This window comes from Doryrhamphus excisus, chromosome 7, assembly GCF_030265055.1.
Source record: "Doryrhamphus excisus isolate RoL2022-K1 chromosome 7, RoL_Dexc_1.0, whole genome shotgun sequence".
Taxonomy (NCBI): Eukaryota; Metazoa; Chordata; class Actinopteri; order Syngnathiformes; family Syngnathidae; genus Doryrhamphus; species Doryrhamphus excisus.
In genome coordinates, this window is record NC_080472.1 from 950558 (window position 1) to 1094736 (window position 144179).

Below are 144179 nucleotides of genomic sequence, written 5' to 3' on the forward strand. Positions count from 1 at the left end.
GTGATTAATCGAAACAAAAAGATACAGATTAATGGCAAATAATCGTTAGTTTCATTCATTTTTCTACCGCTTTCCCTCACTAGGGTCACAGGGGTGCTGGAGCCTATCCCAGCTGTCTGTCTTCGGGCGAGAGGCGGGGTACACCCTGGACTGGTGGCCAGCCAATCACAGGGCACATATAGACAAACAACCATTCACACTCACATTCATACCTATGGACAATTTGGAGTCGCTAATTAACCTAGCATGTTTTTTTTGGAATGTGGGAGGAAACCGGAGTACCTGTGAGGCCGGAGTGCGAACCACTCCACCACCGCGCAGCCATATTTTCATCATTATAGTATAAATACTTGTTTACAACCTTGTATCAGAGCCCTCTACCCATGAAATAACACCCCTATAGTCATTGTTACTCTACCAATAGACAATTTGGAGTCGCTAATTAACCTAGCATGTTTTTGGAATGTGGGAGGCCCGCGCAAGTTTGGAATGTGGGAGGAAACCCACACAAAACAGGGTGGGATCGAACTTGGGTCTCCTAACCACTCGGCCGCCGTACATCCCATAAAACACCAACAATGCAAAATTAACTGTTTCATCCATATGGATATTTGGATCCATCCCCCCCCCCATGGCAGCACCCCCCTGAGGAGGTCAGGTCCTTCAGGTCTACGTCATTGTCAGTCCTCCTTGCAGCCAGTCTGCTCTAATGTCTTTTGGCAGGACTCGGGTTTCAGACGGTCGGACTTCATTAAGATGACTCGTCAATAATTCACAAGCGGTATTACCAAATTCCGTCTGCTTTCCGCAGCCCTGGTTTCTCACCCCCGACCAGTTGACTCTGTGAGTTAATTACACAGCTCTTGGAGCAGGGTGTGGAGTTACCAGCTCGGGCCACAGATCAGCGGGGGAAGAGGCCACAAGTCATGGAAGACCTCAGATGAACATCTCGTCATCTACAGGACTCAGCAACGTGGACACTTTTGGAAGAATGCGGGCTATCTACACATTGTACATGCTGCTAGGTAAGTACTAGCACGTATATAGGACTATATGCTCTACTACAATGGTCTCAAACACGCGGCCCGTGTGTCAAATGTGGCCCGCAGGACACTAGTTTGAGGCCCCCGCCTTGATATGAACGTTTAATGTTAGTTTGATATGAATGCTGTATGGTATCATGTACCCAGAAAAAATTATTACGTTTGATTAATGTTCATGTTAAAGGTTAAATAACTGTTAATAGTTCCCTATACGTGTGGAAGTGGTAAGTTTTTTTGGCTATTTAAGTTTAAAGGAAATAACTTCAAAGGCTACCGTTTAGGTCGCTAGCTCTCCAGTTTGCGAGTTAGCATGTGTCTCAAGACCCTGCAGTTGCGCAATATGTTGTAAATAAAGTATAAATGTGACTATAGTCGTGTTTTGTCAGTGTTAATGTAATGTAAGCTAATGTTTTTTTTTTTCGACTGAAATACTACATATGCCTTGTATTTTAATACGTTTTGACTAATACTAGACCATAGTCAAAAAAATTTAGGACAAAAAAAAAACCTTAAACTATATTAGGATAGCAGGAAGTGAACAAATGTAACAGTTACTGATTGTAAAAGTACCAGATGGAGGGGTAGGATTTAATTAGGATTTAATAAGCTTTGCTTTTAGTGAGCTAACCCGAAGCCAAAAGATTACCACTTCCACACGCGATGGGTTTTTTTTTCTCACTCTATTACGTCTTCATGCAGTGTTAATGTAATGTAAGCTAATGTTTTTTGTTTTTTTGGCTGAAATACTACATATGCCTTGTATTTTAATATGTTTTGACTAATACTAGACCATAGTCAAAAAAATTTTGGAACATTTTTTTTAAAACCTTAAATTATATTAGGAAAGCAGGAAGTGAACAAATGTAACAGTTACTGATTGTAAAAGCACCAGATGGAGGGGTAGGAAAAAAAATTTAAATAAAAATAATTACAAAAAACAAACTAATAAAAAATAACTAAATCAATCAAAGTAAAATAAAACTAAAATTAAACTAAAATTAAAAAATAAAATAAAATTTAATGAATAAATCACTTCAATTATATTAGGAAAGCAGGAAGTGAACAAATGTAACAGTTACTGATTGTAAAAGTACCAGATGAAGGGGTAGGATTTAATAAGGATTTAATTAGGATTTAATAAGCTTTGCTTCTAGTGAGCTAACCTGAAGCCAAAGATTACCACTTCCACACGCGATGGGTTTTTTTTTCTACTCTATTACGTCTTCATGCAGTGTTAATGTAATGTAAGCTAATGTTTTTTGTTTTTTTTTTTTTACTGAAATACTACATATGCCTTGTATTTTAATACGTTTTGACTAATACTAGACCATAGTCAAAAAAATTTAGGACAAAAAAAAAACCTTAAACTATATTAGGAAAGCAGGAAGTGAACAAATGTAACAGTTACTGATTGTAAAAGTACCAGATGGAGGGGTAGGATTTAATAAGGATTTAATAAGCTTTGCTTCTAGTGAGCTAACCCGAAGCCAAAAGATTACCACTTCCACACGCCATGGGTTTTTTTTTCACTCTATTACGTCTTCATGCAGTGTTAATGTAATGTAAGCTAATGTTTTTTTGTTTTTGTTTTTCTGAAATACTACATATGCCTTGTATTTTAATACGTTTTGACTAATACTAGACCGTAGTAAAAAAAAATTACCGTTTTTTTCCATATTTGGCTCATAATTTTTTTTTTTCTTTCCACAGGTATTATTAGCGATACCAAGCTAGTAAGCTCACAACCGAAGCTAATCCAAAGAAAGACCATCAGGACTACCAGTTTAGAAGCAGACGTCCAGACGGCTATAAATCACGACTCGGGTTCGAACGCGTATTACGACGCTTTGACCGACTTCTTCTCTGTCTTCAAACCATTACTGAGCGAAAACTTCATCCAAGAACTTCCCAAAACTTTAATCTGCATTTTATCAGAGAGACACGATTGCGGAGCGGAAGCGGACCTCACAAGGACGGTAACTCAGGAATTGGGTAAACCCCTGCTGCTGTTCTTGTCATCTACGAGATCCCAGACCTGCACTCACTCGAACGATGGCGGCGATACGGAGTACAGTAGTTTAGTCAACGCTTACCTCAGGGTGGGGGAACCTGAGACCGCAACGCAGGGTGGAATCAAACACACGTTTTTAACCATCATGGCCAGGTTGCCTCTTTTTGGGACTTTGGTGACGACTGTGAGCGGCGTGGTGGATGCAGCCGCCAAACACGTGTTCGACATGGTAGCGACGTTGATTCGAGTACCGATGGAGTACATTAAAATAGTACTACAGTTTGGAATAAGAATCCCAACACTTGACCAAAGAGAAAGCTGCGAGCAAGGTAACGTTATGTTCTATGTGATATAATATTTTTTATATGATATCAAATATTTTTCATCACATGTGTTTGTTTTTTTTCTATTTCAGGAGATCTCAAGCAACTTATAATGTGGTAAGAATCTCTGAATCTCCTAGCTTAATTACAAATTCTGTGTGGGTGGGTTGTGGATGGTGCCCCGAGTGGTTAGCATGTCGTTTTTTTTCGCCGGGTACTCATGTACCCACATTCCAAAAACATGCTAGGTTAATTAGCGACTCCAAATTGTCCATCGGTAGAGTAACAATGACTATAGGGGTGTTATTTCATGGCTAGAGGGCTCTGATACCAGGTTTGTAAACAGGTATTTATACTATAATGATGAAAATATGGCTGCACGGTGGACGAGTGGTTCACACTCCGGCCCCACTCCGGCCCCCGTCCATATTTTCATCATTATTATACTAAAATGATGAAAATATGGCTGCACGGTGGATGAGTGGTTCACACGCAGGCCTCACTTCGGCCTCACTCCGGCCCCCCTCCAGCCCCCCTCCATATTTTCATCATTATTATACTATAATGATGAAAATATGGCTGCACGGTGGACGAGTGGTTCACACACAGGCCTCACTCGGGCCTCACAGGTACTCCAGTTTTCCTCCCACATTCCAAAAACATGCTAGGTTAATTAGCGACTCCAAATTGTCCATAGGTAGAGTAACAATGACTATAGGGGTGCTATTTCATGGCTAGAGGGCTCTGATACAAGGTTGTAAACAGGTATTTTTACAATAATGATGAAAATATGGCTGCGTGGTGGACGAGTGGTTCGCACTTTGGACGTGTGGTTCGCACTTTGGACGTGTGGTTCGCACTTTGGACGAGTGGTTCGCACTCCGGCCTCACTCCGGTTTCCTCCCACATTCCAAAAACATGCTAGGTTAATTAGCGGCTCCAAATTGTCCATAGGTAGAGTAACAACGACTATAGGGGTGCTATTTCATGGCTAGAGGGCTCTGATGCAAGGTTGTAAACAGGTACTTATACTATAATGATGAAAATATGGCTGCACGGTGGACGAGTGGTTCGCACTGTGGACAAGTGGTTCGCACTGTGGACGAGTGGTTCGCACTCCGGACGAGTGGTTCGCACTCTGGCCTCACTCCGGTTTCCTCCCACATTCCAAAAACATGCTAGGTTAATTAGCGACTCCAAATTGTCCATAGGTAGAGTAACAATGACTATAGGGGTGTTATTTCATGGCTAGAGGGCTCTGATACAAGGTTGTAAACAGGTATTTATACTATAAGGATGAAAATATGGCTGCACGGTGGACGAGTGGTTTGACACACAGGCCTCACTCCGGCCTCACTCCGATTCTTCGGAAAACACTATCCCTAATGATCTGGCACAGCGGTTGTTCACTTAGTTCAGGGGCCTCAAACACGCGGCCCGCGGGCCAATTGTGGCCCGCAGGACACTAGTTTGAGGCCCCCGCCTTGATATATGAAAGTTTAATGTTAGTGCGGCCCACGTTCATGTTCATGTTAAAGGTTAAATAACTGTTAATAGTTATCCTCCCTATCCGTGTGGAAGTGGTAAGTTTTTGGCTATTTAAGTTTAAAGGAAATAACTTGAAGGCTACCGTTTAGGTCGCTAGCTCTCTAGTTTGCGAGTTAGCATGTGTCTCAAGACCCTGCAGTTGCGCAATATGTTGTAAATAAAAAGAGTATAAATGTGACTATAGTCGTGTTTTGTCATGTCTACAGGGCTCTAATAATGCTTTGTTCATTTTAATATGAAAAAAATAATTTGTCTATTTTGTCTAAGTTTATTATTATTATTATTATAATTAATTATTTATTACTGATTGATTTTCTTTATTCTTGATTTGTTTATTTATTAAATTAGGGCTATTAAATGATTTTTTAAAAATATTTTTAATCAGATTAATCAGTTAATTACAGTTTTGAAATTAATTAACCGTGATTAATCACCATGTCTAAGTCTGAAATATGCCATTTTTACTGTATTTTATTGAAAGATTAAAGACAGAACTGTAGTTCTATCAACTACTAGGGCTATTAAATGATTTTAAAAAAATATTAAAAAAAAAAATCAGATTAATCACAGTTTTGAAATTAATTAACCGTGATTTATCACCATGTCTAAGTCTGAAATATATATAATATATATTTTGTGTAGAAAAATAAAAATTAAGATATTTGAGAACAGTGGAATGTTTTATCAGAGCTTTTATTGTAGAAAATTGGAACCAAATTTTTTTTAATTTTTTTTTTTTTTATTAAATGCGTTTTTAGCGAGATCGCTATAAAACGGGTAATACGCTACGTCGTGAAGCATATCCAGTTTTATCTTTGCCAAAGATTTCTTTCAATAAAATTATGCATTTTTTTCTTTAGATATCCTTTTTTATTCAATGTGTCCTTTTTTTAGGGGAATGACCCACAATGTGAGCTGGTCCTTCACCAACTCAATCACTGCCATTCTTCTGGACACCTTCCTGAAACCAGAACAGCCCGGTTGCACATACCCAGAGTGCCAGAATCCCCCTTCGTTCCAACGCCGTACCCCAGACACCCACCACAACACGCCCCTGCGATGCGACCACCCAAATCTGTCACAGCTCAACGATACACTCTGCGCCGAAGTCCTCTACGGTTCCAGAACAGGAACATCCGCATCAGTGATCACCTTGTGTCAAGCACTCGGATCCCTCAGTTCCGGACATTTGGAAGCTGTTTGGAGAAACATGTGCTATGTCATAAAAGCGCTAACGGTCCCAATTCTCGGAAAGTCGTCGGAATGCAGTATTGGAGATACGCATCTATTTCCTGTCAGTCCTCGCCGTAAAGCCAGAGAAGCCCCAAACCTTCAAAGACTTGCTTGCGACTACAATAGCTGGCTAGAAAACCGAACAGTGGACACGGTTCTAGTCTCGTTGTGCGGCGACAACGAACGGGAAGAGTTTGTCCGGCACGTTTGCGCGAATGCTTCGCTGATCAGGAAGTTGCTATCCGACCCGATGAACGGTTGGTTGTACGGATTCTGTGGGAATTCTTCAGAAAACTCCAGCTACCTAGTGAATCAGTTCTGCAGTTACGGACTTTGGTTGGATCGACCAACAGTCCCGATAGACTCGGACTTATTGGAGTTCTGCATTACCCGAGACGGTCCCAGACTTACAAAACTCATCTGCGAACACATCGGTTTCTTCATGTTATTGTTCTCCAACCCTGAGAACGCGAGGTTGATGCCGAACTGTACAAATGCACCGCAACCGCTACCGTTCCCTGGTCCGGATCCGCTAGAGTCTCGATCTTGTGTCTACTCAGAGTGGCGAGATGTGGTTCAGATTCCGAGTCATATTTTGACAAAGTGCATTCGTAACAATCCGAGAGGTTTCGCCGAGAACGTATGCGCTAACAGAACCTTTCTCGAAAAACTGCTACTGAATCAAAACAACGCCTGGGTCGAGGATCATTGTAGTACCGTTTTGGCGTTCCCCCCTACTGTGACTCCAAAACCTTTCGGTATTTCAGACTGGTGCGACTACCATTCGTGGGAGAATCGGCAAGTGGACGATTCGGTGGTGGGACTTTGTTGGCAACATGATCAGCTGGCTTTTCAGAAGAACGTCTGCTGCAAGGCGGCTTTGTTTTCTAAGCTCTTACAGAATCCACAGAACCAATGGCTGAAATCCGTATGCGCCGACAAGGAAATCCAGGTTCCAACACAGGTGGGCATTTCATTTGGATCACATCAACTACATCATTATTATAAATGATTATAAGGGGTGTGTGATTATTATATTATCTATTATAGGTAATATCAATAATATCTATAATTATTTATTATATATCCATAATATTAATAATTAATTCATAATTAAAATTAAAATAATAAAGAATATTTATAAAAGTACATTTATATATATATTTAATATTTTTAATGTATTTTTAATTTACTAATTAATATATTATAATATAATGATATACAATTATTATTTATTCTATATCTATTCATAATATTAATTAATTCCCAATTAAAATAAAAAATAACAAATATTTATAATATATAATATATATTATAATATATATAATGCATTATATATATAATATATACATTTTTTCAATATTTTTATAATTAATTCCCAGTTAAAATAACAAATATTTATAAAACTATATATATATATATATATATATATATATATATATATATATATATATATATATATATATATATATAATTTTTTCCCCAATATCTTTAATTTACTTATGTACTTATGTATATGTCTTTAATCTTTCAATAAAATACAGTAAAAATGGCATATTTCAGACATGGTGATTAATCACAGTTAATTAATTTCAAAACTGTGATTAATCTGATTTTTTAAAAAATATTTTTAAAAAATCATTTAATAGCCCTAGTAGTTGATAGAACTACAGTTCTGTCTTTAATCTTTCAATAAAATACAGTAAAAATGGCATATTTCAGACTTAGACATGGTGATTAAACACGGTTAATTAATTTCAAAACTGTCATTAACTGTGATTAATCTGAGTTTTTTAAAAATCATTTAATAGCCCTAGTAGTTGATAGAACTATGTGGTGATTAATCACAGTTAATTTAAAAACTGTTAACTGTGATTAATCAGATTAATTTTTTTTTAAATCATTTAATAGCCCTAGTAGTTGATAGAACTACAGTTTTTCATTTTAGCATAATGCATTCATGACATGTCAATTTAATCTTAGCTAATATGATAATAACATTGAAAATTTCAACCAAAAATGTAATATTCATAAATTTTTTCCAATTATTGTAATGAATGCCCCTTTCCGTATTATACTATACTGTAATGTAAACAATGAACTACATTTTCGATGTTTTTTTAATTTTATTTTATTTTTTTACCTCAGGTGTGCAAGTATTCCGAGTGGACACGTCCCATCATTGTCGATATGACCGACTTGGCTCTCTGTGCCGAGAAGGACCCAATAAACTTCACCGCCAAAGTCTGTTCCAACACGACAGTCCTTCAGAACCTGATGACTAACCCGGACAACACTTGGTTAATAAACTACTGTGCAAACCATTCCAAACTGGGAGTGACTCCCGATGGGAATGATGGCGGAGGAGAGGGGACGGGATTCGACCCCGCGGAACAGTGCCGGTATTCCACCTGGAGTATCGTCCTTCCGGATGTAGCGCTCTTGACTCTCTGCTGGGAGAATGATCAGTCCAACTTTGTCTCGTCGATCTGCTCGAACCCTGGCCTTCTCTTCCTGTTGGCACTTGAACCCTGGGGCACGTGGGTGGGCACCATGTGTGCCACCTATGCCAACTACACCGCCGCTAAGAACCAAACCACCGAGGAGAACTTTTGCTTAGCCAAACACTTGATGAGCCAATTCAACTGGACCTGTTCTGTGGACTTCGCCCCCGCCTGCCAACCCGGTGCCAGCCAGGACTTGGTCATGCACGTGATGATGCGCTGCTGGGCGGACGGCCTGAGGTCCAGGGTCGGGAATCTGGTGACTTCGTCCGTAGCTACGGTGTTGGAACAAGCAGTCAGCACAACTGTTGTAGTATTGCTCGCAATTGAGGAGATCCAGAATACGTCACTGCATGTCGCCAGGAACGTACGGACTACTGTGCTGGACTCTGTAGTTCGGTATCTCAAGAGGGAGACCAACTTTAACAAAAAGAGGATTTTGCTGCAATGTTTTGGGGTAAGGCTGCTATTGTTTACTAATGTACTGTAGATTCAGTGGAACCCGCTGCCATTTGAAGAGGAAAATGTTGATCCTCTCTCTAAAATTTCATGGCGCAGCGCAAGGAGGCGCAGCACGAGGAGGCGCAGCACGAGGAGGCGCAGCGCATAAAGGCAAGGTGCACCACCTCAAGGTGGCGCACCTCAAGGTGGCGCACCGCAAGGTGGCGCACCGCAAGGTGGCGCACCTCAAGGTGGCGCACCTCAAGGCGGCGCACCTCAAGGCGGCGCACCTCAAGGCGGCGCACCGCAAGGCGGCGCACCGCAAGGCGGCGCACCGCAAGGCGGCGCACCGCAAGGCGGCGCACCGCAAGGCGGCCTCTAATTTCGTGGCGCAGCGCAAGGTGGCGCAGCGTGGCTTATTCCACACAGTGATAATTTTGTCCAGCGCACCTCCGTTCGTAGCCAGTTTGGTAGACAAGATTGCGCTGACATAGGTGAAGCGCATCTGATGCGCAGTCCAGTCCTGCGCATTTAAAGGCAATGAGAGGCGTCCATTGGATTGGTTAAGATTACACTCAGCTGTGTTAAAACCTCTCACGCCTTCTCTCCTCCCTCTTTGCCACTTGCGCCAGTGGGAGGGACAGAGGCGTGGGTGCGCGGAAGTGCGCTGGCCACACTCTGTGCGTAACTTTAAATATTAGTTTATATAAAACTATAAAAATCTGTTTTGTGTTTTTGAAAAGGAAAGTATTGATCCTCTCGGCCACAGTGGGCTCTAATTTCATGGCGCTGCGCAAGTTGGCGCAGCGTGGCGTAGTAATTTGGTCCGGCGCACCTTTGTGAGCAGCCAATTTGGTAGACCGGAGATTAAGATTACACTCGGCTGTGTTAAACCCTCTCACGCCTTCTCTCCTCCCTCTTTGCCACTTGCGCCAGTGGGAGGGACGGAGGTGTGGGTGCGCAGACTGCGCCGTTAAAAAAAATTGCTAAATGCGCTAATTTATGTAAAACTATAAAAAATTGTTTTGTGTTAACATTTTTGTCTTTCTGGAACAGATTAATTTAGATTTCCATGATTTCTCAAGGAAAATTTGATTTTGTTAGCATTCATTTTGAACATTTTAATAATTAATTTTAATAATAATGTCATTTACCTTTTACAGACCGTACTAACCAGCTTGATGCCAACAGCACAGGACGCAAGCGGTGACCAATTCCTCATCATTAAAGTACATAATACGTCATAACCACAGTTTACATAATGCATGCGTTCCAGAGATTATGACACGTTTTTATTCGCAGGAGTACTTCCACATACCATCAAACAACCTGAAGTCGGTACTGAGTGCGCTCCACATCACCACCGTGCGCATGATCCTTCAATACTATACAAGACACAAGGATACACTGCAGGTGAAAAAAGGTTGCTATCGAACACGGGGGTTTGTCACTGTCGTTCGCATTTCTCACCGCCCGCTCTTGCTTGTTTTGCCAGTTGGCGGATAAATACCTGGCAACCTTAACGTCCGTGCTGTTCCAGAACCACCTGGCCAAGGATGGAGGTCTTTTTTCCGAGATGGCCCCCCTTTTGGAGGCGGCCAGTCCAGCTGACATTCAGAGTTTGCCTTCCCTGCAAAGCAACCTTGATGTGTATGAAGTTGTATAAGTAACGCTACTAACGTGCTAATAACAACAATAATAACATTCATATGGCACATATTCATTTACGCTATATTAAATATGTGCATGCACATTGTATTATTCCTCACACTTACGTATTATTTATTATTATTATATCTTTATTCTGTCGAAACTAATACAGGAAAGACCATGTGTCTTTATTCGTAGTTCATTTATTAAAGTTATTATATTATATTTATTTAATTAATTCAATAAATTCATGTATTATTGAAAATAATTTAATTAAAATTTTATAATAATTATTATTAATGATTATAGGGGTGTGTGATTATTATATTATCTATTATAGGTAATATCAATATCTTAAATTATTATTTATTGTATATCTATTCATAATATTAATAATTAATTCCTAATTAAAATAAAAAATAATAACAAATATTTATAAAATTACATATATATATATATATATATATTTTTTTTTTTAAATATTTTTAATTTACTTATATATTCAGGAAACGTGTAGAAGTTACTATCCGATTACGATAAATTCATTTGGAGTCGCTAATTAACCTAGCATGTTTTTGGAATGTGGGAGGAAACCGGAGTACCCGGAGAAATCCCACGCATGCACGGGGAGAACATGCAAACTCCACACAGAAATGGCCAAGGGTGGAATTGAACTGTGGTCTCCTAGCTCTGAGTCCTGCGTGCTAACCACTTAATCGGCATGAAGCCGTCCTGTCTTTAATAATTCAATAAAATACAGTAAAAATGGCATATTTCAGACTTAGACATGGTGATTAATCACGGTTAATTAATTCCAAAACTGTGATTAACTGTGATTAATCTGATTTTAAATATATATATATATTTAAAAAATCATTTAATAGCCCTAGTAGTTGATAGAACTACAGTTCTGTCTTTAATCTTTCAATAAAATACAGTAAAAACGGCATATTTCAGACTTAGACATGGTGATTAATTACAGTTAATTAATTTCAAAACTGTGATTAACTGTGCTTAATCTGATTAAAAAATATTTTTAAAAAAATCATTTAATAGCCCTAGTAGTTGATAGAACTACAGTTCTGTTTTTAATCTTTCAATAAAATACAGTAAAAATGGCATATTTCAGACTTAGACATGGTGATTAATCACGGTTAATTAATTTCAAAACGGTGATGAATCAGATTTTTAAAAAAATTATTTTTTTTAAATCATGTAATAGCCCTAGTAGTTGATAGAACTACAGTTCTGTATTTAATCTTTCAATAAAATACAGTAAAAATGGCATATTTCAGACTGACATGATGATTAATCATGGTTAATTAATTTCAAAACTGTGATTAACTGTGATTAATCTGATTTTTTTTTTTTAAATATTTTTTAAAAATCATTTAGTAGCCCTAGTAGTTGATAGAACTACAGTGGTCTTTCATTTTAGCATAATGCATTCATGACATATCAATTTAATCTAAGCTAATATGATAATAACATTGAAAATTTCAACCAAAAATGTAATAATCATAAATCGTTTCCAATTATTTTAATGAATGCTCCTCTCCGTACTATACTATACTGTACTGTAATGTAAACAATGATGTATTTGGATCTGCTTCCAAGGATGGAAACCATCAACCGAAACCTGGACCGCCTGTCTCCGGATCAGCGGCGTGCCTTCGGATCGTGGTACAGCAAAGCTCTGCCCGCCTCCGACATCACCGGAGGTCCCGACTCGCTCATCGGGGACATTGGAAACGTGATCACGTACCTGCCCTTCCACAGCTTCCAACACCTCTCACCTGCTCAGGTAACAATCCTCTTGATCTGTGACACCGGGGGTGGGAGGGTGGGGGGGGCGGAATGGGACACTGTCACTTCGATTTGTCTCAGGACACAGAAGACCTGTCACAGACTGGACCACCTTTTGTTTGCGCCAGCGGCTTATGATGAATAAATAAAGATAAGGACGGGTGCTGGTTCCAAAATGAGTCACATCTCCATCGTCTTTATAGACTGGAAGCCGACTTACCAGGAAATAAATCACATTTATGCAAAAAGTCATTAGAGTAACCCCGGTTAGCAAAACACGGTTAGCAAAAGGCGTCTCGGTTCCGTGTTTGGTTCCGAGTGGGAGGCCGGACAGGAAGTGATGTTTACAGATTATTGTGCATGTTAAGCGATCATTCGTACCTGCAATGAAAGCCTGTTGTTTTGGCGAGCAGGTCTGGTGCTTGTGCGTCTCACCCAATATTACCGGTGTAGAATACTACATATCATCACGACGACTTCTGAAACCCTCGTATTTGTATTTTTGTTCAATTAGTTCAATTTATTATAAGTATATTAATAAAAATTATAATTTGAAATATTATTATAAAATTATATTAATAAAATATTGGTCCTTTTATGTTACTATTGTATTATTATTCCTTTTATATTCCTGTTCTAATTTTATAATATAATTTTAAATTATTCTTATGTAATATTTTATCATTATACAGTTATTTTAATAACATATTATTAAAAAATATTAATTCATTCATGTTCTACTATTTATTTTAATTAGATTTTATTATTATAAAATGCAATTTTATATTAAAAGAATTATATTAAATATTTAATAACATATTATTTAAAAATATTAATTCATTCATTTTCTATCGTTTATTTTATTTATATTTTATTATTATAAAATGCTATTTTGTATTACAATAATTATATTAAATATCGCATTAATATTTTTATGTAATTGTATATTGTTCTTTTGTACTATAATTATAAATTATTATTTTACTATAATTATAGTAATAAAATTAATAATTTGAAATAATATTATAAAATTATATTAATAAAATATTGGTCATTTGATGTTACTATTGTGTTATTATTCCTTTTATATTGTATTCTAATTTGATAATATAATTTTGAATTATTCTTAATTAATAATCATATTTTATCATGATAGTTATTTTAATTAACAATAATATCCAAGAGTAGTTAGTAAAATAAATTACCCTTATGTATGTTTTTTCTTCCTAATTATGCATTTTTGGCATAATATAATATTCTGTTTTTTTCTTTTTCTTGTTATATTTTTGACTTTTTTCTCGTAAAGTAATTGCAGATTTTTCCATTTTTTCCCTCCCTTTAGCTTTTAGCCGGACTGGATGTACTCCGTCGAAACAGTTTGAGTTCCTTGAAGCAGGAATTTGTGGCCCGGAGCATCACGGTCACCTTCAGGAACTTGACTGCTCAGGACTTCATCAGGTCAGACTCCACTTGCATATTGTATACAAGTTTGACACAATTTAGCTGCTATTAATCATCGATTAATTAATTAGTAGATAATTTTGACATTTTAAAAAATGTATATCATTATGATTATCATTCAAGGATCACGTGTCGTACCACATATTGCGCAACTGCAGGGTCTCGAGACACATGCTAACTCGCAAACTAGAGAGCTAGCGACCTAAACGGTAGCCTTCAAGTTTATTTCCTTTAAACTTAAATCGCCAAAAACTTACCACTTCCACACTTATAGGGAGGATAACTATTAACAGTTATTTAACCTTTAACATGAACATTAATCAAACGTAATAATTTTATGTTTGGCCACATTTGGCCCGCGGGCCGCGTGTTTGGGACCCCTGGTATACAAGTTCGACACAATTTAGCTGCTATTAATCATCGATTAATTAATGAGTAGATAATTTTGACATTTAAAAAAAAAGTATATCATTATGATTATCATTCAAGGATCACGTGTCGTACCACATATTGCGCAACTGCAGGGTCTCGAGACACATGCTAACTCGCAAACTGGAGAGCTAGCGACCTAAACGGTAGCCTTCAAGTTTATTTCCTTTAAACTTAAATAGCCAAAAACTTACCACTTCCACACTTATAGGGAGGATAACTATTAACAGTTATTTAACCTTTAATGTGAACAATCAAATTAATTAATCAAACTTAATAATTTTACGTTTGGCCACATTTGGCCCGCGGGCCGCGTGTTTGAGACCCCTGATATACAAGTTTGACACAATTTAGCTGCTGTTAATCATTGATTAATTAATTAGTAGATAATTTTGACATTATAAAAAAGTATATCATTATGATTATTATTCAAGGATCATGTGTAATACCACATTTGAGCCACTAGATGGTACTAAAGTGAGGCATACAACTACTATAGGTGGATAAAACAGACATACACTACCAACGTATAATGCAGAATATTAATAAACTAACATGTATGGGAGGTTTAAGCATGCTTTTCCAGCTATTTACAAAAACAGCAAAGCATGCTGGGAAACTTGCTGTTTTTGTTCCCTTAGGTTGGGCAACCTCTCATGCCTGGCAGAGCCAAGCGACCTCCTGGCGTACAAAGGCAGCGACGCCTTCGCCGTCATCTGGGACGTCATCATGAACTGCACCCGCGACGGACTAAGCCTGCCCAGTCACCTGGTAGGAACCTGCACGGTGTCCATGTGGGTTTTTGATATAAACAGGGGTTCCAACATCAAGTTGACTCCGGCGTTCCACTTCCCCAGACTTCCGGTCTTTTACTGAACAGCACCGAGTTGACCGTCCCGTCCTCGCTGGGTCCAGACAAACTGGCGGCAGTCGCCCATCTCCTGCCCTCCCTGGGGGCCACGTTCCTGCTGGGACTCACCCCGTCGCAGCTTCTGGGAGCCCTCCCCGCCCTCAGCGCGGTGTCCTTCAGTCCCGTACAGGTAGTACACGCCACCTGCGTTGGTGAGGAACAGCTGACAGGCAGGGAGGGGTCACCGCTCCTGACCTCTGAGGAGGGGGGGGGGGGGGGGGGCTTTTGGGTTTACGACCCAGTCTCACAGCTGCCGTCGTGGCCGTATACTCGGACAATAATACTACCTTGAGTAGTAGTAGTACTCATATCTTCTGCAAATGTGAACAACATTACTACATGTGAATACAACATTAGAACTATAAAACAATCATCAATTAAATTCATAATAATTAATGCATAACTATTTTATGAACCATATATTATTAACAATATACATATTTATTATACATATTTGATTATTAATAAATATGTATAAAATGACTCTGTTTTATTAATATAATTCAAAAATTATTATTTTAATTATATTTTATTATTCTATAATACTATTTTATATTACAATAAATTATATAAAATAATGCATTAATCTTTTTTATATAATTGTATATTATTGTATTGTAATATAATTATAAATTAGTATTTTATTATAAATATATTAATAAAAAAGAATTTATTATAGAATAATATTATGATAAAATTATATTCATAAAATATTGGGATTTTTATGTTACTATTCTAATTTTATAATATAATTTTTTATTATTCTTATTTAATAATAATTTATCATTGTACAGTTATTTTAATAACATAATATTAATTGATTCATTTTCTACCGCGTATTTTAATTATATTTTATTATTATAAAATACTATTTTATACTATAATAAATATTGCATTGATTTTTTTATAATTGTATGTTATTGTTTTGTAATATAATTATAAATTAGTATTTCATTATATTTTATTAGAATTATATTAATAAAAAATAATAATTTATTATAGAATATTATTATGATAAAATTATATTCATAAAATATTGGTCCTTTTATGTTACTATTCTATTTTTATAATATATTCTTTTATTATTCTTATGTATTAATATTTTTTTATTATACAGTTATTTTAATAACATATTTCAAAATAATATTAATTGATTCATTTTGTACCGCGTATTTTAATTATATTTTATTATTATAAAATACTTTTTTGTATTATAATAAATTATAATAAATATAGCATTTTTTAAATAATTGTATATTATTGTTTTGTAATATTAGTATTTCATTATATTTTATTATAATTATATTAATAATACAATAATTTGAAACAATATTATTATCGAATGGTATTAATGAAATATCGGTCCTTTTTATGTAACTATTGTTATTATTCCTTTTATATTCCTATTGTAATTTCATGATATAATTTTGAATTATTCTTATTTAATAATCATATCTTATCACGATGCAGTTATTTTAATTAATAATAATATTTATTAATTCAATATTCATTCATATATTGACTACCCTTGTGTTCTTCTCAGGCTTCCATCATTGTTGACAAGTTGTCATCCATCAACATCGTAAGTTGTTTTTTTTTTGCCACATGAAAATTGCGGCGCAGAGCTGACCTCTGACCTCTGTGACCTCCCCCAGCTGAGCCCCTTAGGCCGCCTGCAGGAGCTCGGCTCGCTCACCGTGGGAGTGAAGACGGAGACGTTGCTGATGCTGACGTCTGACAGGCTGCTGGCATCCCTCCCCGACATGGCCCAGCACGCCGCCGGCCTCCGGCCACCGCAAGCTAACGCCATCGCCACCAAACTTTGGGTATTCGCCATTAGAGCGGATGTTTTTTTTTTATGTAAATTCATACTTTACCTTATCTTCTCACCAGGGTTTTCCAGAGGTCGTCTACTGGTTGGATGACGTGGAACCTCTGCTTTGTTGCACGCCTCTGCTCAGCATCCTGCCCAGGATTCAGACGCTGGCGGATCGCGTCTCCGATGCATCCACTAAACCTTGGAACACGCAGCAGGTATCACAGACGCTATGCTATGCTATGCTATGCTATGCTATGCTATGCTATGCTATGCTATGCTATGCTATGCTATGCTACAGGGGTCTCAAACTCAATTTACCTGGGGGCCACCGGACCTAGGTTCTGGGTGAAGCCGGGCCGCATCGGGTTTAAAAAAAAAACAAAAAAAAAACGCATTTATTAAAAAAAATTATTAAAATCTGATAAAACATTCCACTATTCTCAAATATCTTAATTTTTATTTTTCTATACACAAAATAAGATAAAAAAAACAAAAAAATAAGAATAAAGACAATAAATCAATCAATCAGTAATAAATAAGTCATAATATTACAAGAATAAAGTCAAAATATTATGGGAATTAAGTCATAATTATGAGAAGAAAATTTACAAGAAACATTCCACTGTTCTCAAATATCTTATTTTTTTTCTATACACAAAATAAGATTAAAAAAAATAAACAAATTAAGAATAAAAACAATAAATCAATCAATCAGTAATAAGTCATAATATTACAAGAATAAAGTCAAAATATTATGGGAATTAAGTCATAATTATGAGAAGAAAATTTACAAGAAACATTCCACTGTTCTCAAATATCTTATTTTTTTTCTATACACAAAATAAGATTAAAAAAAATAAACAAATTAAGAATAAAAACAATAAATCAATCAATCAGTAATAAGTCATAATATTACAAGAATAAAGTCAAAATATTATGGGAATTAAGTCATAATTATGAGAAGAAAATTTACAAGAAACATTCCACTGTTTTCAAATATCTTATTTTTTTTTCTATACACAAAATAAGATTAACAAAAAAAATGAACAAATTAAGAATAAAGACAATAACTCAATCAATCAGTAATAAATAAGTAAAATAATAATAAAACAGCAAATAAGAAAAACCTAAGAAACCACATACACTTGGTAGAGAAATTATTTTTTTTTCAGATTCAAATGTACAATATTAATACATATAAGAATCATAACAAGAGTTTCAATATAATTTTGTCACATTATGTGGGAAAAATAAGGCTATTTTAGTAGCATAAAAAAATCAAAATATTAAGTTTTTTTTGTATTTTTACAAATTTGTACAATATTCTCGTAAATGTACAAAAAATAACAATTAAAAAATTTTTACATTTACAAATTTGTACAATATTCTTGTAAATGTACAAAAAATAATTTGTCTTCGTAAATTTATGACATTATTAAATTAACTACGACTTTATTTTTTTGTATATTTACAAATTTGTACAATATTCTCCTAAACGTACAAAAAATAATAATAAATATTTTTACATTTACAAATTTTTACAATATTCTCGTAAATGTACAAAAAATAAAGTCATAATTTATGAAAATAAAATTTTAAACTTCCAATAAAAATGTCCTAATTTTCTTATTACAACAATGAAGTTGTACATTCACCAGAAAACGTCCTAAATTTCAAAAACAAAAAGTGGTACAATTACGAGAATAAAGTTGCAAATTCATGAAAAAAAAGGCGTAAATTTGTTATTTTTTTCAAGTCAGAAATGTACAAGCATACAGTCATAATATTATGAGAATGAAGTTTTAACTTTATGAGAAAAAAAAGTCTCAAATTTACGATACACAAAGTTGTAATTTTGGGTGAATAAGTATATTAATATAAATTTATAAGACAAAAGAGTCATAATATTATGACAATAAAGTTGTGAATTTTGGAGAAAAAAAAGTCCTAAATACATGAGACACAAAGTTGTAATATTACGAGAATAAAGTCATAAATTTACAAGACAAAAAGTCGTAATATTATGAGAATAAAGTTGGAACTTTATTAGAAAAAGAAGTCCTAAATTTATGCTATGTATACTGGATTATATTTAGCAAATATTTATTTTCTGGTCTTATTGGACATTTTTGGAAACTGATATGATTTTTGATATTTCTGCAGGCCAAAGCCATATTCAAAGTGGTTCTGGATCTTAACCCTTACCTGGTACAGGAGGATTTCCTGTAAGTACAACTTTTCATCAGATACAATCGAGAGAAACACAACACAGGACACACAGGGGTGTCCAAAGCGGGGCCAGGGGGCCTGCGTCAATTTTTTTTCACTGAGCCAAAATATAATTTTATATAATTTCTGGAAAAATAATTTTACAGATGATTTAAGAACAAATGCATGACGAGCTTGTCATTTGAAAATCATCTTACAAAGAACCCTAAATTCATCACACTGCAACTTAACACTGAAAATGGAGCAAATAAATAAATAACAAAACAAGCACCAATATGAGGTTAAAATAAAAAAAAAAATATATATATATATAACATTTTTCCCATAATGTGTTTTGACCCTGCAAAGCATGTCATTGGGGCGCTGCAATGATGTCAGTCTCCCTCTGTTTTTTTTAATTATTTTTTAATGATAATAATATTTTTTACATTATTATTTAATTATCTATCTAATTTCCAATTTTTACTTTTTTTTTTACATTTTTTTAAATTTTTACAGTTTTACATTTTTCGTAAAATCGCTGCTGATTTCTATATTTTTGTTTTTTTTTATTTCCCAAATATTTCAACTTTCCCTTTAAGTAATCTTTGTTACAACTATTTTAAGTTTTATGTTTTGTCCCAGCAAAGCATGTCATTGGGGCGCTGCAATGATGTCAGTCTCCCTCTGTTTTTCTAAAAATTATTATTTAATTATCTATTTCCACATTCTTCTTGTCAATTTACAATTTTTACTTTGTTTTACAATTTTTTTAATTTTTACAGTTTTCGTAAAATCGCTGCTGATTTCTATATATATATATTTTAATTTCCCAAATATTTCAACTTTCCTTTTAAGTAATCTTTATTACAACTATTTTAAGTTTTATGTTTTGTCCCAGCAAAGCATTTCATTGTTTATTCCTGCCGGGGCGCTGCATTGACGTCAGCCTCTTTCTGTGCTCTGGGTTCCACGTGGTGGACAGAGGCAGCCATCTATCAATTTTCTATTTCTATACAAAATGCATTATGGGAAAAATATTCATATTTATAATTGCATTGTATATTTCTTACCTAACTTTTGAGTGTTAAGTTGCTGTGTGATGATTTTAGCGTTCTTTATAAGATGATACCGTGAGTCGGACAGTTAATTTCAGTCATGACTTCTTCTCTGGGTCAGAAAAAATATGTTTTATGTATTTTTATATTTTGTTTATGATCAGGAGTCTTGGGATGCTGGGACTGGGAGTGAGCTGCCAGGTATTACAGCAGCATCTCAGGGCCTACACGTCGCCCGATTCGGTGAGGAGAATCCTGGCTCTCCTCAGACAGCAACCCAGCCCTCTGCACACCTCGCTGGTAAAAAAAACGGAGCCTATCACGCTAATGATATAATGATAATGATTTAATATTTACTTTTTTGCGTCCTGATGCAGAAAAGGTGTGTGATCGAGGAACTGTATCAGTTTGAGTTCTTCTCCGAACTCTTTGAAGACCTCGGAGTCGAGATTGCGTTGTCCATGCCGTAAGTGCGACGCTTTCGTTTTAAATTTGATTGCGTGCGACTGCTAAATAACACCCCATGTTGACAATTCCGTGGTACAGGAAGTCGACATCAACAATAAGTTCCAGCCATTCATCATTTCTAAGACTTTAGCAGCAATTTTACAATTTTAGCAATAGTCGGAATATTATTATACAAATAAAGTCAAAATTACAAGAAGGAAATTGATTTAAAAAAAAAATACGAGGGAGACTGATATCATCGCAGCGCCCCAATGACATGCTCTGCAGGGTCAAAACGCAATTAAGTATTTTTTTGGGGAACATTAGGTTGTGGAAGAAGTTATAATGTTATTAAGTTATAATATTTCGAGAAGAAATTTAACAAAGATTACTTAAAAGAAAAGTTGAAATATTTGGGAAATTAAAAAAAAAAGTAGAAATCAGCAGCAATTTTACAAAAATAGTCAGAATATTATACAAATAAAGTCAAAATTACAAGAAGGAAATTGACAAGAATGTGGTAATAGTTATAAATAGAAGTTATAGAAATAGTAATAAAAAAAACAAAAAAACTGAGGGAGACTGATATTGCAGCTCCCCAATTTTTTTTTTAATTTTAAATTTTCATTAAAATGTTATTTGTGGGTGTCAGGAACAGATTAATTGGATTGGAAACTGCTTCCGTTTTTTTTAATGAAAATAATTGTAAATGTTGTAATATAATGTTGAAATATTTGGGAAATTAAACAAAAAGTAGAAATCAGCAGCAATTTTACAAAAATAGTCAGAATATTATACAAATAAAGTCAGAATTACAAGAAGGAAATTGACAAGAATATGGAAATAGTTATAAATAGAAGTTATAGAAATCGTAATAAAAAAACAAAAAAAATTGAGGGAGACTGATATCATCGCAGCGCCCCAATTACATGCTTTGCAGGGTCAAAACCCTTTTTTGGAATTTTTTATGAAGACGTAACATGAAGAAAAATAATTGTAAATGTTGTAATATTATGAAAAACAACAAAACTAAATGAAGTATTTTTGGGGAACATTAGGTTGTGGTAGAAATTATAATGTTATAAAGTTATAATATTCCGAGAAGAAATTTAACAAAGATTACTTAAAAGTAAAGTTGAAATATTTGGGAAAATTAAAAAAAAAAAAGTAGAAATCAGCAGCAATTTTACAAGAATGTGGAAATAGTTATAAATAGTAGTTATAGAAATAGTAATAAAAAAAACTGAGGGAGACTGATATCATCGCAGCGCCCCAATGACATGCTTTTCAAGGAATTTTTTTTTATTTTAAATTTTCATAAAAATATTATTATTTGTGGGTGTCAGGAACAGATTAATTGAATAAAAATTTTTTATGAACCTTTATAGAAAATTAACGAGAAAAACATTGCATTACAAATAAGCATTACATTGAAATACCAGATGATGATGTTTTCAGGGTGAGCACCATTAAAAAGTTCCCTTCCGACATGATGGACACTTTGCGGCGAATGATTGTCCAGGACTCCGCCCCCTTTTTCATCATGTCCAGAACCGAACAGGAGCTCCTTGTGGACAAGATGGTGCAAAGAATGGTATATACGACTACGTCCATGAAGTCCATGAAGTCCATGAAGACGTCCTTTCCATCCTGATTCATGAGGAATCGACTCTTTTCCGATATCTGCAGGGCATGTACACCGGCGTGTACACGGAGGAGGAGTTTCGTTCGTTGGGAGTCATGGCTACTTTTGTGTCGGATGAGATTCTGATCCAGCTGGATCGCACGTTCTTCAGAGACAATCTGGATTTCCTCCAGACTCTCTGCTACAGCAACAGCAAGATGGACATGGTGGCTCGGATGCTGCTAGAACTTGCAGTCTTCGGGTAATACAAGTAGATTTTACTACAATTACAGAACATTTACTACATTTTTGAGGGGGGTGGGGGTGAAATTTTTTGTTTATATTCAGCCCAGCGGTGCAAAACTGGAACCAGACCACACTCAGTCAGGTGGACCGGTTTCTCTTCTTCCTTCCTCAGGACCGATTGCAGGAGATTTCTTTGGTGAGTTCACTGTTGTATTTTTTTTTTTGTTTGACATACAGTGGGGGGGGGGGGGGGGGGGGGGGGGGGTCGCTCTTTTATTTTGCTGCAGTCAATCATGAGCTATGAAAAAAAAACAAACTCATGACGAGCTTGTCAACCCCATTGGAAATTGTCATTTTACAAAAAACACTGAAATCATCACACAGCAACTTAACACCCAAAAAGGTAGCTAAGAAATATACAATACAGGTACTAATTCGAGTTTAAAATAAATTTAAAAAAAATTCCCATAATGCGTTTTGGCCCTGCAAAGCATTTCATTACATTTGTTTTTTTTTTAATTTCCCAACTTTTTCAACTTTCTTTTTAAGTAATCTTTGTTTAATTTCTTCACTGAATATTATAACTTATGTAGTTTTTCATAATATTATTTTTTATTTATAATAATTTTCATAATATTATTATATTGTGACTAAAATGGCTCTCTTTCTCATTAGAATATGATCTTTTTTATCTTAATATTTTTACTTTATTCTTATAGAATTACTGTTGATTTTTCAATTTGTAGTGTTTTTATTTATTTATTCATTATTTTATTTATTTATTTGTTTAATATTTTTGGGGAACATTAGGTTGTGGTAGAAATTATAATGTTATAAAGTTATAATATTCCGAGAAGAAATTTAACAAAGATTACTTAATAGGAAATTCGAAATATTTGGGAAATAAAAAAAAATGTAGAAATCAATAGAAATAAATAGAAGTTATAGAAATACTAATAAAAAAACAAAAAAACTGAGGGAGACTGATATCATCGCAGCGCCCCAATGACATGCTTTTCAAGGAATTTTTTTTTAATTTTCATAAATTTCATAAAATTAATTTTCATAAATTTTCATAAATAAATAATATTTTATTTATTTATTTGTTTAATATTTTTGGGGAACATTAGGTTGTGGTAGAAATTATAATGTTATAAAGTTATAATATTCTGAGAAGAAATAACTTTATAACATTATAATTTCTACCACAACCTAATGTTCCCCAAAAATATTAAACAAATAAATAAATAAAATAATGAATAAATAAATAAAAACACTACAAATTGAAAAATCAACAATAATTCTATAAGAATAAAGTAAAAATATTAAGATAAAAAAGATCATATTCTAATGAGAAAGATTTTATATTTTATATTTTATATTTTATATTTTATATTTATTTTACCATAATACATACACACACACACACACACACACACACACACACACACACACACATATATATATATATATATATATATATATATATATATATATATATATATATATATATATATATATATATATATATATATATATATATATATATATATATATATATATATATACATGATAATAATAATAATACAATGTGCCGCACTTTGGACACCCTGCCGTGACCTAATACCCTAATGGCTAAAGACTAGCTCGTATTATTTATTAAAAGTAGCGAGTACCTACGGTATACAATTAATACTTATATATATATATATATATGCATGTAATACGTGTGTGAGGAACATACAGTATATAGTATATCTGGTTTCAACCTGGATTGTGCTTGGGTGCATCCACTTTATTCCACTTTTCTAGTCTCGCATGAAGAATTGATGCCAAGTATCAATAAAGCCGTGCTAGGTTATGTCATGCGTGGTCTATTAAAAGGCCGTTTGTCACGTCCACAAACGGGGCAGTGAGGCGTTTGGATTGTTATGCGATATCCGCCATTAGGTAAACAGAACCTGGAAATGATATCCTGCTGGTCCAGGAGGTGTCAGGAATCGGGTGGTGTCCTGTAAACCATCAAGTGTGTCACCGCATGTGTGTGTGTGTGTGTGTGTGTGTGTGTGTAACGACAGGAATTGATGACGGTGGGACGAATAGAGAAGCTGTTCATGACGCAGCGTCGGTGGGAACGAGGGCCCGTGGGGCGCCGCTGTTTGGATGAAAGCCAGAAGAGGCGCTTTGCCGAAAAGCAGCAGTTTGTTCTTCAGTTCTTCCTGGGATTCCTCAAGATAAATCCTCTGTCACGTAAGCATCAACGGAGACCGGTGGTTTTCAACCGCTGTGCCACGCGCGGCACCTTAGTGTACCTTGAGAAACCGTCGGGTGTGCCGTGAGGAATTATCCAATATCACTTTTTATAATTAACATTTATTAATTATCATTTGGGGCGGCACGGCGGTCGAGTGGTTAGCGCGCAGACCTCACAGCTAGGAGACCAGGGTTCAATTCCACCCTCGGCCAATAATAACAATATTAAAATACTTTAATAATTTAATATTTTTATATATTAATACAATATTTTAATATTTTAATATTTTAATATTTTAATATTTTAATATTTTAATATTTTAATATTTTAATGTTTTAATGTTTTAATGTTTTAATATTTTAATATTTTCATATTTTCATATTTTCATATTTTCATATTTTCATATTAATATTATTTAGTATTAAAATAACAATAACACATTGCATGACACTTTTACAGATACAATAATTCCACCTCAATAATTCCTCCTCACAGTTAATATAATATTTTAATATTTTAATATTTTAATATTTTAATATTTTAATATTTTAATATTTTAATATTTTAATATTTTAATATTTTAATATTTTAATATTTTAATATTTTAATATTTTAATATTTTAATATTTTAATTACAGATACAATAATTCCACCTCAATAATTCCTCCTCACGGCTAATATAGTATTTTAATATTTTAATATTTAAATTATTTTATATTTTGATATTTTGATATTTTGATATTTAGTATTAAAATATTAATATTAAATTAATACTAATATTATTTAGTATTAAAATAACAATAACAAATTGCATGACACTTTTACAGATACAATAATTCCACCTCAATAATTCCTCCTCACAGCTAGGAGACCAGGGTTCAATTCCACCCTCGGCCAATAAAAACAATATTAAAATACTAAAATAGTTTAATAATTTAATATTTTTATATATTAATATAGTATTAAAATATATTTATATATATATACTTATATATATTAATATATTTAAATATATTTAATATTTTAATATTTAGCAACTGCAGGGTCTTGAGACACATGCCAACTCGCAAACTAGAGAGCTAGCGACCTAAACGGCAGCCTTCAAGTTATTTCCTTTCAACTTAAATAGCCAAAAACTTACCACTTCCACACGGATAGGGAGGATAACTATTAACAGTTATTTAACCTTTAACATGAACATTAATCAAACGTAATAATTTTTTCTGGGTACATGATACCATACAGCATCCATATCAAACTTGCGCGGGCCGCGCTAACATTAAAGTTTCATATCAAGGCGGGGGGCCTCAAACTAGTGTCCTGCGGGCCACATTTGAGCCACATTTACTGTAACCCATTGGTCTCCACCCAGCGGCTCCTATGGTTCCTAACTGTGAGATCCTGCATACCACGGCCCCATCTGCATGGACCTCCAACAGCCTGACGAGCATGTCGTCATCGGCCTTCACCAACTGTCTGGAGCTGATAGGACTGGACCCGTTCCTGGCGTCGTACCAACGAAGCCAAGTCTTCAACAAAGTCAAACAAGTGAGACTCTCGTCGGATTCCGTATCCGTGTCTCTGTCTGCGTTCCTGATCCGTGTTCCCCCCCCCTCCCCCAGCTGTACGGGCCAGTGTCGTCCTTCTCCCAGTCCCTCATCAGTCAGCTGGGCCGACTGGCGCTGGAGATGCCCCCGGAGGAACTGAGCAGGTTGAGGCTGACTGAAAGGAGGAGCATCGCCTCCATGGGCGCCGTCGGAGAATGGAACACCAGACAGGTAAACAAAATTCCCATGATATCTTGACTTTATTCCCATATTGTGACCTTATTCCTGTAATATCGTGTCTGTATTCCCGTAATATCGTGTCTTTCTTCCCATAATATCATGTCTTTATTTCCATAATATTCCAAATTTTTTCCCATATCATGCCTTTATTCCCATAAGATTATGTCTTTATTCCCATAATATTATGACTTTATTCCAATACTATTTTGACTTTATTATCGTAAAATTTAGACTTTATTCCCAAAATAGTTTGACTTTATTCCCATATTGTGACCGGATTCCCGTAATATTGTGTCTTTATTCCCGTAATATTGTGTCTTTCTTGCCATAATATCATGTCTTTATTCCATAATATTCCGAATTTTTTCCCATATCATGCCTTTATTCCAATAAGATTGTCTTTATTCCCATAATATTATGACTTTATTCCAATACTACTTTGACTTTATTGTCATAAAATTTAGACTTTATTCCCAAAATAGTTTGACTTTATTTCCATGATATCTTGACTTTATTCCCATGATATCTTGACTTTATTCCCATATTGTGTCCTGATTCCCGTAATATTGTGTCTTTCTTCCCGTAATATCATGTCTTTATTTGCATAATATTCCGAATTTTTTCCCATATCATGCCTTTATTCCAATAAGATTGTCTTTATTCCCATAATATTATGACTTTATTCCCATAATATGACTTTATTCCAATACTATTTTGTCTTTATTATCATAAAATTTTGACTTTATTCCCAAAATAGTTTGACTTTATTCCCATGATATCTTGACTTTATTCCCATATTGTGACCGGATTCCCGTAATATCGTGTCTTTATTCCCGTAATGTGTCTTTCTTCCCATAATATCATGTCTTTATTTCCATAATATTCCAAATTTCGTTCCCCTTTATTCCCATAATATTATGACTTTATTCCAATACTGTTTTGACTTTATTATCATAAAATGTAGACTTTATTCCCAAAATAGTTTGACTTTATTCCCATAAGATTATGTCTTTATTCCCATAATATTATGACTTTATTCCAATACTATTTTGACTTTATTATCATAAAATTTAGACTTTATTCCCAAAATAGTTTGACTTTATTCCCATGATATCTTGACTTTATTCCCATATTGTGACTTGATTCCCGTAATATTGTGTATTTCTTCCCATAATATCATGTTTTTTCCATACTATTTTCCCATATTTTTCCCATATCAAGCCATTATTCCCACAAGATTATCTTTATTCCCATAATATTATGTCTTTATTCCCATAAGATTTTGACTTTATTCCCATAATATATTATGACTTTATTCCCACAATATTATGTCTTTATTCCCATAATATTATGACTTTATTTCCATAATATGACTTTATTCCCATAATATTTTGACTTTATTTCCATAATATTTTGACTTTATTTCCATAATATTATGACTTTATTCCCATAATATTTTGACTTTATTCCCATAATATATTATGACTTTATTTCCATAATATTATGTCTTTAGTCCAATAATTAATAATTCTGATTATATTCCCATGATATTATGACTTATCCCCAACCTAATTTTCCCAAAAATGACAACTTTATTTAGTTTGCTTATAATAATAAAAATGTAAAAAAAATTATTTAATATCTCAGCTCTATGTGATTTAATTATGATACTTCCGGTACTCATAATGTTATGACTTTATTCTCATAAAATCATTTTTTTCCCTTTATATTAGAACCTTTTATTCTTAAAATTGCACTTTCTTCTTGTCAAATTGCTGCCACGAACCACGGGCCGCAAATGGCCCACAGTTTGCACACCCCTCTATTAATGGCGCCACTGTCTGTACAAAGTCTTCAAAGTCCCAATGGGGTTCAGGTCTGGACTCTGTGGTCACCATTCCGGCTTTCCTCCTAGCTGTCTGCGCTGTTTGCGACCATGTTGAATTCCACCAAGCTGAATCCCAGCCAGCTTGACTCCAGCACGCTCGTTGCCGTCGGATACGCGGTGTGTGGCGCCCGAGCCACAGACATGAGCTCGTTTAACGCCGTGGAGTTCAGGTGAGCACGTGAACACGTTTACATTTTACACGTCTGTTTGGTTTTGACTGTTTTTCCCGTGTTTTTTCCCGTGGATGATTTCCCAGTAAGGCGGTGCTGTGGCTGGGTCAGCTCAGGTTGGCCTGCTCCGAAGAACAACTGGGGGCCCTGGTGGGTCTGCTGACCCACAGTCTTGCGTTTGGACCCATTAGTTCCTGGGGAATGGATGTCTTCATTGAGATTGGAGTTCTGGCAGGTAAATGTCTTTTTAACGCTATTTATTCCTAAACCAAGGTTTTTTTTTTGTTCCTAAACCAAGATGCCTTGCTCCCTCCACCTCCCTGTGAACGAATGTTTGGTGGTGGCTGGAGAGGCCGTAGGAGCCAACTGGCAGCCATGTTTCTGTCACAATACCCCGGGGCAGCTGTAGCTACAGATGTAGATTACCACCACCAGTGTGTGTGTGTGTGTGGCAGAATAATGGATTCATGTCATTGTGAAATGCTTTGGGTGCCCTGAAAAAAAACATTATTATTAATAATAATAATATAGTTATTAATATTATTGTTATATGATAACACTAATAATATTAATCATAATATTGTTATATAATAATAAATAAATAATAATGTTATTAATATTATTGCCATATGATAGTAATAAATAATAATAATAATAATATTGTTATATTATTTTTTATATAGGAAAATATTATTGTTATTAATATTATTGTTATATAATAATAATCATCATCATCATAATATTTTTATTTGTATTTGTATTTGTATTTGTATTTTTATTTTATGTTATTTTTTTATTTTTGTATTTTATTTGTGTATTTTTATTTTTGTATTTTTATTTTTTTATTATTTTTTTATTGTTTTATTATTATTATTATTATTATTATTATTATTATTATTATTATTATTATTATTATTATTATTATTATTATTATTATTATTATTATTATTATTATTATTATTATTATTATTATTATTATTATTATTATTATTATTATTATTATTATTATTATTATTATTATTATTATTAGTGTATCAGAGTGTGGCCAAAGTGTGGACCGCAGCATTTTTTTTACTGACCTGTGGAACATTCTAGAAAATATAATTTAACTCAAAAACTAAAAAAAAAAAAAAAGAAATTTTTTTAAAAAAAACAAGATATTAAAACAAAAACAAAATATTAACAAAATAATTGAAATATTAAAGAAAACATTTGTTATCTTTTTTATAGTTGTAACTTTATGAGATACAAGCAAAAAACCGAATGAATGTATAATTTTTTTACTAAATTAGGTTGCAGAAAAAACAATAAAGTCGAACTATTACGGGAATAAAATCAGAATTACGAGGAAAAAAATTGGAAAAAAACAAAGTTGAAATAGTCGAAAAATTAAAAAAAATAGCTGTCTATTTACAACAATAAAGTCAAAATATTAAGATGATAAAGTCATATTCTAATAAGAAAAGTAAGTAATATGATGTTATTTGTAGTTTGTAGGTCGTTTTTTTTCTATTTTAGATAGTTTAAATGTTAATTTAATTCAATATGCAATCAGATTAATGTGCTGGACACTTAATTAGAAAAAAATATATGTTATAATTCATTTTATTCAATTATTAATTCTATTTCCTGTGGATGCCGATGGAGTGGAATGACCCTTAAAGTGTGATCCTCTCACATGAATTTTATGAACTTTTTACAGCTGGTCTCCCAGATATGGCCATGTCAGCCTTGGTGAAAGAGCAAATAGAAGGAATCTCCCCATTGGCTATCTCGCTGATAACACCTGAGAAGTTTGCTGTAAGTGTTCCACTAAAGTGCTTTTAACGTGTGCTGGGATTTGGCATTCAGACGTTAATTTATGGCTCTTCTTTGTCATCATCGTCATGTCTCACCACGTGAAGGTGGTGTTCCACCAGAGGCAGATAAGCATGTTCTCCTACGAGCAGGCGGCTGCGGTGACAGACGCGCAGCTCTCAGCGCTATCGGACGTTCAGAGGACGGCGCTGGCTATGGTGCTGATGCCCTGGGAAGACAGACATGTGGACTTTCGAGGTGAGGAACGCTCACACAGATGCGTGATACCGCGTTTCATGTATATCATTTTCATTTTCTAAAAGGGGGGTTCCCACAATTTCCAAACAATTTCCATTTCCATGAGTAATTTTCATATCTAATTATTTGTATTATCTTTGAATTATTTTGAAATATTTATATATTTTTTACTTTTTTTTAAAGTCATTTTTTGTCATTTATTTTTTTTTTTTAGATGTTTGTGTTTTTCAGGAATATTTATTATTTTTACACTATTTCTAATTTGTAACTTTTTATTTTGTACACTTTTATTCAAGTCTGTACGTTTTTTGTATTTGTCGTTAAGTATTTAAGTAAGAAGCATTTATTTTTTTTGTATTTTAAATGTTTTCTTATAATTCTTTGTTTTTATGTAAGTCAATTAATTTTTTACATTTTTAAAGTAACTTTCATTTTTTTTACATTTTTATTTAAGTTGTTATGAATTTGTAATTATTTGTTTAGATATTTGTACTTTTATTTAAGTCATTTTATTTTTGTTTTTGTGTGTTTTTATTTATTTTTTATTGTTTTTTTAAAATAATTTTCAATTCATTTTTTTTTACTTATTTTTTTACACTTTCTTTCATGTCAATGTATTGTTTTTATTTTTACGTTTTTGGATTGTTGGGCTTATTTTGAAGTAATTTTTTATTTATATAACTTTTTACATTTTTATTTAAGTCTTTTTTATTTTTATTTATTTCTCATATTTATTTAGGCCTCCATTTTGTTTGTTTTTTACATTTTTATTTAAGTTGGTATGAATTTGTAATTATTTGTTTAGATACTTGTACTCTTTGATTTAAGTCATTTTATTAGTTTTTTGTGTGTTTTTATTTATTTTTTATTTTTGTTTTTTTTGAATAATTTTCACTTCATTTTTTTACTTATTTTCTTACACTTTCACATCAATTTATTGTTTTTATTTTTACATTTTTGGATTGTTGGGCACATTTAAGTATTTATATATTTTTATAGTAAGTATATATATATTTATATTATTTATATAATTTTTTACATTTTTATTTAAGACTTTTTATTTTAATTTATTTTAAATATTTTTTAGGCCTCCCTTTTGTTTTTTTTTGTGTATTTTGTTTACTTTTATTGAAGTCAAACCAAGTAAATGTATTCACCTTTTGATTACATATCCAAAGTGAATTTTAGAGGAATCTATTAAGGGATTTTGTGAGATAAATGCATACAAATAATGCACAAAATACAATAAACTTATCAAAAAACTGATAATTCATTCATAACTGTACAATGTATGTATTTCCATAAGTCTAATATGAGTTGTATTTTCCATATTTGATTTTCCTTTTTGATTTGTTGTCTCATAACGTAGTACTATATACAGTATGTACCGTATTTCCAATGATTTGTCTTTAATCCTCCAGGGAGGTCACAGGGCCAGGTGGCGTGCTCCAGTTCTTTGTGCCTGATCCTGGCCTTGCTGATGGTCCTTGTCCATCCCGGGTCATCACCCCGCTAACCCCTGCTGGATCAGGACGGGCCTCCTCACCCCCTCTATAAGCAACAATATATCATATATCATATCTCCATTTAACAAGCACTTCTGAGAGGATAGTTAGTCATTATTTATGTTATAATGTACTTTTATGATGTTTATATTTATTGTATGTATGTATTGATTTGGGAGTTGTTCATACTTGTGCTCACTTCATGATTAAAGAGGTATTCATATTTTTTTTTGTCTGAGATACACTGCTTCACATTATTAAAAAAATACATAATGCATAATTTTAAATATTTATCATATGAAAGGCATTACCTGAAGAACAAAATCAAAGATGTGACGTCACAGTGACGTCACCATTTGTTAGCAAACTGCCCAACTGTTTCCAAGCAGTCGTTAATGAAGAATATAAGAAAGAAAACAAGTTGCGGTCGTATATTATTATTATTATTGTCTTATTATTATATTCATATTTGTATCCTATCGCTAAAAGAGGAGACAATTAGGTCACTCCCAGCGGTGACGTCGTGAAAGTCGGATAGGAGTGAGCATTCGACGTCGCCTGTCAAACATTAGCATCACAGCCAACATGGCGGACTGGGGTAAGACACCAACTTGGAGCTGATAGCAAGGAGTGAATTATTCACTCGTCACCGTCTTTGATACACGAATCATACGTTCCTTTGTTACAATAAACGGGTTGTAATTCTTAAACATTTAAAGTAGTATTTTTTTTTTGTATTTTATTTTACAGACGCTGACAACTTCGAACCGGAGGAGCCGACTCAAAAGGCGGCACAGCAGGACAAGTGGGAAGGCGAAGACGAAGACGACGAGGTTAAAGTAAGCGAATGTGGGACTTTTAATAATTTTAATAATTTGTTTTTAATCGAATGGAGTTAAATATGACAGTCAAACCCAAGCGCCACCTTCTGAGCTAGCCCAACTAGCTAACGTTAGCTAGCGGCTAACTCGTGTGTAACATGAGTGTAACCAGCGCGTGACTTGCCGTATTGTCGATATAATGTCGTAATATCCAATTTTCCCGGCGCTTTTGATATTAAACATGGCGACGTTTTTTTTTTAGATATTAGTTAGTTAGTGAGTTATCTACCCACAAGTCTCAGGGCTAAATTCACGTAACTCCCAAGCTAATCTCGTTTGACTAAGCAGCCTTGCTAACATGCTGGCTAGCTAACAGCGCTTCACCTTGCATCTGGAAACTACACCAAGTCACCCACGCTAGCTTCGTCTCCCGATCGCGACTTGAAACACGAACGATACTAATCGATACGATACGATGCCTCCGAATCGGTTGTCATAAACGATTTGCCGATTTTGCCTTCTGTGTAACGACTGAGACGCTCCGGATTCACACGCTTACAACATGAGGTGCAAGCTAGCTCACCCCGCTAACTGCTATGACACAAACACCATCTTGGATTATTATTATTTTTTTTTATTATTTTTAATAATATTGGCAAATATGGGAACGGTGAAAGTGACTTTTTTTATCGGCACGTTGTATCGGTTTCTGCACTGACATTGATGGCTCGGGGAAAGTGCTAGTTTGGAGGCCCCTTCAATTGTTCATCTCTGGAAAAAGAAAACTGATGACTGGCCACTGTATTAGGTACACCTGTGGTGCCTTTACAAATATTTTCATACTCATTTCTGATTGACACACTTGCAGAGGTAGTATTTAACTATATTTCCATGTATTTGTATTACTAAATAACTACTAAGTGCATTATTTAACTGCAGTTTGAATACTGGAAATCCTCAATTACATTTTACAAGTACTGTAAAATCATGTGTAAACTGTAACGCTCATATTTGTGATTAACACATTCAATCCCAGATATTTTTCAAATTTTAACCATGTGACCGGCTATTTTAGATGATTATGAAGAATATGATGTTTCTAGATAAATAGACTTCCTTTATTGTCATTGCACAATATCACAGCAGTGAAATTGCCAACGAAATGTCGTTGCCTGGCTCCCGTATAATAATAAATAATAATAATAACAACAATGTGGAGAAGAGATTACATCAAATGTGAACAACAATGTACAGCGTAAACCAGGGGTCTCAAACTCAATTTACCTGGGGGCCACTGGAGCTAGGGTCTGGGCGAGGCTGGGCTGCATCAGGTTTTCCAAGAAAACCAACAAAAACCGCATTTATTAAAAACAGAAAAATGAATAAACTTTGCTTTGGTTCAGATTTTCTACAAGAAAAGCTCTGATAAAACATTCCACTGTTCTCAAATATCTTACTTTTTATTTTTCTACACAAAATAAGATGAAAAATAAATAAACAAATCAAGAATAAAGAAAATCAACCAGTAATAAATAAATAAATATAATAATAATAAAACGGCAAATAATAAAAACTTAAGAAACCACATATAGTTGGTTGGTAGACAAATTATCTTTTTCAGATTAAAATGAACAAAGCATTATTAGAGCCCTGTAGACATGACAAAACACGACTATAGTCACATTTATACTCTTTTTATTTACAACATATTGCGCAACTGCAGGGTCTTGAGACACATGCTAACTCGCAAACTAGAGAGCTAGCGACCTAAACGGTAGCCTTCAAGTTATTTCCTTTAAACTTAAATAGCCAAAAACTTACCACTTCCACACGGATAGGGAGGATAACTATTAACAGTTATTTAACCTTTAACATGAACATTAATGAAACGTAATAATTTTTTCTGGGTACATGATACCATACAGCATCCATATCAAACTTGCGCGGGCTGCACTAACATTAAACTTTCACATCAAGGCGGTGGCCTCAAACTAGTGTCCTGCGGGCCACGTGTTTGAGACCCCTGAACTAAGTGTAAAGTTTCTGGTGTTTATGGTACGTTTTCTGTTCTTTAGTAATCAGCAATAGAACATAATTAGGTTTCAGGAAAATATAAGTTCCCAACAAAAAATGGGCGGAACAACAGATTTTTGTGAAATTATAAAATTTCAAGCTGAACTTTTTTTTTTTTTTTTAATTAGAAAGTTGACCCACTTTTTCTTCACAGGACAACTGGGACGATGAGGAAGAGGAGGACAAAAAAGGCGAAGCTGACCAATCTGGTATTTTATTAAATGCTCGCACCTCGACTCTTCTCCTGGCCCGGTGCCGCTTAAACATCTTTTTATTCGTTTACAGACGTTCCAAAGGTGTCTGAAAAGAAAAAGTTGAGTGAGAAGATTAAAGAGAAAGAAAACCGTTTCAGGAAAAGACAACAGGAACTAAAAGAAAAAGAATCGGAAGTTCAGGTGAGGTTTTTTTTGTCTCGCCCTTCAACTCGCCTGTGTTGTCTTTTTTTATAACGTGTTTTTATTTTTATCTAGCAAGATAATCTTAGCCCGGAAGACCAACTTGCAGAAAAGTTAAGGGTGCAGAAGCTGCAGCAAGATGCCGACTTGGAGTTGGCAAAAGATGCCTTCGGTAAGACTGGAGATGCCCACTGAAGTATCTTAGTGGGTTCTTTACATCTTTTCTCATTATGTACTGTGCATGTTATTGTAATGGTAATGGTTTTATTTCATTTGAACATGCATCAGATTACAATTGAATGCATCCCATAATTAGTTCACAGTTCCACATGTCCAAAAGGAGTAGGAAGAAGCAAAGCTTATTAAATCCTACCCCTCCATCTGGTACTTTTACAATCAGTTACAATTGTTCACTTCCTGCTTTCCTAATATAATTTAAGTGATTTATTTTTTTATTTTATTTTTTATTTTTACTTTTTATTTTTTTATCACATACTGAAGTGCGAGGTGATATGACCATACATTGACATAATGGGTAAAAAAATGTATCAGTATAATTCAGTAAAAAAAATATATTTATCAAATGTATTTATATTTTATATTATATTTATATTTTGTGTATATATATATATATATATATATACACATATATAATATATATATATATTTTGAGAACTCTATATATTAAATATATATATATATTTTTTTATTTTTACATTCAGTGCATTTTTTTACATTTGTTCACTTCCTGCTTTCCTAATATAATTTAAGTGATTTATTGTATATTCATTATTTATTTTTGTTTTATTTTATTTTATAATTTTATTTTATTTTTTAAAATTAAGAGATTTATATTTTATTTTAATTATTTATTCTTGTTTTATTTTAGTTTTATTTTTTAAATTTTAATTTTTTGTCACATACAAGGTGATATGATCTGTTTGAAGATGAACTATATCAGCAAGTTTATTTGTGATTTTTTTGAAATAAGGAGTTGGCGGCATTATGAATTATCCTTACTGACCTTTTTTTTGCAGTACATTTAGCGAGTGAAGATTGCTTTTATAGTTATTAGCCCATATTTCCACACAATAAGTAAGATATGGTAGAACCAGAGAGCAATAAAGAGTGTGGAGTGATTTTTCTGATTGAGAACAAATTTTGCTTTGTTCAATATTGAAATATTTCTGTCCACCTTATGTTGTGTATTTGTAATATGAGGTTTCCAGCTCATATTTTCATCTAGAAATGTATTTTCCTTCACCTTTTCAATGTCTACACCGTCTATTTGTATTTGCTGGTGCGTGTCCTTTCTGCTGTTAGCAAACCGTTTGATTTTTGTTTTATTTAGGTTCAAGGACAATCTAGTATTATCATCAAATTATCTTTTTAGTGTGACCATTTCTTCTGTGACCTTTCTAATGATTTCGTCTGTACTCCCTATAGAACAAAAAGCAGTGGTATTAAGTTCATCTCTCAACATAAATTGTCGGTTTCAGGAGTCGGAAGCTCTTCAGTAGCTGGAATCGATGCAATGTGTCCATCTTCCAAAGAGGACTTCACAGAGTTTGAGAAACTGCTGAAAGAAAAGCTATCCCAGTTTGAAAAATCAGTGCATTATTCCAGCTTCTTGGATTCCTTGTTTCGGGAGCTCTGTATCGCACGTAAGCGCGTCTATTCCCCAAATGCCTGTTTACAAATCCTGACTTCTAATGCTTTCATTGTTTGCACTTTCTCAGTGGAAGTGGACGACTTGAAGAAAATCAGTAATTCCCTTTCGGTTCTACTTAGTGAAAAACAGAAACAAGAAAAGGTAAGAGAATTGAGTGTTTTTTATTACAGTTTGTTACTATGGCAGCCAGGGGGCACTGTTGGCACGTTAGGAATAACTATAAAACCATGCCTATAAATTTGCTAACATTAAAAAAAAAAAAAAAGCTACGATGGGAGTGAGCAAATCAAGCGCTCCTTTTCTCCTACTTGTGCCATGTTGTGTGCCACATTATTATTATTATTTATTATTACTTATCTTCTTTTGTGTCTGTTATTATACTGGAGCCAGGCAACGACATTTCATTGGCAATTTCACTACTGTGTTTTTGTGCAATGACAATAAAGGGAGTCTATCTATCTATCTTTCTTGTAAACGAAAGCTTTGCAGCGAGAGGTGGAAGAAAAAAAATCGATTAACACACCAACAAACTCTCAAATACCTGCATCGCCCAACATGCCCACCCGTGAACTTTTCCATAAACAGTTTGGTTCCAGACTTGATCACTATTTCTTATTCATAAATCCAATATTTTCATATTTGGAGCACAGAAAACCTGTTTACAACCTTCTAAATATGTATTTTTTTTTTTTTTACTTAAGAGCCCCCTAGACATGAAATAACACCCCTATAGTCACATATACACTCTTATTCCCTAATTTGGGGAATTTTTAATTTTGAGTTTAGGCTGCAGTATGGCCAAAAGATGTTTATCATTGTTGTTGTTGTGAGGTAATTCAATCATTTGTGGTGACCGGCAATTAAGTCTTGTATGTGTGTTAGTAGTGACACCTAGTGGCCAGTGTAGACTACAGCTCATCTCGTCTTTTAATCCCTTTAAACTGTAAAGTAATCAATCCCTCGCTATGTCACTGTTCAAATAATTAATAAATGGTTGATTATGTTCTATTAGTCAAAAAAATTGTATTGCGGTCCCTCTGCATTAGTCATGTTATGAGATTTGACTTGAGAGTACGTTACCTTCCACACTGCTACTGAGCTAGCACAGCACGGCACAGCCGAGTGGGGGGTAAAAAAAAGGCTCTCTTCTCTTCCAGTGTGGAAGTGGTAAGTTTTGGCTTGTCCTCCTTTTCAAATTATTTTGAAACACTTAAGTTTAGAATAGGGCGGCACAGCGGTCGAGTGGTTAGAGTGCGCAGACCTCACAGCGAGGAGACCAGGGTTCAATTCCACCCTCGGCCATCTCTGTGTGGAGTTTGCATGTTCTCACTGTGGGTTTTCTCCGGGTACTCCGGTTTCCTCCCACATTCCAAAAACATGCTAGGTTAATTAGCGACTCCAAATTGTCCATAGATATGAATGTGAGTGTGAATGGTTGTTTGTCTATATGTGCCCTGTGATTGGCTGGCCACCAGTCCACGGTGTACCCCGCCTCTCGCCCGAAGACAGCTGGGATAGGCTCCAGGGTCGTGAGGGAAAAAGCAGTAGAAAATGAATGAATGAAGTTTACAATAAGTAAATTGAAGAGGCTAACTAGTTAGCTCGGTACCTTGCTACGCTAGAGGCCTGCCGTGATACTTAACACCGAATCATGTGACGTGAAGAAAAGATGATAGAAGTGGAAAAATGGCTATTGGGGTGTTATTTCAAGTCTACACGCCTCTAAAAAATGTTAAAACTCATATTTAGAAAGTTAAAAAATATTAAAAAAAATTAACGTTTAATTCTATATCATGAATTTAACTATCATGAAATTAACCACTATAAATGGGCGAGTACTGTATTTGTTTTACTTAATTTTACCTTAATTTTGTTTTTCTAAAGCTCGAAAAGGCTTAATTTAGACCAAGAATGTGTAGAAAAAGGCTCTCTTCTCTTCCCGTGTGGAAGTGGTAACATTTTTGGCTTCTCCTTTTCAAATTAAAAATGAAAAATGACTATTGCGGTGTTATTTCACGCCTCTAAAATATGTTAAAACTCATATTTAGAAAGTAAAAAAATATTTTAAAAAATTTACATTTAATTTTACCTTCATTTAGTTTTTCTAAAGCTCGAAAAGGCTTAATTTAGACCAAGAATGTGTAGAAAAAGGCGCTCTTCTCTTCCCGTGTGGAAGTGGTACATTTTTGGCTTCTCCTTTTCAAATAAAAAATGAAAAATGACTATTGCGGTGTTATTTCACGCCTCTAAAATATGTTAAAACTCATATTTAGAAAGTTAAAAAATATTTTAAAAAAATTTACATTTAATTTTACCTTCATTTAGTTTTTCTAAAACTCAAAAAGGCTTAATTTAGACCAAGAATGTGTAGAAAAAGGCTCTCTTCTCTTCCCGTGTGGAAGTGGTACATTTTTGACTTCTCCTTTTCAAATAAAAAATGAAAAATGACTATTGCGGTGTTATTTCACACCTCTAAAATATGTTAAAACTCATATTTAGAAAGTTAAAAAATATTTAAAAAAAATTTAGATTTAATTTTACCTTCATTTAGTTTTTCTAAAGCACGAAAAGGCTTAATTTAGACCAAGAATGTGTAGAAAAAGGCTCCCTTCTCTTCCTGTGTGGAAGTGGTACATTTTTGGCTTCTCCTTTTCAAATAAAAAATGAAAAATTACTATTGCGGTGTTATTTCACGCCTCTAAAATATGTTAAAACTCATATTTAGAAAGTTAAAAAATATTTTTTAAAAAATGTACATTTAATTTTACCTTCATTTAGTTTTTCTAAAGCACGAAAAGGCTTAATTTAGACCAAGAATGTGTAGAAAAACGCTTAATATGCATGTTTGACTTGCGGGTTGCAGTCGCCCGCAAACAAGTGGTCATCGGTCGATTTTTTTTTTTTTTTTTTTAAACGGCGAGAGTGACGTAGCGTCACGAACCGAGACGTTAAACCCAGCTCGTTTTTTTTTCTCTCCCCAGCAAAACAAAGGCAAGAAAAAGAAGAAAGGCGTCCTACCCGGCGGCGGTTTAAAAGCACAGATGAGAGACGACCTGGACTATGGCGGCTTTGACGGCGGCTACGCCCAGGAGTACGAGGACTTCATGTGACACAGGCTACACGGCCACGTCACGCCCCCCCCAACAAACCCCAACCCCCCCTCTTTTTCCAACCCTGAGTGATGCAGCTCTACCTTCTTATGCTGTCCGGTGCCATCCTGGAGGATCAGAACTTTGTGTTGCCCCCCCCTCTTTTCATCATGCTTCAGTGACTTCAGGGACTGTACTGGAAGCATCCGGTCTCACCTTCTTCTCTCTTTATGTTTAAACATATGGAATTGCCTTCTCTCTCTCTCTTTCTCTCGCTCTCTCTCTCATCACGCATCTTGGACTCAAACGCACATTCGCATCATCATCATCAAGTTTATCTGTTCGCTAACTCGCTTCCCGTTGTCTCCTTTCCAGGGCTCATTCGGAATGAAATGGCGCTCCGGTTCGGGAATAGCAGACGCCGTCGCAGTTAAACACACACACACACACACACATGTAGGGGACATAGAAACAGAAGGTTCTATGCAAATTCTTAAAAAAGCAGAATGTCATGTGTATATATATATTTTAGGTCTCACTCGTAAATGGTTTTCTCTTACAGTATATAGTATCTATAAGCGGGTTGCCAAATACAAAGCAATTATTCAATCTTTATGAATGGAGATATTTTATTCCGGGGAAATGGAAAAAAAAAAAAAAAAACGATGTTTATTTTCCCCCAGAAAAGCGCAGGACATTTTGAAAGATAAAAGGGAAAAACAAAGTATAAATAATTGACTTAATAACCACCACAGTTATTCTTATCAGTCGGTCTCTGGGATTGTTTTGGTTTGGGAAAACAATGGAGGCAAGAGTATTATGGTATTTTTTTTTTTTTTTTTGTGCATGACAAAATATCATTTATACTAGCGCGGAAAACAGGATGCTAGAAATTGAGTGAACAAAAAAAAAGGTCTCTAATCACTACAACTGCAGGCTTGTATCAAGTGTGGCGAGGAAAAAAAGTGGGGGGGATTGATTTCCGGGGTCCCCCCGCCCCCCGCATACCGTGTCTTCATATGGGCTACAGCCATTTTGAGAGCGATCTGTTTTCTCTTTTTCTAGAAGTTGACCAGTTGCAATGTTACATGGAGAATTGGCTTCTGTGTTGACATTAAGGCGTCTGCAGTATTTTATAAACATTTAATTTAATAAATCACTGGTCGAAATCGTGTGTGTCGTTTTACTAGGCGTGGGGTAACGAGATGAGACGATACGCCAGAATTGGATCAATGAAAAATTCATTTAATTAAGAAAAAATGCATAATTTTTTTTTCCTAAAATTGCAACCTTATTTTTATTTTTTATTTATTCTTGAAAAAGTTTTAAAATGTTTTTCATTCATTCATTTTCTACCGCTTATCCTCACGAAGGTTGCGTGGGGGTGCTGGAGCCTATCCCAGCTGTCTTTGGGCGAGAGGCGGGGTACACCCTGGACTGGTCGCCAGCCAATCACAGGACACATATAGACAAACAACCATTCACACTCACATTCATACCTATGGACAATTTGGAGTCGCTAATTAACCTAGCATGTTTTTGGAATGTGGGAGGAAACCGGAGTACCCGGAGAAAACCCACTCCACACAGAGATGGCCGAGTGTGGAATTGAAAAAAAATGCTATTGTGCTCATGTTAGCATGCTAACACCGAACATGATAGTGCCAAGTGTCTATATAAGTGTCTACCTATGGAAATGGCTAAAAATGCTACAATGCCAATGTTGACATGCTAGCAATATTAACATTAGCAATCAAACACATAACACAATAGTGCCAATGTGTCGAGCTAAAAAAATGTTATTGTGCTAATGTTAGCATGCTAACACCGAGCATGATAGTGCCAAGTCTTAGTCCTAGCATTATAGTGTCTACCTATGAAAATGCCACAATGCCAACGTTAACATGCTAGCAATATTAACATTAGCAATCAAACACATAACACAATAGTGCTAATGTGTCGAGCTAAAAAAAAATTTATGCTAATGTTAGCATGCTAACACCGAACATGATAGTGCTAAGTCTTAGTCCTAGCATTATAGTGTCTACCTATGAAAATGGCTAAAAATGCTACTCTGCTAATGTTAACATGCTAGCAATGCTAACATTAGCATGCAAACACAACATTTATTCATTTTCTACCGCTTATCCTCATGATGGTCGCAGGAAATGCTCGAGCCTATCCCAGCTGTCTTTGGGCCAGCCAGCCAATCACAGGGCACATATAGACAAACAACCATTCACACTCACATTCATACCTATGGACAATTTGGAGTCGCTAATTAACCTAGCATGTTTTTGGAATGTGGGAGGAAACCGGAGTACCCATGCGAAACACTCCACACAGAGATGGCCGAGTGTGGAATTGAACCTGGGTCTCCTACCTGTGAGGTCTGCACGCTAACCACTCTCCACTGTGCAGCCACAATGAAAAATGTTAAATTAAATATTGTGTTTTTTCTTCCCCAGGAAACAGTTGCCATTTCATGGTAGTTAAAACATACATATTGAACTAAAAGTGATATGTAGTAATCTGGCCACTAGGTGGCACTAATCTTCCATGGATGAGGACGTCCATCCTTCTTAGATTTACCCTAACCCCTCTGTGTTTGATGGAGGCAGCTGTGGATGCAGAGTGAAAAAGGTTCTCTCAATCTGTGTGGAAGTGGAAAATGTATGGCTTCTTACTTTTTGTTCTTTCCCACTCAGTTTGAATCCCTTTTAGATGGAATTGAAGGATAACTGGTTAGCTCGCCAGCTAGCGGCCTTGTAGAATCCCTGCCGCATTGTACAATCCGGTGGCAACAGTGAACTATAGGAATGTAATATAAATTGGTAATGGTTTTATTTCATTTGAGCATGCATCAGATTACAATTGAATGCATCCCATAATCAGTTCCCAGTTCCACATGTCCAAAAGGAGTAGGAAGAAGCAAAGCTTATTAAATCCTACCCCTCCATCTGGTACTTTTTACAATCAGTAACTGTTACATTTGTTCACTTCCTGCTTTCCTAATAGAATTTAAGTGATTAATTTAATTAATTTTAGGTTTTCGGGTTCTGGTTTTTATTTCCTAATAAAATAATAATAATTATTTTTCTAATATAATTTAAGTGATTTATTGATTTTTTTTTTTCATTTTAGTTTTATTTTAGTTTTACTTATTTTTATTTTTTTGTCACATATGACCATACAATGACATAATGGGTAAAAAAAAATGTATCAGTATCATTCAGTAAAAAAAAAATATATATATCTCAAATATATTTATATTTTATATTATATTTATATTATATTTTATGTATATATATATACAAATATATTAAATATATTTTTGAGAACTCTATATTAAATATATATAAATATATATATATATTTACATTCAGTGCAGGAAGTGAACAAATGTTACTGATTGTAAAAGTACCAGATTTTTTAATATATATATAACATTTATAAAAATATATATATTTTATTTAGATAACATATTTACTTAGAAAACAACAAATATATATATATATATATATATATATATATATATATATATATATATATATATATATATATATTTATAATCCATTAACACTATGCTACAAGAGAAGGAAAACAGACACCCATGCACAAAATATTGAAATAATTTTCATTATTTATGAGTATTATCATCCATATTGCCCGTGATTTTCTTCACGAACGAGAAATCACGTTTTTTAATTCACATTAGTGAAATACAGCGATGTCATTATCCTGCAACAATTTTAATAGTAATAAATATAATATTTACATTTTCAAGTAAATGCTACAGTACACGTGTAAGGATGACCATCATGGCATAGTACAGAAATAGGCTTCAGTTGATGTATTGTGTTATTTTAGTACTAAATGATATTTGGTTAATATTCATAATTATCGCTTTGTGATGTATATTTAGCTTCTGGCTTTGGTTCCTCTTCCTTGAGGATCTCTGGTGCTCCGTCTCCGACTATTCCGGGACGCGTTGGCTCTTTGCCGACGTCTATTTTGCCTGTCGTCCCCTCTCGTCACGCCGCCGCTTATCCGACCTTGAGAACTCTGTAGCGCCTGGAATACACTCTGTCGTGTCACTTCCCGATCGCCGCAAGTGAACGTCAACGCTACGCCCTCGTTGCTCTTCATAACTCGAGAAGTACCGTCCGATGTGCCGTCGAAACATCGCCCGAGTGCGATTTCCTTAGCCGCGCGGGGATCCTGATCAGTTACCGTGTAAATCCCGTAGTTGTGCCCGAGCGGATCGAGAGGCGCAAGCATCGTGAACTGATTTGTGTCGTTGTTGACGGCTAACGGCAAATGGTTCACCAGGTACTCCTGAAGAAGCGGATTAACGTGATCTCTTTTGCAGCTACCCTGCGGAACCACCTTGACTAGCGTCCGATCGACACGTTGCTGATCGTACAACATTCCGCTGCATTTGAATTCCAGGCACACCGCCGACAACGCCGTGTGGTCCATGTCGCGGATGCTACGGACGTCTCGAAGTCCGTACAGCTGACCCACCGTTTTCGGGTGAGTACCGCCCATGTTGTGAGATCGAACGTTAATCTCGTGCGGGCTGTTCATTTTGACTTTCACGTAACAGGCTCGGTATTCCATGGGTTTGGGCCACCAACTCAGATAGTCTTCGGTCCAGCTCATCGGATCGTCCTCGTTGAACGGTACCGTGTTATAGTCGTAACGATCGCCTTCCACTCGCGAGAAACGGAAATGCGCCGCGCTGAACGGCGATTCCTCGCATTCTTTCAAGTTCTCAAACGAATACACCGGTCCGTTCGATTCCTCGGCTGCGTTTGGACTCGGTTTCGCTAAGTTGATACTGAACGCAGTTTTCTTCAGTTTGGGGTTTTCGTGATCCGTGCGTTTGTAGTTCAGTTTCCCCAAATAAGGCTGAGGCACTCCGATTAGATTAGGATTAAGTTTCGGCGCCGAAGCCACGGCTTCCAGTTCTTCGCCGCCGAGGTTAGCCGTAACAAATGCGGAATAAGCGTCAGTCTTTAACTCGTCGCAGAACGCGGGAAGACAAGCGCCGTTGGGACCGGTAATGACGCTGTCAAAACGTCCCCAGGCGCGAGGGTTCGTGGAGTACCCGGCAGTGGGTTCCATATTTATAAGGCTCACTACGACTCCCTCGACTTGTTCGCTGGGCATAAAACGTTCGCTTCGGAATGCCCTCACTTTCACGTAACATCTCCGGTTCTCCGGAACGTCCAAGTTAAAAAGACGCCTCTCTCTGATCTCCATGTTACCGATCAGAAATGTTCTCTCTTCCCGTTTGGTTCTCGGTTTCTTCTCAAACTCTAAAGTTCCCTCTTCCTCCCAAAGACCGGTATCCGGGTTGAGAGACCACAACTTCATGGCACGGCGATGTTCATGCATTGTCACTTGCGTAGAATCCAGCAGGACTTTGACTTCACCCGCATTCAGAGGTTCATTGGTTTCTCCGTCGCGGAAGTCGACCGAGAACATTCCGTAGGTTCTAAGCGGAAGTGTATCTCCGTCATTCCCGATGAAGTTAAGATCACTTTGGGCTGCAGCTGCTGTAGAAACATCTCTAGGGTCCAGAAATGTTACGCTAGCGTTAACGTTTCCTGTGAACACTTCCCCGTTGGGTTTATAGAACGAATTGGGCGGAATCTGAATATGAGCCATCGGTTCCAGACCTTCTACCTCGCCGAGGTCAAGAGTGTTGCTTTCCGAGGCGCTAATCGTCACCGGGGTTTTCTTTCTCAGAAGTTTGATTTCATGGTAAACGGCACCTCCTTTGGAGTTGAACGGAAGTACCTTAGTAGTGTTGATGAATTTACTCATGTTGTCCACAAACGTCAGAACCAACCTTTCGGTTTCAGGAGGAACGTGGATGGTGAAAGTACCTTTGTACCCCGTACGACCGATTCTTACGCCGTTCATAAAAACGTGTCCGAATCTCATCGGTTCGCTATTATCTGCCGCGACGGCTCGACCGTGCACTATAGCTTTCGTGTCGACGCATTTCTGACATCCGCATTCGGTAACCACCTTTACGGGTAATCGGTACCCCTGACACGTTAGATGCGTCTCCTCCATCTTTGCTACGCCACAACAGTATGCTACTTTATCTTTGCATCTGATACCGCTATCCAATCGGCCGGCGCATGTACCGGAAGTACATTTACCCACATCGTAGTAAAATGACTCTGTACTGTTTTGGTAGCAGTCGTGCGGAAGACGTATCAACTGGGAATCAGGCCTGGGGTCGCAGGAGTGGCTATTTCTGCCTGAAAATGTATCACCAGTATATATTAGTCGTCACTATTATTATGATTCTTCGTATTAGTAGTTCACTTACCGATAATTTTAAGAGTAGCCGCTTTGGTCTTAATGGCCCCGGATGGACCGCTTGCCCTGCAGTAGTACTCGCCAGCTTGTTCGGGGTGCAGATCCTTTAGAACCAAGGTTCTCTCCGAATGTTTCTCTAAGAGACTGTCGTTATGGAACCTGTTGGTTCATACGAAGACATTACAAAAAACGAAAAACGTTTTTTGTGATACTTGAACAAAAAAAACATCAGGTTCTACCATTGATACTTGTCCGGTTGCGGTACTCCGGACACACTGCAACAGAAGGCGGCGGTTTGACCCTCCCTTCTGGCTTTGGTATCAGGGTTGCTCAAGACATGAAGCTTCTCTGGGAAATTACAGGAATTAAATTACAGGAAGAACACAATCAGATCAGAACATGTTTACTGTACCTGCTCGTTTCAGCTGAACGCTAATAACCGAGGTACGCTCGGTGTTCTTCGGAACGACAACGTTGAGGTTGGCATGGCCCTGCAGTCGAATCGTCAATGTGGTGTTGCCGTCGGGGCAGAGTCCGGGGATACGGAAATGTCCGTTATGGTCTGTGAGGGTGAGGAGTTTGTTGGAGACAAGTATCGCCGCCCCCTCGGCAATGAGACCGCCGGCGCCGCGGGCCGAGCCCAACAGGATGTGGTCTTCGCACATGCACGCGTCACACTCTGCGTTGACCCTACCCATCAGACACTGAAGGGTGCATTCTGACGGGAAAACAAAGCAAGTATTACTGGTATTACTACAGCTAGTATTACTAGTACTTACAAGTCAAGGTCTTGATTCACTGGAGTTACCCATGATTCAGTGGAACTCCAGTACCAATGAGTCAGTGACAGTAATGGTAATGGTTTAATTTCATTTAAACATGCATCAGATTACAATTGAACGCATCACATAATCAGTTCACAGTTCCACATGTCCAAAAAGGAGTAGGAAGAAGCAAAGCTTATTAAATCCTACCCCTCCATCTGGTACTTTTACAATCAGTTACATTTGTTCACTTCCTGCTTTCCTAATATATTTTAATTTTAATTTTAATTTTAATTTTAATTTTAATTTTAATTTTAATTTTAATTTTAATTTTAATTTTAATTTTAATTTTAATTTTAATTTTAATTTTAATTTTAATTTTAATTTTAATTTTAATTTTAATTTTAGGCTTAGGGGTTTTCCGGGTGTTTCGGGTTTTCCGGGTTTCTCGGGTTTCTTGGGTTTCTGGTTTATCGGTTTCTTGGGTTTCTGGTTTCTCGGGTTTCTGGTTTTCGGTTTCTGGTTTTCGGTTTCTGGTTTTCGGTTTCTCTGGTTTTCGGTTTTTGGTTTCTTTCTTTTGGTTTTTTAATTTTAATTTTAGGCTTAGGCTTAGGTTTAGGGGTTTTCCGGGTTTCTCGGGTTTCTTGGGTTTCTGGTTTATCGGTTTCTGGTTTTCGGTTTCTCGGGTTTCTGGTTTCTCGGGTTTCTGGTTTCTCGGGTTTCTGGTTTTCGGTTTCTCTGGTTTTCGGTTTTTGGTTTCTGGTTTCTGGTTTCTGGTTTTCGGTTTCTGGTTTCTGGTTTCTGGTTTCTGGTTTCTGGTTTCTGGTTTCCGGTTTCTGGTTTCTGGTTTCCGGTTTTGTTTCGCAAATAATACCAGCTTTAAGTCTTTCGTGACTTTGGCGATATCATTGATATCATTGAGTCTGTGAATTTTTTTCATTTTGTCGAGTCCGATGCAGCTAACATTACCAGTTCTTATATCACTCAAGTGACTTTGGTACTCGATTTCCTGGAGTCACCTGTGACTTGGTCAAGTACCAGTGAGTCTATCTTACCTGTCGGACATTCCTGTCCGTGACATTCCTTTCTCTCTACCGTTGGGCCGGCGCAAAGAGTTGGATCAGAACTGCAGCTCCTGGAGCGAATTTGGACTCCCAATTGACCACAGAGAGCAGAACATGGACTCCAGTCTGACCATGGACTCCAGGTTTCCTGAAAGTTCAGGTCGATACCTGTGGTGGACAGTGATATTTTGATACGGAGTGACATCTGCAGATTGCTTGTCATCGGTTTAACTTCAAGAACAACATCTGGAACAAACCTTTGGGACAAAGGAATCGTACTGCATAGTTGGAACAATTTCGATCTGGACCTTGTTCTTCATTGAGACACCAGAATCCCACAGTGGGGTCCGCATGGACCTTCTCTCCAGTTTCTCGCGCTGGGACCCAGTCGGTGGTTCTGGCCTCCAGAGCTCGCGGGGTCCCACACACTCGGGCGCGGTAGTAGAAGCGAATGGCTTCCAGTTGCTCATAATCCCCACGGCCGCCTGGATGGTCCACGTTGAACCATGTGGTCCACTCGTAGTTGTCTGGGTCAGAAACAAAACATGGACATATGTATCTCGAGATGGTCGGGAGAGTCATACAGTTGGACCCAAACAAGCTTACCTTCAGAGTAGTGCACAGAAGGGTCCGGATCTTTGATGTCAGTCCTCCATAGTCCTACAAGAGACAGAAGATTCCATTGACTGAGTTCTTGTGCTCCAGTCCTATGGTAAAAATAATAATAATAACACGAAGGAACATCTTGTTGAGTCTTGGTAGCGAAATGGAGAGTTCGGTATCCACTCTACTGTCTGTGAGTGACACTGAAACTAGCGACTGTTAGCCCGCTGGATAAATATCATTTTTCATGCTAGCTGCTACAATAACAATATTGCTGTAGCTTAGTTAATATACAGGTCACTTATGTAAATGGAGTATGGTCAATGAAGAAACAGCCACTTAAAATGTCCGCTCTCAATGGGATGGCTGTATCTTCCAGCACAAGACTTGTGCTCCAGGCTTCTGGTTAAAAAAAGAATAATAATAATAATAATAACACGAAAGAGCATTTTGTTGAGTCTTGGTAGCGAAATGGAGAGTTCGGTATCCACTCTACCGTCTGAGTGACACTAAAACTAGCGACTGTTAGCCCGCCAGATAAATATAGTTTTTCATGCTAGCTGCTACAATAATAATATTGATGTAGCCTAGTTAATATACAGGTCACTTATGAAATGGAGTATGGTCAATGAAGAAACAGCCACTTAAAATGTCCGCTCTAAATGGGATGGCTGTATCTTCCAGCACAAGACTTGGGCTCCAGTCTTCTGGTAAAAAAAATAAAAAATAATAATAACACGAAGGAACATCTTGTTGAGGCTTGGTAGCGAAATGGAGAGTTCGGTATCCACTCTACTGTCTGTGAGTGACACTGAAACTAGCGACTGTTAGCCCGCCAGATAAATATAGTTTTTCATGCTAGCTGCTACAATAACAATATTGCTGTAGCTTAGTTAATATACAGGTCACTTATGTAAATGGAGTATGGTAAATGAAGAAACAGCCACTTAAAATGTCCGCTCTCAATGGGATGGCTGTATCTTCCAGCACAAGACTTGGGCTCCAGTCCTCTGGTAAAATAAAAATAATAATAATAACACGAAGGAACATCTTGTTGAGTCTTGGTAGCGAAATGGAGAGTTCGGTATCCACTCTACTGTCTGTGAGTGACACTGAAATTAGCGACTGTTAGCCTGCCAGATAAATATCATTTTTCATGGTAGCTGCTACAATAACAATATTGCTCTAGCTTAGTTAATATACAGGTCACTTATGTAAATGGAGTATGGTCAATGAAGAAACAGCCACTTAAAATGTCCGCTCTCAATGGGATGGCTGTATCTTCCAGCACAAGACTTGGGCTCCAGTCCTCTGGTAAATAATAATAATAATAATAATAACACGAAGGAACATCTTGTTGAGTCTTGGTAGCGAAATGGAGAGTTCGGTATCCACTCTACTGTCTGTGAGTGACACTGAAATTAGCGACTGTTAGCCTGCCAGATAAATATCATTTTTCATGCTAGCTGCTACAATAACAATATTGCTGTAGCTATGTTAATATACAGGTCACTTATGTAAATGGCTATTTCTTCGCTCTCTCGCTCTCTTTCTCTCTCTCTCTCCGACAGGGACCCACCTTGAACTGAAAAAACTGAAGCCGGAATGAGTCCCAGGGCGACAAGGAACAGCCTGGCTGCCATTTTCACACTTTGAACCTCCCGTCTTCTGTGATGTTTGGCACCAGGATCCGATAAAAAGGTAAACACTTACTTCTGCCGGGAGTAAAAAACAAACAAACAAAAACATAAAAACAATAATTATATGAGACATAATAATACTCGTACTTTGACATCATTTGCAATAAGTGGAGGGGAGGGAAAACAAAAAAAAAAAAACAAAAAAAAAAAACAAGACTCAGGTTACAAGTTACACATCTGTGTTAGCCATCAGCATTTGTCAAGGGGAGCGCTTGATTTTTTTTTCTGCACTTCCCAAATCGTCACACACATAAAACTTTACATTAAAATAGAAACCCATTTGATTAAATTTGCAGGATAATAATAATGCCGATTATAGTCGATGAGTCTGATATGTATGGAAATGAAAATCCCCCCCCCCAGTGCAGAAATAGTATCAAAGTACACATAGTAGCTACTCACCCCCGTGTGCACCTTTATGCAAGCCTGCTCCTGTTCTTATTCCACTCCGCTTTTCTAATTCCACATGTTTCTTCTTCTCCTCCGTTGTTGGTCTTCAAGTGAACTTCAACGCACTCGTTCTCTGTGTGTGTGTGTGTTTTATACTCGTCTGCCAGGAACACCCCCCCCTCCCTCCCTCCCTTCTTCCTTCCTCTTCATTACATGCTTGTACTAGTACATCTGTTATTACTATTACATCCTTAAAAAAATCAGCCCGTATCGTACAGTGGATCCCCATCACTACTCCGAAAAATTCCCAGTTTTTTTGTGAATTTAAAAAAAAAAAATCACATTTCATTCACCATAGTTCAAAAAGAGGTGTCGCTCTCATTCATTTGTTTATTTACGTAATGTTTGGGTCCCGTTTGACCTTCATCAGACATATTAAATTACATCTAAAAAAACAACCAATTAGCTAAAAATGTCATCCAGACTGTGATGGTTGGGACATGTCCAAAAAGCCAAAAAAGAAAGAAAAATATTTAAGAAAAAAAATACATAAAAATGTTTTCATAAAATTGCAACCTTATTTGTATTTATTATTATTATTATTTTTTATTTTTTTTTAATTTTTTTATTTTTTTTATTATTATTTTATTATTTTTTTATTTTTATTTAAATCTTTTATTTATTCTTGAAAAAGTTTTAAAATGTTTTTCATTCATTTATTCATTCATTCATTTTCTACCGCTTATCCTCACAAGGGTCACGGGGGGTGCTGGAGCCTATCCCAGCTGTCTTCGGGCGAGCCAGCCAATCACAGGGCACATATAGACAAACAACCATTCACACTCACATTCATACCTATGGACAATTTGGAGTCGCTAATTAACCTAGCATGTTTTTTTTGGAATGTGGGAGGAAACCGGAGTACCCGGAGAAAACCCACGCATGCAACAGGGGGGAGAACATGCAAACTCCACTACAGAGATGCCCGAGAGTGGAATTGAACCCTGGTCTCCTAGCTGTGAGGTCTGCGCGCTAACCACTTAACCACTGTGCAGCCCCAAATTTCTTTTTGAAATCTTTAAAATGGAAAGCGTAGCTGTCAACACGAGACGCAATCTGTAGCTTGTACAAAAAATACCGCAAAGCATGCTGGGTAGCTTGTGGTACTTTTTTTTTTTCGCAATATTTTAGCTAGATTTAGTTAGTTTTTTTTTTTTGTTTTATTGTTGCAGCTGGACTCACCGGCATGCTTTGCGGGCATTTTTGAAATAACAATTTTAAGTCAGGCGTTATGTTAAGCGTTATGTGGTGCATTCATGTTTTCATTTTGTTGCACCGTGAGCAAGTATGAAATCCTGCTTGATGCTACGCTAAATTTTCTTTTAAACCCAACATGGCCTGTAATGCAAAACGTGTCACATTCAAAGTCTCCTTCAAGATGGCGTCTCAACTCAACTGCAGGTTTCACCAGTTATTTATGTTCTCCTTCAAAATATGTTTTTATGTAAATCGAGATGACCATCAGCCAATAGAAAACAAGGATTCTGGGCCCCATGAAACTAAATTAAACCCTCGGCTAATAACACTCATCATAAATGTGACTGATTTTGATAAAGACATAATGATTTTACAGAGTAAGATCGTCGTCTTCGTGATTTTCCTGAACGCACCACAAAGGAAGTAGCATCAGTTTTCTCCCTTTTGTGTGATAGTGGGCCCCTAATGATAGTAGCAGAAGCAGCATTGCATACTTTCGCTGGTAGAGTCGTTAAAAGGAACAACACTAACCCCCCCCCCCACATCACCACCCCCCCAGTGTGCTCTCCGCCGTGGATAAAAAAACCTCATGGATAAAAGTATCCCATAGCTTCAAGGTCAATGGAATTGTTCCTATTATATTTACTGTGAGAAATATTACAAGGTTTCAACAGAAGTCATTGGTATCCAAAGTGCGGCCCCCGGGACCTTTTTTTTTTTATTCGCCCGGGGCACATTGAAAAATAGATAATTGGAGTCGCTAATTAACCTAGCATGTTTTTTTTGGAATGTGGGAGGAAAACGGAGTACCCGTCGAAAACCCACGCATGACCATTTGTTTACACTAATACTTGTTTATTTACAGTTTAGCATGCTTTAGCATGCATGTCTTTTTTTCAGATGAAATCTTTCTTTTGGTAGGTTCCATGTTGATATAATCATAGAACATAATATATAGTAGTTGTGTTTTTTTTTAAAACATTAGCATAGTTGTTTACATATTTGAGCTGTCATAAAAGCAAAAAATATTTGTGTCAAAGTGAAAGTTATGCGAGAAAAGTTATCTTTTCACAAAAATCCTTTTTTTAGTTGGGAACTGATATTTTCCTGAAACTTATTTATGTTTCACTGCTGATTACTAAAGAACAGAAGAAGATAGAAATAAACTTTTTTTTTCTGATGAAATCTTTCTTTTGGTAGGTTCCATGTTGATATAATCATAGAACATAATATTCTGTGTGCCTTAAAATATCATTCAAAATCTAGAAAAAAAACTATAAACTGCTAACACGTTATCTTATTTATGTCCAAGATGTATTATTTTCTCTGATTATATTCACTATATTGGGTAACAGGAGTGTAAAAGTGACTATAGGGGTGTTATTTCAGGTCTAGAGGGCTCTAATAATGTTCATTCATTCATTCAATTTCTACCGTTTTTCTTAACAAGGGTCGCGGGGGGGGGGTGCTGGAGCCTATCCCAGCTGTCTTCGGCGAGAGAGGCGGGGTACGCCCTGGACTGGTGGCTAGCCAATCACAGGGCACATATAGACAAACAACCATTCACACTCACATTCATACCTATGGACAATTTGGAGTCGCAAATTAACTTAACTAGCATGTTTTTGGAAATGGGGGAGGAAGCCGGTTGAGGTGGGGCGGGGGCACATGCATGCTGAAGCCCCCCCCTAAAGTAGGCCTAATGACGCCACTGCTCAAGACCTGAATATATAGAAGAACAGTGCTGCTCTCTAGTGGTGACCTGGCATTGATCATTTTGGACAAAGATCAGATATTCCCGCTGAAGACACCCAAAGACACAAACTATTGTCAATAAAACCCAAAAAATGTCATATTTAAAATTTATTGATGGATAGTTTGCTTGTTTTTGAAGTGATATACTGACATAAGCAGACGTCATATATGTAATAACACAGTCAGCCACTAGATGTCCCTGTTAGGCAGTCTTAGCCTTCCCGGTATCAATTGTTAAGGAATAATGTCTTCATTTGGGATTCATCAGTCCCCCCCCCCAAAAAAAGAGCTTTTAGCGAAAGGTTACAGTGAATACGTGAGGCCGGCTGTTCTGATAGAAGAGCAGATTCTCATTAAAAAAAACGTGATGGTCTTTAAAGGTCAGGAAGGCGGACTCTACTGGAAAAGGTCAAACCTGGCATAACCTATGACTTTGTGTTTTTTATTGCGCAATATGTTTCTTTGTTTTGGTTGGGAAAATAATTTTCCGTTTGAGAAAATGTTTTTTTGTTGTCACTTTGCATGCACCCGATCAGCGTTTCTAAAAGGACCAACACTAACCCCCCCCCCCCAAAAAAAAAAAAAAAAATCACACCCCCAGTGTGCTCTCCGCCGTGGATAAAAACCTCACGGATAAAAGTATCACATAGCTTCAAGGTCAATGGAATTGTTCCTATTATATTTGCTGTGAGAAATATTACAAGGTTTCAACAGAAGTCATTGGTGTCCAAAGTGCGGCCCGGGGACCCTTTTTTTTATTGGCCTGGGGCACATCGAAAAATATAATTTAACAAGAAAATAAAAAAAAAACAAACAAAAAACAATGGTAGCAAAAATGTTTAGTTATCACTGTCCCTTTCATAGGGGCGATCCTTGAACATGTTCAAGGATAAATATAATTTAACAAGAAAATTAAAAAAAAAAACAATGGTAGCAAAAATGTTTAGTTATCACTGTCCCTTTCATAGGGGCGATCCTTGAACATGTTCAAGGATAAATATAATTTAACAAGAAAATAAAAAAACAAAAAAAAACAATGGTAGCAAAAATGTTTAGTTATCACTGTCCCTTTCATAGGGGCGATCCTTGAACATGTTCAAGGATAAATATAATTTAACAAGAAAATAAAAAAACAAAAAAAGACAATGGTAGCAACAATGTTTAGTTATCACTGTCCCTTTCATAGGGGCGATCCTTGAACATGTTCAAGGATAAATATAGTTTAACAAGAAAATAAAAAAACAAAAAAAAACAATGGTAGCAAAAATGTTTAGTTATCACTGTCCCTTTCATGGGGCGATCCTTGAACATGTTCAAGGATAAATATAATTTAACAAGAAAATAAAAAACAACAACAAAAAAAGCAATGGTAGCAAAAATGTTTAGTTATCACTGTCCCTTTCATAGGGGCGATCCTTGAACATGTTCAAGGATAAATATAATTTAACAAGAAAATAAAAAAAACAAAAAAAACAATGGTAGCAAAAATGTTCAGTTATCACTGTCCCTTTCATAGGGGCGATCCTTGAACATGTTCAAGGATAAATATAATTTAACAAGAAAATAAAAAAAACAAAAAAAACAATGGTAGCAAAAATGTTCAGTTATCACTGTCCCTTTCATAGGGGCGATCCTTGAACATGTTCAAGGATAAATATAATTTAACAAGAAAATAAAAAACAAAAAAAATAAACAATGGTAGCAAAAATGTTTAGTTATCACTGTCCCTTTCATAGGGGCGATCCTTGAACATGTTCAAGGATAAATATAATTTAACAAGAAAATAAAAAAAACAAAAAAAAAACAATGGTAGCAAAAATGTTCAGTTATCACTGTCCCTGTCATGGGGGCGATCCTTGAACATGTTCAAGGATAAATATAATTTAACAAGAAAATAAAAAAAAACAATGGTAGCAAAAATGTTTAGTTATCACTGTCCCTTTCATAGGGGCGATCCTTGAACATGTTCAAGGATAAATATAATTTAACAAGAAAATAAAAAAAACAAAAAAAAACAATGGTAGCAAAAATGTTTAGTTATCACTGTCCCTTTCATAGGGGCGATCCTTGAACATGTTCAAGGATACCATCTTTATCTCCAGCTTGGACTGGGCATGCACCCGATCAGCGTTTCTTTCTGAGTATTTTACGCTGACTAATGATTAGTCTTTGACTTCATTTTTCACTTTCCTTTTCTTTGACTTCAATTTAACTTTCCGTTTCTTTGACTTTTTTCCACTTTTATTTTCCTTGACTTTTCCCTCTGAACATTTTACGGTGCCTAATGACAATGTCTTTGACTTCCCTTTTCACTTTCCTTTTCTTTGACTTTTTAATTTCAATTTCCTATGACTATTAGCGTGTGCAGCAATGCGAGCATGTGTAAACACAAAAGAGGGTGAAAACATGACAAGTGGTCATTCTCCGTTCTTGAGAAAGTCACATGGTCCTTGCGGCGGGAGGGGGGGGTCGCTAAATAAACCGCTTCAGTGTTCCTACCATCTAATTAAAGTCTTTCTCCTTTTTGTCTTCGTATGACATTGTGGACGTTATAATATCCTGCGGTGTGATCGTTCCTGAGGGTGAAACCACAACGCTGTGTGATATAATTCCGTAATTGACATGCAGCCGGCGTGGTTATCATCTTTTTTTTTTTTTTTTTTTTTTAACGACAAGTATATTATCCTGTTATTTTGGACGCCACGACGTCTAAATGCCACGGTCAAGCTGTGCTGAACTTTCAAAGTCATCACGCCGCTGGACTCGTTAAGTCGTTAAGTAAGTCGTGTGGTTCCCCTCCAGTGTGGCTCGGTGCCAAATGACCCCGACAAGTTAATTAGCTGTTGCCATACAGGAAATAACGTGAATTTCCACTCAGTATTCAATATTAAGAAAAACATTTTTTTCAAAGAAAACCTGTTTACATTACATTATATTTTATTTTTTAACATTTTGTGAATGTGAATGGTTGTTTGACTATATGTGCCCTGTGATTGGCTGGCCACCAGTCCAGGGTGTACCCCGCCTCTCTCGCCCGAAGACAGCTGGGATAGGCTCCAGCAACCCCCGTGACCCTCGTGAGGAAAAGCGGTAGAAAATGAATGAATGAATGAACATTATGTGAGTGTGAATGGTTGTTTGACTATATGTGCCCTGTGATTGGCTGGCCACCAGTCCAGGGCGGTGGTAAAGCTTTGAGCAGTGGCGTCATTAGGCCTATTTTGGGGGGGGGGGCCTCAGCATGCATGTGCCCCCCCCCCCACCCCCACCCCCAACCGGCTTCCTCCCCCATTTACAAAAACATGCTAGGTTAATTAGCGACTCCAAATTGTCCATAGGTATGAATGTGAGTGTGAATGGTTGTTTGACTATATGTGCCCTGTGATTGGCTGGCCCCACCAGTCCAGGGTGTACCCCGCCTCTCTCGCCCGAAGACAGCTGGGATAGGCTCCAGCACCCCTGTGACCCTCGTGAGGAAAAGCGGTAGAAAATGAATGAATGAATGAATGAACATTGTTAGAGCCCTCTAGACCTGAAATAACACCCCTATAGTCACCTTTACACTCAGTATTTAGTATATTGTATACTTAGTATATTGTTAGTATTATATAGTTAGTATTCTAACAAGTTGAAATACAGAAAAAGACCTTACAAAAAATGTACTATTATGAAACAAACACAACAAAATAAAGTTAAGCAATTTTTGTCAAATTAGGTTTGTGAAAAAGTTATAATATTTTGAATAAAGTTAAAGTATTATGGGAATAAAGTCATAATATTATATAAAGATGAAGTAATTTAAAATATTTGTTAAACAAATGCAAAAATTGTCAAAAAAAGCGAATATGGCTCAAAACGCTGGGTTTCAGAGGGCGTTGCAAAACTCTTCTTTTGTGATGTCACAGAGGAGCTGACTTCCTTATATGGGCGTGGCTGTAAAACAGCCCTGATTGGGGAAAATTGTTGAGGAATTGTTTTAATAGCATAGTATTATAACTTTTTAAAAGTATTACAACTTTTTAAAAGTGTAGAGTTGAAATACAGAAAAAGACCTTACAAAAAATTATATAAATATATTTAATATATTTTAAATGATAAAAATATATATAAAATAAAATTAAGCAATTTTTGTCAAATTAGGTTAGTGAAAAAGTTATAATATTTTGAATAAAGTTAAAGTATTATGGGAATAAAGTCATAATATTATATGAAGATGAAGTCATTTAAAATATTTGGTAAATAAATGCAAAAATTGTCAAAAAAAAGAGACCAATATTTTTATTTTTATTTTTTTTATTTAATTATTTTTTTATTATTATTTTATTTTTATTTTTTATGTTTTTATTGTGTTGCACAGTTGCACCTTTCATTTTTCACGTTTGGACACCCCCCGATTTAAGCAAACCAAAGTCGTCACGTGCTAAAGCGCTAGCAAGTTCCACTGGTTTCACACCCCTCTCAGGCATATTACATCATCCCAGTCTGAGGTCATCCGGACAAGGTCACACTGTTCATGCAACCACACGACACCCCAGTCAGAACTCCTCTTCAATCCTAATTCCTATCACAGGTGGGGGGGAAAATAACATAACAACAGCGCCAACAGACCGTAACCATGGCAACATTTCCCCCCCTCTCCCTTCTTAAAGTGACAGTCTCGTTCTGTTCAACCTCTCGCCTTTCTTGTGTCTCCGCATTGGCTTCACACCTCTTGAGATTAGAGGACTTGATACTGTAAATCCGTCTTGTTTTTCCATTTGTCTTTGCAATTCCGTTTGGGATTTATTCGAGAGGAAACCCGGCGGTATCCGACAAGTGAGCATTTTCGGGAACGAATCCGCTTTTGTGGCGGATTTGAAAGAGCAGAACAGCTTCCAGGGTGACAATCGACGCTTTGGAGAGAGAGAGAGAGGGGGGGACAAACAGACTTTGACTGACACCATGTTTCTACACACACACACACACATCGTGCTTAGTTCAAGTGCGTCTAAGCCGGTAAGAAAGGGCGCCACTATTGGAGACACTAAACCTTCAATTCACCATTTTTAAAACGACATTTCCATAACATTAGCCACGTTTACATGAGGAGTTTTTCCTCTTTCCGAATGACTTTTCCCGAAAACAATAGTATACATGGAAAGGAATATTCCAATCTCTTGTTTACATGCGACGTTATAATCAAATAGAATAGTCAATAGGGGCATGCCCAGTAAAACGTAAACATCAACATAACGTGATACCGAGTTTTTAGTAAAGTTTTTAGTTATTTCAGCAAATAAACCGAATGCAATCGGAATATTTGGGTCCATGTATACGTGGCTACTAGCAAAAAAAACCTCAACAACAACATAGGTACAAATAAGCACACTTTACAACATAAGAACTCAAAGACTTGCACCAAAATATGCTATGTTTATATGTTCATTTCTTTCAAATTGAGGTGTGTACAAAGGTTCAATTCTGGGTACTGGCAAAAAATCCCTCATACAACAACATAGGTACAAATAAGCACACTTTACAACATAAGAACTCAAAGACTTGCACCAAAATATGCTATGTTTATATGTTCATTTCTTTCAAATTGAGGTGTGTACAAAGGTTCAATTCTGGGTACTGCCAAAAAAAACCCTCATACAACAACATAAGTACAAATAAGCACACTTTACAACATAAGAACTCCAAGACTTGCACCAAAATATGCTACGTTTATATGCTAATTTCTTTCGGAATGAGGTGTGTACAAAGGTTCAATTCCGGGTACTGGCAAAAAAAAACCCTCATACAACAACATAGGTACAAATAAGCACACTTTACAACATAAGAACTCAAAGACTTGCACCAAAATATGCTATGTTTATATATATTCATTCGGATTAGCACTTTTCTTTGGGAATGATGTGTATATAAAGGTTCAATTCCTTTTTTTTTTTCTTTCCAGCTCAGAGAAATTCCTGATCGGAGAGACCGTCTCTGCTTCCCTTAGTGGCGTGGAAGATAATTAACTTGCACAAGAGGTCAAAGAACCGTCTTTCATACGTTTTCCATCTATGTTCGCCATGTCAGAGAGATAGAAGCATCTCTTGTAGATGAGAGAGGGGAAAAAAATGTCTCCTTTCTGGGCCTGCAATGTCCAGCCCACCATTGATCCACCTCTGGATAGAAACGGGAGTCTATTATCTTTGAGATTACTTTCAAAGCTTCTCATTTTATCCTTCATCCGATGGATCGGCCGGGCACCGGCACAGAGATTGATTGAGTGCCCCTGCAGGCCCGCAGACGCGGGTTTCGACCCCCAACTCAGCGTGAACATCTGCCTCAAAGCCACAGCCTCGTATTCACGGTTCCTCTCAACCAGCTGACCTTCATTTTTTATCTCCTTGACAGAAGCTTGTTTGTCTATTTTTTTATTGCCGCTACCCTTTAACACCTCGGTTTGCTTAAAGACTAGATAGGACAGCTCTAGAATTCTTTCTGGTTCGTAAAAGTAGACCTATCTAGTCTTTGGTCATTGGATTCTCAGGGCATCGAATCGACTGCAATTGGACGACTCGGATTTTCGACAAACGTTTCAGCTGACGTCTGACCAGGCTTGATCAGTGCATGCTTAAAGACTAGATAGGACAGCTCTAGAATTCTTTCAGAATCGTAAAACTAGACCTATCTAGTTTTTAGTCATTCAGACGACTCAGATTTTCAACGAAAACATTTCACCTCACATCTGACCAGGCTTGCTTAAAGTGCATGCTTAAAGACTAGATAGGACAGCTCTAGAATTATTTCTGGTTCGTAAAAGTAGACCTATCTAGTTTTTGGTCATTGGATTCTCAGGGCATCGAATCGACCGCAATTGGACGACTCGGATTTTCAACGAAAACTTTTCATCTCACATCTGACCAGGCTTGCTTAAAGTGCATGCTTAAAGACTAGATAGGACAGCTCTAGAATTCTTTCTGGCTTGTAAAACTAGACCTATCTAGTCTTTGGTCATTGGATTCTCAGGGCATCGAATCGACCGCAATTGGACGACTCGGATTTTCGATGAAAACATTTCACCTCACGTCCGACCAGGCTTGCTTAAAGTGCATGCTTAAAGACTAGATAGGACAGCTCTAGAATTATTTCTGGCTCGTAAAACTAGACCTATCTAGTCTTTGGTCGACCGTAACTGGACTACTCAGATTTTCGACAAAAGTTTAACCTCATATCCGACCAGGCTTGATCAGTGCATGCTTAAAGACTAGATAGGACAGCTCTAGAATTCTTTCTGGTTCGTAAAAGTAGACCTATCTAGTTTTTGGTCATTGGATTCTCAGGGCATGGAATCGACTGCAATTGGACGACTCGGATTTTCGACAAACGTTTCAGCTGACGTCTGACCAGGCTTGATCAGTGCATGCTTAAAGACTAGATAGGACAGCTCTAGAATTCTTTCAGAATCGTAAAACTAGACCTATCTAGTTTTTAGTCATTCAGACGACTCAGATTTTCAACGAAAACATTTCACCTTACATCTGACCAGGCTTGCTTAAAGTGCATGCTTAAAGACTAGATAGGACAGCTCTAGAATTCTTTCTGGCTTGTAAAAGTAGACCTATCTAGTCTTTGGTCATTGGATTCTCAGGGCATCGAATCGACCGCAACCGGACGACTCAGATTTTCGACAAACGTTTAACCTCACATCCAACCAGGCTTGCTTAAAGTGCATGCTTAAAGACTAGATAGGACAGCTCTAGAATTATTTCTGGCTCGTAAAACTAGACCTATCTAGTCTTTGGTCGACCGCAACTGGACTACTCAGATTTTCGACAAAAGTTTAACCTCATATCCGATCAGGCTTGATCAGTGCATGCTTAAATACTAGATAGGACAGCTCTAGAATTCTTTCCTTCTCGTAAAACTAGACCTATCTAGTCTTTGGTCATTGGATTCGCAGGGCATCGAATCGACCGCAATTGGACGACTCGGATTTTCGACAAAAACGTTTCACCTCACGCCCGACCAGGCTTGATCAGTGAATGCTTAAAGACTAGATAGGACAGCTCTAGAATTCTTTCTGGCTCGTAAAACTAAACCTATCTAGTCTTTGGTCGACCGCAATTGGACTACTCAGATCTTCGACAAAAGTTTAACCTCACATCCGACCAGGCTTGATCAGTGCATGCTTAAAGACTAGATAGGACAGCTTTAGAATTCTTTCTGGCTTGTAAAACTAGACCTATCTAGTCTTTGGTCAGTGGATTCTCAGGGCATCGAATCGACCGCAACCGGACGACTCAGATTTTCGACAAACGTTTAACCTCACGTCCGACCAGGCTTGATCATTGCATGCTTAAAGACTAGATAGGACAGCTCTAGAATTCTTTCAGGCTCATAAAACTAGACCTATCTGGTCTGCAGGGTCTTGAGACACATGCTAACTCGCAAACTAGAGAGCTAGCAACCTAAACAGTAGCCTTCCAAGTTATTTCCTTTAAACTTAAATAGCCAAAAACTTACCACTTCCACACGGATAGGGAGGATAACTATTAACATGAACATTAATCAAAATGTAATAATTTTTTCTGGGTACATGATACCATACAGCATCCATATCAAACTTGCGCGGGCCATTAAACTTTCATATCAAGGCGGGGGCCTCAAACTAGTGTCCTGCGGGCCACATTTGGCCCGCGGGCCGCGTGTTTGAGACCCCTGATTTAGTGCTTTTCATTTAATGTTGTTCCTGCCATATTTTATACAATATATCATGAATAGTATACTAATATAGTATAGCTAGTTCCATGCTAAATGGCTAATGCTAGCACAATACTTAGCCTTAGTTATTTTACATTGTTTTCTCCTATTTATTTACATCTGAAATGACTTCATTGGATAATATGTGAAAAGATTGCTTCAGTTTTCATATTTTAAATTTTTTATTGAACCTTTTGGAACATATTAATAAGAAAAAAAAAACGATGTACATTTTGTACCTTCATTTTAATTTCCGCCCCCACGCCGTTCCTTCCTGTAAGGGTCAGGATTGATTTTTTTTTTTTTTTACAAGGTTGGAGAAATTTGTTCATCACTTGACATAAATAAGATCCAGCGCTGATACTTCCACAAACGGCAAGAGAGCCGAGTTTAATAAAAAACACGGCAAAAGAAAAAGTACACAGAAAGGAACATAATTGATTTATTTCCAGTCGCCGCAATACAAAATCAAACGCGTTCTGATGCTTTTCAGTGACTTCTCGAACTACTCCAGTCGTCAAACAATACGGTCTTTGATGAAGGGGGGAGAAATCTGAAGTGATTACACCGATTTATTTTTTTTTTTGAAGTGCAATCAGCAGCATCCGCGAAAAAACACTGACTGAAACCACTTGAAAAGGTTATAATCAAAAGGAGGGAGTTAAAAAATATATAAAGATATTGAGTTATTTGGCTGTAATATCAAGAAGTTCCGTTTTGCCTCTGTGTCTCGTTTTCAAGAACTAAAAAAAAGTAATCCCTCCTTTATTGTGGTTAATTGGTTCCAGACCTGACTGACTTTTTTCCATAGAAAATGTTATGAAACCAATTCATCCGTTACTGACACCCAAAGGTCCAACTCAAACCAAATCAGACTCTAACCAAAGCAACTTTTCCCATAGAAATATGTTATAAGAACCAATGAATCCGTTACAGACACCCAAGGGACCGACTCAAACCAAAACAGACTCTAACCGAAGCAACTTTTCCCATAGAAAATGTTATAAATCTAATTAATCCGTTACAGACACCCAAAGGTCCGACTCAAACCAAAACAGACTCTAACCAAAGCAACTTTTCCCATAGAAAAATGTTATAAAAACCAATGAATCCGTTACAGACACCCAAAGGTCCGACTCAAACCAAAACAGACTCTAACCAAAGCAACTTTTCCCATAGAAAATGTTATAAATCTAATTATTCCGTTACAGACACCCAAAGGTCCGACTCAAACCAAATCAGGCTCTAACCAAAGCAACTTTTCCCATAGAAAATGTTATGAAACCAATTCATCCGTTACAGACACCCAAAGGTCCGACTCAAACCAAATCAGACTCTAACCAAAGCAACTTTTCCCATAGAAAATGTTATAAATCTAATTTAATCCGTTACAGACATCCAAAGGTCCGACTCAAACCAAAACAGACTCTAACCAAAGCAACTTTTCCCATAGAAAATGTTATAAATCTAATTAATCCATTACAGACACCCAAAGGTCCGACTCAAACCAAAACAGACTCTAACCATAGCAACTTTTCCCACAGAGAATGTTATAAAAACCAATGAATCCGTTACAGACACCCAAAGGACAGACTCAAACGAAAACAGACTCTAACCAAAGCAACTTTTCCCATAGAAAATGTTATAAAAACCAACGAATCCGTTACAGACACCCAAAGGTCCGACTCAAACCAAATCAGACTCTAACCAAAGCAACTTTTCCCATAGAAAATGTTATGAAACCAATTCATCCGTTACAGACACCCAAAGGACCGACTCAAACCAAAACAGACTCTAACAAAAGCAACCTTTCCCATAGAAAATGTTATAAAAAAACAATTAATCCATTACAGACACCCAAAGATCAGACTCAAACCAAAACAGACTCTAACCGAAGCAACTTTTCCCATAGAAAATGTTATAAAAACCAACGAATCTGTTACAGACACCCAAAGCTCCGACTCAAACCAAATCAGACTCTAACCAAAGCAACTTTTCCCATAGAAAATGTTATAAATCTAATTAATCCATTACAGACACCCAAAGCTCCAACTCAAACCAAATCAGACTCTAACCAAAGCAACTTTTGCCATAGAAAATGTTATGAAACCAATTTATTCCTTACAGACACTCAAAGGTCCGACTCAAACCAAATCAGATTCTAACCAAAGCAACTTTTCCCATAGAAAATGTTATGAAGCCAATTTATTCGTTACAGACACCCAAAGGACTGACTCAAACCAAAACAGACTCTAACCAAAGCAACTTTTCCCATAGAAAATGTTATAAATCTAATTATTCCGTTACAGACACCCAAAGGACCGACTCAAACCAAATCAGACTCTAACCGAAGCAACTTTTCCCATAGAAAATGTTATAAATCTAATTAATCCGTTACAGACACCCAAAGGTCCGACTCAAACCAAAACAGACTCTAACCGAAGCAACTTTTCCCATAGAAAATGTTATAAAACTGATTGTACTGTAATACTTGACTACGTGTCTTGCTAGTAGAGCCACTATCTATACCTCAGAGACTGATGGATGACCTTTTATTGTTTGGACTCACCGTCAGGGATGGATAGATGTTTTCGGATGAAACCAATTCATCCGTTACAGACACCCAAAGCTCCGACTCAAACCAAATCAGACTCTAACCAAAGCAACTTTTCCCATAGAAAATGTTATAAATCTAATGAATCCATTACAGACACCCAAAGGTCCGACTCAAACCAAAAGAGACTCTAACCAAAGCAAATTTTCCCATAGAAAATGTTATAAAACCAATGAATCCGTTACAGACACCCAAAGGTCCGACTCAAACCAAAACAGACTCTAACCAAAGCAACTTTTCCCATAGAAAATGTTATGAAGCCAATTTATTCGTTACAGACACCCAAAGGACTGACTCAAACCAAAACAGACTCTAACCAAAGCAACTTTTCCCATAGAAAATGTTATAAAACTGACTGTACTGTAATACTTGACTAAGTGTCTTGCTAGTAGAGCCACTATCTATACCTCAGAGACTGATGGATGACCTTTTATTGTTTGGACTCACCGTCAGGGATGGATAGATGTTTTCGGATGAAACCAATTCATCCGTTACAGACACCCAAAGGACCGACTCAAACCAAATCAGACTCTAACCAAAGCAACTTTTCCCATAGAAAATGTTATAAATCTAATGAATCCATTACAGGCACCCAAAGGACCGACTCAAACCAAAACAGACTCTAACCAAAGCAACTTTTCCCATAGAAAATGTTATGAAGCCAATTGATTCGTTTCAGACACCCAAAGGTCCGACTCAAACCAAATCAGACTCTAACCAAAGCAACTTTTCCCATAGAAAATGTTATGAAGCCAATTGATTCGTTACAGACACCCAAAGGTCCGACTCAAACCAAAAGAGACTCTAACCAAAGCAACTTTTCCCATAGAAAATGTTATAAATCTAATTAATCCGTTACAGACACCCAAAGGTCTGACTCAAACCAAATCAGACTCTAACCAAAGCAACTTTTCCCATAGAAAATGTTATAAAAAAACAATTAATCCGTTACAGACACCCAAAGGTCCGACTCAAACCAAAACAGACTCTAACCAAAGCAACTTTTCCTATAGAAAATGTTATGAAGCCAATTTATTCGTTACAGACACCCAAAGGACTGACTCAAACCAAAACAGACTCTAACCAAAGCAACTTTTCCCATAGAAAATGTTATAAAACTGACTGTACTGTAATACTTGACTACGTGTCTTGCTAGTAGAGCCACTATCTATACCTCAGAGACTGATGGATGACCTTTTATTGTTTGGACTCACCGTCAGGGATGGATAGATGTTTTTCTTTACAATAACGTCACTTTCAAGTCGCAATGGATTCTAAAGGAAATGAATGCGAAACAGTTTTTTATGGCAGCCCCCCCGAGAGTTAAGGATGTGAATGATGGGCCGTGACAGCGAGTGTCTAATTGGTCTCCGGCGCATCGTTAAAAGCGGCAGGTTAAAACAACGCTTCCTTCTTTTGCATCAGGAATTGGAATTTAATCTTTTTTTTTTTTGATTAATGGCACTTTGTGACGTCTCATAAAACAAATCCGAATGCTTCATTAGGAACCCCCCCCACCCCCCAGTTTTTTTTTTTTTTTGATTAAGACCCGCATGGACGGTTCAGATGAAGGGCACGTGGTAAATTGATCCGAGTGGTGTTCAGCCCCGGCCCGGCTAGTCCGTCAGCAGGGACACACGCCTGAATGACATTACTCTGAGACGGGGTGGGGGTGGGGGGGCGTTACAAGGGAGGGATCTGTTGCTTTGACCTTCAACAGACCTTCATAAGACAATAACATTGTGATTGCCTCGCTTCCCTCTGCTACTTCACGACTGTACAACACTCTGTTTATATTTCTCAGTGTGCTACCTATTAACTGACGGCCATCGCTCAGACAAAAGAAAGCAAGGATTTGAACACCAATGGATGACCCAAACACATATAAGGGTTTATAAAATGTTATGAAACCAAGACACCTAAAGGACCGACTCAAACCAAAACAGACTCTAACCAAAGCAACTTTTCCCATAGAAAATGTTATAAAAACCAATTAATCTGTTACAGACACCCAAAGGTCCGACTCAAACCAAAACAGACTCTAACCAAAGCACCCAAAGGACCGACTCAAACCAAAACAGACTCTAACCAAAGCAACTTTTCCCATAGAAAATGTTATAAAGACCAATTAATCCGTTACAGACAAAGGTCCAACTCAAACCAAATCAGACTCTAACCAAAGCAACTTTTCCAATAGAAAATGTTATAAATCAAATTAATCCGTTACAGACACCCAAAGGTCCAACTCAAACCAAATCAGACTCTAACCAAAGCAACCTTTCCAATAGAAAATGTTATAAATCGAATTAATCCATTACAGACACCCAAAGGTCCGACTCAAACCAAATCAGACTCTAACCGAAGCAACTTTTTCCATAGAAAATTTTATGAAACCAATTTATTCGTTACAGACACCCAAAGGTCCGACTCAAACCAAAATAAACTCTAACCAAAACAACTCTTCACATAGAAAATGTTATAAATCTAATTAAACCGTTACAGACACCCAAAGGACCGACTCAAACCAAAACAGACTCTAACCAAAGCAACTTTTCCCATAGAAAATGTTATAAAGACCAATTAATCCGTTACAGACACTCAAAGGACCGACTCAAACCAAATCAGACTCTAACCGAAGCAACTTTTTCCATAGAAAATGTTATGAAACCAATTTATTCGTTACAGACACCCAAAGGTCCGACTCAAACCAAAATAAACTCTAACCAAAGCAACTTTTCACATAGAAAATGTTATAAATCTAATGAATCCATTACAGACACCCAAAGGTCCGACTCAAACCAAATCAGACTCTAACCAAAGCAACTTTTCCCATAGAAAATGTTATGAAACCAATTTATTCGTCACAGACACCCAAAGGACCGACTCAAACCAAAACGGACTCTAACCAACGCAACTTTTCACATAGAAAATGTTATAAATCTAATTAATCCATTACAGACACGCAAAGGTCCGACTCAAACCAAAACAGACTCTAACCAAAGCAACTTTTGCCATAGAAAATGTTATAAAAACCAATTCATCCGTTACAGACACCCAAAGGACCGACTCAAACCAAAACAGACTCTAACCGAAGCAAAAAAAAAAAAATTTCAGTCCTGAAATTCGGACATCCTTACCATTAAAGCGACATCCTGGTCCCGAAGTCGGCTATTGTTAGTCTTGTTGGAAAAGCACATTGCAAAGCAGAGCTCCCAAAAATCAATACGGACACAGGCTGCTCTGCGGATCCACGTGCTAGTTACAGGTAGGGTTAAGCCAGCAGACACAAAACGAGGGGGCAGGGTGGACCAAGAAGGGGGGGGGGGGATGTTGACAAATCCCCAGTTATTGATTGGATGCAGGAGTTTCTGGACACATGTGTCCAAGCTTGATCTCGTCACGGCTTTGAGCGATGCCGCAACCTACAATAGGTTATTCTTCTTCTTATTATTCTTCTTATTCCTATTCTTATTCCTATTCCTATTCTTATTCTTATTCTTATTCTTATTCTTATTCTTATTCTTATTCTTATTCTTATTCTTATTCTTGTTCTTGTTCTTGTTCTTGTTCTTGTTCTTGTTCTTGTTCTTGTTATTCTTGTTATTCTTGTTATTCTTGTTATTCTTGTTATTCTTGTTATTCTTGTTATTCTTCTTCTTCTTCTTGTTATTCTTCTTCTTCTTCTTGTTATTCTTCTTCTTCTTGTTATTCTTATTCTTCTTCTTATTATTATTCCTATTCTTATTATTCTTCTTCTTCTTCTTCTTCTTATTCTTATTCTTGTTATTTTTCTTCTTCTTGTTATTTTTCTTCTTCTTCCTCTTCTTGTTATTCTTCTTCTTCTTCTTCTTATTATTATTCTTCTCATTCTTCTCATTCTTCTTCTTCTTCTTCTTCTTCTTCTTCTTCTTCTTCTTCTTCTTCTTCTTCTTCTTCTTCTTCTTCTTATTCTTATTCTTCTTATTCTTCGTATTATTCTTATTATTCTTCGTATTATTCTTCGTATTATTCTTCGTATTATTATTCTTATTATTCTTCTTATTATTCTTCTTATTATTCTTCTTATTCTTCTTCTTCTTCTTCTTCTTCTTCTTCTTCTTCTTCTTATTCTTATTCTTATTCTTATTCTTATTCTTATTCTTATTCTTCTTCTTCTTCTTCTTCTTCTTCTTCTTCTTCTTCTTCTTCTTCTTCTTCTTCTTCTTCTTCTTCTTCTTCTTCTTCTTATTATTATTATTATTATTATTATTATTATTATTATTATTATTATTATTATTATTATTATTATTAAACGTTGCAACAAAGACGTTTGTAGCACCGAGTGAAAGTGTACAAACTATACACACCCATATGCAAGCCTTGGGATGACTGATTGCCTGGTAGCACATTATGCATACGTAGGCGTGTGTCTGTGTGTGTACATATGTGTGTACATGTGTGTGTACATGTGTGTGTACATGTGTGTACATGTGTGTACATGTGTGTACATGTGTGTACATGTGTGTACATGTGTGTCATTCCAGTGGGATGCAAGTTTGTTTGTATTGATATGGTAAAGGGAAACTGCACTCTCGTCAGCAATACTGGACAAGACAATCCATCACTGCGGCATGATCCCGATGTTCCTTCCGTTTGGATTACTACACACACACACACACACACACACCGTCATACTTAAAGATCAACATTTAGATTGCTCGGAGGAAGTGTGTGCACGATTGTACAGTAAACCTCGGATATATCGGATTCAATTGTTCCCACTGGTTTTGTCCGATATAAGCGAAATCCGTTATATGCGTATACCGGAAAATGTCCGTTTTACGCATATATCGGATTTATATCCGGTATATGCGTAAATCGGATTTTATCCGTTATAAAAAGGCACTTCCTTGACTATGTTTCCAATGTACCTGGACACGCAGGCAACGCTGCAAACGCTGCAAATGACGTCGTATAGTGGCACAATTCCGCGAATCGGAGCGCCACGATGCGGCCATCCGATATATGCGAGGGAAATTTAATGGAAATGCATTGGAACGGGACTGGAGATTTTGTCCGAAATAGGCGAAATCCGTTATAAAAAAAATCCGATATATGCAATGAATTTTTATTGGAAATGCATTACAGAAAAATCGGTTCTTTTTTATTTTATTTATTTATTTTTATTTATTTTTGTAAATAATAATAAATTAAAAAATATATATATTTTAAATATTTTTTACTTTAAAAAATCTGTGATTTTACAAGAATAAATACAAAAATATATATACATTTTAAATATGTTTTACTTTACTCTTGTAAAATCACAGATTTTTTAAAATAAAAAATATTTAAAATATATATATATATTGCAAGTCAGATTGTAACAAAAAAGTTTTAATTGAATAAACTTCAACCTGGCAAAAAAAAAAAACTCAACAACAAAGGCACAAATAAGCATACTTTATAACATAAGAAGTCTAAGACTTGCACTAGGGGAGGGGGGAAGGGGGATGGAGGTGACAAATAAATCAGATAAAACAATTTTATTAAAAATTAAACTCAATAAAAATATACCAAAAATCAAATACTGTATATCAGGGGTCTCAAACTTGCGGCCCGCAGGACACTAGTTTGAGGCTATCATGTACCCAGAAAAAATTATTACGTTTGATTAATTATTCATGTTAAAGGTTAAATAACTGTTAATAGTTATCCTCCCTATCCGTGTGGAAGTGGTAAGTTTTTTGGCTATTTAAGTTGAAAGGAAATAACTTGGAAGGCTACCGTTTAGGTCGCTAGCGCTCTAGTTTGCGAGTTAGCATGTGTCTCAAGACCCTTGCAGTTGCGCAATATGTTGTAAATAAATTTAAAAAAAAGAGTATAAATGTGACTATAGTCGTGTTTTGTCATGTCTACAGGGCTCTAATAATGCTTTGTTCATTTTAATATGAAAAAAAATAATTTGTTTTTTGTGTTTTATTATTATATTTATTTATTTATTCTTGATTTGTTTATTTATTATTTGTTTATTTTTTATTTTTTAATAAATGCGTTTTTTTTTTGTTTGTTTTTTTAAACCTGATGCGGCCCAGTCTCACCCTAGACCCTAGCTCCAGTGGCCCCCCCTAAGTAAATTGAGTTTGAGACCCCTGCTGTATATGATATTATGTATAACATGTATTGTGTATTTGAGCTGAACTCTTGCAATGACAAAATCTGACCAGTTGGGGGCAGTGCCCTTCTTTTTTGAACCAGCCAATGAATGTATATTATGAAGCCTACTGACCATTTGTATTGTGTTTGTAGGTTGACAAAACAAAACAAAAAAAATGGCACCAGGAATCAAACAGAGACCAATTATTTTATTTGGAAAACATTTTTTATATTTTGATCCCAAAATATCAGTAGGAAGTATTACAGTATTACAGTATTACAGTATTAATATTATTATGTACTTCAGTTAGTGTTTCTAATAGATCCCTGCGGTGATCTCCGTCGTGTTTTATGGCCGTTTATCGATTGTGCGATTAGCAGCCCGGCAGGGTCCACCAACCTCATGTTCAGCGGAGAGTAATGCTTATTGAGTAAGCTGTCAATAATAACGAAGGACACTGACCACAGGAATGTGTGTGTGTGTGGGGGGGTGGTCGTTATTGGGGGGATTGGGGGGGCGAGTAGCCATTGTGACCTTCGCCGCTCAAGGTTTGAGAAAACGAAACCTAGTCGCTGCCACCCACGCCCTACATATAACACACGTGTGCATCTCTCAAACCTGGATTTCAGATAGATGGTTTTCCCATGACGCAACAGTGGAGTAACGCAAATTATTCCACATGAACAGCAACCACAACGTTACGTTAGGACAGGGGTGGGCAAACTTTTGGACTCGTGGGCCGCACTGAGTTAACAAAACTGTGCGGGGGGGGGGCAGAATATCTTTTTTTATAACACACACTATTTTACGCTTATAATATAAAAATAATAATAATATAATAATATAAAAATATAAAAAACAGTCCACATTGAATTATTTGTCTAATTTTATTTATGTATTATATTTAATATATATTATAATTATATTATTATTATTATTAATTATATTATATATATATTTAATATATTATTTTTTTACATATTATATTTAATATATTATTTTTTTTACATATTATATTTAATATATTATTTTTATACATTTATTTATTTATTATAAATATAAAAAACAACCATCTTTTCTTAAAGGTATAATAAAAAAATAATAAAATAATATTTTTTGCAAAATTTGTCATGGAAAAACTTTATATTATGTAATGTAATGGGAATATAGTATATAATATTATGGGAATGAAGCCAAAAATATTCTAATAATAAAGTAATTGTATTACAAGATGACAATTACTGCAGAAGAAAGTTGAAATATTTTTTTAAAGCAAAAACTTTATAAAATAACAATAATATGAAGAAAAATAATATGATTTTAGTAGCACATAAATATTAAAAAACAACCCTTTTCTTAAAGGTATAATAATAAAAAAATAATAATAAAATACAATTTTTTTGCAAAATTTGTCGTGGAAAAACTTTATATTATGTAATATAATGGGAATATAATATATAATATTAAAAATATTAAATATTTAAATATTAAATATGTAAATATTTAAAAATATATAAAATATAAAAAACAACCCTCATTTCTTAAAGGTATAATAAAAAATAATAAAATAAAATTTTTAGCAAAATTTGTCGTGGAAAAACTTTATATTATGTAATATAATGGGAGTATAATATATATTATAAAAAATATTAAATATTTAAATATTAAAATATTCAATATTAAAACAATATAAAATATAAAAAAACAACCCTCTTTTCTTAAAGGTATAATAAAAAAAATAATAAAATACAATTTTTTGCAAAATTTGTCGTGGAAAAACTTTATATTATGTAATATAATGGGAATATAATATATAATATTAAAATATTAAATATTAAAATATTAAATATAAAAAATAAAATATAAAAAAACAACCCTATTTTCTTAAAGGTATAATAAAAAAATAATAAAATACAATTTTTTGCAAAATTTGTCGTGGAAAAACTTTATAATATATAATATTATGGGAATAAAGCCAAAAATATTCTAATAATAAAGTAATTATATTACACGATGAAAATTACTGCAGAAGAAAGTTGGAATATTTTTTTTAAAGCAAAAAATTTATAAAATAAAATTTTTAAAATAAATATTATAAACTAAAAAATTAAAGCAAAACTGGTAAAAAAAAATAAAAATAAAAATAAAAAAACTAGCAAAGAATGAATCTGATGAGTCTGCCCTGTGACTGGCAACTAGTCCGGCAACCAGTTCCCTGTGATCCTGAACAGTAGAAAAGACTCTCCAGGTTTTGAGACTATTTAAACCAGCATCTTGTGTTTAGTCTTACATAGACAAACAAAACAACAACGGAGGATCTGTTAGAACCAACCAAAAACCAACCTGGTCCGTTTACTTCCTCTCCAACTCCCCAGGAGACAGCTGGGCAAACACTGACCCGTATCTGCCCCGTTTCCTCACGACCCCCCAAGCTGACCTCAGTCCCCGTCTTGGCCCCCCTCCGTTGGCCCCTCACTTCAAAGAGCCCACCTCATCAACCAAGCACACGATCGTGATGCCCACCCAGGTCTTTGGTCCCTCGGTGAGAACCATGTGTGAGGTTTAGGAATTCCAACCACTTAAGAACTTGAGCAAATAGAGAAGTTTTTTTTCCGGGCGAGGAGGGTTTAGGTCCAGATAGTGGACCAGACTAAGATCGTGTTAAGTTATGTTAGGACACGGGTTGTAGTTTTGGGGGGGTCGCGGGGGGTCTCTGATCAGGGTCCCTTTCTATTGCCTAAGCAAATGGATATAAGGGTGATAACTAACGTTATATTCATTCTATCTACATTTTAGACACGCATTTTAGCAAAACTCAAAAAGGAGCAGACAAGAAGGGAGGCAAGGTCAAAGGTCGAAGCGGTCCACTTTCATACCAACTACCTCTGACGGTCCACGCTCGTTATGGACTTTACGGTTTCCAGATTTCCTAAAACGTAGCACGCTTCACCTCCTCTACATTTTCTCAGCTTCTGTTTCACTGTAACTTTTTTAACAATGACATATTTAAATTTTTAATATTTCAAATTAATCGTTAATATTTTGTTTTAATTCTTGTAAATTTTGTGCTTTTTTTCCATTTTTTTTGTTTTGTTGCATTTTTTTTTTAATGTGCCGAGTGCCTTTGGACTCATGTTAACAATATGCTATGTAATAATGTCTCAGTTTCTGTTTCCCTGTTTCACTGTAACTTTTTAACAATTACATATTTAAATTTTTAATATTTCAAATTAATCGTTAATATTTTGTCTTAATTCTTGTAAATTTTGTGCTTTTTTCCATTTTTTTTGTTTTGTTGCATTTTTTTTTGAATGTGCCGAGTGCCAAAAAGTGTGCCGAGTGCCTTTGGACTCATGTTAACAATATGCTACGTATGTAATAATGTCTCAGCTTCTGTTTCACTGTAACTTTTTAACAATTACATATTTAAATTTTTAATATTTCTAATTAATCGTTAATATTTTGTCTTAATTCTTGTAAATTTTGTGCTTTTTTTTTCTTTTTTTTTGTTTTGTTGCATTTCAGGGTCACTTTCTATTGCCTAAGCAAATGGATATAAGGGCGATAACTAACGTTATATTCATTCTATTTACATTTTATTCTAACATCCGGTCAATCAACTGGACCGATACGATTCGGATCCGACCCGGTTAGGTTATTGAACAAGTGGAACATCTGCGACTATATGAATATCAAAATAAAAAATAAATAAAAATAATTCAGTCAATTCCAAACGCATCGACTTCGCCGAATTTTCCACGTGACGCCATCTGTCGCTAGTGAGGATAAGCGACATAGAAAATGGATGGATGGAAATATGACACAAACACAATGTAAACTTCAGTTATTAATTGTAAATTAATTATACATTATTACATAGCATATTGTTAACATGAGTCCAAAGGCACTCGGCACACTTTTTGGCACTCGGCACAGTAAAAAAAAATGCAACAAAACAAAAAAAAAAAAAGGAAAAAAAAGCACAAAATTTACAAGAATTAAGACAAAATATTCACAATAAATTTGAAATATTAAAAATGTAAATATGTAATTATTAAAAAGTTAAACTGAAACAGGGAAACAGAAGCTGAGACATTATTACATAGCATATTGTTAACATGAGTCCAAAGGCACTCGGCACACTTTGTGGCACTCGGCACATTAAAAAAAATGCAACAAAACAAAAAAAATGGGAAAAAAAGCAAAAAATTTACAAGAATTAAGACAAAATATTAATGATAAATTTGAAATATTAAAAAGTGTAAATATGTAATTGTTAAAAAGTTACAGTGAAACAGGGAAACAGAAGCTGAGACATTATTACATAGCATATTGTGAACATGAGTGCACACACTTTTTGGCACTCGGCACATTAAAAACAAATGCAACAAAACAAAAAAAATGGGAAAAAAGCACAAAATTTACAAGAATTAAGACAAAATATTAACGATTAATTTGAAATATTAAAAATTTAAATATGTAATTATTAAAAAGTTACAGTGAAACAGGGAAACAGAAGCTGAGACATTATTACATAGTATATTGTTAACATGAGTCCAAAGGCACTCGGCACTCTTTTTGGCACTCGGCACATTAAAAAAAAATGCAACAAAACAAAAAAAATGGGAAAAAAAGCACAAAATTTACAAGAATTAAGACAAAATATTAACGATTAATTTGAAATATAAAAAATTTAAATATGTAATTGTTAAAAAGTTACAGTGAAACAGGGAAACAGAAGCTGAGACATTATTACATAGCATATTGTGAACATGAGTGCACACACTTTTTCGCACTCGGCACATTAAAAAAAAATGCAACAAAACAAAAAAAATGGGAAAAAAAGCACAAAATTTACAAGAATTAAGACAAAATATTAACGATTAATTTGAAATATTAAAAATTTAAATATGTAATTGTTAAAAAGTTACAGTGAAACAGGGAAACAGAAGCTGAGACATTATTACATAGCATATTGTGAACATGAGTGCACACACTTTTTGGCACTCGGCACATTAAAAAAAAATGCAACAAAACAAAAAAAATGGGAAAAAAGCACAAAATTTACAAGAATTAAGACAAAATATTAACGATTAATTTGAAATATTAAAAATTTAAATATGTAATTGTTAAAAAGTTACAGTGAAACAGGGAAACAGAAGCTGAGACATTATTACAACCACCAGCATCCTTCACCCGCCGCCGCCGCATCTCTCTCTCTCTCTCCCTCGTCTCGCCTTTATCCCGCCCTTTCTTCTTTGTCCTGCTCCACACATCAGCGGCGTTGATGCACACAGGAGATGTGATGGCGCACCCCCCCCCCCCCCCCACACACACTCCCACCCCTCCTACGCTGTTCCTTCCCTCCTCCGCCCTTTGTCTTTCTTGAGGGCACTAGGGTATATGCTGTATGCTGTGTATGTTAACTGGCGAGTATGGTGGCGTTGCGCGCATGAGTGATGAATGATGAGAAATCGGACTGCAGGAAGCGGGGGAGGGCGGCGGTTCGTGGCGGCGGCGGCGGTGATGGTGGATGTGTCAAAAAAGATGACTGCATGTCTCAGCACTCAATTCCATTGTAAAGGCCAAACGATTTATCTAGGAAATACATGGAAAAATGTGTTATAAGGGGCATCTATAAAGTCCGCACGGTCAGCTTCGGCGTGTACGATTCCCTCGGCACACATTGCAATCACATCAGCGCTCCTTTTCTCTGAAAGAGTCACTCTATTAATGCTTTCAGTGCCCCGTCTCCCGTGGCCTTGGCATGTTAATGTACACGTTCTCCATCAGTCAACCTCCATCATACCGCACTCCGTCTTGCACTTGTGGCAAGTGGAGTCAAAATAGATTTTAGAATCAGAAAGGTGGATACAAATAATATACAAATAATATATAAATAATGAATAATAATAATAATAAATAATATATAAATAATAATGAATAACAATAAATAATAATAATAAATAATAATAATAAATAATAATAAATTATGAAAATAAAACGTTATAATAAATTATAATAATAAGCAATTATCATAATAATAATATATAATATCTAAATTTTGTTCTCATATAAATAATAAATAATAATAAATAATAATAAATAATAATAAATAATAATAAATAATAATAAATAATAAATAATGTACATTTTGTTCTCATATAAATAATAATAAATAATAATAAATAATTATAAATATCAATAATAATAATAATAAATAAATTTTGTTCTCATATAAATAATAATAAATAATAATAAATAGTAATAAATGATAATGAATAATTATAATAATAATATATACAATTTGTTCTCATATAAATAATAATAATATATAAATTTTGTTCTCATATAAATAACAATAAATAATAATAAATAATAATAACACTTATATATAAATTTTGTTCTCATATAAATAATAATAAATAATAATAAATAACAATAAATAATAATAAATAATAATAAATAATAATAAATAATAATAAATAATAATAAATAATAATAAATAATAATAAATAATATATAAATTTTGTTCTCATAATTCTGACTTTATTTCCATCACTTTTTTTTATTGTGGTGTTATTGTACCACATTTCCCGAAATGACTATTTTAGTCCTTTTTTTGTATTTCATAATACTACAACTTTCTCTTTTTCATAAAATAATAGTTTTTTTCTTGAAATTTCAAATTTTTCCTAAAAAAAAAAATCGGACTTTTTTACTTTCTAAAATGCAGTGAGGATATGTCGGTCTGGCGACTACTCCAGGGTGTCTCGCCCGAAGTCAGCTGGGATAGGCTCCAGCATACCTGGAGAAAATGGATGGCTGGATGAATGGAAAGATGACACAAACACAATGTAAACTTCAGTTATTCATTGTAAATTAACTATACATTATTACATAGCATATTGTTAACATGAGTCCAAAGGCACTCGGCACACTTTTTGGCACTCGGCACATGAAAAAAAAATGCAACAAAACAAAAAAAAATGAAAAAAAAAGCAAAAAATTTACAAGAATTAAGACAAAATATTAACAATAAATTTGAAATATTAAAAATTTAAATATGTAATTGTTAAAAAGTTACAGTGAAACAGGGAAACAGAAGCTGAGAAAATGTAGAGGAGGTGAAGCGTGCTACGTTTAGGAAATCTGGAAACCGTAAAGTCCAAACGAGCGTGGACCGTCAGAGGTAGTTGGTATGAAAGTGGACCGCTTCGACCTTTGACCTCGCCTCCCTCTTGTCTGCTCCTTTTTGAGTTACTAAAAGGCGTGTCTTTTCTCGAAGTTGTGGCCCCCCTTTCTCAACTTGCTTTAAATGCAGAGGGGGTCAAGAGGACCAGGGGCCCCCGGGTTGAGGTGGTCCGATCTGGTGTAGAGTTTCACTGCTTTTACGTCGCTGGTCCGGACTCTGTTGTCGCCGTCGTGAAGATAACAGAAAAGTGAGACGTCACTCAATTCTTGTCGGTTACCAAAATATCGGAATATAAAAAAATCTGGCGTAACGGGTTGCAAACTACGGCCCGCTGCTCGGCACTGGCACATTCTAAAAATTATTGAGTATAAATTTCTACAGTATAAAGTCAAAATATTCATTCATTTCATTTTCTACCGCTTATCCTCAATAAGGGATGCAGGGGTGCTGGAGTCTATCCCAGCTGTCTTTAGGCGAGCCAGCCAATCACAGGGCACATATAGACAAACAACCATTCACACTCACATTCATACCTATGTACAATTTGGAGTGGCTAATTAACCTAGCATGTTTTTTGGAATGTGGGAGGAAACCAGAGTACCCGCAGTACTGCAATGATATCAGCCTCCCTCCCTTTTAATTACTTAAAAAATATAACTTACTTCAGCTTCTGTACCTTTAATTTGTGTCTTCGTTGGTGTAAATCTTGAATCTTGAATATTGATTGGACGAGCATTCAGGTACCGAAACATGGTCATGTCAGGGGTTAGGATGTCGTTTTTTGTTTTTTTCAGATTTTTTCAGATTTTTTCAACTCGCTTTTAATGCACTTTTCTGGTCAAAAAAACATGGGAAACCTCACACACACGCAACAGGGGCCTGAGAAGCACCCAAAAATGGCATAAAATGCCAGTGTTTGAAATTTGTGATTTTTGACAAAAAACGTAAGGGGTTAGTATGTCGTTTTTTTTCAGATTTTTTCAACTTGCTTTTAATGCACTTTTCTGGTAAAAAAAAAAACACGGGAAACCTCACACACACTCAACAGGGGCCTGAGAAGCACCCAAAAACGACATAAAATGCCAGTGTTTGAAATTTGTGATTTTTGAAAAAAAACGTAAGGGTTAGTATGTCATTTTTTTCAGTTTTTTCAACTTGCTTTTAATGCACTTTTCTGGTCAAAAAAACACGGGAAACCTCACACACACACAACAGGGGCCCCAGGTGGACCCAAAAATGGCATAAAATGCCAGTGTTTCAATTTTTTGTTTTGGAAAAAAACGTAAGGGGTTAGTATGTCGTTTTTTTCAGATTTTTTCAACTTGCTTTTAATGCACTTTTCTGGTAAGAAAAAAAAAAACAAGAGAAACGTCACACACACGCAACAGGGGGACCAAGTGGACCCAAAAATGGCATAAAATGCCAGTGTTTGAATTTTGTGATTTTTGAAAAAAAACGTAAGGGGTTAGTATGTCGTTTTTTTCAGATTTTTTCAACTTGCTTTTAATGCACTTTTCTGGTCAAAAAAACACGGGAAACGTCACACACACGCAACAGGGGCCTGAGAAGCACCCAAAAACGACATAAAATGCCAGTGTTTGAGGGCGAGGATTTTTGACAAAAAAATGTGTTTTTTTCAGATTTTTCAACTTGCTTTTAATGCACTTTTCTGGTCAAAAAAATACGGGAAACCTCACACACACGCAACAGGAGGCTGAGAAGCACCCAAAAATGGCATAAAATGCCAGTGTTTGAGTTTTGTGATTTTTGAAAAAAAACGTAAGGTATGTCATTTTTTTCCAGATTTTTTCCAACTTGCTGCTAATGCACTTTTCTGGTCAAAAAAACACGGGAAACGTCACACACACACAACAGGGGCCTGAGAAGCACCCAAAAACGACATAAAATGCCAGTGTTTGAGGGCGAGGATTTTTGACAAAAAAATGTTTTTTTCAGATTTTTTCAACTTGCTTTTAATGCACTTTTCTGGTCAAAAAAACACGGGAAACGTCACACACACTCAACAGGGGCCTGAGAAGCACCCAAAAATGGCATAAAATGCCAGTGTTTGAATTTTGTGATTTTTGAAAAAAAAACGTAAGGGGTTAGTATGTCGTTTTTTTGTGTGTTTTTTTTTCAACTTGCTTCTAATGCACTTTTCTGGTCAGAAAAACACGGGAAACCTCACACACACGCAACAGGGGCCCTAGGAGCACCCAAAAATTGCATAAAATTCCAGTGTTTGAATTTTTTGATTTTTGAAAAAAACGTAAGGGGTTAGTATGTCGTTTTTTTCAGATTTTTCATCTTGCTTTTGATGCACTTTTCTGGTCAAAAAAATACGGGAAACCTCACACACACTCAACAGGGGCCTGAGAAGCACCCAAAAATGGCATAAAATGCCAGTGTTTGAATTTTGTGATTTTTGACAAAAAACGAAAAAAAATCGTTTTTTTTCATTTTTTTCCAACTTGCTTCTAATGCACTTTTCTGGTCAAAAATACAGAGGGAAGCACCCAAAATTTGTCTTATCGTTGGTATAAATCTTGACTGAATGTTGATTGGACGAGCATTCATGGTCCCCTTTTCAATTGATGTGAACGGGTGCTCGGTAATTCACTCCATGCCGACAAATTCCGTATTCTACTTCGCCGTGACTCCTGATGCTTTTAATATAAGCGTCGGGTTACGTTCAATGAGACTAAACTAGACCTCTTGCAGAATAACAAGAAAAAGGAGCATTCAGTGGTACTCGAAGCCGAGTATTGTTCCTCTTTGACCCACATCTTCCGCTCTTGGATGAAATCCTCCTCATCCGCCACCAAGGACAAAGCGTGCGGAGGAAGCAGGTAAGTCTGCATCGCATTGATTTTTTTTTTTTTTTTTTTTTAAGCTTCTCAGCGGACCGGAGGAAACGCTTTGCTGTAAATCACATTTCATTATCCACCGCATGCACTCAATAAAGACAGGATGTGTTGTTATTACGACAATTCGTTTATTGGTTGTCTTCAGTCGAGGTACAATGGACGTCTGAAACAATACAAACCGCTCTATAGAGTATGTACGGATATATATTCAAATTAATATAAACACATTTCAGCATTAATTATGAATGAACCTTATATTGGAATTGAACTGCAGGAAAAAAACAATAAAAGCAGCAAAACAAACAAACAAGCAACTGCCAAAGTAATCATTAATCCATGACTTCCGGATGATTTCATTCCGGAAGTGACGTCATCGGGATGACAACAAACGCTTCGGGATATTTTGCATCAAAAAAATAGTATCCGTGCCAAAGCGTGTTGCTGCTGGATGTTCACGTTTCACGGTCCATTCACGGTTTAAGAATGGACGACAAAGCGAGTGCAGAGAACAACAAGATGGACGCCCACCTCGAGTTCGGTTCTTTGCGGTGATCATTTCACTGATGACTTTTTTTAAGGGACACCAATCCAAATTTAGACCTTAAAAATCCATCACACGCTAATATTAATATGATCTGAATATAACGACGCAAAACAGTAACTGTTTACAGAAATAAAGATTACTTTCCGTTCAGTTAAACGACACATGAAATCTGCGCATGTTCAGTTGTGTACTTCTGCATGTCATCATGCACATGCCGGGTTGCCAGTCGAAGTCGAAGATTTTTTCATCGCTGATGCCAAGATGAGGACCAACCAGCGGGAGTTTCGTTGAACGATTGTGTCAAAATTACCAATGAGTGACACTGGGAACACCAAATGCAGGTAGGATTGCAAGGTTTATAGTGTGTCTTTCTTCTTTTTAAAGCAGGTAGGTGTGGTTTACATTAAGTTGTCCAGAAATTCATGGTACTTCTATCCACTTTTCTGGTAAAAAAAAACAAAAAAAAAACACGGGAAACCTCACACACAAAAATGCCAGTGTTTGAATTTTTTTATTTTTGAAAAAAAACGTAAGGGGTTAGTATGTCGTTTTTTTCAGATTTTTCAACTTGATTTTCATCACTTTTCTGGTCAAAAAAACACGGGAAACGTCACACACACTCACCAGGGGGCCCAGAAGCACCCAAAAAGCGCATAAAACGCCAGTATTTCAGGGCGTTGATTTTTGAAAAAAAACGTAAGGGGTTAGTATGTCGTTTTTTTCATTTTTTCAACTTGCTGAAAATGCACTTTTCTGGTCAATAAAACACCAGAAACCTCACACACACTCACCAGGGGGCCCAGAAGCACCCAAAAAGTGCATAAAACACCAGTATTTCAGGGCGTTGATTTTTGGAAAAAAAAAGGAAGGGGTTAGTATGTCGTTTTTTTTCCCATTTTTTCAACTTGCTGAAAATGCACTTTTCTGGTCAAAAAAAACACCCGAAACCTCACACACACTCACCAGGGGGCCCAGAGGCACCCAAAAAGCGCATAAAACGCCAGTATTTCAGGGCGTTGATTTTTGAAAAAAGAAACAAAAAAAAAACAAAACGTAAGGGGTTAGTATGTCGTTTTTTTTCATTTTTTCAACTTGCTAAAAATGCACTTTTCTGGTCAAAAAACCACCAGAAACCTCACACACACTCACCAGGGGGCCCAGAAGCACCCAAAAAGTGCATAAAACGCCACTATTTCAGGGCGTTGATTTTTGAAAAAAAACGTAAGGGGTTAGTATGTCTTTTTTTTTCATTTTTTCAACTTAGTAAAAATGCACTTTTCTGGTCAAAAAAACACCAGAAACCTCACACACACTCACCAGGGGGCCCAGAGGCACCCAAAAAGCGCATAAAACGCTAGTATTTCAGGGCGTTGATTGTGGAAAAAAAAACGTAAGGGGTTAGTATGTCGTTTTTTTTCATTTTTTCAACTTGCTGAAAATGCACTTTTCTGGTCAAAAAACCACCAGAAACCTCACACACACTCACCAGGGGGCCCAGAGGCACCCAAAAAGCGCATAAAACGCCAGTATTTCAGGGCGTTGATTTTTGAAAAAAAAAAAAAAAACGTAAGGGGTTAGTATGTTGTTTTTTTTTTTTTTTTTTCAACTTGCTGCAAATGCACTTTTCTGGTCAAAAAAAACACCAGAAACCTCACACACACTCACCAGGGCGCCCAGAGGCACCCAAAAAGCGCTTACAACGGCTGTATTTCCGGGCGTTGATTTTTGAAAAAAAAAAAAAAAAAAAAAACGTAAGTGGTTAATATGTTATTTTTTTTAATTTTTTCAACTTGCTGAAAATGCACTTTTCTGGTCAAAAAAGCACCAGAAACCTCACACACACTCACCAGGGGGCCCAGAAGCACCCAAAAAGTGAATAAAATGCCAGTGTTTGAGGGCGTTGATTTTTGAAAAAAAAAAAAAAAAAAACGTAAGGGGTTACTATGTCGTTTTTTTTTTCATTTTTTCAGCTTGCTGAAAATGCACTTTTCTGGTCAAAAAAACACCTGAAACCTCACACAAACTCACCAGGGGGCCCAGAAGCACCCAAAAAGTGCATAAAACGCCAGTATTTCAGGGCGTTGATTTTTGAAAAAAAACGTAAGGGGTTAGTATGTCGTTTTTTTCATTTTTTCAACTTAGTAAAAATGCACTTTTCTGGTCAAAAAACCACCAGAAGCCACACACACGCTCACCAGGGGGCCCAGAGGCATCCAAAAAGCGCATAAAACGCCAGTATTTCAGGGCGTTGATTTTTGGAAAAAAAAAAAAAAAAACGTAAGGGGTTAGTATGTCGTTTTTTTTCATTTTTTCAACTTAGTAAAAATGCACTTTTCTGGTCAAAAAAACACCAGAAACCTCACACACACTCACCAGGGGGCCCAGAAGCACCCAAAAAACGCATAAAAAGCCAGTATTTCAGGGCGTTTATTTTTGAGAAAAAAAACAAAAAACGTAAGGGGTTAGTATGTCGTTTTTTTTCATTTTTTCAACTTGCTGAAAATGCACTTTTCTGGTCAAAAAAACACCAGAAACCTCACACACACTCACAAGGGGGCCCAGAAGCACCCAAAAAAGCCCATAAAACGCCAGTATTTCAGGGCGTTGATTTTTGAAAAAAAAAAAAAAAACGTAAGGGGTTAGTATGTCGTTTTTTTTCATTTTTTCCAACTTGCTGAAAATTCACTTTTCTGGTCAAAAAACCACCAGAAACCTCACACACACTCACCAGGGGCCCCAGAAGCACCCAAAAAGCGCATAAAACGCCAGTATTTCAGGGCGTTGATTTTTGAAAAAAAACCTAAGGGGTTAGTATGTCGTTTTTTTTTTTCCATTTTTTCAACTTGCTGAAAATGCACTTTTCTGGTCAAAAAAACACCAGAAACCTCACACACACTCACCAGGGGGCCCCGGGGGAACCAAAAAGCGCATAAAAAGCCAGTATTTCAGGGCGTTGATTTTTGAAAAAAAAAACGTGAGGGGTTAGTATGTCGTTTTTTTTCATTTTTTCAACTTGCTGAAAATGCACTTTTCGGGTCAAAAAAACACCAGAAACCTCACACACACTCACCAGGGTCCCCAGAGGCACCCAAAAAGCGCATAAAACGCCAGTATTTCAGGGCGTTGATTTTTGAAAAAAAGACGTAAGGGGTTAGTATGTCGTTTTTTTTCATTTTTTCAACTTAGTAAAAATGCACTTTTCTGGTCAAAAAACCACCAGAAACCTCACACACACTCACCAGGGGGCCCAGAAGCACCCAAAAAGTGCATAAAATGCCAGTGTTTGAGGGCGTTGATTTTTGAAAAAAAAAAAAACGTAAGGGGTTAGTATGTCGTTTTTTTTCTTTTTTCAACTTGCTGAAAATGCACTTTTCTGGTTAAAAAAAACACCACAAACCTCACACACACTCACCAGGGGGCCCAGAAGCACCCAAAAAGCGCATAAAACGCCAGTATTTCAGGGCGTTGATTTTTGAAAAAAAACGTAAGGGGTTAGTATGTCGTTTTTTTCATTTTTTCAACTTGCTGAAAATGCACTTTTCTGGTCAAAAAAACACCAGAAACCTCACACACTCACCAGGGGGCCCAGAAGCACCTAAAAAGTGCATAAAACGCCAGTATTCCAGGGCGTTGATTTTTGAAAAAAAAAACAAACAAAAAAAAAAAAAAAACGTAAGGGGTTAGTATGTCGTTTTTTTTCAATTTTTCAACTTGCTGAAAATGCACTTTTCTGGTCAATAAAACACCAGAAACCTCACACACACTCACCAGGGGGCCCATAAGCACCCAAAAAGTGCATAAAACACCAGTATTTCAGGGCGTTGATTTTTGGAAAAAAAAAGGAAGGGGTTAGTATGTCGTTTTTTTTTCCCATTTTTTCAACTTGCTGAAAATGCACTTTTCTGGTCAAAAAAAACACCCGAAACCTCACACACACTCACCAGGGGGCCCAGAGGCACCCAAAAAGCGCATAAAACGCCAGTATTTCAGGGCGTTGATTTTTGAAAAAAGAAACAAAAAAAAACAAAACGTAAGGGGTTAGTATGTCGTTTTTTTTCATTTTTTCAACTTGCTAAAAATGCACTTTTCTGGTCAAAAAACCACCAGAAACCTCACACACACTCACCAGGGGGCCCAGAAGCACCCAAAAAGTGCATAAAACGCCACAATTTCAGGGCGTTGATTTTTGAAAAAAAACGTAAGGGGTTAGTATGTCGTTTTTTTTCATTTTTTCAACTTAGTAAAAATGCACTTTTCTGGTCAAAAAAACACCAGAAACCTCACACACACTCACCAGGGGGCCCAGAGGCACCCAAAAAGCGCATAAAACGCTAGTATTTCAGGGCGTTGATTGTGGAAAAAAAAACGTAAGGGGTTAGTATGTCGTTTTTTTTCATTTTTTCAACTTGCTGAAAATGCACTTTTCTGGTCAAAAAACCACCAGAAACCTCACACACACTCACCAGGGGGCCCAGAGGCACCCAAAAAGCGCATAAAACGCCAGTATTTCAGGGCGTTGATTTTAAAAAAAAAAAAAAAAAACGTAAGGGGTTAGTATGTTGTTTTTTTTTTTTTTTTCAACTTGCTGCAAATGCACTTTTCTGGTAAAAAAAAACACCAGAAACCTCACACACACTCACCAGGGCGCCCAGAGGCACCCAAAAAGCGCTTACAACGGCTGTATTTCCGGGCGTTGATTTTTGAAAAAAAAAAAAAAAAAAAAAAAAAAAAAAAAAACGTAAGGGGTTAATATGTTATTTTTTTTAATTTTTTCAACTTGCTGAAAATGCACTTTTCTGGTCAAAAAAGCACCAGAAACCTCACACACACTCACCAGGGGGCCCAGAAGCACCCAAAAAGTGCATAAAATGCCAGTGTTTGAGGGCGTTGATTTTTGAAAAAAAAAAAAACGTAAGGGGTTAGTATGTCGTTTTTTTTCTTTTTTCAACTTGCTGAAAATGCACTTTTCTGGTTAAAAAAAACACCACAAACCTCACACACACTCACCAGGGGGCCCAGAAGCACCCAAAAAGCGCATAAAACGCCAGTATTTCAGGGCGTTGATTTTTGAAAAAAAACGTAAGGGGTTAGTATGTCGTTTTTTTCATTTTTTCAACTTAGTAAAAATGCACTTTTCTGGTCAAAAAAACACCAGAAACCTCACACACACTCACCAGGGGCCCCAGAAGCACCCAAAAAGCGCATAAAACGCCAGTATTTCAGGGCGTTGATTTTTGGAAAAAAAAAAAAAAAACGTAAGGGGTTAGTTTGTCGTTTTTTTCATTTTTTCAACTTGCTGAAAATGCACTTTTCTGGTCAATAAAACACCAGAAACCTCACACACACTCACCAGGGGGCCCAGAGGGACCCAAAAAGCGCATAAAACGCCAGTATTTCAGGGCGTTGATTTTTGAAAAAAAAAAACGTAAGGGGTTAGTATGTCGTTTTTTTTCATTTTTTCAACTTGCTGAAAATGCACTTTTCTGGTCAAAAAACCACCAGAAACCTTACACACACTCACCAGGGGGCCCAGAAGCATCCAAAAAGTGCATAAAACGCCAGTATTTCAGGGCGTTGATTTTTGAAAAAAAGACGTAAGGGGTTAGTATGTCGTTTTTTTTCATTTTTTCAACTTAGTAAAAATGCACTTTTCTGGTCAAAAAACCACCAGAAACCTCACACAAACTCACCAGGGGGCCCAGGAGCACCCAAAAAGTGCATAAAACGCCAGTATTTCAGGGCGTTGATTTTTGAAAAAAAACGTAAGGGGTTAGTATGTCGTTTTTTTCATTTTTTCAACATAGTAAAAATGCACTTTTCTGGTCAAAAAAACACCAGAAACCTCACACACACTCACCAGGGGGCCCAGAAGCACCCAAAAAGTGCATAAAACGCCAGTTTTTGAGGGCGTTGATTTTTGAAAAAAAACGTAAGGGGTTAGTATGTCGTTTTTTTTTTCATTTTTTCAACTTGCTGAAAATGCACTTTTCGGGTCAAAAAAACACCAGAAACCTCACACACACTCACAAGGGGGCCCAGAAGCACCCAAAAAGCGCATAAAACGCCAGTATTTCAGGGCATTGATTTTTGAAAAAAAAAGTAAGGGGTTAGTATATCGTTTTTTTTCATTTTTTCAACATAGTAAAAATGCACTTTTCTGGCCAAAAAAACACCAGAAACCTCACACACACTCACCAGGGGGCCCAGAAGCACCCAAAAAGTGCATAAAACGCCAGTGTTTGAGGGCGTTGATTTTTGAAAAAAAACGTAAGGGGTTAGTATGTCGTTTTTTTTTTCATTTTTTCAACTTGCTGAAAATGCACTTTTCGGGTCAAAAAAACACCAGAAACCTCACACACACTCACAAGGGGGCCCAGAAGCACCCAAAAAGCGCATAAAACGCCAGTATTTCAGGGCATTGATTTTTGAAAAAAAAAGTAAGGGGTTAGTATATCGTTTTTTTTTCATTTTTTCAACATAGTAAAAATGCACTTTTCTGGCCAAAAAACCACCAGAAACCTAACACACACTCACCAGGGGGCCCAGAGGGACCCAAAAAGCGCATAAAACGCCAGTATTTCAGGGCGTTGATTTTTGAAAAAAAACGAAGGGGTTAGTATGTCGTTTTTTTTCATTTTTTCAACTTGCTGAAAATGCACTTTTCTGGTCAAAAAAACACCAGAAACCTCACACAAACTCACCAGGGGGCCCAGAAGCACCCAAAAAGTGCATTAAACGCCAGTATTCCAGGGCGTTGATTTTTGAAAAAAAACGTAAGGGGTTAGTATGTCGTTTTTTTCATTTTTCAACTTAGTAAAAATGCACTTTTCTGGTCAAAAAAACACTAGAAACCTCACACACACTCACCAGGGGGCCCAGAAGCACCCAAAAAACGCATAAAAAGCCAGTATTTCAGGGCGTTTATTTTTGAGAAAAAAAACAAAAAACGTAAGGGGTTAGTATGTCGTTTTTTTTTCTCCATTTTTTCAACTTGCTGAAAATGCACTTTTCTGGTCAAAAAAACACCAGAAACCTCACACAAACTCACCAGGGGGCCCAGAAGCACCCAAAAAGTGCATAAAACACCAGTATTTCAGGGCGTTGATTTTTGAAAAAAAACGTAAGGGGTTAGTATGTCGTTTTTTTCATTTTTTCAACATAGCAAAAATGCACTTTTCTGGTCAAAAAAACACCAGAAACCTCACACACACTCACCAGGGGGCCCAGAAGCACCCAAAAAGTGCATAAAACACCAGTATTTCAGGGCGTTGATTTTTGAAAAAAAGACGTAAGGGGTTAGTATGTCGTTTTTTTTCATTTTTTCAACCTGCTGAAACTGCACTTTTCTGGTCAAAAAACCACCAGAAACCTCACACACACTCACCAGGGGGCCCAGAAGCACCCAAAAAGTGCATAAAACGCCAGTATTTCAGGGCGTTGATTTTTGAAAAAAAACGTAAGGGGTTAGTATGTCGTTTTTTTCATTTTTTCAACTTAGTAAAATTGCACTTTTCTGGTCAAAAAACCACCAGAAGCCACACACACGCTCACCAGGGGGCCCAGAGGCATCCAAAAAGCGCATAAAACACCAGTATTTCAGGGCGTTGATTTTTGAAAAAAAAAAAAAAATGTAAGGGGTTAGTATGTCGTTTTTTTCATTTTTTCAACTTGCTGAAAATGCACTTTTCTGGTCAAAAAAACACCAGAAACCTCACACACACTCACCAGGGGGCCCAGAAGCATCCAAAAAGCGCATAAAACGCCAGTATTTCAGGGCGTTGATTTTTGAAAAAAAGACGTAAGGGGTTAGTATGTCGTTTTTTTTTCATTTTTTCAACTTAGTAAAAATGCACTTTTCTGGTCAAAAAACCACCAGAAACCTCACACAAACTCACCAGGGGGCCCAGAAGCACCCAAAAAGTGCATAAAACGCCAGTATTTCAGGGCGTTGATTTTTGAAAAAAAACGTCAGGGGTTAGTATGTCGTTTTTTTCATTTTTTCAACATAGTAAAAATGCACTTTTCTGGTCAAAAAAACACCAGAAACCTCACACACACTCACCAGGGGGCCCAGAAGCACCCAAAAAGTGCATAAAACACCAGTATTTCAGGGCGTTGATTTTTGAAAAAAAGACGTAAGGGGTTAGTATGTCGTTTTTTTTCATTTTTTCAACCTGCTGAAACTGCACTTTTCTGGTCAAAAAACCACCAGAAACCTCACACACACTCACCAGGGGGCCCAGAAGCACCCAAAAAGTGCATAAAACGCCAGTATTTCAGGGCGTTGATTTTTGAAAAAAAACGTAAGGGGTTAGTATGTCGTTTTTTTCATTTTTTCAACTTAGTAAAATTGCACTTTTCTGGTCAAAAAACCACCAGAAGCCACACACACGCTCACCAGGGGGCCCAGAGGCATCCAAAAAGCGCATAAAACACCAGTATTTCAGGGCGTTGATTTTTGAAAAAAAAAAAAAAATGTAAGGGGTTAGTATGTCGTTTTTTTCATTTTTTCAACTTGCTGAAAATGCACTTTTCTGGTCAAAAAAACACCAGAAACCTCACACACACTCACCAGGGGGCCCAGAAGCATCCAAAAAGCGCATAAAACGCCAGTATTTCAGGGCGTTGATTTTTGAAAAAAAGACGTAAGGGGTTAGTATGTCGTTTTTTTTCATTTTTTCAACTTAGTAAAAATGCACTTTTCTGGTCAAAAAACCACCAGAAACCTCACACAAACTCACCAGGGGGCCCAGAAGCACCCAAAAAGTGCATAAAACGCCAGTATTTCAGGGCGTTGATTTTTGAAAAAAAACGTCAGGGGTTAGTATGTCGTTTTTTTCATTTTTTCAACATAGTAAAAATGCACTTTTCTGGTCAAAAAAACACCAGAAACCTCACACACACTCACCAGGGCGCCCAGAAGCACCCAAAAAGTGCATAAAACACCAGTATTTCAGGGCGTTGATTTTTGAAAAAAAGACGTAAGGGGTTAGTATGTCGTTTTTTTTCATTTTTTCAACCTGCTGAAACTGCACTTTTCTGGTCAAAAAACCACCAGAAACCTCACACACACTCACCAGGGGGCCCAGAGGGACCCAAAAAGCGCATAAAACGCCAGTATTTCAGGGCGTTGATTTTTGAAAAAAAAACGTAAGGGGTTAGTATGTCGTTTTTTTTCATTTTTTCAACTTAGTAAAAATGCACTTTTCTGGTCAAAAAAACACTAGAAACCTCACACACACTCACCAGGGGGCCCAGAAGCATCCAAAAAGTGCATAAAACGCCAGTATTTCAGGGCGTTGATTTTTGAAAAAAAACGTAAGGGGTTAGTATGTCGTTTTTTTCATTTTTTCAACATAGTAAAAATGCACTTTTCTGGTCAAAAAACCACCAGAAACCTCACACACGCTCACCAGGGGGCCCAGAGGCATCCAAAAAGCGCATAAAACGCCAGTATTTCAGGGCGTTGATTTTTGAAAAAAAAAAAAAAAAAACGTAAGGGGTTAGTATGTCGTTTTTTTTCATTTTTTCAACTTAGTAAAAATGCACTTTTCTGGTCAAAAAAACACCAGAAACCTCACACACACTCACCAGGGGGCCCAGAAGCACCCAAAAAACGCATAAAAAGCCAGTATTTCAGGGCGTTTATTTTTGAGAAAAAAAACAAAAAACGTAAGGGGTTAGTATGTCGTTTTTTTTCATTTTTTCAACTTGCTGAAAATGCACTTTTCTGGTCAAAAAACACCAGAAACCTCACACACACTCACAAGGGGGCCCAGAAGCACCCAAAAAAGCCCATAAAACGCCAGTATTTCAGGGCGTTGATTTTTGAAAAAAAAAAAAAAAAACGTAAGGGGTTAGTATGTCGTTTTTTTTCATTTTTTCAACTTGCTGAAAATTCACTTTTCTGGTCAAAAAACCACCAGAAACCTCACACACACTCACCAGGGGCCCCAGAAGCACCCAAAAAGCGCATAAAACGCCAGTATTTCAGGGCGTTGATTTTTGAAAAAAAACCTAAGGGGTTAGTATGTCGTTTTTTTTTTTCCATTTTTTCAACTTGCTGAAAATGCACTTTTCTGGTCAAAAAAACACCAGAAACCTCACACACACTCACCAGGGGGCCCCGGGGGAACCAAAAAGCGCATAAAAAGCCAGTATTTCAGGGCGTTGATTTTTGAAAAAAAAAACGTAAGGGGTTAGTATGTCGTTTTTTTTCATTTTTTCAACTTGCTGAAAATGCACTTTTCTGGTCAAAAAAACACCAGAAACCTCACACACACTCACCAGGGTGCCAAGAAGCACCCAAAAAGCGCATAAAACGCCAGTATTTCAGGGCGTTGATTTTTGAAAAAAAACAAAAAAAAAACGTAGGGGGTTAGTATGTCGTTTTTTTTCATTTTTTCAACTTGCTGAAAATGCACTTTTCTGGTCAAAAAAACACCAGAAACCTCACACACACTCACCAGGGTCCCCAGAGGCACCCAAAAAGCGCATAAAACGCCAGTATTTCAGGGCGTTGATTTTTGAAAAAAAGACGTAAGGGGTTAGTATGTCGTTTTTTTTCATTTTTTCAACTTAGTAAAAATGCACTTTTCTGGTCAAAAAACCACCAGAAACCTCACACACACTCACCAGGGGGCCCAGAAGCACCCAAAAAGTGCATAAAATGCCAGTGTTTGAGGGCGTTGATTTTTGAAAAAAAAAAAAACGTAAGGGGTTAGTATGTCGTTTTTTTTCTTTTTTCAACTTGCTGAAAATGCACTTTTCTGGTTAAAAAAAACACCACAAACCTCACACACACTCACCAGGGGGCCCAGAAGCACCCAAAAAGCGCATAAAACGCCAGTATTTCAGGGCGTTGATTTTTGAAAAAAAACGTAAGGGGTTAGTATGTCGTTTTTTTCATTTTTTCAACTTAGTAAAAATGCACTTTTCTGGTCAAAAAAACACCAGAAACCTCACACACACTCACCAGGGGCCCCAGAAGCACACAAAAAGCGCATAAAACGTCAGTATTTCAGGGCGTTGATTTTTGGAAAAAAAAAAAAAAAAACGTAAGGGGTTAGTTTGTCGTTTTTTTCATTTTTTCAACTTGCTGAAAATGCACTTTTCTGGTCAATAAAACACTAGAAACCTCACACACACTCACCAGGGGGCCCAGAAGCACCCAAAAAGTGCATAAAACGCCAGTATTTCAGGGCGTTGATTTTTGAAAAAAAACGTAAGGGGTTAGTATGTCGTTTTTTTCATTTTTTCAACTTAGTAAAAATGCACTTTTCTGGTCAAAAAAACACTAGAAACCTCACACACACTCACCAGGGGGCCCAGAGGGACCCAAAAAGCGCATAAAACGCCAGTATTTCAGGGCGTTGATTTTTGAAAAAAAAAAACGTAAGGGGTTAGTATGTCGTTTTTTTTCATTTTTTCAACTTGCTGAAAATGCACTTTTCTGGTCAAAAAACCACCAGAAACCTTACACACACTCACCAGGGGGCCCAGAAGCATCCAAAAAGTGCATAAAACGCCAGTATTTCAGGGCGTTGATTTTTGAAAAAAAGACGTAAGGGGTTAGTATGTCGTTTTTTTTCATTTTTTCAACTTAGTAAAAATGCACTTTTCTGGTCAAAAAACCACCAGAAACCTCACACAAACTCACCAGGGGGCCCAGGAGCACCCAAAAAGTGCATAAAACGCCAGTATTTCAGGGCGTTGATTTTTGAAAAAAAACGTAAGGGGTTAGTATGTCGTTTTTTTCATTTTTTCAACATAGTAAAAATGCACTTTTCTGGTCAAAAAAACACCAGAAACCTCACACACACTCACCAGGGGGCCCAGAAGCACCCAAAAAGTGCATAAAACGCCAGTGTTTGAGGGCGTTGATTTTTGAAAAAAAACGTAAGGGGTTAGTATGTCGTTTTTTTTTTCATTTTTTCAACTTGCTGAAAATGCACTTTTCGGGTCAAAAAAACACCAGAAACCTCACACACACTCACAAGGGGGCCCAGAAGCACCCAAAAAGCGCATAAAACGCCAGTATTTCAGGGCATTGATTTTTGAAAAAAAAAGTAAGGGGTTAGTATATCGTTTTTTTTTCATTTTTTCAACATAGTAAAAATGCACTTTTCTGGCCAAAAAACCACCAGAAACCTCACACACACTCACCAGGGGGCCCAGAGGGACCCAAAAAGCGCATAAAACGCCAGTATTTCAGGGCGTTGATTTTTGAAAAAAAACGAAGGGGTTAGTATGTCGTTTTTTTTCATTTTTTCAACTTGCTGAAAATGCACTTTTCTGGTCAAAAAAACACCAGAAACCTCACACAAACTCACCAGGGGGCCCAGAAGCACCCAAAAAGTGCATTAAACGCCAGTATTCCAGGGCGTTGATTTTTGAAAAAAAACGTAAGGGGTTAGTATGTCGTTTTTTTCATTTTTCAACTTAGTAAAAATGCACTTTTCTGGTCAAAAAAACACTAGAAACCTCACACACACTCACCAGGGGGCCCAGAAGCATCCAAAAAGTGCATAAAACGCCAGTATTTCAGGGCGTTGATTTTTGAAAAAAAACGTAAGGGGATAGTATGTCGTTTTTTTCATTTTTTCAACTTAGTAAAATTGCACTTTTCTGGTCAAAAAACCACCAGAAGCCACACACACGCTCACCAGGGGGCCCAGAGGCATCCAAAAAGCGCATAAAACACCAGTATTTCAGGGCATTGATTTTTGAAAAAAAAAAAAAAACGTAAGGGGTTAGTATGTCGTTTTTTTTTCATTTTTTCAACTTGCTGAAAATGCACTTTTCTGGTCAAAAAACCACCAGAAACCTCACACAAACTCACCAGGGGGCCCAGAAGCACCCAAAAAGTGCATAAAACGCCAGTATTTCAGGGCGTTGATTTTTGAAAAAAACGTAAGGGGTTAGTATGTCGTTTTTTTCATTTTTTCAACATAGTAAAAATGCACTTTTCTGGTGAAAAAAACACCAGAAACCTCACACACACTCACCAGGGGGCCCAGAGGGACCCAAAAAGCGCATAAAACGCCAGTATTTCAGGGCGTTTATTTTTGAAAAAAAACGTAAGGGGTTAGTATGTCGTTTTTTTTCATTTTTTCAACTTAGTAAAAATGCACTTTTCTGGTCAAAAAAACACTAGAAACCTCACACACACTCACCAGGGGGCCCAGAAACACCCAAAAAACGCATAAAAAGCCAGTATTTCAGGGCGTTTATTTTTGAAAAAAAACGTAAGGGGTTAGTATGTCGTTTTTTTCATTTTTTCAACATAGTAAAAATGCACTTTTCTGGTCAAAAAAACACCAGAAACCTCACACACACTCACCAGGGGGCCCAGAAGCACCCAAAAAGTGCATAAAACACCAGTATTTCAGGGCGTTGATTTTTGAAAGAAAGACGTAAGGGGTTAGTATGTCGTTTTTTTTCATTTTCTCAACTTAGTAAAAATGCACTTTTCTGGTCAAAAAAACACTAGAAACCTCACACACACTCACAAGGGGGCCCAGAAGCACCCAAAAAGTGCATAAAACACCAGTATTTCAGGGCGTTGATTTTTGGAAAAAAAAAAAAAACGTAAGGGGTTAGTATGTCGTTTTTTTCATTTTTTCAACTTAGTAAAATTGCACTTTTCTGGTAAAAAACCCACCAGAAGCCACACACACGCTCACCAGGGGGGCCAGAGGCATCCAAAAAGCGCATAAAAAGCCAGTATTTCAGGGCGTTGATTTTTGAAAAAAAAAAAAAAAATGTAAGGGGTTAGTATGTCGTTTTTTTTCATTTTTTCAACTTGCTGAAAATGCACTTTTCTGGTCAAAAAACCACCAGAAACCTCACACACACTCACCAGGGGGCCCAGAAGCATCCAAAAAGTGCATAAAACGCCAGTATTTCAGGGCGTTGATTTTTGAAAAAAAAAAAAAAAACGTAAGGGGTTAGTATGTCGTTTTTTTTTTTCATTTTTTCAACTTGCTGAAAATGCACTTTTCTGGTCAAAAAAACACCGGAAACCTCACACAAACTCACCAGGGGGCCCAGAAGCACCCAAAAAGTGCATAAAACACCAGTATTTCAGGGCGTTGATTTTTGAAAAAAAGACGTAAGGGGTTAGTATGTCGTTTTTTTTCATTTTTTCAACTTAGTAAAAATGCACTTTTCTGGTCAAAAAAACACTAGAAACCTCACACACACTCACAAGGGGGCCCAGAAGCACCCAAAAAGTGCATGAAACACCAGTATTTCAGGGCATTGATTTTTGAAAAAAAACGTAAGGGGTTAGTATGTCGTTTTTTTTCATTTTTTCAACTTGCTGAAAATGCACTTTTCTGGTCAAAAAACCACCAGAAACCTCACACACACTCACCAGGGGGCCCAGAAGCATCCAAAAAGCGCATAAAACGCCAGTATTTCAGGGCGTTGATTTTTGAAAAAAAACGTAAGGGGTTAGTATGTCGTTTTTTTCATTTTTTCAACTTAGTAAAATTGCACTTTTCTGGTCAAAAAACCACCAGAAGCCACACACACGCTCACCAGGGGGCCCAGAGGCATCCAAAAAGCGCATAAAACACCAGTATTTCAGGGCGTTGATTTTTGAAAAAAAAAAAAACGTAAGGGGTTAGTATGTCGTTTTTTTTCATTTTTTCAACTTGCTGAAAATGCACTTCTCTGGTCAAAAAACCACCAGAAACCTCACACACACTCACCAGGGGGCCCAGAAGCATCCAAAAAGTGCATAAAACGCCAGTATTTCAGGGCGATGATTTTTGAAAAAAAGACGTATGGGGTTAGTATGTCGTTTTTTTTCATTTTTTCAACTTAGTAAAAATGCACTTTTCTGGTCAAAAAAACACTAGAAACCTCACACACACTCACCAGGGGGCCCAGAAGCACCCAAAAAACGCATAAAAAGCCAGTATTTCAGGGCGTTTATTTTTGAAAAAAAACGTAAGGGGTTAGTATGTCGTTTTTTTCATTTTTTCAACATAGCAAAAATGCACTTTTCTGGTCAAAAAACCACCAGAAACCTCACACACACTCACCAGGGGGCCCAGAAGCACCCAAAAAGTGCATAAAACGCCAGTATTTCAGGGCGTTGATTTTTGAAAAAACACGTAAGGGGTTAGTATGTCGTTTTTTTCATTTTTTCAACTTAGTAAAATTGCACTTTTCTGGTCAAAAAACCACCAGAAGCCACACACACGCTCACCAGGGGGCCCAGAGGCATCCAAAAAGCGCATAAAACACCAGTATTTCAGGGCGTTGATTTTTGAAAAAAAAAAAATGTAAGGGGTTAGTATGTCGTTTTTTTTCATTTTTTCAACTTAGTAAAAATGCACTTTTCTGGTCAAAAAACCACCAGAAACCTCACACAAACTCACCAGGGGGCCCACAAGCACCCAAAAAGTGCATAAAACGCCAGTATTTCAGGGCGTTGATTTTTGAAAAAAAACGTAAGGGGTTAGTATGTCGTTTTTTTCATTTTTTCAACATAGTAAAAATGCACTTTTCTGGTCAAAAAAACACCAGAAGCCACACACACGCTCACCAGGGGGCCCAGAGGCATCCAAAAAGCGCATAAAACACCAGTATTTCAGGGCGTTGATTTTTGAAAAAAAAAAAATGTAAGGGGTTAGTATGTCGTTTTTTTTCATTTTTTCAACTTAGTAAAAATGCACTTTTCTGGTCAAAAAACCACCAGAAACCTCACACAAACTCACCAGGGGGCCCAGAAGCACCCAAAAAGTGCATAAAACGCCAGTATTTCAGGGCGTTGATTTTTGAAAAAAAACGTAAGGGGTTAGTATGTCGTTTTTTTCATTTTTTCAACATAGTAAAAATGCACTTTTCTGGTCAAAAAAACACCAGAAACCTCACACACACTCACCAGGGGGCCCAGAAGCACCCAAAAAGTGCATAAAACACCAGTATTTCAGGGCGTTGATTTTTGAAAAAAAGACGTAAGGGGTTAGTATGTCGTTTTTTTTCATTTTTTCAACTTAGTAAAAATGCACTTTTCTGGTCAAAAAAACACTAGAAACCTCACACACACTCACAAGGGGGCCCAGAAGCACCCAAAAAGTGCATAAAACACCAGTATTTCAGGGCGTTGATTTTTGAAAAAAAACGTAAGGGGTTAGTATGTCGTTTTTTTTCATTTTTTCAACTTAGTAAAAATGCACTTTTCTGGTCAAAAAACCACCAGAAACCTCACACAAACTCACCAGGGGGCCCAGAAGCACCCAAAAAGTGCATAAAACGCCAGTATTTCAGGGCGTTGATTTTTGAAAAAAAACGTAAGGGGTTAGTATGTCGTTTTTTTTCATTTTTTCAACCTGCTGAAACTGCACTTTTCTGGTCAAAAAACCACCAGAAACCTCACACACACTCACCAGGGGGCCCAGAGGGACCCAAAAAGCGCATAAAACGCCAGTATTTCAGGGCGTTGATTTTTGAAAAAAAAAAACGTAAGGGGTTAGTATGTCGTTTTTTTTCATTTTTTCAACTTAGTAAAAATGCACTTTTCTGGTCAAAAAAACACTAGAAACCTCACACACACTCACCAGGGGTCCCAGAAGCACCCAAAAAACGCATAAAAAGCCAGTATTTCAGGGCGTTTATTTTTGAAAAAAAACGTAAGGGGTTAGTATGTCGTTTTTTTCATTTTTTCAACATAGCAAAAATGCACTTTTCTGGTCAAAAAACCACCAGAAACCTCACACACACTCACCAGGGGGCCCAGAAGCACCCAAAAAGTGCATAAAACGCCAGTATTTCAGGGCGTTGATTTTTGAAAAAAAAAAAAAAATGTAAGGGGTTAGTATGTCGTTTTTTTTCATTTTTTCAACTTGCTGAAAATGAACTTCTCTGGTCAAAAAACCACCAGAAACCTCACACACACTCACCAGGGGGCCCAGAAGCATCCAAAAAGTGCATAAAACGCCAGTATTTCAGGGCGATGATTTTTGAAAAAAAGACGTAAGGGGTTAGTATGTCGTTTTTTTTCATTTTTTCAACTTAGTAAAAATGCACTTTTCTGGTCAAAAAAACACTAGAAACCTCACACACACTCACCAGGGGGCCCAGAAGCACCCAAAAAACGCATAAAAAGCCAGTATTTCAGGGCGTTTATTTTTGAAAAAAAACGTAAGGGGTTAGTATGTCGTTTTTTTCATTTTTTCAACATAGCAAAAATGCACTTTTCTGGTCAAAAAACCACCAGAAACCTCACACACACTCACCAGGGGGCCCAGAAGCACCCAAAAAGTGCATAAAACGCCAGTATTTCAGGGCGTTGATTTTTGAAAAAAAACGTAAGGGGTTAGTATATCGTTTTTTTCATTTTTTCAACTTAGTAAAATTGCACTTTTCTGGTCAAAAACCCACCAGAAGCCACACACACGCTCACCAGGGGGCCCAGAGGCATCCAAAAAGCGCATAAAACACCAGTATTCCAGGGCGTTGATTTTTGAAAAAAAACGTAAGGGGTTAGTATGTCGTTTTTTTCATTTTTCAACTTAGTAAAAATGCACTTTTCTGGTCAAAAAAACACTAGAAACCTCACACACACTCACCAGGGGGCCCAGAAGCACCCAAAAAACGCATAAAAAGCCAGTATTTCAGGGCGTTTATTTTTGAAAAAAAACGTAAGGGGTTAGTATGTCGTTTTTTTCATTTTTTCAACATAGCAAAAATGCACTTTTCTGGTCAAAAAACCACCAGAAACCTCACACACACTCACCAGGGGGCCCAGAAGCACCCAAAAAGTGCATAAAACGCCAGTATTTCAGGGCGTTGATTTTTGAAAAAAAACGTAAGGGGTTAGTATATCGTTTTTTTCATTTTTTCAACTTAGTAAAATTGCACTTTTCTGGTCAAAAACCCACCAGAAGCCACACACACGCTCACCAGGGGGCCCAGAGGCATCCAAAAAGCGCATAAAACACCAGTATTTCAGGGCGTTGATTTTTGAAAAAAAAAAAAAAATGTAAGGGGTTAGTATGTCGTTTTTTTTCATTTTTTCAACTTGCTGAAAATGCACTTTTCTGGTCAAAAAACCACCAGAAACCTCACACACACTCACCAGGGGGCCCAGAAGCATCCAAAAAGCGCATAAAACGCCAGTATTTCAGGGCGTTGATTTTTGAAAAAAAGACGTAAGGGGTTAGTATGTCGTTTTTTTTTCATTTTTTCAACTTAGTAAAAATGCACTTTTCTGGTCAAAAAAACACTAGAAACCTCACACACACTCACAAGGGGGCCCAGAAGCACCCAAAAAGTGCATGAAACACCAGTATTTCAGGGCGTTGATTTTTGAAAAAAAACGTAAGGGGTTAGTATGTCGTTTTTTTCATTTTTTCAACTTAGTAAAATTGCACTTTTCTGGTCAAAAAACCACCAGAAGCCACACACACGCTCACCAGGGGGCCCAGAGGCATCCAAAAAGCGCATAAAACACCAGTATTTCAGGGCGTTGATTTTTGAAAAAAAAAAAAAAAAAATGTAAGGGGTTAGTATGTCGTTTTTTTTTCATTTTTTCAACTTGCTGAAAATGCACTTTTCTGGTCAAAAAACCACCAGAAACCTCACACACACTCACCAGGGGGCCCAGAAGCATCCAAAAAGCGCATAGAACGCCAGTATTTCAGGGCGTTGATTTTTGAAAAAAAGACGTAAGGGGTTAGTATGTCGTTTTTTTTTCATTTTTTCAACTTAGTAAAAATGCACTTTTCTGGTCAAAAAACCACCAGAAACCTCACACAAACTCACCAGGGGGCCGAGAAGCACCCAAAAAGTGCATAAAACGCCAGTATTTCAGGGCGTTGATTTTTGAAAAAAAACGTAAGGGGTTAGTATGTCGTTTTTTTCATTTTTTCAACATAGTAAAAATGCACTTTTCTGGTCAAAAAAACACCAGAAACCTCACACACACTCACCAGGGGGCCCAGAAGCACCCACAAAGTGCATAAAACACCAGTATTTCAGGGCGTTGATTTTTGAAAAAAAGACGTAAGGGGTTAGTATGTCGTTTTTTTTCATTTTTTCAACTTAGTAAAAATGCACTTTTCTGGTCAAAAAAACACTAGAAACCTCACACACACTCACAAGGGGGCCCAGAAGCACCCAAAAAGTGCATGAAACACCAGTGTTTCAGGGCGTTGATTTTTGAAAAAAAACGTAAGGGGTTAGTATGTCGTTTTTTTTCATTTTTTCAACCTGCTGAAACTGCACTTTTCTGGTCAAAAAACCACCAGAAACCTCACACACACTCACCAGGGGGCCCAGAGGGACCCAAAAAGTGCATAAAACGCCAGTATTTCAGGGCGTTGATTTTTGAAAAAAAACGTAAGGGGTTAGTATGTCGTTTTTTTTCATTTTTTCAACATAGCAAAAATGCACTTTTCTGGTCAAAAAACCACCAGAAACCTCACACACACTCACCAGGGGGCCCAGAAGCACCCAAAAAGTGCATAAAACAGCAGTATTTCAGGGCGTTGATTTTTGAAAAAAAACAAAAACGTAAGGGGTTAGTATGTCGTTTTTTTTCATTTTTTCAACTTGCTGAAAATGCACTTTTCTGGTCAAAAAACCACCAGAAACCTCACACACACTCACCAGGGGGCCCAGAAGCATCCAAAAAGTGCATAAAACGCCAGTATTTCAGGGCGTTGATTTTTGAAAAAAAACGTAAGGGGTTAGTATGTCGTTTTTTTCATTTTTTCAACTTAGTAAAATTGCACTTTTCTGGTCAAAAAAACACCAGAAGCCACACACACGCTCACCAGGGGGCCCAGAGGCATCCAAAAAGCGCATAAAACACCAGTATTTCAGGGCGTTGATTTTTGAAAAAAAAAAAACGTAAGGGGTTAGTATGTCGTTTTTTTTCATTTTTTCAACTTGCTGAAAATGCACTTTTCTGGTCAAAAAACCACCAGAAACCTCACACACACTCACCAGGGGGCCCAGAAGCATCCAAAAAGTGCATAAAACGCCAGTATTTCAGGGCGTTGATTTTTTAAAAAAAGACGTAAGGGGTTAGTATGTCGTTTTTTTTCATTTTTTCAACTTAGTAAAAATGCACTTTTCTGGTCAAAAAACCACCAGAAACCTCACACAAACTCACCAGGGGGCCCAGAAGCACCCAAAAAGTGCATAAAACGCCAGTATTTCAGGGCGTTGATTTTTGAAAAAAAACGTAAGGGGTTAGTATGTCGTTTTTTTCATTTTTTCAACATAGTAAAAATGCACTTTTCTGGTCAAAAAAACACCAGAAACCTCACACACACTCACCAGGGGGCCCAGAAGCACCCAAAAAGTGCATAAAACACCAGTATTTCAGGGCGTTGATTTTTGAAAAAAAGACGTAAGGGGTTAGTATGTCGTTTTTTTTCATTTTTTCAACTTAGTAAAAATGCACTTTTCTGGTCAAAAAACCACCAGAAACCTCACACACACTCACCAGGGGGCCCAGAAGCACCCAAAAAGTGCATAAAACGCCAGTATTTCAGGGCGTTGATTTTTGAAAAAAAACGTAAGGGGTTAGTATGTCGTTTTTTTCATTTTTTCAACTTAGCAAAATTGCACTTTTCTGGTCAAAAAACCACCAGAAGCCACACACACGCTCACCAGGGGGCCCAGAGGCATCCAAAAAGCGCATAAAACACCAGTATTTCAGGGCGTTGATTTTTGAAAAAAAAAAAAAAATGTAAGGGGTTAGTATGTCGTTTTTTTTTCATTTTTTCAACTTGCTGAAAATGCACTTTTCTGGTCAAAAAACCACCAGAAACCTCACACACACTCACCAGGGGGCCCAGAAGCATCCAAAAAGCGCATAAAACGCCAGTATTTCAGGGCGTTGATTTTTGAAAAAAAGACGTAAGGGGTTAGTATGTCGTTTTTTTTTTCATTTTTTCAACTTAGTAAAAATGCACTTTTCTGGTCAAAAAACCACCAGAAACCTCACACAAACTCACCAGGGGGCCGAGAAGCACCCAAAAAGTGCATAAAACGCCAGTATTTCAGGGCGTTGATTTTTGAAAAAAAACGTAAGGGGTTAGTATGTCGTTTTTTTCATTTTTTCAACATAGTAAAAATGCACTTTTCTGGTCAAAAAAACACCAGAAACCTCACACACACTCACCAGGGGGCCCAGAAGCACCCAAAAAGTGCATAAAACACCAGTATTTCAGGGCGTTGATTTTTGAAAAAAAGACGTAAGGGGTTAGTATGTCGTTTTTTTTCATTTTTTCAACTTAGTAAAAATGCACTTTTCTGGTCAAAAAAACACTAGAAACCTCACACACACTCACAAGGGGGCCCAGAAGCACCCAAAAAGTGCATGAAACACCAGTGTTTCAGGGCGTTGATTTTTGAAAAAAAACGTAAGGGGTTAGTATGTCGTTTTTTTTCATTTTTTCAACCTGCTGAAACTGCACTTTTCTGGTCAAAAAACCACCAGAAACCTCACACACACTCACCAGGGGGCCCAGAGGGACCCAAAAAGCGCATAAAACGCCAGTATTTCAGGGCGTTGATTTTTGAAAAAAAAACGTAAGGGGTTAGTATGTCGTTTTTTTTCATTTTTTCAACTTAGTAAAAATGCACTTTTCTGGTCAAAAAAACACTAGAAACCTCACACACACTCACCAGGGGGCCCAGAAGCACCCAAAAAACGCATAAAAAGCCAGTATTTCAGGGCGTTTATTTTTGAAAAAAAACGTAAGGGGTTAGTATGTCGTTTTTTTTCATTTTTTCAACATAGCAAAAATGCACTTTTCTGGTCAAAAAACCACCAGAAACCTCACACACACTCACCAGGGGGCCCAGAAGCACCCAAAAAGTGCATAAAACGCCAGTATTTCAGGGCGTTGATTTTTGAAAAAAAAACGTAAGGGGTTAGTATGTCGTTTTTTTCATTTTTTCAACTTAGTAAAATTGCACTTTTCTGGTCAAAAAACCACCAGAAGCCACACACACGCTCACCAGGGGGCCCAGAGGCATCCAAAAAGCGCATAAAACACCAGTATTTCAGGGCGTTGATTTTTGAAAAAAAAAAAAAGTAAGGGGTTAGTATGTCGTTTTTTTTCATTTTTTCAACTTGCTGAAAATGCACTTTTCTGGTCAAAAAACCACCAGAAACCTCACACACACTCACCAGGGGGCCCAGAAGCATCCAAAAAGTGCATAAAACGCCAGTATTTCAGGGCGTTGATTTTTGAAAAAAAGACGTAAGGTGTTAGTATGTCGTTTTTTTTTCATTTTTTCAACTTAGTAAAAATGCACTTTTCTGGTCAAAAAACCACCAGAAACCTCACACAAACTCACCAGGGGGCCCAGAAGCACCCAAAAAGTGCATAAAACGCCAGTATTTCAGGGCGTTGATTTTTTAAAAAAAACGTAAGGGGTTAGTATGTCGTTTTTTTTCATTTTTTCAACCTGCTGAAACTGCACTTTTCTGGTCAAAAAACCACCAGAAACCTCACACACACTCACCAGGGGGCCCAGAGGGACCCAAAAAGCGCATAAAACGCCAGTATTTCAGGGCGTTGATTTTTGAAAAAAAAAACGTAAGGGGTTAGTATGTCGTTTTTTTTCATTTTTTCAACTTAGTAAAAATGCACTTTTCTGGTCAAAAAAACACTAGAAACCTCACACACACTCACCAGGGGGCCCAGAAGCACCCAAAAAACGCATAAAAAGCCAGTATTTCAGGGCGTTTATTTTTGAAAAAAAAAAAAAAATGTAAGGGGTTAGTATGTCGTTTTTTTTTCATTTTTTCAACTTGCTGAAAATGCACTTTTCTGGTCAAAAAACCACCAGAAACCTCACACACACTCACCAGGGGGCCCAGAAGCATCCAAAAAGCGCATAAAACACCAGTATTTCAGGGCGTTGATTTTTGAAAAAAAAAAAAAACGTAAGGGGTTAGTATGTCGTTTTTTTTCATTTTTTCAACTTGCTGAAAATGCACTTTTCTGGTCAAAAAACCACCAGAAACCTCACACACACTCACCAGGGGGCCCAGAAGCATCCAAAAAGTGCATAAAACGCCAGTATTTCAGGGCGTTGATTTTTGAAAAAAAACGTAAGGGGTTAGTATGTCGTTTTTTTCATTTTTTCAACTTAGTAAAATTGCACTTTTCTGGTCAAAAAACCACCAGAAGCCACACACACGCTCACCAGGGGGCCCAGAGGCATCCAAAAAGTGCATAAAACACCAGTATTTCAGGGCGTTGATTTTTGAAAAAAAAAAAATGTAAGGGGTTAGTATGTCGTTTTTTTTCATTTTTTCAACTTGCTGAAAATGCACTTTTCTGGTCAAAAAACCACCAGAAACCTCACACACACTCACCAGGGGGCCCAGAAGCATCCAAAAAGCGCATAAAACGCCAGTATTTCAGGGCGTTGATTTTTGAAAAAAAGACATAAGGGGTTAGTATGTCGTTCTTTTTCATTTTTTCAACTTAGTAAAAATGCACTTTTCTGGTCAAAAAAACACTAGAAACCTCACACACACTCACAAGGGGGCCCAGAAGCACCCAAAAAGTGCATGAAACACCAGTATTTCAGGGCGTTGATTTTTGAAAAAAAAACGTAAGGGGTTAGTATGTCGTTTTTTTTCATTTTTTCAACCTGCTGAAACTGCACTTTTCTGGTCAAAAAACCACCAGAAACCTCACACACACTCACCAGGGGGCCCAGAGGGACCCAAAAAGCGCATAAAACGCCAGTATTTCAGGGCGTTGATTTTTGAAAAAAAAACGTAAGGGGTTAGTATGTCGTTTTTTTTCATTTTTTCAACTTAGTAAAAATGCACTTTTCTGGTCAAAAAAACACTAGAAACCTCACACACACTCACCAGGGGGCCCAGAAGCACCCAAAAAACGCATAAAAAGCCAGTATTTCAGGGCGTTTATTTTTGAAAAAAAACGTAAGGGGTTAGTATGTCGTTTTTTTCATTTTTTCAACATAGTAAAAATGCACTTTTCTGGTCAAAAAAACACCAGAAACCTCACACACACTCACCACGGGGCCCAGAAGCACCCAAAAAGTGCATAAAACGCCAGTGTTTGAGGGCGTTGATTTTTGAAAAAAAACGTAAGGGGTTAGTATGTCGTTTTTTTTCATTTTTTTCAACTTAGTAAAAATGCACTTTTCTGGTCAAAAAAACACCAGAAACCTCACACACACTCACCAGGGGGCCCAGAAGCACCCAAAAAACGCATAAAAAGCCAGTATTTCAGGGCGTTTATTTTTGAAAAAAAACGTAAGGGGTTAGTATGTCGTTTTTTTCATTTTTTCAACATAGTAAAAATGCACTTTTCTGGTCAAAAAAACACCAGAAACCTCACACACACTCACCAGGGGGCCCAGAAGCACCCAAAAAACGCATAAAAAGCCAGTATTTCAGGGCGTTTATTTTTGAAAAAAAACGTAAGGGGTTAGTATGTCGTTTTTTTTCATTTTTTTTAACTTAGTAAAAATGCACTTTTCTGGTCAAAAAAACACCAGAAACCTCACACACACTCACCAGGGGGCCCAGAAGCACCCAAAAAACGCATAAAAAGCCAGTATTTCAGGGCGTTTATTTTTGAGAAAAAAAAACAAAAAACGTAAGGGGTTAGTATGTCGTTTTTTTTTTCATTTTTTCAACTTGCTGAAAATGCACTTTTCTGGTCAAAAAAACACCAGAAACCTCACACACACTCACCAGGGGCCCCAGAAGCACCCAAAAAGCGCATAAAACGCCAGTATTTTAGGGCGTTGATTTTTGAAAAAAAACGTAAGGGGTTAGTATGTCGTTTTTTTTTCATTTTTTCAACTTGCTGAAAATGCACTTTTCTGGTCAAAAAAACACGGGAAACCTCAGACACACACAACAGGGGGGCTAGGTGCACCCAAAAACGACATAAAATGCCAGTGTTTAAATTTTGTGATTTTTGAAAAAAAACGTAAGGGGTTAGTATGTCGTTTTTTTTCAGTTTTTCAACTTAGTAAAAATACACTTTTCTGGTCAAAAAAACACCAGAAACCTCACACACACTCACCAGGGGGCCAAGAAGCACCCAAAAAGCGCATAAAACACCAGTATTTCAGGGCGTTGATTTTTGGAAAAAAAACTAAAACGTAAGGGGTTAGTATGTCGTTTTTTTTCATTTTTTCAACTTGCTGAAAATGCACTTTTCTGGTCAAAAAACTACCAGAAACGGCATAAAAGGCCAATTTTCGAGGGCGGCGATTTTTGAAAAAAAACGTAAGGGGCCATAATTTAACGCATCTGTTTAAACCAACAGCTGAAGTATTCGTATTAGTAGGTAACGTATTGTCTCATTTTGATAGGACAGCAAGATCGATCCTCTACGACTGAATCTTACACAAATATAGTCGCTAAACCAATCTGACCCGACAGGCTCCCCGTATATTCGATTTTTACAGTGATGGCCGTGTAAACTCACTGAATCAATCATGTCGCATCAGGGAACGACCCGCACGCCTGCCGCTTTGACGCTAACCTAGCGGGACATCTGTTGGAGCCAATCCCACCTGCAATGCTCCACTTTTATTTAATACCCAAAACCCATTAAATGGCGTTGACAGCACTGATACAGAGGAGACGTTTTCCTCAAGTCATCATCTTTTTTACGGCCTATTTTCACCAACACACGCCATCAAGTTCAATTTCAACACTTTTTGTCCGTCTTTGTCTGCATAATACCTACTTTGGACTCTGCTATCGGGGTAGATTCATACATAATATAATATCAATATTGAATTACAATGACATGAAAATGCTATTTGACAAGTATAATCAATGCGCAGTCATACGGGATGATGATCAAACAGGCGCCTGAGAAGTATGCAAAAACGACATAAGATGCCAGTGTTTGAGGGTGCTGATTTTTTTTTCCAAAAATGATAAGGGGTAAGTATGTCGTTTTATTTTTTTTTTTTTCAACTGACTTCTTTTTTTCTGGTAAAAAAAAACAGGGAAAACCTTACACACACAGAACAGGGGCCCCAGAATCATCCAAAAATGGCATAAAATGCCAGTGTTTGAATTTTGTGATTTTTGAAAAAAAAAACAAAAAAACGTAAGGGGTTAGTATATCGTTTTTTCAGATTTTTTCAACTTGCTTTTAATGCACTTTTCTCGTCAAAAAAACACGAGAAACGTCACACACACGCAACAGGGGCCCCGGAAGCACCCAAAAATGGCATAAAATGCCAGTGTTTGAATTTTGTGATTTTTGAAAAAAAACGTAAGGGGTTAGTATGTCGTTTTTTTCAGATTTTTTCAACTTGCTTTTAATGCACTTTTCTGGTCAAAAAAGCATGGGAAACCTCACACACACTCAACAGGGGCCCCGGAAGCACCCAAAAATGGCATAAAATGCCAGTGTTTGAATTTTGTGATTTTTGAAAAAAAACGTAAGGGGTTAGTATGTCGTTTTTTCCTGATTTTTTGAACTTGCTGCTAATGCACTTTTCAGGTCAGAAAAACACGGGAAACCTCACACACACTCAACAGGGGCCTGAGAAGCACCCAAAAAGGGCATAAAATGCCAATGTTCGAGGGCGGCGATTTTTGAAAAAAAACGTAAGGGGTTAGTATGTCGTTTTTTTCAGATTTTTTCAACTTGCTGCTAATGCACTTTTCTGGTCAAAAAAACACGGGAAACGTCACACACATGCAACAGGGGCCTTAGAAGCACCCAAAAATGGCATAAAATGCCAGTGTTTGAATTTTGTGATTTTTGAAAAAAAAAACAAAAAAACGTAAGGGGTTAGTATATCGTTTTTTCAGATTTTTTCAACTTGCTTTTAATGCACTTTTCTCGTCAAAAAAACACGAGAAACGTCACACACACGCAACAGGGGCCCCGGAAGCACCCAAAAATGGCATAAAATGCCAGTGTTTGAATTTTGTGATTTTTGAAAAAAAACGTAAGGGGTTAGTATGTCGTTTTTTTCAGATTTTTCAACTTGCTGCTAATGCACTTTTCTGGTCAAAAAAACACGGGAAACCTCACACACGCAACAGGGGCCTGAGAAGCACCCAAAAATGGCATAAAATGCCAGTGTTTGAATTTTGTGATTTTTGAAAAAAAAACGTAAGGGGTTGTTAGTATGTCGTTTTTTCCTGATTTTTTGAACTTGCTGCTAATGCACTTTTCAGGTCAGAAAAACACGGGAAACCTCACACACACTCAACAGGGGCCTGAGAAGCACCCAAAAAGGGCATAAAATGCCAATGTTCGAGGGCGGCGATTTTTGAAAAAAAACGTAAGGGGTTAGTATGTCGTTTTTTTCAGATTTTTTCAACTTGCTACTAATGCACTTTTCTGGTCAAAAAAAAATACGGGAAACCTCACACACACTCAACAAAATTACTAACGAGTAACACTGGGAACACCAAATGTCGGGAGGATTGCAAGCTTTACAATACCGATATTGAATTACAATGACATGAAAACGCTACTTGACAACTACTAGGACAATGTCAGTGTTATTTGAACAGACGGTACAGTCTGAGACCCCAAGAGAGAGATAAACGCACCGGACACCGCGTCGATCCGCAGTCATACGGGATGCTGATCAATAACACATCATGTACGTTATTTCCAGCAGAGGTTAATTGCATCGCACTCTGGACTCAAACTGTCATGTGTGCTTTTAAGATCATCCATGATGTTACAACACCGTCCTTAAACCAAAAAAAACCCAAACACCAAATTGAGATAAATCCCTTCAGATAAAGACGTCTTTTTCTTTGTCTTGATGGATAGTTCGGAACCACAGAACCAGTCAAGGAAAAAGCAGCTTCGGAGTGTATTGTTGTAATTTAGACTACAATCACCCAAGCACCTGACCTATCGGGGATCTAACCACGTAAACACAATCATCACTGCAGCACCCGTTCACCCACTTCCCCAATGAATCAGGTTAAACGGTATGCCACTCAAACCTGTCACACCCACAGAGCAATTTCCTGTCTGAGGAGATTACACCGATACGCAGGCGTAAGAACATCGAACTTCTCAGGGAAATGAGGCTCAACAAAAATGGTCGAGGATCCAAAGTATTTCAAAAGGAAGTAAAAAATGACACTGCAAAAAAGTAGGAAATACTTACTTACTTACTACAGCGGGGCTGCACGGTGGTCGAGTGGTTAGCACATAGGCGTCACAGCTAGGAAAGCTAGTTCAATGCACGCGTGGGTTTTCCTCCCACATTCGAAAAAAACATGCTAGGTTAATTAGCGACTCCAAATTGTCCATAGGTATGAATGTGAGTGTGAATGGTTGTTTGTCTATATGTGCCCTGTGATTGGCTGGCTCGCAGAGAAGACAGCTGGGATAGGCTCCATACCCTCGTGAGGATAAGTGGTAGAAAATGAATGAATGAATTAATAAATACTGTAGGTGTTCTATCTAGTCAGGGGCCTGAGAAGCACCCAAAAATGGCTTAAAATGCCAGTGTTTGAATTTTGTGATTTTTGAAAAAAAAAATGTCGTTTTTTTCAGATTTTTCAACTTGCTGCTAATGCACTTTTCTGGTAAAAAAAAAAACACAGGAAACCTCACACACACGCAACGGGGGCCCCAGAAGCACAAAAAAAAACGACATAAAATGCCAATGTTTGAATTTTGTGATTTTTGAAGAAAAAAAAAAAAAAAAAACGTAAGGGGTTAGTATGTGGTTTTTTTCAGATTTTTTCAACTTCCTGCTAATGCACTTTTCTAGTAAAAAAAAACACGGGAAACCTCACACACACGCAATAGGGGCCCCAGAAGCACCCAAAAAGGGCATAAAATGCCAATGTTTGAGGGCGGCAATTTTTTGAAAAAAAAAAAAAAAACAAAAACGTAAGGTATGTCGTTTTTTTCAGATTTTTTCAACTTGCTTTTAATGCACTTTTCTGGTCAAAAAATCACGGGAAACCCCAGACACACACAACAGGGGGCCCAGGTGCACCCAAAAATGGCATAAAATGCCAGTGTTTGAATTTTGTGATTTTTGAAAAAAAACCTAAGGGGTTAGTATGTCGTTTTTTTCAGATTTTTTCAACTTGCTTTTAATGCACTTTTCTGGTCAAAAAAACACGGGAAACGTCACACACACTCAACAGGGGCCCCAGGTGGACCCAAAAATGACATAAAATGCAAGTGTTTGAATTTTGTGATTTTTGAAAAAAAAAAACGTAAGGGGTTAGTATGTTGTTTTTTTTCAGATTTTTTCAACTTGCTTTTAATGCACTTTTCTGGTAAAAAAAAAAAACGGGAAACCTCACACACACTCAACAGGGGCCCCAGGTGGACCCAAAAATGACATAAAATGCAAGTGTTTGAATTTTGTGATTTTTGAAAAAAAAAAAAACGCAAGGGGTTAGTATGTCGTTTTTTTTCAGATTTTTTCAACTTGCTGCTAATGCACTTTTCTGGTCAAAAATAAAAAGGAAACCTCACACACACTCAACGGGGGCCCCAGAAGCACCCAAAAAGGGCATAAAATGCCAATGTTTGAGGGCGGCGATTTTTGAAAAAAAACGTAAGGGGTTAGTATGTCGTTTTTTTCAGATTTTTTCAACTTGCTTTTAATGCACTTTTCTAGTAAAAAAAACACGGGAAACGTCACACACACGCAACAGGGGCCTGAGAAGCATCCAAAAATGGCATAAAAGGCCAATGTTCGAGGGCGGTGATTTTTGAAAAAAAAAAAACGTTAGTATGTCGTTTTTTTCAGATTTTTTCAACTTGATGCTAATGCACTTTTCTGGTCAAAAAAACACGGGAAACCTGACACACACTCACCAGGGGCCCCAGGTGGACCCACAAATGGCATAAAATGCCAGTGTTTGAATTTTGTGATTTTTGAAAAAAAACAAAAAAAACGTAAGGGGTTAGTATGTCGTTTTTTTCAGATTTTTTCAACTTGCTTTTAATGAACTTTTCTGGTCAAAAATGAAAAGTAAACCTCACACACACTCAACGAGGGCTCCAGAAGCATCCAAAAATGGCATTAAATGCCAGTGTTTGAATTTTGTGATTTTTGAAAAAAAAAAAACGTAAGGAGTTAGTATGTCGTTTTTTTCAGATTTTTTCAACTTGCTGCTAATGTACTTTTCTGGTAAAAAAAAAAAAAAAAAAACATGGGAAACCTCACACACACTTAACAGGGGCCTTAGAAGCATCCAAAAACGACATAAAATGCCAATGTTTGAATTTTGTGATTTTTGAAAAAAAAACTTGTGTTTTTTTCAGATTTTTTCAACTTGCTGCTAATGCACTTTTCTGGTAAAAAAAAAAAAAACACGGGAAACCTCATACACACGCAACAGGGGCCCCAGGTGGACCCAAAACCGACATAAAATGCTGTAAAATGAATCACTTTTGACAGTTAATTAACTTTATTCAAAGGTAAACAGCAAACATCAGTGACAAAAAAATAACTTCATAAATTTCCGATATAAAAAAAATGAACAAGAATCCGATTAATTCACGCATTCACATTAACTACGAACTAAGCAAGAACATGGTCGCAGTCATTAGTGCACGACAGAGAGTGCCTACAAGTTTCCGTGTATTTGCATACGGCGAGTACGTATACGTGTCCGGTCGATGTTTCACAGTTGCGTGTACTGTACAACGTTTGATTCCTTTTGACCTGACAGAAACCACTGAGGTAGGTAACCATAATGCATATCAGAGCGAGACCCTGTGACCGCTTAGGTCATTGACGTCCAGCATGACTGTTTTCCTGAAGCTCTGAAATGAGGATTTAAAACCAAGCAGCAATGGCGGTTTGGAGATCAGCACCAGTCCTGTCACGTCAAGTCCAAAATATTTCAGCATCTTTTTTCGATAAAAGAGAAGAAGGTTGATGCTTTTGTTTTTCCTTAATAAGAGCATTAAGTCGTTTTTTGAACGCCCAAAATTTGGTAAGATTTTGTTATTTATGACAATTTTCGGTTTCCGTTTTCTGATTTTGAATTATTTTCTGCATTTAAAACGACAATCGTCACTCGTTCATTACTCATTAACCGGTTCCTGACAAGTAAATTCCCGTAAATGTTTAATAAATTGAATATTTTTGTTGTTACAGTATCAAGCAAACCTGTTCATCACTTTATAAATACAATTTTTCGCATTATCAAATCACCTCATCACACTTGTATTACCCAATACAGAAGTCATAATAAGCTATCTAAATAAGACCTAAATAAGATCCAATAGACTCACCTGAGAATCAACATAGTTTCATCAATTTTGAGAATACTACTATACTAGAATACTACAATACTAGAATACTTTACTCACAATGGACATCAGTCGCTTTGTTAACAAGAAAAGAACATTCACACAGGAGCTGCTGTCGGCAGCTCTCTACGCTGCTAAACTGCTACTGCTAGCGCTAACTCTAGCTTGCCTCACTTCTTAAAGTCACGGATACGAAATTACAAGTCTTTTCAATGCCTTATTTCTTTACTAATAATAGACCGTATTCAACCACAAAAAACGGCAATCATTTATTAATTGTACATTTTTGAAGAATAGAGAAATATATTTTTTGGATGGAAATATGAATTACATTATATACTTCCAATTGTAATCGAAAAAATAATTTTTTTAATCTCATTTGATCAGGAAAGTAGCAGCATCAACCTTCTTCTCCCAACCTCGGAAAGAGACTGACCAAAATATTGGACTTTGCCAGGAAAAGTGTCAAAATTTTCTTGGCAGTTTTATCGGATTTGTGCTTGCGTTGAAATTAAATCCATAAAAACGAATGAAAAAAAAAAATCACCCGCACGTGAAAATGTCTTCATGGTTCACTTGACGTCTTGACAATTAACGTCGTTATATCCAAACGAGCGTCGTAGCTCATTTAGCAGTTAATAGTCTGGAAAATTTTATTTTCAATGCAGAATTTTTTCCAACTGTTTAAAAAAAAGTACAAATAAATGAAATAATAATCATACATTAAAAAAAAATACAACAATAATCAGTATTTGGCCACACTGGAAAGAAGAAAAATAGTATAATATTATGAAAAGACATTTATGTTTTAACAAGGAAACAAAAACGCCGCAATACAGCAACACAGGCGTGAAATACGCATATTTTTAGAATTATTATTTTAATTAATTGGGTTTCGGTCTTAATTTCAGTTTTAATTTCTCCTTCAGTTTGAAGGAGGAGCATAGCAACAGCAGGAGTACTGCAGAAATATGTTTTAACAAGGAAACAAAAACGCCGCAATACAGCAAAAAGTACGAAAATGCACAGTCACAGGCGTGAAATATGCATATTTTTAGAATTATTATTTTAACTAATTGGGTTTCGGTCTTAATTTCAGTAAGTTTTTTTCTCCTTCAGTTTGAAGGAGGAGCATAGCAACAGCAGGAGTACTGCAGAAATATGTTTTAACAAGGAAACAAAAACGCCGCAATACAGCAAAAAGTACGAAAATGCAAAAAAAAATGAAGTTGGCTACTTCATGGATTTCACTTATTGCGGGCTATTTTTGGAACCTATCCCCTGTGATAAACGAGGGAACACTAAATTTAGAGGCCGGCATTAAACTCATCACACAGCGACTAACACTCAAAAGGTTATTCATCAGAAATATCGAAACATGTATCAATACTCGTTTTATATGGGGAAAAAAAACATCGATAAATAGAGAAAATGGAACTGGAATGCTGCTTCTGTACACTAGAGGGAGCCAGAGGACCCAGAACCCAGGGAAGCTGACGTCATCGCAGCACACCAATGAATGTTTTGCTGTGATGGGAACATTTTGATTTTTCAAGTCATATTGGGACATGTTTGTATATAAATATTTTGAGTATCAAGTCGCTGCGTGATGAATTTAGTGTTGTGATTGAATTTCATAATCTCATGTTTTACTTTTTTTTCTTTTCAGCGTGGCAACACACACGTCACATTCTTCCCAAAAAATAAAAAAAAAACGAGGCAATACAGCAAAAAGTACGAAAATGCAAAAAAAAATGAAGTTGGCTACTTCATGGATTTCACTTATTGCGGGCTATTTTTGGAACCTATCCCCTGTGATAAACGAGGGAACACTAAATTTAGAGGCCGGCATTAAACTCATCACACAGCGACTAACACTCAAAAGGTTATTCATCAGAAATATCGAAACATGTATCAATACTCGTTTTATATGGGGAAAAAAAACATCGATAAATAGAGAAAATGGAACTGGAATGCTGCTTCTGTACACTAGAGGGAGCCAGAGGACCCAGAACCCAGGGAAGCTGACGTCATCGCAGCACACCAATGAATGTTTTGCTGTGATGGGAACATTTTGATTTTTCAAGTCATATTGGGACATGTTTGTATATAAATATTTTGAGTATCAAGTCGCTGCGTGATGAATTTAGTGTTGTGATTGAATTTCATAATCTCATGTTTTACTTTTTTTTCTTTTCAGCGTGGCAACACACACGTCACATTCTTCCCAAAAAATAAAAAAAAAACGAGGCAATTTTTTTTTCCTGATGCATAAAAACAACGACAACAGTGACAACAACAACAATGTTATTTTGAGGTAGAACATTCAATTCAGCATTTGGAAGTGCTTTTTGTTGGATACTCGTATTTGTCGTATTTTGCTTACGACAAAGCACGAGAGGAGCTTAGGAGAGAGACTCGATTCTTGACATCTGAGGTAGCGCGGCACCTGATCTTGTAATTCGGACCCATCAGTTCCTTTTCGCATGTAAAGTAAGTGAGAACACAAGGGAAGATAAAGTCCACAAAGGCTTCCCGTAACACATTCATTCCCGGCTGAGGTAGTTTTTTTTTTTTTTTTTTTTTTTCATTTTTGTGAAATAACAATCTTCATACAACCCAACGCCTGCATGAAGGCCCAGAATTCCTGACTGAAGAAAACAAAAGTCCTGAGACAGAACACACCGAGTCCCTTAAAGAAGGCTTAGGTCTTCTGTGAGCGAGGAAGATGGAATCGTGTAGCGATAAGACCAATAACTTATAACCACTTCCACACCGAGATGATAAAGATATATGTAAATATATAATTATAAACTTAAAAAATGAAATCATCTTTGTATAACAAGGACATTTTTGGGGTTCTTTTGCGTTTTGCCTAAGACCAGAAAACGAAAAAAAAACAACCAGTGAGAGCACAAGAACACTTAGATGGTTTTCCTGGGAAAAAATTTTAAGTTCCTTAAAATCAATCCTAGACTCGATAGAACCGTTTTAACTTACGAATAAAAACCGTTGCACAAAATGCAAACTACTTTGAAAGAACAACCTGAGTGAGAAAGAAGCTGAGTGGACACCACAGACAGATTCGCGCGTGAGTCGGTACATCGTACGCTAAATTAGTCTTGGTTCTGTTGACCCGTTCGTGTCGCCAGGGACTCCTGGAACTGTTTCCGCGAATCCCGTTCCACGGTGAATTCGTCGAGCGGTATCGTGGAGAGTTGGGTGGTATTCGGTGAGTAGGACACAACGGTGGAGTCAACCTGAAAACGCATACAGAAAAATATTATTATACTTCATACGCTTCATTTCGGTCATCGTTTTGACTTCCGACACCTACGGACTGGGGTGGTTCTGGGACTGGGACTCACCGCCCGCCTCCAAATCTGAGGCCAATGGTAATGGTAATGGTTTAATTTCATTTGAACATGCATCAGATTACAATTGAATGCATCACATAATCAGTTCACAGTTCCACATGTCCGAAAGGAGTAGGAAGAAGCAAAGCTTATTAAATCCTACCCCTCCATCTGGTACTTTTACAATCAGTAAATGTTACATTTGTTCACTTCCTGCTTTCCTAATATAGTTTAAGGTTTTTTAATTTTAATTTTTTTTATTTTTTTGTCCTAATTTTTTTTGACTATGGTCTAATATTAGTCAAAACATATTAAAATACAAGGAAATACAAAAATAATAATAATAATAATCTCAAATATTTAAACTCTATGCTAATAAATGCTAATAAATTATGGTACTACATAATGTTCTTTTTCCTCATTATATTATGGCATTACTTAATATTTTGACTCCATTTACCACTGTTTTTTGTGAGTGTGAATTGTTTTTTTCCCGAACCTAATAAAAATAAAATTAAAATAAACAACAATAATAATAATAATAATAATAATAATAATCTCGAATATTTAAACTCTATGCTAATAAATGTTTAAATGTTTTTTTCAGAACCTAAAAAAAATAAATATTAAAAATTATAATAATAATAATCTTGAATATTTAAACTCTATGCTAATAAATGCTAATAAATTATGGTACTACATAATGTTATTTTTCCTCATATTATTTCCTCATATTATAGCATTACTCACTTAATAATTTGACTCCATTTATCACTGTTTTTTGTGAGTGAATGTTTTTTTCCAAACCTAATAAAATAAAATAAAATAAAATAAAATAAAATAAAATAAAATAAAATAAAATAAAATAAAATAAAATAAAATAAAATAAAATAAAATAAAATAAAATAAAATAAAATAAAATAAAATTCTTGAATATTTAAACTCCAATAAATGTTAATAAATTATGGTACTATATAATGTTATTTTGAACATTTAACACTTAATATTTTGACTCCATTTATCACTGTTTTTTGTGAGTGAAAATGTTTTTTCCCAAACCTAATAGAAAAAAATAAAAATAAATAAATAAATAAAAATAAATAAAAATAAAATAAAATAAAATAAAATAAAATAAAATAAAATAAAATAAAATAAAATAAAATAAAATAAAATAAAATAAAATAAAATAAAATAAAATAAAATAAAATAAAATAAAATTAAATTAAATTAAATTAAATTAAATTAAATTAAAATCTTGAGTACTTAAACTCTATGCTAATAAATGCTAATAAATTATGGTACTACTTAATGTTATTTTTCCTCATCATATTATAGTATTACTCACTTAATATTTTGACTCCATTTACCACTGTTTTTTTTTACCTTGTGAGGATAAGCGGTAGAAAATGAATCAATAATTTCAACAGAAAAATATGTAAAATATTCCTGAATATGCATATTTTTCTACTCATAATATGGCGTTTCCCCCCCACACAAAATATCGTGACTTTCCTCATAAATCAATTTTTAAAAAGCGTTTTTGAAAACTCACCCTGCGTGAGTCTGGTGTATTGGGTCGAGGGAAGAGTTGCTCCAGCTCGTTGCTGTCGACCACTTTGTTCCCTCCTGCGAAACCGTTGACCTCCATTTCTCTCCTGGTGGCCATGTTGAGCCCGGTGGCCCCCTGGGATGAGGAGGAAGACTCCAGCGCCGCGTTGCGTGCCGCCTGGGGGGTGGCCTGAACCGCCTTACACATCATCAACCTGAGGATTACATGAACACGGATATCACAAAGCCGACATTTATCCCCCGGCCCCCACTCCGGGGGGGTTATTGACAGGTTCTTGTCATCCATACCTGCCGCGGTAGCTGAAGACGAGGAAAAGAACGCAGAAGACGATACAGGTGACGCCGATGTGGATACCGATGATGATGCCGGTGGCGGACGTTTTGCTGTGCTCGTCTTGCACGCAATCGCACGAGGCGTCCAAAACTGGGGAGACGGGACACGCCATGTTCAGACCAGACCATCGTAAAAAAAACCAAGTGGTCGTGTTTTGGCGTACCAGATTTCTCCAGCACGTCTCGAAGCGAAACGAAGCGCGTGGTGGCGTTGCCGTCGCCGTGCTGGTTGTACGCTAGCAGATTAATCTCGTAGACCAGTGACGGATCTGGAAAAACGGACACGGGTAATCATTAACCTTCATTAAGTCAGTGGTGTGAAAAGTGGGGCCCGGGGGCCATTTGTGGAGCACTGTTTTTTTTTAATGGCCCACTCTAAAAATAAGTTTTAAAACTAACAATAAAAAAATTGCATTAATTTTATAAGAATTTATAAGTCAAAATATTAACAAAAAAAGTAGTAATTTTCACAAAATAATGGGAGTTTTGTAGCATGATTTGGAAAAAAAATTATGAGAAACAAAAAAGTTCTTTTTTAGAAAATTATAAAATTATTGCAGAAAAATGATACAAACAATAAACGACGTGAAAATATTAAAAGAGAGAAACACATTTTTTTTGAAAATTAGAAAATTATTGCAGAAAATTGATACAAACAATAAACAACGTGAAAATATTAAAAGAGGGAAAAGAGGGTTTCTAACAAGTTGAAAGTTGCAATTTTATGAGAATGAATTAAATTATAATAGTAGCATAACATTGTGATATAATATAAATAATATTACATATTAAAATATGAGGCCCGGGGGCCATTTGTGAAGCACTGTTTTTTTTAATGGCCCACTCTAAAAATAAGTTTTAAAACTAACAATAAAAAAAAATTTGCATTAATTTTATAAGAATGAAGTCAAAATATTAACAAAAAAAGTAGTAATTTTTCAAATTAGTAAATTTTCGTAGCATGATTTGGAAAAAAATTATGAGAAACAAAATTTTTTTTTTGAAAATTATTGCAGAAAATTGCTACAAACAATAAACGACGGGAAAATATTAAAAGAGAAACAATTTTTTTTTTTTAGAAAATTAGAAAATTATTGCAGAAAATTGATACAAACAATAAACGACGTGAAAATATTAAAAGAGGGAAAAGAGGGATTCTAACAAGTTGAAAGTTGCAATTTTATGAGAATGAATTAAATAATAATAGTAGCATAACATTGTGATATAATATAAATAATATTACATATTAAAATATGGGGCCCGGGGGCCATTTGTGGAGCACTGTTTTTTTGTTAATGGCCCACTCTAAAAATACGATTTAAAACTAACAATAAAAAAATTTGCATTAATTTTATAAGAATTAAGTCAAAATATTAACAAAAAAAGTAGTAATTTTTCAGGAGGAATATTATGATTTTCGTAGCATGATTTGGAAAAAAATTATGAGAAACAAAATTTTGTTTTTTAGAAAATTAGAAAATTATTGCAGAAAATTGATACAAACAATAAACGACGTGAAAATGTTAAAAGAGAGAAACAAAATTTAAATTAAATAATATATAAATATATAAAATATTATTATTTAATAAATTAAATAATAATATTAGCATAATGTAGAAATATAATATAAATAATATTATATATAATATTTTTTGGAAAATTAGGTTGCAGAAAATGGATAATGTTATGAAAACGACGTAAAAATATTAAGAGAAAAGAGGGATTCTAACAAGTTGAAAGTTGCAATTTTAATTTTAATTAATGAAATTATAATAGCATAATAGCATAACATTGAAATATAATATAAAGTTATAAAAATGATTAAAAAAACCTTGTATTTTTTGGGGGAAAATTAGGTTGCTGAAACATTTGTACATTTCCGAAAATTAAATGGAAATATTATGGGAATATGGTGGCAATTACAAGAAAAAAATTTGGGGAAATTTGGTTTAAAAAAAACAGCAAAAATTGAAAAAAAAAATTGCTGTAATTTTATAAATATGGAGAGAAAAAATACATTTTTTTTATGAGGGTTTCCCAGAAAAAGCAGTAGTTTTCCTGTGTATGATACCCAGTTGGTGGGCACCATTTTTGGTGCAAAACAACACTGCTAAGTAATATGAATATGAATATGAATATGAATAGCATTAAGCCTCTCACCCAGCTGGGTGATGTTGTACTGGGTGGCGTTGCGCGGCAAGACGACGGGCCCGGTAAAGGCTGCCGTGTGGGCCCTTCTGTAATAGAGGCGGAAGCCTTGGTGCTGACCCATCTTGGTGGAAGCTTCCCACACCGCCTGCACCACACTGCTGTTCACCACCTTGGTGACGAGGGACGGGGGGGCCGGAACTGCAAGACCGAACACAACCACTCATCAACTGCATAAACACTTTGGAAGACAGGTCGGGATTCGGACGGGATGCTTTTCCGTTATACGTGGGAGCAACTTGACCCCCCCCCCCCATTTCATGATTTCAACTTTTTATCTCCTAATTTCAAATTTCTTTCTCATAATTATGACTTTTATCTCAAAATATAGACTTTCTAACTCATAATTGTATCTAATTTTATCTAGAAATTTCATCTTTTTTTTAAGACTTTTTATCTTTTTTTATTTTACTTTGGACTTTTTCATTCACAATTTCAACATTTCATCTCTTAATTTTAATTTTCCATTTGATAATTATGACTTTTTATCTTATAATTTAGGCTTTCTAGCTCATAATTTAGATGTTTTATCGAAAAATTTCATCTTTTTTTAAAGACTTTTTATCTCATACTTTTCACAATTTCAACATTTTATCTCTTAATTTTCCATCCCATAATTATGACTTTTTATTTCCTAATTTCAACTTTCTTTCTCATAATTATGACTTTTATCTCAAAATATAGACTTTCTAGCTCATGATTTACATGTTTTATCTAAAAATTTCATCTTTTTTTAAGACTTTTTATCTCATACTTTGGACTTTTTCTTTCACAATTTCAACATTTAATCTCTTAATTTTATTTTTCCATTCGATAATTATGACTTTTTTGTTATAATTTAGACTTTCTAGCTCATAATTTAGATGTTTTATCTAAAAATGTCATCTTTTTTTCAGACTTTTTATCTCATACTTTGGACTTTTTCTTTCACAATTTCAACATTTAATCTCTTCATTTTTATTTTCCATCCTATAATTATGACTTTTTATCTTCTAATTTCAACTTTCTTTCTCATAATTATGACTTTTATCTCAAAATATAGACTTTCTAGCTCATGATGTTTTATCTAAAAATTCCATCTTTTTTTAAGACTTTTTATCTCATACTTTGGATTCTTTCTTTCAAAATTTCAACATTTAATCTCTTAATTTTAATTTTTCATTTGATAATTATGACTTTTTTATCTTATAATTTAGACTTTCTAGCTCATAATTTAGATGTTTTATCTAAAAATTTTATCTTTTTTTAAGACGTTTTATCTCATAATTTGGACTTTTTCCTCCACAATTTCAACATTTAATCGCTTAATTTTATTTTTCCATTCGATAATTATGACTTTTTATGTTATAATTTAGAATTTCTAGCTCATAATTTAGATGTTTTATCGAAAAATTTCATCTTTTTTTAAAGACTTTTTATCTCATAATTTCAACTCATATCTCACAAGTTCAACTTTTTGTCTCATAATTATGACTTTTATCTAATAATTTGGACTTTTTATCTCATAATTATGACTTTTATCTCATCATATCAATAATATATCTCATAATTATGACTTTTATCTCATAATTTCAATTATATATCTCATAATTATGACTTTTATCTCATAATTATGACTTTTATCTCATCATTTCAATTATATATCTCATAATTATGACTTTTATCTCATAATTATGACTTTTATCTCATCATTTCAATTATATATCTCATAATTATGACTTTTATCTCATAATTTCAATTTTATATCTCATAATTGTGACCTTTTGTCTGATAATTTGGACTTTTTCTCTTAGAATTTCAACATTTTATCTCACGAGTTGAATTTTTTATCTCATAATTATGACTTTATATGTCATAATGGGGATAAGACATTGCATCATAAAGTAAAAGTAAAAAAAAAAATGAGGTGGTCCTACCTTCCCCACGCGTGTTCTCCATGACGCTGTCTGAAGGCTTGCTGGCTCCGTGGGACGTGTAGGCCTTGACGTAGAAGGTGTAGCTGGTGGAGGGTTCCAGATCTCGGATGATCTGCTGCAGCGTCACTTTACTCACGGCCTCCTCGTACTCCATTTCCACGGGGTCTGATTGTGTGGAATGACGGTCGGTCGTGGAAGATGAGGAGTGGAGGGTGGGGGTTTGGGGGGGGCATTAAAGAGGGCGTGTCATTGCATTTTATTGCTCTTAATCCGGAGACACCCGACCATAACCACAATCTACCTCCAGCCCTAAAACAATCACCGCCGTGCCATCCAGGAAGTGTAATTACAGCACATTTTAGCGGCGGCTGACGCCCCGGGGGGTGGGGAGGGGCGGCTAATTATACATCTGAGACAATAACCTGCAGAGAGGAGCGGGGCCAAGAGGAGCACCTAAGCAATAATTTCAGCTGGTTTCATTTTTACAAACTGTCATGTTTTGATATCAACTCTTTTAATTTAATTTAATTTAATTTAATTTAATTTAATTTAATTTAATTTAATTTAATTTAATTTAATTTAATTTAATTTAATTTAATTTAATTTAATTTAATTTAATTTAATTTAATTTAATTTAATTTAATTTAATTGGTTAAATTACTGTAATATTTTTGTAGTTAGAACACACAAATCCTGGTTACGACCTTCTGAATATGTTTTGTAACATTGTTAGAGCCCACCGGACACGAACTAGCACCCCTATAGTCATCTTTACGTTCATATTACCCAATATAGTAGACATAATCAGAGAAGATAAAGCATTTAAGCCCTGCATATGTATGATAATGCATACTAAAATAATAAAAATAATGGCTGGACGGGACATAATTTGAATTTTTTCTCTTAGAATTTCAAAATTTTATCACATGATTTAAATTTTTATCTCATAATGAAAACTTTTTATCTCATATTTTGGACTTTTTCTTTCACTATTCCAACATTTTATTTCAAAATTTGGACTTTTTCTTTTAGAATTTCATGATTTCAACTTTTTATCTCATAATTATGACTTTTATCTCATAATTTGGACTTTTTATCTCATAAATTCAACTTTTTATCTCATAATTACGACTTTTATCTCATAATTTGGACTTTTTATCTCATAATTATGACTTTTATCTCATAATTTGAACTTTTTATCTCATAAATATGACTTTTATCTCATAATTTGGACTTTTTATCTCATAAGTTAATTTTTTTTTCATAATTATGAGTTTTATCTCATAATTTGGACTTTTAATCTCATAAATTCAACTTTTTATCTCATAATTATGACTTTTATCTCATAATTTGGACTTTTAATCTCATAAGTTCAACTTTTTATCTCATAAATATGACTTTTATCTCATAAGTTCAACTTTATATCTCATAATTATGACCTTTATCGCATAATTTGGACTTTTTATCTCATAATTACGACTTTTATCTCATACTTTGGACTTTTTATCTCACAAGTTCAACTTTTTCATCCATTTTTAAGCTTGACAATACTTAATTTAGCCAAATTTTTCTACTAATAACTAAGAAAACAGTATTATTCATGAATATATTTTGAAATATCGCGGCGAGGGATTGCGGCCTGACCTGCGGTCCGGCGTATGTGCAGGACGTAGCCGATGATGTCCTGCGTGTTCTGATCGGGCTCCCTCCAGGACACCTGGATGGTGGTCGGTGAGAGGGACTCGGCCTGCACGTCGGTGGGCACACCGGGGAGCCCGTCGGCCCAGAGCACCGTGAGGCGAGCGCTGGCTTGCGTGGAGCCGGCGTTGTTCTCAGCGATGCATTGGTAGATGGCCTCGTCGTCCTGGCTGATGCCGTAAATGGTCAGCGTGCTGTGAGAGACAATAAATGAAAAATATGAAACCCAAAAATATTTTTTACCAATGCATTTTTTTTTCGTTAATTCCTTAATATATTGACTTTATTCTTATAAAATTACACTTATTTTTTGACTTTATCATTTTTAAGTTTTTTTTGCAAAGATATAATATTACAAAATATAATATAATAATATTACACAATTTTTTTTATCTCATAATGAAAACTTTTTGTCTCATATTTTGGGCTTTTTTTTTTCTCTTAGAATTTCATGATTTCAACTTTTTATCTCATAAGTTCCCCTTTTTATCTCATAATTACGACTTTTATCTCATAATTTTGACTTTTTTATCTCATAATTATGACTTTTAGCTCATAATTTGGACTTTTTCTCTTAGAATTTCAACATTTTATCACATGATTTCATTTTTTATCTCATAATGAAAATTTTTTATCTCATATTTTGGACTTTTTCTTTCACAATTTCAACATTTCATCTCAAAATGTGGACTTTTTCCTCTTAGAATTTCATGATTTGAATTATTTATCTCATAAGTTCAGGCAGAAGGAAGGGAAGTGAACAATATGAAACCCAAAAATATTTTTTACCAATGCATTTTTTTTCGTTAATTCCTTAATATATTGACTTTATTCTTATAAAATTACACTTATTTTTTGACTTTATCATTTTTAAGTTTTTTTGTTGCAAAGATATAATATTACAAAATATAATATAATAATATTACACAATTTTTTTTTATCTCATAATGAAAACTTTTTGTCTCATATTTTGGACTTTTTCTTTCACAATTTCAACATTTCATCTCAAAATTTGGATTTTTTTCTCTTAGAATTTCATGATTTCAACTTTTTATCTCATAAGTTCACCTTTTTATCTCAAAATTACGACTTGTATCTCATAATTTGGACTTTTTCTCTTAGAATTTCAACATTTTATCACATGATTTCATTTTTTAATCTCATAATGAAATCTTTTTATCTCATATTTTGGACTTTTTCTTTCACAATTTCAACATTTCATCTCAAAATTTGGACTTTTTCCTCTTAGAATTTCATGATTTGAATTTTTCATCTCATAAGTTCAACTTTTTATCTCATAAGTTCAACTTTTTATCTCATAATTATGACTTTTTATCTCATAATTTAAATTTTCCATCTCATAATTATGACTTTTTATCGCATAATTTTGACTTTTTTTTCCACAATTTCAACATTTTATCTCATAATTATGACTTTTTATCTAATTTAGATTTTCTATCTCATAATTTAGATGTTTTATCTAAAAATCTTATCTTTTTATCTTATGATTTCAACTTTTTATCTCATAATTTGAGCTTTTTCTCTTAGAATTTCAACATTTTATCACATGATTTAAATTTTTATCTCATAATTAAAACTTTTTATCTCATATTTTGGACTTTTACTTTAACAATGCATTTTTTTTTCTCGTTAATTCCTTAATATATAGACTTTATTCTTATAAAATTACACTTATTTTTTGACTTTATCATTTTTAAGGTTTTTTTCTTTTTTATATGACTCTCACAAAGATATAATATTACATTATTCTTGTAAAATCACCCCCACTCCGCCCTTGCACACAGAAGCTGCAGCCAGAGAGTCCATATTTCAAACTGGTTTGTCATCCGCTGGAACGGCCATCGGAAAAACATAAATCTATTTTACAGTAAAAAAAAAAAAAAAAAAAAAAAACGACATCAGTGAAAGCTTTCATGTGTCAACCCACACATAATACATCTATATTTACACTTTCCATCCAGCAGCACGGTTTTTCTTCGCTTTTCCCGAGACAATCTGCACACACTTATATATAAAATATATATGTATAATATAAAAATACTACATTCACAATTTTATCAGTAATGCCATTTTAGTAGCATAGAGTTGAAACATTAACTCATTCGTCCTTCATTGGAAAGGCACAAAGAGGTGATGATGTAACTCCACAATAAAAGACAGCATGCCAAATCCATGCGGCCAGCAACCAGGAAGTGAAAAAAGGCATCTCGCCGTGTTGTGCAACTTTAACGCATGCGCACGCGTGCCCACACACACTTCAGTTTTTCTACCTTTTCTAGTTGGGAACCGATATTTTCCTGAAACTTACCTATGTTCTACTACGGATTACTAAAGAATTAAAAGAAACAAACTTTTTTTTTTCTGATGAAAGATGAGAGTCTAATCTTTCTTTTGGTGTATGCCATGTCTATATAACCCAAGAAAACAATATTTTGCGTGCCTTGAAAAATCAGTAAAAAACATAAAAAATGAGTTAAATAGGTTTTTGTAATTTTTTTATATGATATTTTTGGAACTTTAGGTTGGGAAAAAATATTATATTAATTATTAATAATATATATATTATTAGTATGATTATTATGATTATTATTATGATGATTATTATTATGATGATTATTATTATTATGATGATTATTATTATTATAATTATTATTATATTACTAATATTACAGGAAGGAAGTCATAATTTTACCCAAAAAAATTCAATTATGTTTTTGGAACTTTAGATTGGGAAAATTTTTTATATTATATTTATTATAATTATTAACATTATATATAATTATAAATATATTATTATTATTATTATTATTATTATTATTATTATTATTATTATTATTATTATTATTATTATTATTATTATTATTATTATTATTATTATTATTATTATTATTATTATTATATTACAGGAGGGAAGTCATAATTTTACCCCAAAAAATGCAATGATGTTTTTGGAACTTTAGGTTGGGAAAAATTATTATAATATATTTATTAATATTATATATAATTATATAATTATATTATTATTATTATTATTATTATTATTATTATTATTATTATTATTATTATTAGTATTATTAGTATTATTAGTATTATTAGTATTATTAGTATTATTATATTACTAATATTACAGGAAGGAAGTTATAATTTTACCCCCAAAAATTCAATGATGTTTTTTTTTACGCAATTTTACGCAAAAAAATTATTTAAGAAGACAGTTTAAATATTTGAAAGATTTAATAAAAAAATACCAAAAACGTCAACAAAAGAGCAAAGAGTGAAGTTGATGGTATTAATACTAGATATCCATCTATGTCGCTTATCCACAGTAGGGTCATGGATATGCTGGAGCCTATCCCAGCTGTCTGAGTACACCCTGGACTAGTAACAATACATATTTTTTTTCATTTTTCAGTACATGGGAAACCATGTGACCCCAACTGAAGACGATCTTGTGAGGGAAAAAACATGCAATTTACCGAAAGAGAAAAAAAATGGAAGCTTTGTGGAAGACTACTTTGTCACTCACTTGTCACCTTGCGGACCTTTTTAATTGGACACCTGGGAAGTGGTATTTGAGCTCCGTAGACGCGGCTGACCTCACTTTGGTGTGGAAAGATACATTCCGGGGAAAAAAGGGGGAGCGCTTTTCTGGGTCAGGAGTTCCAGAATGGAAAAGAGAATCAGCCATTTTTTTTTTTTTCCCAAAACAGACATGTCTCATAAGGGTCAGTGAAACGGACGTATAATTATTCTCTTCCCCGCCAGGTGGATTCAATCTGGCTAATTATCAGGTCAAAAAAAAAACCGCCAATCTGACCTCTGACCCCGAAGGTGGCGGCAGTCACCCCCCCCCCCCTCCCCCCCGCTCACGACGCAACCATCACATTTCTGGCAGCTTTTCATATCGGCGACGAATGAGGTGTTTTGCGAAGAGGTCACGTGACCGGATGGAGCAAACCCCCCCCCCCCTCCCCCCACCCCCGGGGGTGGGGTGGCAGGGGTGCCTGACCCAATGCCAACACATCCAAATGGGCCCCTTGAGAGGATTCTGATTGTTAAAGGACAGTAGCACAAAATAAACACACACATTGCGCTAATCCCTCATTTAGCGCGAATAACTAGCACTAAACCCAACAGTGATAAGTGAATTTCAGCAAAGTAGGAGTCCATATTTATATATGGAATATTGTCATTGATTCCAATCTGTTTACGGGCAGGGGTCTCAATCTCAATTTACCTTGGGGGCCACTGGAGCTAGGGTCTGGGCAAGGCTGGGCCGCATCAGCCCCCCCCCCCCCCCCCCCCCCCCCCCAAAATGCATACATTCATTCATTTTCTACCGCTTTTCCTCACAAGGGTCGCAGGGGGTGCTGGAGCCTATCCCAGCTGTCTTCAGGCAAGCCAGCCAATCACAGGGCACATATAGACAAACAACCATTCACACTCACATTCATACCTATGGACAATTTGGAGTCGCTAATTAACCTAGCATGTTTTTGGAATGTGGGAGGAAACCGGAGTACCCGGAGAAAATTTTTTATATTTTATATTTATTATATTATATTATTATTTTATATTTTTACTGGGATATTATTTATTTTTTTATTTTTCTATTTTACGCAGTTTGACATTTCCTATTATTCTTATTTTTTTAACTATTCTTATTAAAAATATTTGATGGTAGGCCATTTTTATTTTATTTTTATATTATTTATATTAATATTTATTTATTTTATATTTTTTATATTATATTATTATTTTATGTTTTTACTGGGATATCATTTATTTTTTATTTTTCTATTTTACGCAGTTTGACATTTCCTATTATTATTATTATTATTAAATTTTTTTTGGAAAACTATTCTTATTAAAAATATTTGATGGTAGGCCATTTTTATTTTATTTTTATATTATTTATATTAATATTTATTTATTTTATATTTATTATATTGTATTATTATTTTATATTTTACTGTGATAATATTTATTTTTTCTATTTTACGCAGTTTGACATTTCCTATTATTATTATTTTTTTTTTTTTTGGAAAACTATTCTTATTAAAAATATTTGATGGTAGGCCATTTTTATTATTTTTTTATATTATTTATATTTATATTTATTTATTTTATATTTATTATATTATATTATTATTTTATATTTTTACTGGGATATTTTTTTTTAATATATATATATATATATATTTTACGCAGTTTGACATTTCCTGCCGCTTATTTGGCGGCTGACGAACGCGGCGAGTCTTTCTCCCACAAAGTACCCTCGTGTTTGAAGTAGGTGTTAGCCGTGTTGCTGTAAATGTAAACCACATTCCTTCCTATACGGGGAGGGCCGGGGTTGTGTTGGGGGGGGGGGGGGGGGGGGTGGAATTCCACTGGGTGCATGAATGGGATCGGGTTGACTTTCAGTCAAATCCCATATTTGTGATAATGTCACAAATATGGAATGAATCAACAAATTACATTTTAAATATATATATATTTTAGTGATGATTACCATAGAGCAGGGATGTCTGAAGTTTCGATTTAAAAAAAAGACAAAACAGATGGAAAGAGGATTTAGGGTTGGGAATGGGAATGGGGGGGGGGGGGTTGTTTGCTTATCCTCCTCTCCTGACAGGGTGACATCATCATTTACCCATCAGTTCAAGGTCGTTTCACAGATTGATGGATGGAAGGCCAGTGTCTCTCTAACGGTGGGGCCTTTGTTGTTCCACCTCTGAGGGCGTGTTTGCTCGCCATTGTCTCCGAGCAGAATCTCATCGAAAAAAATAAAAAAAATACAAAAAATAAAAAAATAACCCCCACCATGGCCATTATGAACCCAGCACAAGGAGAAAAAGGACAAAGAGAAGACCAGGAGGAAGAGGAGGGGGAGACAAGCTGTGGTCTGAGAAGAGGAAGAGGACCGGGTGATATGACTGATTACAGGCGGGGTTAAAGGTCAAGGCCGATGCCCACGCGGGGAGGGGGGCAGAGAGGGGCAGCAAAGAAGAAAGGCTTATTACACCCGCAAACGTAATAAACCACAAACGTAATACAAATCTGCAGATTTTAATGTAATAATGTAATAAATATAAATGTAATAAATTTCCCAAAAATGTAATAAAAATGTAAATTATTAAATTTTGTTTGTGGGCGTACATGTGTGTTTTAGTTACAGTATATTATTGTATGTATGTGTGATTTTTGTGTGTATATGGGGAAGAAATAATCAAAAGAAATAATAAAATATAATAATAATAATAATTGTATTTATTTTATTTTTATTTAATTTTTATATTTATTTTAACAATTGCAATGATCACAATTATGTTATTTTTTTAATTAAAAATAAATTATAATTGAATAATTAAAGATTCCTTTAATGTAATAAATGTACAAAGTGAAAGTGAAAAACTGTAAATGTAATAACTTCCCGCAAATGTAATAAATTTCCCAAAAACGTAATAAAAATGTAAATTATTACATTTTATTTGTGGGCGTATATGTGTGTTTTAGTTACAGTATATTATTGTATGTATGTGTGATTTTTGTGTGTATATGGGGAAGAAATAATCAAAAGAAATTATAAAATATAATAATAATAATAATAGTAATAATAATTTATTTTTATTTTTATTTTTATTTTTATTTTTATTTTTATTTTTATTTTTATTTTTATTTTTATTTTTATTTTTATTTTTATTTTTATTTTTATTTTTATTTTTATTTTTATTTTTATTTTTATTTTTATTTTTAATTATTATTATATTATTATATTATTATTTTAATTTATTTTAACAATTGCAATTATCACAATTATGTTATTTTTTTAAATTTAAAATAAATAATAATTTAATAATTAAAGATTCCTTTAATGTATTCAAATGATACTGTTTGGATATTATTTTTTTTTAAATATTTTTATGTTTTTGGAATGTGGGAGGAAACTGGAGTAACCCGGAGAAAACCCACACATGCATGCACGGTGGAGAACATTCAAACTCCAAACATAGATAACCGAAGTTGGAATTGAAACCCTGCTGTGAGGTCTGTGCGCTAACCACTCCACCACCGTGCAGCCCTGTATTCCAGTATTTTCCAATGTAAATACATATAATACATGTAAAAGAGCACAGTCAATCAGAACCGGAAAACATTCCATAGCTGGAAATATTCCATGACGGTTTCAGTCCAGGTTGTTTTGAATAAACCAGGATGCAACCTTGAACCAGTAAAATGACTTCTACCTGAACCTCAAAGGGCCTTTAATGTCTGCCGTGCTGACTTTTTTTTTACTGTATTGGTTCAGCCTAGATGTGAAATGACGCCATTTTTTTTTACCTCGGAAGCTAAAGCAAAACAAAAGTAATCATATGTAAATTGTATTCAACTGCTCTGGGCTGCCCAGTGCTTCCATTCTTATATATATATATAAATATATACGTATATAAAGTGTATTACTGCTTTGACCGGGTAGCCCGAATATAAGACCGCAACAGACGCCATTTTAATTAATGAATGCGGCGACTAGCGGTGAGAGTGCGTGTTTGTGCAACGACCCGGTTTCTTTTCCGTCAGCCACTCATCTCCTATGACCTTCAAGAGTAAATCGGACAAGGGTAGGAAAGGAGGAAATCGATTGTATATTTCATTCACACACACACACACACACACACACACACACACACACACACACACACACATGCAACAGATTCATCAAAACGCCAGCGAATACGTAACACACACACACGCACACGGCAAACAGCTCGGCGGCGGCGTTATTCATGCGGGCGTGTGCACGCACATCATCAAACATAACATTTTACAAATGTGTTGACCTTTGAACTCTACCCAGGTGGGGGGTGGGGGGGGGGGTACTTATGTATTGGCTGCTTATGTAGACGGACACAGTAAATTCTGGGGGAGGTTGTCGGTTCTTGATATTAACGTTGACGGTAATGATGTATTGATTCTATGGATTTTATGATGAAAAAAAAGGAAAGGAACGACGTTTCTGTTTTTGTTCGATGTTTAAAGGTTCTCGACAAACGACACGTTATGTCAATCAAATTTGCGCACTGCAAACGTAATACTGAATTTCATATTACAATTACAAAATTATTACATATGTGGGAAAGTGAAAAACTGTAAAAAAAAAACATGCTAGGTTAATTAGCGACTCCAAATTGTCCATAGGTATGAATGTGAGTGTGAATGGTTGTTTGTCTATATGTGCCCTGTGATTGGCTGGCGAACAGTCCAGGGTGTACCCCGCCTCTCGCCTGAAAACAGCTGGGATAGGCTCCAGCACCCCCCGCGACCCTCGTGAGGAAAAAGCGGTAGAAAATGAATGAATGAATGAAATGTAATAAATTTCCCAAAAACGTAATAAAATTTGCCTACTGCAAACGTAATACTAAATTTCATGCAAAAGTAATAACTATTAAATTTGCAGGAAATTATTACATATGTGGGAAAGTGAAAAACTGTAAAGGTAATAACTTTTCGCAAATGTAATAAATTCCCCACAAATGTAATAAAATTTGCCTACTGCAAACGTAATACTGAATTTCCTGCAAATATAATAACTATTAAATTTGCAGGAAATTATTACATATGTGGGAAAGTGAAAAACTGTAAAGGTAATAACTTCCCACAAATGTAATAACTTCCCGCAAATGTAATAAATTTGCCACAAACGTAATAAATTTCCCACAAACATAATAAAATTTGCCTACTGCAAACGTAATACTGAATTTCCTGCAAATATAATAACTATTAAATTTGCCGGAAATTATTACATATGTGGGAAAGTGAAAAACTGTAAAGGTAATAACTTCCCGCAAATGTAATAAATTTCCCACAAACGTAATAAAATTTGCCCACTGCAAACGTAATACTGAATTTCCTGCAAATATAATAACTATTAAATTTGCGGGAAATTATTACATATGAGGGGAAAGTGAAAAACTGTAAAGGTAATAACTTTTCGCAAATATAATAAATTTCCCAAAAACGTAATAAAATTTGCCTACTGCAAACGTAATACTGAATATAATGCAAATGTAATAACTATTAAATTTGCGGGAAATTATTACAAATGTAATAACTATTACATTTGCAGGAAATTATTACATATATGGGAAAGTGAAAAACTGTAAAGGTAATAACTTCCCGCAAATGTAATAAATTTCCCACAAACATAATAAAATTTGCCTACTGCAAATGTAGTACTTTTACGGGGGAGTGCACGGGAGAGAACATGCAAACGCCACACAGTGTGGAATTGAACTCGGGTCTCCTCGCTGTGTGCCCTGCGCGCTATCCACTTCACCACCGTGCAGCCGTGTGCAGTTGTTATTATAGTATTATAGTACATAGTAGTTGTTATGCTTGGTTTTTATTTCTTTTCTACCTTTTCTAGTTGGGAGCCGATATTTTCCTGAAACTTACCTATGTTCTATCGCTGATTACTAAAGAACAGAAAAAGGTAGAAACAAACTTTTTTTTTCTCATGAAAGACGGGAGTCTAGTCTTAGTTTTTGGTAGGTTCTATGTTTATATAGCTATGATTTGGGTTGACCAGATCTGTTTATACTGCACAAATATTAATTGTTTACGCCATGTCGAAATCTGAATTGATATCAGCCTCTGTCTCTGCTAATATTTGTCGCTAAACAACTATGGAGGACCAAAACTGCCAAAATAATAAATAAATAAATAAATAAAAGTGAAAATAAAAAAAAAAATGAAAAAAAAAATTAAATACACAAAAATAAATATAAATGGAAATAAAAACAAAAATAAAAAAATATATACACAAATAAATAAATAAAAGCAAAAATAAATGAAAAAATAAAAAACAAGATTCAAAAATTAAAAATAAATACAAAAATAAATGTAGAAATAAATACAAAAATAAATATATAAATAGAATTACATATCAATAAATAAATAAAAGCACTCTGCTCTCATATGTATTTATTTCATGCTGCAGACAATGTCAGCTTGAAATGCAGAAGGAAAAACTATTCAAATGAGGGGGCGGTCCTAAGTGTGTGTTTTTGTTTTTATTTTCAATTTTATTTATTTATTTATTTATTTATTAATTATTTTGGCAGTTTTGGTCCTCCATAAACAACACAATGGCAAATTCGAAAGATGCAAACCGCCTCTATTTGTCAGAAAGCGCCTGCTGGTCAACTAGGCGAGTTTATGAGCTAATTAGCTAATGGTAGATTCCATGATGGAGTCTGGCTCCCTCAGCAATCAGAGGAGGGTTTGTGAAGCATGACATCCACATAATAGCAGGTCGTACACTAATGGTGCATGGTGGAAAACACAGTGACAGCTCTGATTATGACCGCTTTATCTTCTCGTTTGGTCTCGTTTTGTCCACTCATGGCTTCGCTTTTGGAAGCCATTTTTTTCATGTCTTTTTCCTACAACCAAACGTTGTACCCTCATTTGTTTTCTCCTTCTTCTTTGTTTCCGGTCGCTTTAATACAGTGTCGGATGGCGGATGCAAGCGGGAGTGCATCAGCGCACATGAGTGATGGCGCTCTCTGCTCTCCCTGTGCTTGCCGCACTACACTGTAACTATTGATTTTTTTTATGCATATGTGATATATTTACTCTGTATGTTTTACTTTTTTTTTCTTTTTATTTCTTCATTTTTGGATGCTTCTGGGGTCCCCTGTTGAGTGTGTGTGAGGTTTCCACTGTGTTTTGGACCAGAAAGTGCATTAAAAGCAAGTGAAAAAAAACGGGAAAAAAAAGAAAAAAAAAGAAAAAAACGACATACTAACTCCTTACATTTTTTGTTAAAAATCACCACCCTCAAAAACTGCCATTTTATGCCATTTTTGGATGCTTCTGGGGCCCCAGTTGAGTGTGTGTGAGGTTTCCCATGTTTTTTTGACCAGAAAGTGCATTAAAAGCAAGTGAAAAAACTGAAAAAAAATGAAAAAAATGAAAAAAACGACATACTAACTCCTTACATTTTTTGTTAAAAATCACCGCCCTCAAAAACTGCCATTTTTGGAGGCTTCTGGGGTCCCAGTTAAATGTGTGTGAGGTTTCCCATGTTTTTTTTAAACTAGAAAAGTGCATTAGAAGCAAGTTGAAAAAAACTGAAAAAAACACATGCCCCTTATGATTTTTGTTAAAAATCACCGCCCTCAAAAACTGCCATTTTATGCCATTTTTGGATGCTTCTGGGGCCCCTGTTGAGCGTGTATAAGGTTTCCACTGTGTTTTTTGACCAGAAAGTGCATTAGAAGCAAGTGAAAAAAAACTAAAAAAAAAAGAAAAAAAACGACATACGTTTTTTGTCAAAAATCACCAAATTAAAAATTTGGCATTTTATGCTGTTTTTGGGTGCTTCTGGGGCCCATGTTGAGTGTCTGTGAGGTTTCCCATGTTTTTTCTAACTAGAAAAGTGCATTAGAAGCAAGTTGAAAAAAACTGAAAAAAACACATGCCCTTTATGATTTTTGTCAAAAATCACCGCCCTCAAAAACTGCCATTTTATGCCGTTTTTGGGTGCTTCTGGGGCCCCTGTTGAGCGTGTGTGAGGTTTCCACTGTGTTTTTGACCAGAAAGTGCATTCAAAGCAAGTGAAAAAAAAACAGAAAAAAACGGAAAAAACTGAAAAAAAAACCCTGAAAAAAACTGAAAAAAACCCTGAAAAAAACCCTGAAAAAAACTGAAAAAACCCTGAAAAAACGACATACTAACCCCTTACGTTTTTTGTCAAAAATCACCAAATTAAAAACCTGGTATTTTATGCCATTTTGGGGTGCTTCTGGGGCCCCTGTTGAGCGTGTGTGAGGTTTCCACTGTTTTTTTTTTGACCAGAAAGTACATTAGAAGCAAGTGAATAAAAACTGAAAAAACTGAAAAAACAACATTTTTTGTAAAAAATCACCAAATTAAAAACCTGGTATTTTATGCCATTTTTGGGTGCTTCTGGGGCCCCTGTTGAGCGTGTGTGAGGTTTCCACTGTGTTTTTGACCAGAAAGTGCATTAGAAGCAAGTGGAAAAAAAGTGAAAAAAACGACATACTAACCCCTTACATTTTTTGTCAAAAATCACCAAATTAAAAACCTGGCATTTGATGCCGTTTTTGGGTGCTTCTGGGGCCCCTGTTAAGTGTTTTGTGAGGTTTACCCCGTTTTTTTGACCAGAAAACTGCATTAGAAGCAAGTGAAAAAAAATGAAAAAAAATGAAAAAAAAGTTTTTGGTCAAAAATCACCAAATTAAAAACCTGGCATTTGATGCCGTTTTTGGGTGCTTCTGGGGCCCCTGTTGAGTGTGTGTTAGGTTTCCCATGTTTTTTTAACCAGAAAAGTGCATTAGAAGCAAGTGAAAAAAACTGAAAAAAACATTTTTTTGTAAAAAATCACCAAATTAAAAACCTGCCATTTGATGCCATTTTTGGGTGCTTCTGGGGCCCCTGTTGCGTGTGTGTGAGGTTTCCACCGTTTTTTTTTTTTTTTTTTACCAGAAAAGTGCATTAGAAGCAAGTGAAAAAAACTGACATGCTAACCCCTTATGACTTTTGTCCAAAAATTAAAAAAAAAAAATTTCGATTTTTGTACTTTTTACTAATAAAAAGCCGAGCAGCGACTAGTATAGTTTGATTTATCCGTGTTGATATTCGAGTCGCCTAATTTGCACAAGAAACTTTGTTAATATGATTAATTATTTGCAACAACGCAACCATGAAATGAAGCCAAAATTATCACAATACATTTCATGCAATTACACGATAATAAAAAAAAAGCTACGTTATGGAGAAGTGGGAACAACAACGTTGCAATTCGTCATCTAAATGATCTTCAACATGCTTTTGCAACGCCACATCCGGCATCCCCGATATAAAACATGCACTGCGCCGTGTGTGTGGACTTTATGGTGTGAAAACACGGTCTCCACAGCACTCATCATCACACTCTAGGGGAGTGTGGACCCGCCATGGGAAAGCATCCAACATCCAGCAGCCAATATGCTTCACGCATACAAAGACCGCCATTAAATCAGACGGCCGCGGCATTAAACCTTCCGAGCTGATGGAGAAACACCACCCATTGGGATTTATCACCATGCAAAATGGTGTTCTTTAATGATCCAAACATTGCTTAATTGCTTCATTAAGACTTATGGCCATAAAAAAATGTGTAGTGATCATGATGGGATAGGCTCCAGCAACGGTATTGCAGGGAGTAATGCTGGACCCAATCCCAGTTGACTTTATTGTGTGCCCTACCTGAGATAGACACCAGCAGGGGTGTTTTGTGGGGGTAATGCTGGAGTCTATCCCAGCTGACTTTAGAGTGTACCCTACCTCTTGTCCAAAGTCAACTGGGATAGGCTCCAGTGGGGGCATGCTGGAGCCTATTCCAGCTGACTTTATAGTGTACCCTACCTGGGATAAGATATGCTGGAGCCTATCCCAGCGGACTTTAAAGTGTACCCTACCTTTTGTCCAAAGAGTGATACTCCAGCATCACTCTCACAATACCCCGCTGGAGCCTATCCCAGCTGACTTTAGAGTGTACACTACCCCGTTCCCAAAGTCAACTGAGATAGGCTCCAGCAATCTACTCCGACTTTATAGTGTATCCTACTTGGGATAGGATATGCTGGAGCCTATTCCAGCTGACTTTAAAGTGTACCTTACTTCTTGTCCAAAGTCAGATGGGATAGGCTCCATCATCACTCCCACAATACCCCGCCGGATCCTATCCCAGCTGACTTTAGCTTGTACACTACCTCTTGCCCAAAGTCAACTGGGATAGGCTTCAGCATTACCCCTACCACACCCCTGCTGTTGCCTATCCCACCTGACTTCAGAGTTTACACTACCTCTTGCCCAAAATCAACTGGGATAGGTTCCAGCAATCTACCCTTACTTTATAGTGGAGTGCTCCAGCATCACTCCCACAATACCCCGCCGGAGCCTATCCCAGCTGACTTTAAAGTGTACCCTACTTCTTGTCCAAAGTCAGCTTGGATAGGCTCCTGCAGGGTAATGCTGGAGCTTATTCAAGCTGACTTTGCACAAGCTAAAGTCAGCTGGGATAGTCTCCAGCATCACTCCCACAATACCCCGCCAGAGCCTATCCCAGCTGACTTTAGCTTGTACACTACCTCTTGCCCAAAGTCAACTGGGATAGGCTCCAGCAATCTACCCTGACTTTATAGTGTATCCTACTTTGGATAGGATATGCTGGAGCCTATCCCAGCTGACTTTAGCTTGTACACTACGTCTTGCCCAAAGTCAAGTGGGATATATTATGGTGTGAAAACACGGGTCTCTACAGCACTCATCACACTTAATGATCCAAACATTGCTTAATTGCTTCATTAAGATTTACGGTCATAAAAAATGTGTAGTGATCATATTTCAATCCTGAGTGCGATCATAATATACTGCATGTCTAAATTTGCATGACTAGCCAGGACGCAGAACTCTGTGTTTTGGTTTGTTCAGAGACCGATACCGATGCTGACAAAACAAAACCTCACAAATGTAAATATAAACCTCACGGGAAAAGAGCAAAACACGGCAAATACAACATTTAACTGCAGGGCTTTTGCTATTTTGACTTGGGTATGAATATATTAGTATGTAAAATAGGACAATAAATAGGTTTGGTTTTGTTCCGCCCTACCTGTTGTTGTTCCTGAGTTTGACGTGGCCCCCGGGCTCTAAGATCTGTCCGTTCTTCAACCAAGTCAGCTGGGGCTCTGGCTCACCCTGGGCTTGGCAGGTGAAGATGGCGGTGGTCCCCACGGGGCGAGCGATGGACTGCGGAGGTTGAATAAACTCCGCAGGAGCTGAAACACAAGCGGAAAAATCGTCAGATCAAAAATCAAAAAGTGAGATTTGATATGCTATTGTGCCTTGTGGGGGGGGGGGGGGGGGGGGGGGGGGGCGATCCAAATACTGATTTTGATACCAACCGCAATATTCAGTTCTTTTTCAGTTCTCATTTGTGTTTGCAGTGGAACCTTGGTTAGCGTCATTAATCCGTTTCAGAAGGTCCGACACTAACCAAAACGGACTCCAGCATGTCCATGCTGGAGTCTATTCCAGCTAACTTTATAGTGTACCCTACCTGGGATAGGTTATGCTGGAGCCTATCCCAGCGGACTTTAAAGTGTACCCTACCTTTTGTCCAAAGAGTGATACTCCAGCATCACTCTCACAATACCCCGCTGGAGACTATCCCAGCTGACTTTAGAGTGTACACTACCTCTTGCCCAAAGTCAACTGGGATAGGCTCCAGCAGGGACATGCTGGAGCCTATTCCAGCTGACTTTATAGTGTACCCTACCTGGGACAGGATATGCTGGAGCCTATCCCAGCTGACTTTAGAGTGTACCCTACCTCTTGTCTAACTGACTTTAGAGTGTACCCTACCTCTTGTCTAAAGTGAGCTGGGATAGCCTCCTGTAGGGTAATGCTGGAGCCTATCCAAGCCCCAATTTTGGACGAGAGGTAGGGTACGCTCTAAAGTCAACTGGGATAGGCTTCAGCATTACCCTGCAGGAGCCTATCCCAGCTGATTTTGGACAAAGTCCTTTTGTCTAAAGTCAGCTGGGATAGGCCCCAGCATCACTCTCAAAGTGATAGGCTCAGCAGGGACATGCTGGAGCCTATTCCAGCTAACTTTATAGTGTACCCTACCCGGGATAGGATAGGCTGGAGCCTATCCCAGCGGACGAAAGTGTACTCTTCCTTTTGTCCAAACTCAGCTGGGATAGGCTCCAGCATCACTCTCAAAGTGATCGGCTCCAGCAGGGACATGCTGGAGCCTATCCCAGCTGACTTTAGAGTGTACACTACCTTTTGCCCAAGGTCAATTGGGATAGGCTCCAGCTGGGGCATGCTGGAGCCTATACCCCGCTGGAGCCTATCCTAGCTGACTTTAGAGTGTACACTACCTCTTGCCCAAGGTCAACTGGGATAGGCTCCAGCTGGGGCATGCTGGAGCCTATCCTAGCTTACTTTAGAGTGTACACTACCTCTTGCCCAAGGTCAACTGGGATAGGCTCCAGCTGGGGCATGCTGGAGCCTATCCCAGCTGACTTTAGAGTGTACACTACCTCTTGCCCAAGGTCAACTGGGATAGGCTCCAGCTGGGGCATGCTGGAGCCTATCCCAGCTGACTTTAGAGTGCACCCTACCTGGGATAGACTCCAGCATATCCACACAGCCCTTAACATGAGTATCATTTTCGTCAATATTGGCGGTACAGTGTTTCCTTGGTATCAAATCAATACCCCAATTTGTTTCACCGATGTCATTTGTAGTCAGTTAGCAGCACGATCCGCTCTCCTAGTCGTGTGTAAACAGGAAGTGGCAAAAAAAAAAAAAAACAGAGGTGCGTGCGTACGAGCATCCGTTAGCCTTTAATGTGCTTTAAAAACGCTTAAACACATGAAAGTCAACTGCAGTTTCATCATAGTACGTCTCATCCATGCCACAGGCAAGCAAGCACCCGTGGTCAATTACAGGTGATAACTTATTCATATGGAACAAGGCAGGGACTTTATGGATACTTTAAATCACAGTAAGTAATTACACTTTTGCTTCTGCTGAAGTTCGGATTCCCGCTTCATGCGTTTATTTAACTAGACTCTGGTGTATTCGGCAATTCGATATGATTTCAACTATTACCATGAATTATCTATGCCTGCTAATTAAGAAAGTGTGTTTTGTTAATATCTCGCATTCGTCACTGGAGGATTGAAGACCGGAGAGCATATTGGAGGGAAGACTCATGCACTGAAAATAAATAAGGCGGGATTTAATAATTTGCATTAATAGATTTTACAGCTTCAGTACTAATAAACTACCAGAAAAATATTACTGAATGGACATTGTCATTAAAAAAAAAAATTGTTTTTGCAGAGGCGGAATATGGGATCACATTCGGTAATGCACTTAAAATTATTTAGGCGGGATTTAAAAATTTGCATTAATAGATTTTACCGCTTCAGTACTAATAAACTACAAGAAAAATATTATTGAATTGACATTGTCATTTAAAAAAAATTGTTTTTGCAGAGGCAGAATGTGGGATCACATTCGGTAATGCACTTAAAATTATTTAGGCGGGATTTAAAAATTTGCATTAATAGATTTTACCTCTTCAGTACTAATAAACTACAAGAAAAATATTATTGAATTGACATTGTCATAAAAAAAAATTGTTTTTGCAGAGGCAGAATGAGGACATTCGGTAATACACTTAAAATTATTTAGGCGGGATTTAAAATTTTGCATTAATAGATTTTACTGCTTCAGTACTAATAAACTACTAGAAAAATATTATTGAATGGACATTTTTCATTAAAAAAAATTGTTTTTGCAGAGGCAGAATGTGGGATCACATTCGGTAATGCACTTAAAATTATTTAGGCGGGATTTAAAATTTTGCATTAATAGATTTTACTTCTTCAGTACTAATAAACTACAAGAAAAATATTATTGAATTGACATTGTCATTAAAAAAAATTGTTTTTGCAGAGGCAGAATGAGGACATTCGGTAATGCACTTAAAATTATTTAGGCGGGATTTAATAATTTGCATTAATAGATTTTACCGCTTCAGTACTAATAAACTGCAAGAAAAATATTATTGAATGGATATTGCCATTAAAAAAAATGTTTTTGCAGAGGCAGAATGTGGGATCACATTCGGTAATGCACTTAAAATTTTTTAGGCGGCATTTAATAATTTGAATTAATAGATTTTACTGCTTCAGTACTAATAAACTACCAGAAAAATATTACTGAATGGACATTGTCATTACAAAAAAAAAATGTTTTTGCAGAGGCGGAATATGGGATCACATTCGGTAATGCACTTAAAATTATTTAGGTGGGATTTAAAAATTTGCATTAATAGATTTTACCTCTTCAGTACTAATAAACTACTAGAAAAATATTATTGAATGGACATTTTTCATTTAAAAAAAACATGTTTTTACTGAGGCAGAATGTGGGATCACATTCGGTAATGCACTTAAAATTATTTAGGCGGGATTTAATAATTTGCATGAATAGATTTTACCTCTTCAGTACTAATAAACTACCAGAAAAATATTTTTGAATGGACATTGTCATTTAATTTTTATTTTTTTTTTGCAGAGGCAGAATGAGGACTTGAATGCCCATATGGGATCACATTCGGAAATGCACTTAAAATTATTTAGGCGGGATTTAATAATTTGCATTAATAGATTTTACCGCTTCAGTACTAATAAACTACCAGAAAAATATTATTGAATGGACATTGTCATAAAAAAAATGTTTTTGCAGAGGCAGAATGAGGACTTGAATGCCCATATGGGCTCTGGGCTCCTCTGGGCATATGGTGCTTGTCTTTGACTTGACAGGAAGATAAAATGAAATATTGATCGGCATCAATACTGTCATGGTGTGGTCCAGTTTGATCAATACAAGAATAGAGTGAATGCAAGTTGTTCCGACTGGTCAAACCAGTATTTGAACGAAAAAGGCTAGTTGGGAATTTTGGATCCTGTCTATCGCGGTCATTTCAGCGGCTTTTAAAATAAAATGCGGGGCACACACAAGTGGGTGTGGTTTAAGTGTGAAATTGACTTGAATTGATGACAAGTTTCCATATGTATTGTTCATTATTCAGCATAAAAATGCTACATGCTGTTATGCTAGCAATGTTAACATTAGCATTTAACGCTTAGCATGATAATTCCTGCTTGAGTTCATATTCACAGAAAGTGCAAAATAAATTCTCGTATGCTAATGATAACATGTTAACAATGCTAACATTAGCATGCTAACACCTAACATAATACGGTGTCCGTATAAAAATGGCTAAAAATACTAGTATTAAAAAAAACTTTCGCACACTACCCATGATCAAGACCTCTGTGTGTATGGGTATAAAAAATATTGTAAAATATTAATAAATAAAGAATACAATGCTAACATGCTAACATCAGCATGCTAACACCTACCATAATTAATTCATTCATTTTCTACTGCTCATCCTCACGAGGGTATGCTAATGTTAGCATGTTAACAATGCTAACATGCTAACATCAGCATGCTAACACCTACCATAATTCATTCATTCATTCATTTTCTACTGCTCATCCTCACAAGGGTATGCTATGTTAGCATGCTAACAATGCTAACATGCTAACATCAGCATGCTAACACCTACCATAATTCATTCATTCATTTTCTACTGCTCATCTTCACAAGGGTATGCTATGTTAGCATGCTAACAATGCTAACATGCTAACATCAGCATGCTAACACCTACCATAATTCATTCATTCATTTTCTACCGCTCATCCTCACGAGGGTAT

At 36.0% G+C, this 144179-nt stretch overlaps 4 protein-coding genes across 5 annotated transcripts in view; 2 read left to right on the forward strand and 2 right to left on the reverse strand.

Moving 5' to 3' along the window:
• Window positions 1–940: 940 nt before the first annotated feature.
• strc1 (stereocilin 1) lies at window positions 941–32645 on the forward strand. Its single transcript, XM_058077862.1, has 29 exons — window positions 941–1025; window positions 2754–3383; window positions 3470–3494; window positions 5820–7122; window positions 8307–9119; window positions 10267–10332; window positions 10406–10516; window positions 10599–10753; window positions 12371–12557; window positions 13902–14017; window positions 15091–15220; window positions 15307–15489; window positions 16903–16941; window positions 17015–17185; window positions 17253–17393; window positions 19342–19403; window positions 20609–20744; window positions 20822–20910; window positions 22350–22485; window positions 22581–22777; window positions 22864–22957; window positions 24840–25011; window positions 26388–26563; window positions 26638–26793; window positions 28718–28860; window positions 28947–29095; window positions 30563–30660; window positions 30765–30915; window positions 32337–32645. The coding sequence occupies exons 1-29, from the start codon at window positions 941–943 to the stop codon at window positions 32429–32431; spliced, it is 6009 nt and encodes a 2002-aa protein (XP_057933845.1). The 3' UTR covers window positions 32432–32645.
• A 171-nt stretch (window positions 32646–32816) lies between these two features.
• eif3jb (eukaryotic translation initiation factor 3, subunit Jb) lies at window positions 32817–41639 on the forward strand. The gene is made up of 8 exons (XM_058078329.1): window positions 32817–33018; window positions 33171–33259; window positions 35469–35523; window positions 35600–35709; window positions 35785–35881; window positions 37209–37373; window positions 37449–37522; window positions 40363–41639. Exons 1-8 carry the CDS (start codon window positions 33006–33008, stop codon window positions 40489–40491), a joined length of 732 nt encoding a protein of 243 aa, XP_057934312.1. The 5' UTR covers window positions 32817–33005; the 3' UTR covers window positions 40492–41639.
• A 2483-nt stretch (window positions 41640–44122) lies between these two features.
• cilp (cartilage intermediate layer protein, nucleotide pyrophosphohydrolase) lies at window positions 44123–51490 on the reverse strand. The gene is made up of 9 exons (XM_058078021.1): window positions 51346–51490; window positions 50823–50958; window positions 49247–49300; window positions 48898–49167; window positions 48632–48808; window positions 47225–47530; window positions 47052–47160; window positions 46823–46971; window positions 44123–46751 (listed from the first exon to the last, which is right to left on the reverse strand). The coding sequence occupies exons 2-9, from the start codon at window positions 50884–50886 to the stop codon at window positions 44392–44394; spliced, it is 3489 nt and encodes a 1162-aa protein (XP_057934004.1). The 5' UTR covers window positions 50887–50958; window positions 51346–51490; the 3' UTR covers window positions 44123–44391.
• Window positions 51491–112879: 61389 nt separating this feature from the next.
• The window catches only part of igdcc3 (immunoglobulin superfamily, DCC subclass, member 3), a 103902-nt gene continuing 72602 nt past the window's right edge, over window positions 112880–144179 (reverse strand). For both annotated transcript variants that reach the window (XM_058077249.1, XM_058077248.1), the window contains 8 exons: window positions 139484–139649; window positions 124729–124976; window positions 123085–123249; window positions 121121–121309; window positions 119125–119229; window positions 118916–119051; window positions 118611–118821; window positions 112880–116962 (listed from right to left, as the gene is read on the reverse strand). In XM_058077249.1, the coding sequence (XP_057933232.1) occupies window positions 116819–116962; window positions 118611–118821; window positions 118916–119051; window positions 119125–119229; window positions 121121–121309; window positions 123085–123249; window positions 124729–124976; window positions 139484–139649 (1364 nt within the window). In that variant the 3' untranslated portion in view covers window positions 112880–116818. The remainder of the gene's footprint in view (window positions 116963–118610; window positions 118822–118915; window positions 119052–119124; window positions 119230–121120; window positions 121310–123084; window positions 123250–124728; window positions 124977–139483; window positions 139650–144179) is intronic.

Excerpts from the sequence above, each read along its gene's own strand:
- cilp (XM_058078021.1), bottom strand. The coding sequence starts at position 50,886 with ATGGCAGCCAGGCTGTTCCTTGTCGCCCTGGGACTCATTCCGGCTTCA. Across the intron at positions 47,531-48,631 it reads CGGACAGGAATGTCCGACAG|AATGCACCCTTCAGTGTCTG; the intron begins GTAAGATAGACT and ends TTTTCCCGTCAG. Across the intron at positions 46,752-46,822 it reads GGCTACTCTTAAAATTATCG|GCAGAAATAGCCACTCCTGC; the intron begins GTAAGTGAACTA and ends ATACATTTTCAG.
- strc1 (XM_058077862.1), top strand. The coding sequence starts at position 941 with ATGAACATCTCGTCATCTACAGGACTCAGCAACGTGGACACTTTTGGA. Across the intron at positions 19,404-20,608 it reads CTGGTACAGGAGGATTTCCT|GAGTCTTGGGATGCTGGGAC; the intron begins GTAAGTACAACT and ends GTTTATGATCAG. Across the intron at positions 26,794-28,717 it reads GAGAATGGAACACCAGACAG|CTGTCTGCGCTGTTTGCGAC; the intron begins GTAAACAAAATT and ends CTTTCCTCCTAG.
- eif3jb (XM_058078329.1), top strand. Across the intron at positions 33,260-35,468 it reads ACGAAGACGACGAGGTTAAA|GACAACTGGGACGATGAGGA; the intron begins GTAAGCGAATGT and ends TTTTCTTCACAG. Across the intron at positions 37,374-37,448 it reads TCGGGAGCTCTGTATCGCAC|TGGAAGTGGACGACTTGAAG; the intron begins GTAAGCGCGTCT and ends GCACTTTCTCAG.